General features: G+C 46.0%; 2 protein-coding genes and 1 non-coding gene across 5 annotated transcripts; 2 read left to right on the top strand and 1 right to left on the bottom strand.

Annotated features, from left to right (window-relative positions):
* Positions 1-29,545: 29,545 nt before the first annotated feature.
* Srd5a1 (steroid 5 alpha-reductase 1) lies at positions 29,546-64,037 on the bottom strand. 2 transcript variants are annotated; one of them, NM_017070.3, is given in 5 exon segments: positions 29,546-31,302; positions 40,638-40,788; positions 47,751-47,852; positions 54,394-54,560; positions 63,601-64,037. In NM_017070.3, coding segments are annotated over 5 exon segments (768 nt in total). In that variant the 5' UTR covers positions 63,882-64,037; the 3' UTR covers positions 29,546-31,235.
* Positions 33,165-33,294, top strand: Snora24 (small nucleolar RNA, H/ACA box 24). The gene has a single exon (XR_015655842.1). It is a non-coding gene; the product is annotated as a small nucleolar RNA SNORA24 (small nucleolar RNA).
* Positions 64,038-64,631: 594 nt separating the features above from the next.
* Nsun2 (NOP2/Sun RNA methyltransferase 2) lies at positions 64,632-88,347 on the top strand. 2 transcript variants are annotated; one of them, NM_001108403.1, is given in 19 exon segments: positions 64,645-64,817; positions 64,925-65,082; positions 65,612-65,716; positions 68,906-69,011; positions 70,864-70,935; positions 71,589-71,673; positions 72,744-72,936; positions 74,773-74,847; positions 76,191-76,321; positions 79,121-79,194; positions 79,676-79,806; positions 80,224-80,320; positions 82,055-82,236; positions 82,503-82,595; positions 83,129-83,264; positions 83,716-83,796; positions 84,032-84,170; positions 85,454-85,493; positions 85,755-88,347. In NM_001108403.1, coding segments are annotated over 19 exon segments (2,349 nt in total). In that variant the 5' UTR covers positions 64,645-64,646; the 3' UTR covers positions 86,035-88,347.
* The last annotated feature ends 19,581 nt before the right edge of the window (positions 88,348-107,928 follow it).

Below are 107,928 nucleotides of genomic sequence, written 5' to 3'. Positions count from 1 at the left end.
GCAATATAATTCGTTAGAAAGTTACTAGCTTCCCAGCATCTGGAGTCCATTACTAAGCAGATTTCCTTGTGCTTTTCTGGTGAGTAATAGACCACTCTCCCTCTTCTTCTCATCTAATGCCATCACATACAATTCTCAAGTCAGTGTTGGTAGAGTAGACATCTCCTCTCCATTTTCGTGGGAGTACTCCATTTTTTCACTGTCAAATATACTGTATTCTGATTTCTAATAATCTATTTGATTATTAAGAAAATGACATTCGGGGTTGGGGATTTAGCTCAGCGGTAGAGCGCTTGCCTACCAAGCGCAAGGCCCTGGGTTCGGTCCCCAACTCCGGAAAAAAAAAAAAAGAAAGAAAAAAAAGAAAATGACATTCTCAGCCCTGTTTTAGAAGCCTTTTTAAAATATAGTCATGAATATCAGACTGTATTTTTGTGTCTATTGACATATCCTACATCATTTAATCCTTGACCTGTTTATTGATTCAAGAATTATAGAGCAGGTCCAGCACCATGGGTGGAGTCAGCTGTTGATGTCCTCATTGTACATCTGCTTTAGAGTGACTACTAGCAACTACATGGCCAGGTCAACATTAGGCTCTTTAAATCTCCTCTCCAAATGAAACGAGTCCAACACTCTTCAATTTAGCCTCAGCCAGATTCTTAAGGTGAAGGCAAAAAGCAGCCACATTCTTTACCAAAACAACAACACATTGGTCTCCAGCCTTGCTGTGAAACCTCTTGCTTATGTCTCCATTGTACACCTTGCTCTCAGCACTGTTTCTGCCAAGCTCCTACTAGGATCACCTATTGAGACCCACTTAGAGTATTCAACCACTTTCCAGTCCAAAGTTCCAAGATCTTCTATGTTCTTCCAGAAAACAGCATGTCCAGGCCTGTCATAGCAATGCCCTACTCCTGGTGCCAATTTCTGTCTCATTTACTTTTCTATTGCTGTGACAAAACACCATGACCAAGGCAACTTGTCAAAGAAAACATTTAAATTGGAGCTTGCAGTTGCAGAGGGATAGAGTTCATGGCTAGCATGGTGGGGAGCCTGGCAGATCCACAAACAGAAGGCAGAGAGCTAGCTGGGAGTGTCTTAAGTTTTGAACCTCAAATCACATCCCCAGAAAAACACCTCCTCCAACAAGGCCACAGCTCCTAATCCTTCCCAAACAATTCTACCAACTGTGGCCCAAGCATTCGAATATATCATCCTGTGGAGGAGAGAGCATTCTCATGCAGACCACAGTTTCTGTGTACCGACAATAAAGATGGAGAAGGTGAAGTTTAAAAAGTCTAACACTAAATGGGTCATGCAGCAATACTAAAGTCATTAAAAGGGACTGGTGTGTGTGTGTATAAGAGGGCTGTTATAGACGTGTGGGAAATGAGATAGATGTATGGGTAAAGAGTAACCAGATGCATTATATACATATATAAAATTGTAAAAGTATGACCTTAGGAGCTGGAGAGATGGCTCAGCGGTTAAGAGCATTGACTGTGGGGCTGGGGATTTAGCTCAGTGGTAGAGTGCTTACCTAGGAAGCGCAAGGCCCTGGATTCGGTCCCCAGCTCTGAAAAAAAGAACCAAAAAAAAAAAAAAAAAACAAAAAACAAACAAACAAAAAAAAAAAACCATTGACTGCTCTTCCAGAGGTCCTGACATGGCGGCTCATAACCATCCATAGTGGGATCAGATACCCTCTTCTGGTGTGTCTGGTGTACACAAACACACACACACACACACACACACACACACACACAATCTAGAAGTAGATTTATCAAAATGCATACCTTGAGCTAGATATATGCTCAGAGGTTGGAAGTGCATATTGCTCTTACAGAAGACCAGTGTTTGAGCCAGTGCCCATGTCAGGGCTGATGGCTGCCTGTGTTCAGGAAGATCTGACTCCTCTGGTCTCCCTGGACACTTGCACCCACTTTCACATATACATAACTAAAAACAAACCTTTAATAAATGTGTACAAGGGGCTGGAGAAATGGCTCAGTGGTTAAGAGCTCTGACTGCTCTTCCAGAGGTCCTGAGTTCAATTCCCAGCAACCACATGGTGTCTCACAACCATCTGTAATGGGATCCGATGCCCTCTTCTGGTGTGTCTGAAGACAGCTACAGTGTACTTACATATAATAAATGAATAAATAAATAAATAAATCTTTTTAAAAAAATGTGTACAAGGTCTCAGTCCTACACAAAGCACTACAGGTAGCTAAGGAATACTGACATCAGAAGAAATAAGCTCCCCCAGGGAAGAGCACGCCAATTGTTACCCAATACCAGGCAGTCATCTCTGAAAACATACATACAGGTAACATTATACAGACGAAGCAGGTTGTACTCACACATTTACGATGTATATACATATATGCATATAATAACAGTGAAAAAGAGGCCATGAATCTAAAAGCAACTGTCTTAATTAGGGTTTTACTGCTGTGAATAGACACCATGTCCAAGGCAAGTCTTATAATGACAACATTTAGTTGGGGCTGGCTTACAGGCTCAGAGGTTCAGTCCATTTTCATCAGGGCAGGAGCATGGTAGTAGTGTCCAGGCAGGCATGGTGCAGAAGGAGCTGAGAGTTCTACATCTCCATCTGCTACTAGCAGAATACTGGCTTCCAGGCAGCTAGGACAAGGGTACTAGCCAATACCCACAGTGACACACCTACTCCAACAAGGCCACACCGAATTGTGCCACTCCCTGGGCCAAGCATGTACAAACCACCACAGGGAGCAAGGAGGGGTGTGTGGGAGATTCTGGAGGGAGGAAGGGAAGGGGAAATGACAGACTTCTATTAATCTCAAAGCACAAATGACAAGTAAAAGAACTAGAAGCGAGTATCTGAGTATCTTTTCTGTTACTGTCACATAACACTCGGACAAAACCAGCAGAAGAGAGAGAGTACTTACATTATCTCAAAGTCGTCTCCAGGGGAGGAACTTAAAGAAGGCAGCACATCAATCTATAGCGCAGAAACAAAAGTGATAAATTAATGAATACTAGAGCTACTTTTGCTCTCTCCCCTTTTAAAAATTCCAGGATCTCCTGCCCAAGAAGGCCTCTCTAAGCAGTCAAGATACTCCCCTATAGACATGCCCACAGGCCACCTTATCTAAACATGAAACCTTTTTGCCAGGGTGATTTTAGTTTGTGTCCAGTTGGGAGTTAAAGCTGGCCACAGCAATGTGTATGCAAAGGGCAAACCAGGAGAGGCATATCATCATCATGGATTAGAAGAAGCCACATTCTATCCAAGGGATTTGAGGGTTCAAACCATTCCTAAGTAAAAGTCCACCATGATTATTCTTGCAGAAATTGACAAACTGATTCTAAAACATACATGGAAATACAGAACCACTACATTGACAAAGACAAGCTTAGGTCACAAGAACAAGGTTGGGAAGCTTTGTTCCCTCACACCGTCAGCCTTTTAGAGGTATGTACCTTGTAGGTAGCACACATGGATTTTGCGTGCCATGGGGTGTCACACCATTTTTAAAACTCTCATTGATAAACTTCTGCTTATGTCCTAAATTCATGTTCTTTCCTCTTCCTTCCCTATATTTGGCATAGCAGGAACATTTAATATTCTCTGTCCTTTAGTCCTCAGTTAGTAGCTCGGATTTTTAATTCTAGAAACGATTTTATTGGTATTTTAATTCATTGTGAATACATGCATGCCATTCCTGGTGAGGCCAGAAGAGGGCAGAAGATCCCTGCCATAGGTGCTGGGAATGGCGTTCCAGTCCTCTGTGAGACCAAGATGCCCTCTTAACCACTAGAATTGTCTCTGCAGCCCCTATATTGATGTTTTACTGTGAACTTAAGAGCTAGTCTTGTCAAACGTGCTGGTTTCTTTTGATGCTACCGATGGCCCATCTCACCCAAGCGTGCCAAACACCTGCACACACAGCACAGATTTCGGTCCTGTCCTGTTCATGGCTAACTTGGCATCTCTTACACACCAACCTTGTTTTACTGGATCTTAATCACAGGGCTGAGAATCAAGTATATATTCTTTGTAAATTACAGATTTTTTTTGCTACTAAATTCTTTGTATTTTTGTGAATATGTGAATACGTGGTGTGTGTACATGTGTGGGTGTGATGCATAACATCGCACACATACAGAAGCTAGAGAAGGCCAGAGTGTTCTCTCACGCCCTGTGCCTTATTCCCGTGAGTCAAGGTCTCTCACTGAAGCTTGCTCTAGGTTGGTGGTCAGTGAGTACCCACGATCCTCCCGCAGTGCTGGCATCACAGACATATGCACAGCCGTCTCTGGCCTTTTAAATGGGTTCTGGGAGTTGGGTCTTCATGCTTGCTCAGTGAGTGATTTAACCCTTTGCATTTTAACATTTTTCTGCTCACTAGTCCTGTGCGTCACCTTAGTCATTTCCAAGCACCGGCTCTTGATTTACGCCTGTGCTAGTCAGAGCCATCCATACCAGTGATACAGGTTTAAAAAGAAGCCTGTGTATTTACTACTCAGGGACAAAGTGGGTGTGGGCAACGATTGCTTGGGCACTTCCAGTGAGTGAACATTGAGTACATTTAAGATGCTGCGACAACAGATGTGTGTGACAGAGCAAGTAGCCAAATAAGTGAGACAGAGAGCACCCAGGTATCTTTTAGAATAAAGCCTAAATAAAATATAAAATAAATAAATAAATAAATAAATAAATAAAACATAAAGAAGATGTTGAATCAATATGCAACAGGATGGAAAGGATGACCTTTTCCAACAGGGAAGAGATAGGGAACAAGGCCTCTGAATTTAGTAAGCATGAGGGAGGGAAGAATGAGGGGATGAGCTCCCCACTTTCAATAAGCATGGCGAAGGGCTCGCATTTGCTGGAATGAGAGCAGATGGCAGCTGTCAGCCGCAGAGTCCACCCTGCAGAAATGGCACAGTACTGGCATCATAGAACTGTGGCCATCTTATATGGCACCATGTCTGCCAGTGAAATGAGCAAGTGTGAAGGTGTTGAGAACTAGAAGACATGACACATTCGTCCATGCAAAGGAATTCCACAGACTCCCTCTAAGAAGGAGGTGCTGTCAAAATCGAGTCAAGCCAAATGCCAGCATAGACAGGAGAGAGGATGCGCAGGGCCCATCACCAGCTATGGGGCTCTGGGCAGTTGACAGATGCTGGGGTGATGGCTCTTTGGCCTCTGCTAAATTGCTCGTGTCCCAGTAGAAGACCTCATACCCGTTTACATATAGGCAATACAACTGAACGCAGTGTGTTATTATAAATAAAAAATAGCATGGAGCTGGGGGGGGAGGTGTTCGGAGGGTTTGGTTACAATGGAGAATGAGAGATGGCTATAATTAAAGTGCATTATAGATATGTACAAAGTCTGCAAATAACAAGTGAAAATGCTCTCTAACGTGTTGCTAGTCTAGGGATCGATTACAACGATTTCCAAACAACACAAAACAAACAGTTTTCCATGATTCCTCTTGTCCAGAAAAAGAAATATGTGCGCAGGCATGCAAACCAAGCTATAAAAACCACTGACATTTTCATTCCTTGTGGCGGTCACAAGAAGCTGCCACGAGTTTACTGCTTTGACGTCATGGAGATTTGTCACCTGGCAGTTCTAGAGGATGGGAGCTCAAACTTGGTTTTGTTGGCTAGCGGTCGGGTGCAGGTGGGGGACGGGCTCTGGAGAGAATCCCATTCCTTGTTTCTCAGCTTCTAGTGGGTGGACATCCCAGGTGAGCGTCCCTGGCTTGCAGTCCCTCCTCTTTCCTCAGAGGGCACCATCATCTGCTGCCTCATGTCCCAGATGTGACCCTGATGCCTCCCTCTTGAAAGGACGCTGTAGGATGATGTCGTCATGCAGTGAAGGCAGGTACAGGATAGAACGAGGCCTGTCATTGGATGAGAAGGAAGGATGGGTGGGAGAAAAGTTTTAGATGAGGAGGAGACTGGAGCGAGAGGAGAGAGCAGCCGAGAGAACATGGCAGTGGATGTTAAGATTTCTCTCTGCACATTTACAGATTGTTAATGACTATTCTTTTTTTCTTTTTTTTTCTCTTTTTTTTTTTTCCGGAGCTGGGGACCGAACCCAGGGCCTTGCGCTCGCTAGGCAAGCGCTCTATCGCTGAGCTAAATCCCCAACCCCCTTAATGACTATTCTTAAGGGATGGATGTATACAGGGTTTTGTGTTGCCTAGATGGGCAAATTACATCTTATCTAGACGGGCGGTTTGTATCCTTATCAATTGGTTGTAAGTTAACTATGTGGATGTACTGTACATGGAGCATGTAACACATGAATCTGGTTGTGAGTTAACTATGTGGATGTACTGTACATGGAGCATGTAACACATAAATCTGGTTGTTGGGTTCCAGTTTGCTGAGTCATGATTTCACTGGGTAGTTCGGAGTGTGAGCAGGGCCTGTGACAGGAAGCCATGCCAGGCTATAGAATGCTTGGGGCTGGCATGGCCCACGGAATGCAAGTCTCAGGCATGGTAACAACCCACCGAGGGGACAGTGTGTGAAAGCGGTAACAGAGAAACAGCTAGAGCAGGCAGTTCCCACGCCGAGTGGGAACTCGAGGGAACCAGGACATGCGCCCTTTTTAATTTTACTGCAACAGGACCCCTGTGGTATCATTGGATCATCTGAGCACATGGGTATATTATGCCCTGCCAAGAGCCTTACTCACAGCGGCTAAGTCCCTCTGGCCATGTTTCCAGGTATCCTTGTTTTAGGACAAAAGCATCATTTACTTGACAACAGCTGGGGAGGAAAATAGGGACTAAAAGAGAAATACTACTGTGGCTGCAGTACCCTGGTGTGCCCCGCCCACACCAATACAGATAGCTTATGAGAAGCAGGAAATTGAGAAGCTAACCTCACTGTGTCTGTGCTGTGTGTGAGTGAGCATGTGAGCTTGTGAGCCTGCAAGAAGGTGTGGGCAAACGAGAGAATGTTTTAATATGAGTATACGACTGTGTTGTCACAGGTATGAGTGTGCATGTGTGTGTGTTTGTGTCCATTGGAGTTGTGGATGAAGAGAAGGAAATCGTACTCTTTAAGAAACATCTGGGGCTGGAGAGATGGCTCAGAGGTTAAAGCACTGACTGTTCTTCCAGAGGTCCTGAGTTCAATTCCCAGAAACCACATGGTGGCTCACAACCATCTGTAATGAGATCCCATGCCCTCTTCTGGTGTGTCTGAAGACAGCTACAATGTACTCACATACATAAAATAAATAAATAAAATAATAAATAATAATAAATAAAAATAATAAAGCTTTAAGAATCATCAGAGCTTTTAAAACACTGAACCAGAAATGATGAGTGAAGTCTTTAGACTGGGTTGTGGTCATGTGACTAAGTGGGTGGTCCTACGAGTAAGCAGCTCTCCACTTACCTTCCCAGTCCATGTCCCTCATCCTTCACAGCTCACAGGATCAGCATTAAGGAGTCTTCCCACAGCGTCAGCTTTTGACAGTCTGAACCCAAAGCCAGTCTCTTGTTCCTTTGCAGCCCTGGCCCCACGTAGGCTGTTTCTCAGCTCTGGGCTTCAGCCTTGCCCTGCCACAAAAGCCTCTCCAGGGGGCGCTGGAGAGCTGGACAGGCTTACAGGAACTTCTCTGCGATGATGGGTATTTAAATTTTAACAGACACATGCTAACTCCTTCTCTAGTTTCAGGTATTAGACTATATTGTCTATTTTAAAACAAATTCACATACAGTAATAATTCTTATGGGGTTGAATGCTTCTGAACCTAGCTTGCTGAAATCCTTGGTAGAACCAAGAGTCCTGTTGCATTTGTTCTTTTACATTTGTTATTTTTATTTTTGAGACTATAATAAAATTACACTTCTCCCTCCCATTTCCTCCCACCAAGCCCTCCCATCCACCCCTCCCTGATTGCCTTCAAATTCATGGTCTCTTTTTTCCACTAATTGTTACTGCATGCATGTTTGCCTCTGTGTGTATACAATATATGTATATCCCTAAGTGCAACCTGTTTGCGTCATGTTTGTATATTTTCAGAAAGGCTTTCCTAGAGTCCTTTCTTTGACCTAGAACTGGCAAAGGCCTGGCGCTGTCCATGGTGGTAAACCCTTCCGGCAGATGGAAAAACCCTGCTTTTATGAATGATTCTGGGCAACCAAGTGCATGCAGTAATTTATAGCTTTTAATTTGGATTCTACAAAAGGATGAGGAGGAAGATGAGGAGGAAGAAGAGTAGGAGAAGGAGGAGGAGGAGGAGAAAGGAAATAATGTAGGAAGAGGAAGAAGAGGAGGAAGGGAAGAGGGAAAGGAAGAGAAAGAGGAAGAAGAGGAGGAGGAAGAAGAAGAGGAAGAGAAAGAGAGAAGAGGAAGAGAGAGGAAGAAGAGGAAGAAGAGGAGGAAGAGGGGAGGAAGAATAAATGGCAGCTACTTCCTAGAAGAACTATGCCTCTGAGCTGGCACACATGTTGGCTGACCTTGAGTCATCTTTTTGGATACCCAAGGGACTGAGCAGGGCTGTCGGGCCCAGGACACCCTGGGGAGGTTTGGATAGCCCTGGCCCTATGCAAAAGCATTTCAGTGTCTATGTAGAGTTCGGCTGCTTGTATCAAATTATAATCACTATCTTCTTGCACACTCACATCTGAGCTGCCCTATTGTGCTGCACACTAAAGGTACTTAATTATCATCAACCCCAAATGAGCACAAGAAAGGGAAGAGAAGGAGACAACTGGGGTTTCACCTTGGTGATCTCGGCCTGTGCTCTTCCTGCTTGGGCACAACACAGCACTCTGTTTCCCAGCATGCTCCTGTGTGTCAGGAGCCACCTGACCTCTGCAGCACCCACTCAGCAATGAAGTGCTCGGTGTATGGTGTGAAAAGCACCATGCCCACTAATAGAAACTTGGGGCATCTGTGACTCTAAATAGCACACTCAGGTGCTAAGTGTTGCCTCTGAAGTCCTGGGATACCCTCAGGGTAGAGCATCACTCCAGTTGTAGGTGTAATGACACTCAGTAACTCTTCCTTTCCTTAGGAAACATTATCACACTGTGCTTCAGACTGCTCAGTACCAAAGACATAATCTTCCATACTAAGAGGGTGAGTCTGTGAGAGTGAGCTTGCAGTATTCCCTTCCACCACCTCTGCCTGTCATGAACTTGAGATGCCTGTTGTAGATGAAGCTGTATTCTCCTCTAGCCAACGTGTTAAAGCCTTAATTCTCATTTAAGACTGGAATTGGAGGTAGAAGCTTTTAGGGGTAAATAGATTAAATGGGGTCACGGAGTCAGGGCTCATATGACGGGACAGGTGTACCTTATAACAAGAGACAGCAGAGGTCACTGTGTGTGAGTATGGAAAGGCTTCCTGTAAGCACGGCGGGAAGAAGCCTTTTTTGTTAGGCAGAGAGGCAGAGCAACAGACAGAAGAGTCCCCCTTCCATAACACAGCCCTGCTGGTGCCTAACTCATAAGATGCCATTGTTTAAGCTGCCCGGAGTGTGATATTTCATCACCGCCTCTGAGCAGCGCAGCACCGGTCTCTTCCTGATCATCAAATCCAGCCTGCAGGATTCAGGCAGAGGGAAGAGTATGCTGTTTCACAGGACATCAAAACACCGAAACATCTGCACGTTCTCACAGGCAGATTAAGGCAGAGGGAAGAAAAGGGAGCATCATTCTAAGGGAAGACTGTAGAGGGACACTGCTGGGCCTGAGAGGTCAGAGGAAACCTCTGGCATTTGCAAATTAGAAGGAAGACAAGGGCATTTGTCAGAGTTTTGTGCATAGCAAATACCAGGCACTGGGCTGATGCCCAGTAATGATGCCAAATGAGGACAAATGGCTTTCTACTGGGACCACACGTACCCCATGGCTTCTGAGAAGACCCTATGAGTAAGTTAAATGTGAACGTAGATCTGTTCAAATTACAGAAAGAGAATGAGCCGGTCAAAGACCTGAGATGCTGCTGGCACCTTTCGAATCCCTGCAGACCACTCTGGACTGCACTGTTGCTTCTGCTTTCTTAATTTAGATGCAAGTAAATGTTCAAAGACACCCACTTGCCCTCTTCTGTTGAACCAGCACATGTAGCAGCGCCAGGAGCGATAGGCATGGTCTTCCAGTTGCTACCTGTGTGTATCCCAGTTGCTATTGTAAGGCTCTGGGCAAGAATCGCACAGCAAGCCCATGGCCAGCAGGACCCACTGTGGGATTTAGGCCAATCCTCTTTTTCCATTTGCACAACACAAGCCTCACTATGAGCACTCAAACAGTGGCACTATTATTCCCAAAGATCAGCCTCGCTTTGAAGCCATTGTCTGGTTCTCAGAAGGCTGAGCATTCTTGTCCCCTGTCCCCTGTCCATCTATCTGCCCTGCTAAATACATGCTGGCCCTGTATGAGAAAAGCCTCACAAAACGCATGTGTGGCCACTTTGCAAGACCCTTATCTGTGTAAACACTCTCCTCCGGGGCTCTGGACACACAGGCCATGTCCGCCTAGCTCCCTCTTACACTCTCTGTTTCTAGTGGTATCCCTGGCAGTGAGGAACTTTCTGAGTAAACGAGCCAGTTCAGGCAGGGTGGGTGGGAGGAAAGAAATACAGTCAGCCCTAAGCCTCATGTGGAGACCGGCAATCTATTTGGCCATACACAGTGTTCAATGCCCAAGTTTTGCTTTCTGCCTTGGGTTCCTCGGTGGGTGGCAGTGTGGTAGGACCAGCTGCCAACCTTGGCCTCTCATAGCCTTTGCTTATCATTTCTCCTCCCCTTGCTGATCACCACCTTAAACCCAAGGGGTACCTCAGCTCTAGTGAGGAGCCTGAATCAAACACTGAAATGCTCTGCAAAGGGCCCGCACCACAGACCAGCACACTTGACATTTGCTGCACGCACAAGAGGCAGTGGAGGTGGAGGCCAGCCCTGTCTACCCAGAGAGCTCCAGTCTAGGCAGTGGCTGGCAAGACCCAATCTTTCCAAAATAAAATTTAAATTTAAAACATGTTTCTCTGGGCTCAGAGGGTGAAGGCGCTTGCCACACAAATCTGACGGTGTGAATTCAACCCCCAGATGCTCGGTGGAAGGGGAGAAATGTCATCTGACTTTGACAATTGAGATGTCCTGAAACATACATACCACACCACACAGGCATATGTATATAGTAACAACATTTAAGCAGTTTTCCCAGCTGCTTTGGAGGCTGAGATAGAAAAATTGTAAATTCTTGACCAGTCTGGACTACAGAGAAAGACTCAAGTCTCAATAAATAAATAAATAAATAAATAAATAAATAAATAAATAAATAAATAAATGAAATGCTAAGTTTTCCTTATTCTCCTTCCTGCTTTCTCTCAGTTTTTTATTTATTTATTTATTTATTTATTTATTTATTTATTTATTTATTTATTTATTTATTTATTTATCATTTACTGCATCCACTATTGACTGTGAATGGGTTCTGGCTAGGCACTTGTTTGGCACTGCCTACATATGGAGATCAGAGGAAAGCTTGTAGGAATCAGTCTCTCCTTCTGTCATGTGAGGTCCTGGGGTTGGGACTCAGGTTGTCAGGCTGGTGTCAATCAAGCGCCTCTGCCTGTTGAGCCATCTCACTGGCTCCAGTGGCTGATTTTCAGTAAAGTTTCTTTAGAAATTTATGCACTGGTTGTTCTGTAAATATAAGTTCCGAAGTCCCCCTGGGTAAGTAGGAACCCAAATCTGATTCAAACTTATGCTTTTAAATATTTGTTTTCATTTTTATATTTTGTGTGTGGTGTCTTGGCTGCATGTTGTATGTGTGACAGTGTAGCATATGCATGCAGTACCTAGGGAGGCCAGAAGAGGGCGAAACACACACACACACACACACACACACACACACACACACACACACACACACACTCCTGGAGTTATAGATGGTTGTTAACTACCGTGTGGGTGTAGGGAGCTGAATCCCAGGTCCTCTGCAAGAGCAGCCAATGTTCGTAACTGCCGAGTCATTTCTCCATGTCCTTAGTGGAGCTTAGTGTATGTTTAGCTTCCTTGGAAATTGCCAGGTTGTCTTCCAAAGCGGTTGTACCATTTTGACTTCCTCGAAAGGTCTTTCAGCCCTGCATTCTGGCAGCATTTGGTTTGTTAATATTGTGGATTTAGTCATTTAAAAGATCATGTGTCATTATATCTCATTGCTCTGGTTTACAGTTAGTTCCCTGATGACATAGCAAATAGAGCTTTTCATGGGTGCGTGCTCAATTCTGTATGTTTATCCCATTGGGTTTATTGGAGATATTTCTGATTCAAAGCAAAAAGGATCACTTCTTATCACAGGAGAAATAGTTCTGGACCATTTAAGCCATTCTTCTAACTCATCTTTCAAAGCTGATAGGGAGGGACTCATGCCAAATATTTCCTTTTTAGATGCTTTCAAATTAGGCAGCACAGTCTGCACTAAGAACAGTCAGGAGGAATTGATGGTCTCCCAGCGTAGCTGACTGGGGAAGACTCTCCTAGCCACACGCAGCCTTTGAGAATAGAGTGTGGTTTTTTTCAATGGGGAAGCAACCAGCCACACTCTGCACTGTGAGAAACTAATTAATTCGAGTTGGTTTTTTTCAGTCCTTCCCACGTGTTTATTTTAGACTGGATTGTCTGGATTTTAGGAAAGAAAATGAGGCATTCTCTCACTGATATAGTAGCTGATGTTCCATCCTGTGAAACACCGTATTTACTGAGCCAGAAGGATGCACGCACATCTTCAGGCTCCTTCCTTCAGCAAGAGTGGAAAAAAAGCCAGGCCCAGAACTCTGCTCTGCGCACGTCAGAGTCTCCATGGCAAGGCAGGACTGACATGACACCTTCAGCAGGGATGGCCACAGATGCAAGCAGCATGCATGGGCCGACACCTGCAGTGTCCAGCTTGGCCATCCAGTTCAAGATGTCCCAGTCCCTGGAGGGGCATGGGCGATTGGCATTGTCTACTTGAAGAAGCACATTGAGAAGAAGGAAGCAATCTTAGGAAGCCATTGGAACAGAGTCTGGTGGGGCAGGGGTCAGTACAAGATCTTGACTAGGAGTCTGCAATGCTCAGCCCCGAGCCCAGCTATAGACTGTTTCTCTGTGTGCCCATTCTGGCTAACCTGTGATGTATATTGTATAGGCAACAATGTGGAAGTGAGATATCAATTGTTTCTAGGTTTGTCTTTGTCCAAAGGCCACTCATCTACCCTGGTGGCTTTCCCTCCATCCCAAGCAGTACTGAAAACTTTCCCAATCGTTCCCCTGCAGTACAGGTATAACGATGTCAGCCACTCTTTCTTAAGCAGTCCACAGATACTGAAGAACCCATTCTTCCCCAAAATCTATAAAGTAAGATGATTTCAAGAAGGAACAGAACACAGAGACCCAGTTGTAGCTGTAGCTGTAGCTGTAGAGACCCAGCAAGAGACCCAGCCTCCAAGAGACAAGAGACACAAACCTGGCACCCAAGAGAGGCAGAATACAGCCCAGCTCTGCTCTGTTTTCTATTTGGAGCAAAAACAATGCCTTCCCAAGGATCCAGCTGCACGAAAGGTTCAAACACCAGGTTCTCCACTGAGCACAGCCTCCTCCTCCTTTCCTCTCACCCCATCTGGATCTGCTTGTGGAAACTTCTTCCAGAATTCAGGAGACTGGCATTGCACTCAAACCTGGCTCTGCAGACAGATACTGGTCCAGTTGCCAGGACATATGCCAGGCACCCAGACAGACTGCTAAATGCCAAAGGGTATTTATATTTCTCCGGTGACTGTGAGGTTGTTTTGTGCAACACTTTTAGGAGGAGCAGGCACTGAAGCTGTAGCAAGATTACAGTGTGTCTTGCATTCTATTCCTCAGATACCAAGCTCTTTTGAATGAACTATTGTTCTCAAATTCCACCACCAGCAGTGGTGACATTTCAGCTCTGTTTTCCTCAGAGAAAGTACAGAATGACATGAAAAAGATAGAACAGGACAGGTGGACTGCCTTCCCATTTTTAAACTGGTTTGAGGTGGGTGGATAGTGTTTTGATCAGATTGCACCACTGTAGAGAAGGGTCTAGAAGTTCAGAAAACATTTTGCTGACAATTCAATTCTTTTTTTTTCCCTTCATACAAATCAGGCTTTGAAGTTACTTCAAGCAGCTAGGACAACACTCTGGCTAGTTCCGACAAGTGCTGGGGTTAGAACAGACAAGATGTGGTCTTAGATGTATTATGACTCCTTGTGTGGCTAGCTGCACTTGACATAAGCTAGAGTCACTGGAGAAGAGGGAGCTGTAACTGGGGAAATGGGTAAGTGGGTCTCAAACCCCAAATGCTGCCGCTACCCTTTAATACAGTTTCTCACACTGTGGTGACCCCAACTATAAAATTATTTTCATTGCTACTTAATAACTCTATGAATTGCTACCGTTATGAATCCTAATGTAAATCTGTTTTCCAAAGACATTAAGGTGACCCCTGTAAAATAGCCATTCAACCCCCAAAGGGTCATGACCCACATGAGAAACACTGGGCTAGAGGCAGGCTTGCAGGACATTTTCTTTAAAGTTAGCGACTTATGAGGGAGGGCCCAGCCCATTGCAGTTGGTACCATCCCTGGAGACTGGAGGTCCTGAGTTCTATCAGAAAGCAGGTTGAGCGAGCCAGTAAGCAGCCCCCTCTATGACCTCTGCATCACCTCCTGCTTCCAGGTTCCGGCCCTTTCGGAGTTCCTGTCCGGACAGTGCAGTGGAAACATAAACTGAATAGACACTTTCCTCCCCGAGTTGTTCTGTTCAAGGTGTTTCATTTCATCAGTAGTGACTAGTCAGCACTCTAGCCTGATCAGGGATGTTTTATTGCTGAAATGTTCTCTTTGTTCAAAGATTTGCAAGCAAGATAAGACACTTACCATAGGCGTTATGAAACCTCAGTGTTGGGAAAGCCATCGTCCTGGGCACAGTTCACCTAAATCCTCTGCACAGCGTCTTTCCAGAATTCAGTCCTAGAAATCTGGACTGAGGTTTCAGTTGGTTATTGAAAGTGCGCAGCTCCTTGATCACAGCTGTGAGGGTCTCATTCTTTTCTAGATGTCTACGGGGAACTCTAAGCTCCTCCCAGACCCTTTCCCTAGGGAAACACAGGGATCATCTTCTGGCAAGGTGACAGTAGTATAATCCTGTTCCCCTGTCACCTTCCATGAAGGCATCATATAGGCTGTACAAACAGGGTGTGGGGCTTTGGGGGCCACTGAAGGATCACCCACTTTTCACATATATGCAAATATTATCCCAAGAAGATCATCAGTCTTACACTCTGAAATACTGTCTGTGGGCTTACAACAAGGAATCAGTGACCCAGGACCACCTAGCAGGGACCACATTTGTTTTGAGTGGGTGAAATACAAAGTGTCTGAGTATTCAGAATGATGTGTGATACATTGTATAACAGTGCTAACATCCCAACCGTGGGGCGTCTGCTGTTGCTGGACCTGTGAGCACATCTGAAATGACTGTTTACAACCACCGGGGGAACTGCTGCCCTCACCACCAACACTGCACAGGCATGAGGTGGCAGAGATAGGATTTGGAGCAGAGTTTATATGCATGCCCTGTCCCTCTCAGGATACATTCGGGCAGTAATTGAGCAGATGCAGGGTGGTGCCTCAGCCTCAGATGAGCACAGAGTGGATGCCTTAACATGTAATACCCATGAGTTGTGAATGAAAATTCCTGGAAGGAGGCAGTGTCTGCAAAGACTGAGTGATTACAGCTCAGAGCTGTGGGGATTTTGCAGTGCTGAAGGTCCAGAGGTTAATTACTTTATCTCGGGCTAGCTTGAGCCCCTAGAACAGCCATTCCTTCCCCAACTCTGTGTCATTCAGTGCCTAATAGATAAAACTTTTTAACTTAGTAGACCACTACCTTCCATTAACTCGAAAGCTAGGACTGTTATCAGATAGCATGTTCGGTTTATAGAAAAGCTTCCCCCATCTTGCTGAAACCACCTCTGTGATGTATTTTTAAACTTGCCTTGATTTATTGCTCTCTCTGTTATGTAAAACTATAAAACTTCATGAAACTGTTTCCACATTGGAACCACAGAATTTGGGGTAATTTGATAGCTACCTTTTTTTTGTCTGCTTTCAAAGTGTTTGGTTTAAGGTATCTAGTTTGAAAGCATTCTGTATAGATGGCTCACTTGCTCACTCGCTCGCTTACTTGTTTGCTTGCTTACTTTCAGATCTCTAAGGGCATTTTGGTTCCTGCTTGTTCTCGAAACTTCTGAATGCTCCTTGGTTTCTCTTTTGTTTGTCTTTGAAATGCTATACTACCCCACAGCCTTTGTTTCCTTGATACTCCTCAAACATAAAGTCCTGTCCTTCCTGCTGCCTCTGCAGTGAGGTTGCCCAGCCTTAGAAGTTTTATGAGCACAGAGTGATAAGATTCTGAAGACAAAGTGCACTGTCCCCCCCCCCACCCAAGGGAGAGCACCCCACAAAGTGCAGTGGGTTCATAGGGAACACAGCTGTCTTGGCTCACCTGGAAAGACACATACGAGGAATTGGTCACCCAGTGATGTGAGTCCTCTGAAATTCCATTATGTGCAGGATAACCTTGAGATTCAGAGGGAGATAATCTCCAGGGTAAAAGCTGAGAAAGTGGGTCCCAAAGACACACAGAAAACAAGTTACCCCCACACATATTCCCTAGCTAGCCAGACAGGCAAGTATTCAGAAAGAGGAAGGAGGGGGCAGAATGGGGGTGGGGAGCAACAAAGTTTCCAAAAAGTGTTTGGGGATGAAAAGCCATCTGGCACACCAACCAACTTTACATATTGAAAAGGACTTTTAAGTATAGTAGTTAAAATTCTAAATTAGCTACAGAGTCTTCTCAAAGGATAAAACCAGATCATATCTTCGATTAAAAGGAAAAAAAGCCGGCTCCCAAACCCCGTGGGAGAGAGAGCTCACCGACGAGACAGGTGGGCACTCCTGAGGCTGCAGAGTGGAAGAGACCACCAACACTGCCCACCCCTGCCCACATCCCTGGCCCAAGAGGAAACTGTATATGGCCTCTGGGTGCCCTTGGATAAGGGCACAGGAGCAGGAAATCTGCTGCGTCTGAGACACCATCAACGTAACCCATTATATAAACAAACTGAAAGAACAAAACCACATGATCATTTCATTAGATGCTGAGAAAGCATTTGACAAAATTCAACACCCCTTCATGATAAAAGTCCTGGAAAGAATAGGAATTCAAGGCCCATACCTAAACATAGTAAAAGCCATTTACAGCAAACCAGTTGCTAACATTAAACTAAATGGAGAGAAACTTGAAGCAATCCCACTAAAATCAGGGACTAGACAAGGCTGCCCACTCTCTCCCTACTTATTCAATATAGTCCTTGAAGTTCTAGCCAGAGCAATCAGACAACAAAAGGAGATCAAGGGGATACAGATTGGTAAAGAAGAAGTCAAAATATCACTATTTGCACATGATATGATAGTATATTTAAGTGATCCCAAAAGTTCCACCAGAGAACTACTAAAGCTGATAAACAACTTCAGCAAAGTGACTGGGTATAAATTACCTCAAACAAATCAGTAGCCTTCCTCTACTCAAAGGATAAACAGGCTGAAAAAGAAATTAGGGAAACAACACCCTTCATAATAGTCCCAAGTTATATAAAACACCTCATTGTGACTTTAACCAAGCAAGTGAAAGATTTGTATGATAAGAACTTCAAACCTCTGAAGAAAGAAATTGAAGAAGATCTCAGAAGATGGAAAGATCTCCCATGCTAATGGATTGGCAGGATTAATATCGTAAAAATGGCCATTTTACCAAAAGCAATCTACAGATTCAATGCAATCCCCATCAAAATACCAATCCAATTCTTCATAGAATTAGAAAGAACAATTTGCAAATTCATCTGGAAAAACAAAAAACCCAGGATAGTTAAAACTATCCTCAACAATAAAAGGACTCCAGGGGGAATCACTATCCCTGAACTCAAGCAGTATTACAGAGCAATAGTGATAAAAACTGCATGGTATTGGTACAGAGACAGACAGATAGACCAATGGAACAGAATTGAAGACCCAGAAATGAACCCACACACCTATGGGCACCTGATTTTTGACAAAGGAGCCAAAACCATTCAATGGAAAAAAGATAGCATTTTCAGCAAATGGTGCTGGTTCAACTGGAGGTCAACATGTCGAATGCAAATCGATCCATGCTTATCACCCTGTACAAAGCTTAAGTCCAAGTGGATCAAGGACCTCCACATCAAACCAGATACACTCAAACTAATAGAAGAAAAACTAGGGCAGCATCTCGAACACATGGGCACTGGAAAAAATTTCCTGAACAAAACACCAATGGCTTATGCTCTAAGATCAAGAATCGACAAATGGGATCTCATAAAACTGCAAAGCTTCTGTAAGGCAAAGGACACTGTGGTTAGGACAAAACGGCAACCAACAGATTGGGAAAAGATCTTTACCAATCCTACAACAGATAGAGGCCTTATATCCAAAATATACAAAGGACTCAAGAAGTTAGACCATGGGGAGACAAATAACCCTATTAAAAATGGGGTTCAGAAGTAAACAAAGAATTCACAGCTGAGGAATGCCGAATGGCTGAGAAACACCTAAAGAAATGTTCAACATCTTTAGTCATAAGGGAAATGCAAATCAAAACAACCCTGAGATTTCACCTCACACCAGTGAGAATGGCTAAGATCAAAAACTCAGGTGACAGCAGATGCTGGCGAGGATGCGGAGAAAGAGGAACACTCCTCCATTGTTGGTGGGATTGCAGACTGGTACAACCATTCTGGAAATCAGTCTGGAGGTTCCTCAGAAAATTGGACATTGAACTGCCTGAGGATCCAGCTATACCTCTCTTGGGCATATATCCACAAGATGCCCCAACATATAAAAAAGACACGTGCTCCACTATGTTCATAGCAGCCTTATTTATAATAGCCAGAAGCTAGAAAGAACCCAGATGCCCTTCAACAGAGGAATGGATACAGAAAATGTGGTACATCTACACAATGGAATATTACTCAGCTATCAAAAACAATGCCTTTATGAAATTCATAGACAAATGGTTGGAACTGGAAAATATCATCCTGAGTGAGGTAACCCAATCACAGAAAAACACACATGGTATGCACTCATTGATAAGTGGCTATTAGCTCAAATGCTTGAATTACCCTAGATGCATAGAACACATGAAACTCAAGACGGATGATCAAAATGTGAATGCTTCACTCCTTCTTTAAAAGGGGGAACAAGAATACCCTTGGCAGGGAATAGAGAGGCAAAGATTAAAACAGAGACAGAAGGAACACCCATTCAGAGCCTGCCCCACATGTGGCCCATACATATACAGCCACCCAATTAGACAAGATGGATGAAGCAAAGAAGTGCAGGCCGACAGGAGCCAGATGTAGATCTCTCCTGAGAGACACAGCCAGAATACAGCAAATACAGAGGCGAATGCCAACAGCAAACTACTGAACTGAGAATAGGACCCCCGTTGAAGGAATCAGAGAAAGAACTGGAAGAGCTTGAAGGGGCTCGAGACCCCTTATGAACAACAATGCCAAGCAACTAGAGCTTCCAGGGACTAAGCCACTACCTAAAGACTATACATGGACTGACCCTGGACTCTGACCTCATAGGTAGCAATGAATGTCCTAGTAAGAGCACCAGTGGAAGGGGAAGCCCTGGGTCCTGCTAAGACTGAACCCCCAGTGAACGTGATTGTTGGAGGGAGGGCGGCAATGGGGGGGAAGGTGGGGAGGCGAACACCCATAAAGAAGGGGAGGGGGAGGGATTAGGGGGATGTTTGCCCGGAAACTGGGAAAGGGAATAACTTTCGAAATGTAAATAAGAAATACTGAAGTTAATAAAAAAAAAAATGAAATTCTGCTCCTTGTTTGAACAAGTGAAAGCCAAAAAAAAAAAAAAAAAAGGAAAAAAAGCCATCATATCAAAGACCACATTCAGCCAGGGGAACTCAGGTCATCTGAGAGTCCGTTCACAAGGACTTCTAAAATGGTGGGTGGTGCCCATCTTTATCAGCACTGATAAGAGAGCATGGGATCGATTAAACCTTTTCTGTTTCTCTCTGTTTGCTTTTGAGATAGGGTTTCTCTGAGCAGCCCTGGCTGTCCTAGAACTTGCCCTGTAGTCCAGGGTGGCCTCAAATTCACAGAGATCCACCTACCCTTGCCTCCCAAATGCTGGAATTAAAGGAATGTGCCACCACATCTGGCACTTTATGTTTTTAAAATACTTTTATGATTAGATTTATAAAAATTGTTTGTGACATTTAATATCCCAAGAGATAAAATAAGGCTAGTCTTGGTTTTAATAAGTTTATAATTGAAGATAATATGTTCTTTATTTTTATTTTTATGTTTTTTATAACTGTTGCTTACGCTAAACCTCCATACTATATTAGTTTCATGTTTAAAGGATCCAAGAGGTTTTCTCTAGTGTATGTGTGTGTGTGTGTAAATATATATGTGTGTGTGTAAATATATGTGTGTGTGTATATATATACACATATATATGTATATATATGGCTTATTTGTTCAGCATAATTTGGATAAAACAAAAAAAATCTCATCTTGAAATTCCACTTTAACTCCATTTACTCTAGTTAGAGATAATCAAAGATTTAATTCTTATCCAAATTATACAAAAGACTAATCTCTAATAACATTCTTGATGCTATATATTAAGTACTGATGGTTCTTGATAAACTTGAGTCTGTGATGTCCTATAATGCCTTTGGATGGGAATAAAACATTAAACAATATTTTTGTTTTGCTTGTAGACAAAAGGACAAAACTGGGGTGACTCCTTTCAGAGTCCCACTTTAACCCTTTAGGTGTCACAGGGTACATGGCATCATGGAGTACAAATGACTGTAAATAATGCAGGGCAAGTAAACATAGAGACAATCTAGGCTCCTAAGTGTAACATAGGCTGTTTAAAATATATTTTTTCTCCATCTGTTACTTTTACTCCATTAGACTAAACTGTGTTCTTGATTATTTAATTTTAGGTCTAATAGTTCTATTGTCTCTTACATGAAATCTTATATGTCAGAAACAGAGGGCAAAAGAAAACCAGTCTGATAGTAGTCGCATTGGCTGACAGCCGCAGTTTTTCTTATGTCCTTCTTTCCTGTTTTGTTTTTGTTTTTGTTTTTGTTTTTTTTTGAGACAGGGTCTCTCAATGTTGGCTGTCCTGTGGTCCACTATGTAGAGTAGGCTGGCCTCAGACTCATAGAGATCCTCCTGTCTCTACTTCCTGAGTTTCTTTCCTAAAGCCTGTATCAGCTGTTCCTCTTTCCTGAGATGGCAAATCTCTCAGCCTCATCTACATCAGATCTTAGAAGTGAGCTTCCAGGATATGAAGGACCTTACAATGTTTAATCAATAATATATGACCTCTGTATACAGAAAACACTATGCTTGGACAACAGGGAAACAAGTTATAAATGAGAGAGAGGTTAACTAAATCTACAATAATGTGCAAAGGCACAATGTTGCAGGTCCAGAGGGGCTGATTATGTCTGGCTAGCCTTAGCCCCCCCACCCCCAAGAACAGCCATTCCTTGTACACCTAAGTGTCAGAACTAACATCCCATAACTAATAGATAAAACCCTTTGAAATCTATTAACATTGCAGACCACTAGCTCCCACCAATTCAAAAGCTTAAGAATATCATCAGAGAGCATCTTAGGCTTAGAGAACCGCTTCCTCCATCTTGCTGGAATCACTTCTCTGATGTACCCACCAATGAAATTTAAACTTGCCTTTGTATAACTTCCCTTGTTCTGGAAGACTATAAAACTTCCCCAAGCGATTTCCACTTTTGGACCTGGAATTTGGGGTAAACTAAATCTGTGTTCCCGAGCCATAGTCACTCAAAATGGCTCCAGAATAAACTATGTCTTATAGGATAAGAGCTGTTTGGTGTTTGTTTGCTTGTTTGTGTTGACAGTCTGTGAGAGGCAGTGGCCAGTCATCAGAGACGTGGCTGAATTGGGTTCTTATATTTTTCACACTTCCACCCTTATTCCACTCTGATCCTTTTCCAACTCCCAACACTAGGTAGGAAAGAAAAACGGTGAGAGGGGAAAGGGGCACAAACCTCTTCCAGCCAATACTAGACGACTTCCCACTGACTAGGGGTGCTGAGCTTCTTGGATGTCAAGATTGGACTGCGATGTTTGGAAGTCGTCAGGGTATCCAACTTCTTACCAAACTGCAACCCTAACCCTAACCCTAACCCTAACCCTAACCCTAAGCCTAACCCTAAGCCTAACCCTAAGCCTAACCCTAAGCCTAACCCTAACCCTAACCCTAACCCTAACCCTAACCCTAACCCTAACCCTAAGCCTAACCCTAAGCCTAACCCTAAGCCTAACCCTAAGCCTAACCCTAACCCTAAGCCTAAGCCTAACCCTAACCCTAACCCTAAGCCTAACCCTAAGCCTAACCCTAACCCTAACCCTAACCCTAAGCCTAACCCTAACCCTAACCCTAACCCTAAGCCTAACCCTAAGCCTAACCCTAACCCTAAGCCTAACCCTAACCCTAAGCCTAACCCTAACCCTAACCCTAACCCTAACCCTAACCCTAACCCTAACCCTAACCCTAACCCTAAGCCTAACCCTAACCCTAACCCTAACCCTAACCCTAACCCTAACCCTAACCCTAACCCTAACCCTAACCCTAAGCCTAACCCTAACCCTAACCCTAAGCCTAACCCTAACCCTAACCCTAACCCTAACCCTAACCCTAACCCTAACCCTAACCCTAACCCTAACCCTAACCCTAAGCCTAACCCTAACCCTAACCCTAACCCTAAGCCTAACCCTAACCCTAACCCTAACCCTAAGCCTAACCCTAACCCTAACCCTAAGCCTAAGCCTAACCCTAACCCTAACCCTAAGCCTAAGCCTAACCCTAACCCTAACCCTAAGCCTAACCCTAACCCTAACCCTAAGCCTAAGCCTAACCCTAACCCTAACCCTAACCCTAACCCTAAGCCTAACCCTAACCCTAAGCCTAAGCCTAACCCTAACCCTAAGCCTAAGCCTAACCCTAACCCTAACCCTAACCCTAACCCTAACCCTAACCCTAACCCTAACCCTAAGCCTAACCCTAACCCTAACCCTAACCCTAACAGCAACCAGGAACAGCAGCAGCCCCCTCCTTCTTTGGAGCACCCCCCAAACTCCCGGGAGCTCTGTCATTTAGTCCCTCCCTGGAGTCCCCTGAATTAAACTCTCTGCAACTGGCAAATATTATGCCCCTAGTGCAGGAGACAATCATAGTGAACAGCTGTGGACAAAGGAGAGCAGCCTCATACCTCACACCTGGGATTAAAACAAAGAAACATCCACCTAACATAACTGGGTGTTTTTAAGAGACCAGAATTCTCAGTGCACAATTTTTGTGTGATAAATTTCTGGGGGGACACTGAGGCTCTTCAGAATAGCACCAGACATCTCCAGGACAGTAAGTGAGTTTATCTTGTAAACTTGCAGCTGTCCCAGTTGTGTCTATGTCAGCCCCACCCCCAACCCCCTGCACTGGTCCTAGTTAGTTTGTATTACTGAAATCTTTGCTGGGTCTGATACTGTTTTAGAATTTCACTCTGTAGCACAGGATGGCCAGGAGTTTAATGGGTAGCCCAAGATAGCTTAAACTTCAGACCCCTTCTGCCTTGGGTTCCTATCTAGTGGGATTACAGGTATGAGTCACCATACCTGAGAAAGTTTTTTTCCCTCCAAGATCTTTCTTTTCCAGGGCTGAGAGTTGAGCCCAGGGTCTTGTGCTGTGCATGCCAGGGACTCTTCCTACCACTCATCTATGCCCAGACCCTTGGACTTTTGACCTATTGTGTCCCATCACTGTAGTAACAAGGGTGTTGGGAAGGTTCAATCCAGCTGAGTCTTTTAGAGACACTAGTCCTTTCTCAGACCTTTGAGCACAGTTTGCAACCAGGTGCTGGGTGGATGTGGCCAGCAGAAGAATCCTATGCCAGGCTGACCAGGGCTAAGAGGTGCCTGCTGATGACAATTTCCCCAGATGAGGTACCTATCCCACCCCCAGTCCCTGTGCCAGTTCTTTGGTCTGCTGTGTCATGCCAAAAGAGTCCTTCTAGCAGGGAAGGTCTAGAGATGAAGCTGGAGGGGTAGAGAGACCTGCTAGATGGGAAGTGTCTCCAGAAGACCCTGTACCTAGCTTGGAGACTGCTGACATTATCTTGGCTTCTTTGTGTCTTGCTTGGCATCTCATTTGGCCAGTGTCTGTCTGTAGGCACATGTGCTTGGTACATGGTGAGTGTTTACTCACTGTGAGGTGAGCAGATGCTCACACTGTGGGACAGACACATGCATGGTGAGTGCTCACACTGTGGGACAAGCAGACACATGCATGGTGAGTGCTCACACTGTGGGACAAGCAGACACATGCATGGTGAGGGCTCACACTGTAGGACAAGCAGATAGATACATGAAGGTTGTCACATTGGCTTTGACTGTTGAGCAGGGTACCTGATGACTATGGTATTCCTGCACAGGGTGGCAGATGCAGTCTTCGTGGTAGAGAGAGATGGGCAGCTCTTTATGAGCTTTTCAGGGAAGGGGTTGAGGTCTGTACTGACTCTCTGAGGACTGGCCTGGATAGGAGGTAGTTTCAGTGAGCTGTAGGAAGTTAGCATCTGATGTATCTGTCAGGAAGCTGGTCAGCCACAACCAGGTCAAGTTTCGGGGCCTTAGCACTGGTCCCTGGTATCATAGGCAAGGCAAGAAATGAAAGTATTCTAAAGAGACATTTTGGATCTGTCAATCTGACGATTCAACTATTCAAACAAAGAAGAACCCCAAAGGGAAGAGGAATTTCTCCAAGAAATCGCATTCTGGGGGAAGGAAAAGGTGTCAACCAGTGGAAGGACTTGTCTTCTGAAAAAGAATTTTGTAGGATTGGAAAAAGTACATTTATTTATCATGGTAGATGTTTTGGTGAAGTTGTCCATGTGTGCCACATGCATGTGGCGCCAACAGGGGGAGCTGGATCTCCTGGAATGGGAGCTACAGAGTGTTGTAGGTGCAGTGCGGGAGCCAGGAACTGAACCCAGGTCCCCTGGAAGCAACATAGTCACCTCTTCAGCTCCTCACGGTTCTTGAGGGTGTAATAGCTTGTCACAGTGCCTTACAAGATGAGTGAAAACTCAGACAGTGGTGGGTCAGTGGAGGGCAGGGCCAGCCCTCGACGGGACTGCCTACATGTGCAGAAACCTAACTCCTTGGTTTTACCTCAGGACTCCTAAGATGAACTTGACAGGGTTGGTTAACTGGACCTTTGTCTCTCTTCCCAATGTGGTCATATTAAATGAATCCTTTTCCGATTTTCACTTTTTATTTGACCTTTGATTGGCTTATTGAAGACTGGTGGATGGGCCAGACCTGGGGCACCAGAAGCTTTGGACCAAGCTGGGAAAAGCAACAAAGAGACCCAGTTTCAAGCCATGAAGTGAGGACTGGCTCCTGCCGTTGTCCTGATCCCTGTATGTATAGCGAAGCATGTGTGTGCCAGCATCCCCCCATCTCCCATAGGTGCTCACAACTGACAACATAGAAACACAATGAAAATAAACAATTTCTATTATTACTGAAATTTGGTTAATTTTTTGCACAAGATCTTTCTTAGTCAGCTCATTTGAAACATCTGCTCATTGTCTGTTCTGTTACAAGTGTCTCATAGTACCTGTCCCACACAGATGACCAATGGCTGGTGCTCACTCAGTCTCTGCAGCCACATCTGTAAAGTAACATTCCTCCAGGAGCCTCCTCTTTCATGGTGACTGTGTCATGGCTCACTTAAGAAAGAATGCAAAACAGAGCAGGAGTGGATTTCGGGGACCCTCATCCAGGCCGTCCTGCAGTGAGGTAGAAGGTACCTAACTATTATAGAATGACCACTAAAAAAACCAGTATGTCAATTTTTTTCCAGACAGGGCCTCATGCTGTAGGCCAGGCCAGTATAAAACACACCATGTAGCTCAGGATAGCTTTGAATTCAAAATCCTTCTTCCTCAGCTCTCCTCACACCAGCCTGAGAGGTTGTGCCTCTCTTGGGTGGGTGCCTAGTTGCTCTCTCTGCTTTTTCCCTGAGAACTAATGTACAGTTGATTTCTGGGCTTCGAGTTTCTTTGCCAGAGGCAGGAATGCACGTGACATGATGATGTTCTATATGTAAATCCTTTTACAGGATTTTAACACGGCAAGGCATGGCAAGTGCGTCTGCTGGGCTGATCTCTGTGTGTGGATAGTCTGAGGCATTTCTCAAAAGGAAAAGCCAGTGTCGATTGTTTAAAGACTCTTCAAAATTATAGATAGTAAGAGAAAGAATTTGTAAAACATAATAAAGGGAGGGCTGGAGAGAAGCTCAGCAGTTAAGAACACTGGCTGCTTTTCCAGAGGATCCTGGGTTGTTTTGCGGCATCAACATGGCAGCTCACAACCATCGGTAACTCCAAGTCCAGGGACTGAAGCCATTTCCAGCCTCCCTGGGCACTGCTCACACATGGTACACAGATACACATTTTGACAATACACTCATACACACAAAATACAAAGAAATCTTTTTTTTTAAAGTAAAAAGAAACATTTAATATTTCAGTGTGGTGATTAGTAAAAAAAATATGAACTGCTTATTGTCTGTGAAATCCATTTATTTGTTTTTTTTTAAGATTTATTTATTATGTATACAGTGTTGCACCTGCATGTACACGTGCAGGCCAGAGGAAGGCACCAGATCTCATTATAGATGGTTGTGAGCCATCATGTGGTTGCTGGGAATTGAACTCATGACCTCTGGATGAGCAGACAGTGCTCTTAACCTCTGAGCCATCTCTCCAGCCCGAAATCCATTTATTTGTTAAAGACGACTAAAATGAGTGCCATTTAAAAGTTCAAAGGCAAGTATAAAAATGATTCGTTAATTTCAGATGTGTGTCTATCAAAAAAAAAAAAAAAAAAAAAACAACAACCCACCATAGAATGTTCTTACCAAAGCAGAAGTCATGAAGTGGCCAACTGGAGGTATGGACTCATAAGAGGAGGGGTTTACAAAGCACAGCCTGAAGGGTTGTAGGGCTATCATCAAAAATACAGGAGCGTTAGACACAGGAGATACATCAAGTTAGAAAGGAAAATTAAAATATATTTGAAGTAACGACAACAGAACCAACCACGACGAACTTTAAGATGTGGCCCTGTCACTTTTATAAACTGTGAACTTTCTTCAGGTTAGCAAGAAAACAAAAATACACACACACACACACACACACACACACACACACACACACACACCATTCATTGTGAGCACTACGCTGGACTCGGCTTCTCACCGTGTGGTCTCACAAGACTTTCAGAATCAAGCAATTCCTGGCCAAGAAATTGTCCTACTCCTCAGTGGATTCGTATAAACACTGGTAACAAAATCAGGTACAGCTTTAAGAGAAGGCATTTGAGGAAAACGAATCTGGGTCTGTAATGATTCACACAATGGCAAGACTGAACTGTGGTAATCAATTAGTCCAAAAGCTAGATTTCAACACTTTTAACCTGGAGACTTGCTCATGTCTAAACTAGGGTGTTTGTCCAGTAATAAACTTTAGAAACTTTCAAGCTGAAAAAAAATCTACAAAGAAAATTTGCAGAAAATAATCTATATCCACACGTGATAAAGGACAAAAGAAAAAACCTTTCATATAAAAACCTAAATGAGCTGAGTATGGTGGCACATGCCTGTAATTTCAACACTTAAGGCGCTGAGGCAGGAGGATGGAGTTTAAGGGCAGCTTGGGATACTTGTCTCAATTCAAAATAAAAACTCCAAATCGATGAGAGGTAAAAAGTATCCTCAGTATATTATCCTAAATAACTAATCTAAAAGCTAAAATTGGAGGGTATTTAACATAAATATATAAATGTTTGTAAATACTAAGTTTGTGTTATTGTTTGTGTGTGTACACGGACAGTTGTCTGTGGAGACTGGAATACAGCATTGGACCCCTGCAGGCAGTTATAGGTGGTCATGAGGTGGGAACTGAACTGGAGTCCTTTCCTGCCCCATAGGAACAGTGTTATGATGAGGAAAAGAGGGTCTCATTTATAGGAAACACACATCCCCAAACCTTAAACCATTCTACTTAAGTAAACCCATACAGAGCAGTGCAGTCCTCCGGCAGTTGCGAGTGTAACAAAATACCCACCCAAAGTCAAAAAACCAAGGTAAAGTTAAACTCAACAGTAGCTTAGGTTAAAATATAAAAAGGTAAACATTGGACCTGGAGGAATGGCTCAGTGGGTGAAAGAGCTGACTGCTCTTCCGGAGCACTGGCTTCCGGAGCACTGGCTGCTCTTCCTGAGAACCAGTATTTGATTCCCAGCATCCACATGATAGCTCAGTTCATCTGTGACTCCAGTACCAGGGATCTGATGGTCTCCCGTCCTCTATAGGTACTACATGTATGTGGTATACAGATATACATGTAGGCAAAACTCACATGTTCACATTTTTTTTAAAAAGGTAATTTAGTGTCAATGAAGGTGTATTCTAACCACCCATATTCTCCCACCCACTGTAGAATCCTTTCTTGTTTCCTTTCTGTATTAAGTAGATCTGAAAAAAATCTCAAATTAAGTAAGTGGTACTTGACTCATTACTGTAGGGGTAGCACACACATGCCATGGCGTGCATGGTGAGTTAGGCTAAGAGGACAGCTTTGGAGTTGATGCTCCCCTTACATCTCTGTATGGTATTGAACTCAGGCGGCCGAGTCTGTGCAGCAAATGCATTTACTGGTTGAGCCATCTTGCTTGCCCACGAAGTAAATGATTTTTACCCATGAAGTAAATAATTTTTAAAAAGGGGAAATAAAATATCCAAAGGGCTAAGGTAGAAAAGACATCAGTAACCAGGCAAGGAAAGACATCAGTAACCAGGCAAGGAAATAAAAGAATACTCATATTGCCATATGCCCAAATCACATGGGAATCCAGAGAATCCCCAATGTTTTTCCGCCACATTCTTGCTGACATAAGCAGCAAATGGCAACAATGTAACCACTTTGACAGACATGGAACAGTTTTGAAAGCTGCTCGGCTAGAAATCCGAGGGTGGTGTCAGGAAAAGCTGGCCTGCATGAGATAATTTAGCAGTGTAGTTTGACAAGGTGAAGCCAGAAACATTCATAGCTTCATTTCGTTCCACTTAAAAACCTGTTGAGACAGATTTTCATTTGAATATCTAACAACCTTAATTAAAACCATGAAAGGGTCTCTAACTATGCACCCTCACCTAGGGTATTAAAGGGGGTTGGACCACCCACCACTGGGAAAGAAGTGAGCTTCCAGGGCTGAATACTAAAAAGGTGATGGTGCCAACCAGTCATGAAGACAAATAATACATCTGTACTTATAAATGTAGTTTATTAATTTCCTTAACAATCATGGTTCATACAAGTAAGTTGAGTTGTAGGGAATGAAGTATACAGTGTTAGGACAGGATTCCTCTTAAATTAATCTCACTTAGTATGTGGGCAGCTTGGTCCTTCATAAAGAAAGAGGCATCACAGAGCTAATGTGTGATGTGGCTTAGTGTCAGGGCATCTGCCTAGCAACCTGGAGTCCTAGGTTCCAAGTTTATCTAGCACCATGCCCTCCAAGGGAGGTCAAGTTCACAGCAAACATTCCCAGGGTCTCAGCTGAATATCTCCTTCCACACAAACGTTTCAGAACACACCAGACAGGCCTGAGGTTTTGAGAGGAGACCTACAATGTTTAGTGCTTTAGGTTTTCAAGCAGTTACTTGGCCAGAAAAGGGGAGGGTAAAGGATTGAAGGGTAGTTCCCCATTAAACACTGCTCTTTGTTAAAATGAAGTAGCTGTGTCATGAAGTTTTCTGGGTCAAATCTAGACATTCTGCGAACCAGAGGAACAGAGAATAGTTTCTGTCTGAGAGCAGAAGAGCTGAGGAAGCCCTGATGGGAAAGCCAGCTGGAAAGGGCACACAGAGGTGGCAGCGGGCACACAGAGATGGTCCGAGTCAGGCGAGTGGTGGGCACCGTGCACGCCATCAGGTGTGCCTGCAGGTCTTCATGCGGCATCTTCACTGGGTTCAGAGCACACAGTTCTATCCGTTCTGTTCTTTAGCTGTGGTGGCAGCGGGTGAGAGGTGAGTGCAGACGCTGCCCCGAGGCAGTGTGCATGGGTCCGGTGGGAATGGCTCTTCACCAGTGGGCCTCAGCCTGCCCAGAGCAACAGTGGGTTTACAATCCCAGGCGCACATCTTTCTCCCAAGCTGGTGCCTGTGTGGGCGGCGTCTTTTATTACTGCGGTCACTTCTTTGGACAGTTAGCTGGTTGTTATCTTCATTTTTTTTTTCCCAAACAGGGTCTCCCTACACAGCCCAGGCTAGCCCTGAGCTTTCTTTGTGTGACATGATTGGTCCTTGGGTGCATTCAAAATAACAAATTTTGTTTTGATATTTTGTTTTGTACTATTAAGAAAAAGTTTTGTTTTGTTTTTAAGGACCTTAATGAATTCTAGCCCAAAGGAAGAGCAAAAATGGGGTCATCGAGTGAATGGAAGCACTCTGCTGTCTCACCTCCTGAGGACAGGACATGTTGCAGGAAGGCTTCTCTTACCAGTGTCTGGAGGGAGTGGGGGTGGGTCCAAGAGGTCTGCGGTCAAGGATGGCAGACTGTGCTTAGGCCACACTCCCACACCTCCAGGCCTCTGTGGCAGGGGCTGAGCAGGCAGAACACACATCAGTGAAGGAGGCCCGTGACTGCTGCTGACTTGGGTGGAATCCTTGCAGGATTGTAAGGGCTGCTGATTGCTGAAGTCAGAGAGCGCCATAATGACTCAGGGCTACCTGCTTCGGATCCAGCAGGCAGCGTAGCCCCTAACTGCATGTGGTGGATTAGTTTATCATTGGCTTTGTCCTTTACCAGGGGACGACACCCCCCCACCCCCAGCCTTTCCTGAGAAAGGGGCTGCAGGAGAATTAAGGAAAACAATTCATTCGTAAGTGCTCAGAGCAAAGTCACCAGGGAGACAGACAGACTCAGCTCATGGGAGGCAACAGCGCTAACAGAGCACTAAAGCACAAATGGAATCAGTATTTTTCTTGACTTGGGGTAATCTTCAAACTTCTCATGGTACCACCTGAAACGAGAGAGAAAAGATTTCGGAGCCGATTCATTTCAAGGCTTAAGCATTTGTGAAGAAGTTGACAAAGGTGACTGCAAGACATACCACGGGCTTCTTTTTTTTACATTTTAGAAGTGTGTGTGTGTGTCTGTGTGTCTGTGTGTACATGCACACACTGTGGTGAGTGTGTAGAGGTCAGAAGACAACTTTCTGAGAACTGACTCTTTTTCCACTGCATACACACCAGGCACTGAACTCAGATTCTCAGGCTTGGCAGGAAATGCCTTAGGCTACGGAGACAGCTTGTCAGCCCTAAGTTTCTTGTTTTGTTTTCTTAACAACAGGGATGTTTAAAGTGTAGTTTTGTCCCTATTTGAACAATTTCAAGTATCTGGAGTGTGCCTCAGAAGCGGCCTGGGTAAATTCACCTTTCCTTTTGGAAGGAACGTTGTTGATGTATACTAAAGACTGAAGTATGTTGGTCTGGTGCTGCTTGTATTGTAATGCTAAACACTGGATTCCGAGGACGAGGTTGCTCCTTCCAAACCCTCAGATCCTCACGTACACCAAGGGATGCTCTGAACCTTGCTCCCCAATGTAACTGGTCAATAAAAGGCTACAGCCTGAAAAGGTGAAAGGTGAGACTTGAGGGTCGAGGGAGGGGGTCGCAGGTAGAAGAAGAAGAGGGAGAAAGAAGATGGAGGTGGAGGTGGAGGAGGCCGCCATGACCAGGAGGAACCGCAAATAACAAGGGATTTCATAGCTGGGGAATAGGTTAGTATGGTTCCAAACACGCCCAAGCTAGGCTTACGGTGTGTAAATAGAAGACCTGGGTTGCACGTGCTTTATATCGGCTAGCTAGGATTATACATTCACTCAAAAACAACAATAACAAAAAAAATACAGTTGGTAATAGCCAAAATTCAGCTTTCCACTCCAAACAAATGATATCTTTAGTTTTGATATAATTACATCAACATGGGCTGCCAGCTCGGGAGGTTGATAGCCAAACAGGCAGAGAGAAAGGGTGGGAACGAAGGAGCCGTAGCCACTTGAGAGGCTTGGTTGGAGGCCTGAGTCTGGGAGCTGGAAGACAGACTGAGCAAAGGCGCATGAAGCCTCATCTACGGAAATTCACTTTTTCCTTTATAAGATTTAGAAATGGTATATAAAAAGAAGCTTCCATAGGCACGGAAGATGCTAAGCAGAGTGAAGATGATAAAGGAATGATTATTTGCTAGTGTAGCAGAAATATGAGACAAGGACTGGGAAGAGAAGCAGAGGCGTTATTTGCTGTCTTTGGGTCGATCTAACTGTGGTCCACAAACACAGAAATGATAACCTATGGGTTCGGCCACCACAGTCGCTGTCACATGCTATCTAGACAATAGGAAAAAACGACAAAAAGATGGCCAGGGCCTCTGCATCTCCTGTCACCTCCTTGGCATGAAACTCGGGGATGGGACCCTTTTCCAGAGGTTATGAATGGCTGCCAGTGCAGTCAAGGGACCCATTTCCCAGTGTGACTGTGGACACTCACAGGTGCTGAAGGCCTGCCAGGGGCTCGGCTGCCTCACACAGCTCCTTCTTACGATGCCCTGGGGAGCTCTTTTGCTGCTCTTTGGACAGCTGTATGTAGTTGTATTGTGCGAATGATTTGGGGGCCCTATTTGCCAGCGACCAAGATGCGGGAGCCATAGGGCGGTTATGGCGCTGGCCGCAGGCCGTCAACTCTGCAGAAATGTAGTAAAGGCTAGCTGCCGGCCACCATGTAAAACCGATATGATGTGAGGCTGCGCCACGCCTAGTTGGCCACCGCTGGGTCAAATGGTGAGTGACACCTCTGGGATTTAACTTGGATTTTGGGTTGTGAAACTATCCATGTATCTTTGGGACCTGCCTCCTGTGGCAGTCTCCCTTCCTAGCCATGGAAGAGCATGTTCTTGTTATTGGCAAAGCTGTCACCATTTCATTGGTTCCAGGTTCTGACTTGAGCAAGTAACATTCTAAAAAAAAAAAAAGATGCCCTGGGGATATCTGAACAGGGTGCCCGTGTGGATGAAGGACATTGGATCTTCTAGAAGCTGCCTACTGAAAATGACCCAGAGGGGCAAGGGCAAAATAACCAGGAGAGCACAAGCCAGCAAAGATGACGGTGAACGCTGGTAGGGTGACCTGGCACACGTCTGAGGGATGCTGTACACCTCTGGCTACTATGTGGTCGAAGGTCATTAGCCTAAAGGTGGTGTAAAACTTGTTGAAAAATCATTAGCTAGTCAGGAATGAGATGCGTTGATTGCACAATTAAAGCCTTTCCACTTAAATTACTGAAATCACAGTCCGCCTCAAAATGCCGTCTCTTATGACTTCCACGTCTGCCTCCCTCCATCTTGTATGGTTCATGCCAATCAGTCCTGAAATTGTGTTGCAGTGAGCTAGTGTGTGTATGACTTCCGAATATCCCTGTGCTCCTAGCCCCTCCACAGCAGGCCCTACTCAGGGACTTATTATCTTTCTGTCTCGAGGGCTGGAGTAACGCTGGACTTCACAGACTACGCTTCTGAGTCTTGGGCTGGAGAGGTGGTGGGAACGGCCAGCGATCCACAACACACTCTGTTGTCTTCCTTTTTCTAAATCCCTATTGCAAAAAAAATCCCATCACTGTATCCCGAGGACACGCTGAGGTGGTTTCTTTTTTTTTTTTTTTTTTTTTTTTTTTTTTTCTTTTTCTATTTTTTTCAGAGCTGGGGACCGAACCCAGGGCCTTGTGCTTGTTAGGCAAGCACTCTACCACTGAGCTAAATCCCCAACCCCACTGAGGTGGTTTCTAAAGGGCCATTAAACTGGTAAGTAGGCAGCATTACGGTAGTTAAATCTCGCTCTCAGATTTCAGTGTTTTGTCTACGGCTGACCTTTAGGTGCAAGCATTTACTATGAACAAACAAGAGTGTGTCTGTATCTGCTCTGCCACGTTCTGGAGAACTGCGACCTATCAGTGTGACCTGTCAAACACTCAATGCTGTGCTAATTAAGTATGGCTGCTTGGCCTCCTGAAAAAGGCAGCCTCCCCTTACACTTCTTTAAGTTTTATTCTCACCAGAGTACATGTATTAGCAAGCTACAACAGCTAATGTCCTAGGAGTCGGCTGTCCGTGCAAGCATTTATATGATGTATGTTTTTTAAAGATTTTATTCATTTATTATATGTAAGTACACTGTAGCTGTCTTCAGACACACCAGAGGAGGGCATCAGATCTCATTACAGATGGTTGTGAGCCACCATGTGGTTGCTGGGAATTGAACTCAGGACCTCTGGAAGAGCAGTCGGTGCTCTTAACCACTGAGCCATCTCTCCAGCCCCGTGCAAGCATTTATAAACTGGAATTGCACTGTTTCTACAGTTTCACTGCCAGGCAACAGCATTCTGCCACACTGCAATGAGTAAGTACACAGCTGGGACTGTCTCTTTCAGGTGTTTTCTTCTCAGTAACTTATCAGATGGTTTGACTGTTGGGTTTATTGAGCGCTCTCTCTCTACATATATGTCAGCCTAGAATTTGTTCAAAAGTATTGGCCTTGAAAGCTAAGGACAAAGTAATTATTCCTTTGGGGGTGGGGTGTAGGATGTTGTTATGTTACCTTGGCAGGTCTGGAATTAGAAATCCCTCTGCTGAGTCTCTCAAGGAGCCCGTCTCCTAAGTGATTTTAAGGCTCCTTATTCTTATGGGGGAAATGTGACCATAGCTTTAGAGTCCACTGTGAGGTATCAGGGTTCTGTCCAGGTCCATTAAGAAAGTGATTTGCTCCTAGTCAAAGGAATGTAATCTACCTCTAGCCTTGGGTGGGGACCTTACATTCTGATCTACTCCAGTGAGTACACCATTCATTAAAAGTTCATCCAGTTGGGACTGTTAGTCACCTGGCCAAGGGACCCTCGGGAAGTCACATTCATTTAAAGCCACGGTAAAGAGACAGGAGGAACAACTGCCCCTTGACGAGATAGCACACTATCCCTTTGAGAACCCTGCCCTCAGTGCAGTTGCTTATGCCACTAACAGGCAGTCTGCTGAGCCTGCTCACTTTATTGAGTTTAAAAGTCTTTCTTTTCCTTCTTTTCTTTCTTTTAGACATCAGGTCAAAGCATAAGCCCATTTTCCTGGGCATTGCCTTAGTTTGGGTTTTACTGTTGTGAACAGACACCATGACCACAGCAACCCTTACAAAGGAAAATTGTGCCAGCTGGCTTACAGTTCAGAGGTTTAGCCCATTATTGTCATGGCCACACCTCCTGATCTATGGGCGCCATTTTTATTCAAAGCCCCCTTTTTAGAATCACAGCCACTTAGGGATCAGGATCCCTGGCTTGGCAGGAGTTTCTGGCTCCTTTCTCCTTTTACAAACTCTTCCACCTGTACGAAGAAATACATTTTGATTCTTAGAGCCAGCCCTGTTAATAATTGTTCTGAAGAGTTAAATCCACTGATTTAAGCAGTTTGACGACAGTGTATTAAGCTGTGACCGTGTGCATATCCCATTGCCTTAGGGTCACTATTGCTGTTATGAAACAACCATGGCCAACTTGGTAAGGAAAGGATTTGTCTTCCACATCATTGTTCATCACCCAGTCCAGCTGGAACCTGCAGGCAGGAGCTGATGCAGAGGTCATGGAGGGTGCTGCTCACTGACTTGCTTCTCATGGTTAGCTCAGCTTGCTTTCTTATAGAATCCAGGACCACCAGCCCGGGGATGGTACCACCCACAATGGGCTGGGCCCTCCCTTCTTGATCACTAATTAAGAAAATGCCTTACAGGCTTGCCAATGGAAGTCTTTTCTCAACTAAGGTTCTCTCTTCTCAGATGACTTTAGCTTATATCTAGTCAGCATAAAAGCTTTTAGCAGGCTGGACAGGTGGCTCAACGGTTAAGAGCACTGACTGCTCTTCCAGAGGTCCTGAGTTCAAATCCCAGCAACCACACGTTGGCTCTCAGCCATCTGTAATGAGATCTGATGCCCTCTTCTGGTGTGTCTGAAGACAGCAACAGTATTCTTATATATAATAGATACATCTTTTAAAAAAAAAGTTTTTTTTGCATAGTCATAAAACTCTCTCAGACCCGTGTAACATGATTAACTTTCCAGATTTCTTTTTTCACTCTGGAAAGGCATCCAGCCATGTTGTGATATATAAACCAAGAGCACAGGATAGTCAGTCAGCCTAGCCGTATGCTCTTCTGTGAAGTTTTCACGGCTCAGACCATGCCGTTGTTTGGCATGGAAGACAGTGGTAGGTAACACCACTGCACAGTAAGATGATACCACCTATGTACAGTTACTCCGTGTGGCTTCATAAACTGCTAAATAAACCTTACGGAAAATACAAGGCGGTCTTAGTGATCTCTACAGTTGTGGCCTTCGCTTTGAATGAGTGGGAGTGGCAGATACATGAAAGCCAGTGATTTACACTGAACAGAATCCTGCTGAATCCCGCACAACTCGCTGCGCCTGGAGCACCGGTCCGTCCTCCTTGTAAGGGATATGAATTTGTCCAGGTTACTCCATCTTTGGGCCATTCTTTGGGAATAGGAATTGACAGGTCTTTAAATTTCATGTGTCATAGGTGAGTTGCAGCAAATGGCCTTGCTCAAGGAGAAGCAGACAAATGTACCCCCACCTTCACCACTGTCCAACCCAGAATTCCTGTTAGATTTGGGGTCATCGACCGTTTGCAAGTCTAGAATACCTTCTGCTGTCTTTAGACTCCACGAAGGAGAAGGCTGTGTGAATATAGGCTAATCCAAATTTTCCCACTAATCCAAATTCTCCTGCAAGGGAATCATCCCAGGGGACACTTGGGTTTTTTCGTTTGTCTAACTTGGCCCAGTGTTTGAGAAAGCAGCCAAGTAGTGACCCTGGAGGATTCTTAGAAGTTTTCCCATCTAATGTGAAACAGAACAGCAGAGATAGGGAAAATCTCAGGTCAGAGTTGCCTTTTGCCGACTTGAATTCCCTAGTCTATCTGAACAGGGATGGCTAGTCTGTCAGCAGGGAACAGCCACTAGTCTAGTCTGTCCCCAGGAGAGGTCAGAATAAACAATGGGATCTCCATATCTTACTCATGGCTCAGTGTCTCATCACCCCCCAGTTTTCTCCTTTAGTAAACCACACCAACTCTGAGATAAGCCAGGAGCCACATCTGCTGAGTCTATCTGGGGCAGTTTCTATTCAATCCAGCCTCATTCACCTATGTTCACCTATGTTCACAGAGCTAGACAGAGCCAGCATCAGGGAGGAGGCAGGGAGGCTCCTACTCATTAGCCTATTGGTGCACTAGGGGAGCCAAGGAACCAAGATTTAGCTCCATTTTCAGCCACTGCTTATCGTGCACAGGGACCATGGCCTCTAGCGGCTGCTGTCTTGTCCAGGCAAGCTGCTGTTCTTTATATCTGCAGCACTTGAGAGGAAATACGAAATGGTGGCTCATCCCTGATTGGACGAATGAGCTGTCAATCATACTTCTGAAACTGGATGGGAGGGCAGGACTGAACATGAGGTGGCCAACTCCATTGTGAAGCAGTTTTCTTTAACAAAACAGGACCAAGAAGTTCCCTCTTGGCATTTGGATATGAAGCATCCAGAAATGGGAAATAAATAATTCAGTTTTCCACAGGAAATCTCTACTAGCAAAAACTCACAAGGCATTCTTGGCATTGCCAGGGAAATCAGGGTCTCTAGATTCTCAATCTTACCAAGAGAGAGTTAAACAGTGCATCAGGCGGAGGCTGGAAGACAGTAGACAGTTTCATTGGAGTTTGAGAGAAAAAACAAGGAAGACAAGCTGCAAGCTGTCTTTGGCAGCTGTTTTTGGGGCTGGGGAGGACACGAAGGAGACAGAGACGGCATGCTCGGCAGTAGACGCCGTCAAGTAGCTGCACAGCAGCAGGAAGTTACAAGATAGAAGGAGGGAGAAAGGGTGGCCGAAAGCAAGGTGCCTATGGTGGTTTGAAAGAAAATGGCCCCCAGAGGCCCATAGGGAGCGGCATTATCAGGAGATGTGGCCTTGTTGGAAGTGTGTCACTGGGGATGAGGTCTTCTAAGCTCCAGCTATGCCCAGTGTGACACAGTTTCCTTCTACTGTCTGCGGATCAAGATGTAGAACTATTAGTTCCTTCTCCAGCACCATGCCTGCCTGCACACTGCCATGCTTCCTGCCACAATAACAGACTGAACCTCTGAAACTGTAAGCCAGCCCCAATTAAATATTTTCTTTCTTAAGAGTTGCTATGGTCATGGTGTCTTTTCGTAGCAGTAAAACCCAATATAAGTTACTAAAAGATAAATGATTGATCCTAGCCCCGTTTAAACCTAAACACCCAGCAGGAAAGGTTAGTGCAGGGGTGTAATGAGTAGCATACTTTTCTAAGAGGTTAAAGGGATCATATTCTTTGGACACTGGGTTCAATTCAACAGCAGCACCTACGTGAAGCCAAGAGACCGGTCCACTGTTTTAACCTAATAGTCAAGTGGTGGTTAAAACTTTTTCTCCTCTCCTCTCCCCTCCCCCCTCCCCTCCCCCTCCCTCCCTCCCTCTCTCTCTCTCTCTCTGGAAGGTCCCTCTCACTGTGAAACTAGCCACTCTAACAGCCATAAAATGCCAGTGTTCATCACTCTCTGGGATACACTAAAATGGCCACTAGCATTCTTGTCTCCAGTCCTTCTACCCCTTGGCTTCTACAGATGGTCCTGCAGAGAGAGCTCAAGATGCACTGCCTGACCAATCTCTACCGAAGCCACCTGGAGCAGCCCCAGAAGGCCACCTAAGAGTTCTTTCTTTTTTTAAGACCCATGTCCCTGTCAGCACCAAATGTTGTGTTTTATAAAAAGATAAGGAGAAAGGGAATATGTTTGATGGAGGTGTAGTTAGGTGTGGGGGAAGGGAGTGCCTCCGCAGGCCCATGCTGAGGCATCCCCTACCCCTGAGGGACCAGCCACAAGATGGAATAGTATAGAATAGAGTTTATTCAGGGCATGGGGAGGGGAGCTGAGGGGGTAGTAGAGACAGAGAAAGGCAGAGAGAGAGAGAGAGAGAGAGAGAGAGAGAGAGAGAGAGAGAGAGAAGAGAAGAGAAGAGAAGAGAAGAGAAGAGAAGAGAAGAGAAGAGAAGAGAAGAGAAGAGAAGTAGAGGCAGGCCATAAGCAGGTAGAGAGGGGGGAAGGGAGTTGGCAGAGAAGGGAGAGGGGTGAGAGGATGACAGCAAGAAGAGGGGGCAAGCAGCCCCTTTTGTAGTGTCAGGCACACCTGGCTGTTGCCAGGCAACTGTGGGGCAGAGCTTAGATATACCGCTAACACCTGTAGACTCCGCCCCTTCTTAGCATGAAGCAGCTACAGCAGTCACTGCCCTATTCCCTGACAGGAGTCAGTGTTCTTATCTAAGAAGGGGCTGCAGGGGAACCAGAGTAGCAGTTTTAGTGGACCAGGAGAGCAAATGCATTCTTCCTGTGATGACTGTTTGCTTCCTTCAAGGTCAGGCAGCCGCAAGGCACGGGGTGAGGGTGGGGCTCTGAACTATCACTAGGAGAAAGGGAAAGCCCTATAAAATAGCCAAGCTGGAATGCACACAACAGATTCCCAGCCCAGGCTCTTCCCATCCTGACAAAGCTGCTACTTTTTCCCTCTCTACAGTTAGGTCAATGCCACAGACAAGCAGCAGTTCTCTGCACTGCACTTCTAGGACATTGCATCTGATAGTGCACGTTCCTTTTCATGACCTTCCTTGCAGGTGTGCGCAGTGTTTTTTTACACCTGTCTTTCTCTGGAGGTTGCTCAGGAGGTCTTGAGTTCTTAATCACCAGGAAGTGGAGCTATCAAAGGATTAGGGGCTGTGGCCTTGTTAGAGGAAGTGTGAAAAGCCCTTGCCTAGTCCGGTGTCTGTTTGTCTATCTGTCTCTCTCTTTCTCTCTGCCTACAGATGGAGATGTAGCTCTCAATTACTTCTCCAGCATCATGCCTGCTGCCATGCTCCCCACAGTGATGATAATGGATGGACCTCATCTTTGAAACTGTGCACAAGTTACCAGTTAAATGCTTGCATTCATAAGTGCCACCTTGGTCATGGTGTCCCAGCAACTGAATAGTGACTAAGGCCCCCCTCCCTGGCTCTTGTGATTGATGTCTGACCTTCCCTCTTCACCTGAGGATCCTCAAAGCTGCAAGTCCTGCTTCTGGGTTCTCGGTTTTTATGCAGTGGGATTAGCAATTCGAGTTAATGTTAGCATTCCCAAAGTGTAGCCCAGAAATTGTTATGCTGACGTCTAATAATGAACTTAGAGTGCAGAGATGTGTTAAAACTTACTGATGGTGCTGCTTCGCTCTGGTGAGCAGTGTGCTGAGTGTGAACAGTGCAAACACTACACCCTGGAGGGACCAGCTGGCCAGTGCAAAGCCACACCACTCCACGAGCTCCCCAAAATAGTTGGCTGCAGATACGTATTCAAACAGGCCTCCTAGATGAAAGGAGAGAAAAGGGAAACATCACTATAAATGGTACCTAGCAGGATTCTGGGAATTGTGTGCAGAACATAAATTCCAGTGGGAAAAAAAGTTCCTGGCAGGATATGGACTGGAAGGTTTTATGAGGTGGAATGACAGGACTTAGGACAGTAGCCCTTATGGGGGGAGGGAGGCTCTGCAAAATGTTACCTCCTACACAAGGCTACAGGAGAGGAGTGGTTGGTTTTCCGTGAATACCCCTGGTTCTGAGCCAGACAACTCAGGTGTTAGGTTGGCCAGGGAGGAGGGGAGAGGTGACTCAGGTGTTAAATTGTGGTTGGGATCTGGGGTGGGAGGGTTTGGCACAGAGGCTGTCAGAGGAGACATGGGCAGCGGCCATAAGCTGTTCTGTGTGTCTGAGGAGAAGGAGGCAGAGGTCAGGTAAAGATTGCAGGATTAGATCATTGCTGGGAGTCAGGTTGAGAAACGAGCTTTGCTAAGACAGATGGATAGCCAGTCAAGGTAGCTGCTGTCCTCTGTCTGCAGGATTTGGAAACAGCTCTTTTCTGTAGTAAATTTTAGTGGCAGATTTTGGAAAGCGGTGTACAGGAAGGAGAAGTGGCAGTTTCTAGAGAAGGGGGTCAGGTCTGGGAGACTGACAGGAGGGTTTATTTGGAGGAGGACCAGAGAGAGAGAGAGAGAGAGAGAGAGAGAGAGAGAGAGAGAGAGAGAGACAGAGACAGAGAGAGAGACAGAGAGAGAGACAGAGAGAGAGACAGAGAGAGAGACAGAGAGAGAGACAGAGAGAGAGACAGAGAGAGAGACAGAGAGAGAGACAGAGAGATACAGAGAGAGAGAGAGAGAGAGAGAGAGAGAGAGACAGAGAGAGAGACAGAGAGAGAGACAGAGAGAGACAGAGACAGAGAGAGAGACAGAGAGAGACAGAGAGAGAGACAGAGAGAGAGACAGAGAGAGACAGAGAGAGAGACAGAGAGAGAGACAGAGAGAGACAGAGAGAGAGAGAGCACTGAAGAAGGACACCTCAGATGTGAGGACTGCTTCCATGTGCGAGTTAAGCATGGTACCCTCTGGCAAACAGCAGCCATGCACTGCCTCAGCCAGCCTATGCCTTAGTAGAAAGGTTAGGACACATGTCAAAAAATGTCTAGACAGTTAGACGGTTGCTGGGCCATGCCTGAAAGGAAGGATGAGAGTCTTCCTAACAGAAAAGGAGGACAGGTCCCCCAACCAACAGCTCTGTTTAGCCAGAGGACAGAGGCCGCTTTACTGCCCCACAGTTCTGTTTGGGGAGCTGTGCACCATGGTTTTTGAGGTGTCCACGTGTAGGATGATTAGAAAAGAAGCTTCTGGAGAAAGGAAGGAAATTCAAAGCTCAGCCAGAGCTAAGTCCGATGGTGGGGATGCCAGGAGTTCAAAGGGAAGAGGCAGGCAGAGAGCGCTCAAGAGAATGGAGTCTGGGGGTTGGGAACAGGAACCAGAGAGGAAGAAGGTGAGAAGAGAGACAGACACGGCAGGAAAACTTACAGTATGGTACTAACGACTTATTTGGGAGGAAAACCTAGAGAAGAGTCAGTAGGGATCAGAGCTCATTTGCACACTGAGGTTTGTAATACAGGGCACTCGAGAGTTGAGAGCTTCCCTGTTTGGCCTGGGGTTGGCCACTGCTAGGTGTAACCCAGGAGTAGAGAGTAGTGATCAATAAACAGTGAACAACAAACAACCCTCTGTCAATTGGCCATTACTGCATCCTGGGAAGTTCATGGGGCAGGGCAGCCAAAGTCGAAAGACACAGGTTAATCAACTTCTAGGAACCAAAGTATTGTAGTTACTGGAATTGTCTCAGCTCAAACAAAACGGAGAAGTTTACAGAATTAGGAGCCCTTTGTTAACTGTCATCCATTGAGACAGACACCTTGCTACAAGTCGGACTCCTTCAACCACAACTTTGGAAGGGTCAGTATCCCTGTATCCATGCCTGTCTGCTTCTCCGACAAGTCTACAATTATAGAGATGACATACGCGGCCACAGGGAGTGCAGAATAATAGCCAAGCAGTAGCTGGCTTAGTGGTGGGCTGATATGGACCTCCAACAGTGAGGACAAAGCTCAGTCTCATGTACAGACCCACTCCTTTGAAACACATAGAGCCCTGTCCCAGGCCTGGCTCTGCTACAAACACAGTGGGAATCTGTGGCTCTTACAGAGTTTCAGGGGTGGTGAGGAAGTTCCATATCGTCTGGGTGAGGCAAGTCTAGACGCAAGGTCCTGGGTAGGACTATACACATGTATACATATATACATGGCTGCTGGTTGCCAGAGGGTACTAAGCACAGTACAGTAGGGCTTCTTAACTCTGTGTCCAAGGCGTACAGAGCCTAGGAAGCCCGGAGTCTTGAGTGAATGTGTTGTCACGGGCATGGTCAAGTCAATGGGTCTTGGTCTTATGGGAGTGGCAACGCCTTCCCTGGCTGAGGCTCAGAGGATTGGGAAGGCCATTCTCTGGTCCCTGTGTGGTCATTGACAGTGTGTGTAGAAAATGTCTACCATAGCTTTCTCCCCACAGATATTTACAGCCTAGACTGCTCCCTTACAGAGCCTTCTGTCAAGGCCAGCTAAACCTCCCTCCTGGGTCTGGTTGTACTTCATACAGTCCACCTCTGAACCAGCTCTGTGCGATGACCTCAGCTCTCCATTCAATGTCATGAGCTTCTGGAGGCTGTGCTTTCACCGTCAGGTAGTCCTGTCTCGATCCTAGATCTTCTGTGTGACTATCTATGCCTGTGTTTCCTCCATTCCCTCACTGCCTCAGTCAGGTCCAAGTCCCAAAGAGGGTCTGTGACCTAACGTACAATTAAAGGGCATGATTTCAAATTCTAGGGGTTAAATTGTAGCGCGTGTGCGTGTGCACATCTCAAGTTCTGCACTTTTAGAATTCCTGTCCTCGTGCATCTGTGGTCAGAGCCCAGCAGGTTGTGGGGATCATGTGTTGCTTTAGATGCTTCTTGGGATGACACTGTCTCACTTGCCACCACAGAAAATAAGCCAGGCATGGTGGCACGGGACTGTTACCTCAGCACCAGATATGTAAGATCCTGCAGGAAAACCAAAGTGTCTTAGGGATATGACTCAGGACTTAGGGTATAGGCAGTGCTGCGGGAGGGGCTAGTATGCAAAGGAGGACTAGAGTCTGGGCGTGTGGTCAAAGGCAGCTGAGGGTTCTTGTCACCAAGTTTGATGACCTAAGTCCAACCCTCTGACCCCACAGGTTGGCAGGAAGAACTGAATCCATGAGTTGTCCTCTGACCTCCACACTTGTGAGGTGACATGTGTCTGCCCTGCACACATACGAATACACATACCCACATGATGATGATGATGATGATGATGATGATGATGATGAAAAATGGAAAAACAAAACAAAACAAAACCCTGACTCCTCGAACTAGGCACCTCTGCAGTCTCCCTTCAAATGCCACCCCAACATGGAGTGAGGCTGCAACAGGACACTAAGTGATCTTTCTCTTTGGTGTCCAGTGTGGAGAAGTGACTTTCTGGGGGAAACATGTGGGGGTGGGAACGGGGGTGGGTGAGCGCACAGCTGACTAACATCCCAGACACTCTGCTAGGTACTGCCCCTTTAAGACACAGGATGCATGTGACAAGAGTGCGTGACAAGTGTGTATAACATGCCACAAATGAATGCACTGCCAAGACATTAATATATGCTAATTTTATAAAGCTTACGATCAGGTCAGATGGCTCAGTCACCTGCCTTGTAAGCACAAGGGCTTGATTTTGATCCCCATCCCACAATCTCCGATCTCGGGAGATGGAGGCAGGCAGATCCCAGGGCCTTCTGACCAGCCAATCAAGCTTTTATGTGCTCTTTACAACGTTTTGAACAAAACAAACCCAGTGAATTGTTGTCACCTATAACCTACAGTGCTTGCCCTTTGTCCAAGTTGCATGCTGCGAGTGTGGACTCGCTGGGATCCTATCTCCATATCTCCTCCAGATTCTGCCACCAACCTGCCAAACCACCTCGTTTGGCCTTGGCCGGTGGCACAGTTCACAGTAACTGCTGGCTCTGGTAAATGACTCCGCAGGGCGTGGCTCAGTCACTGAGCACAGACCTAGCATAGGAGAAAATGTGGTTGTGCTGAAGGTAGCGGCCAAAGAGTCTCTTGAAATCCATAGCGTTTGGCGAGGGGGTGAGTTCAAGACTCAGCTGTCACACCTCGTCCCGCGTGTCCTGGGTCTTCAAAACCACCAACAGAGTGCATGCAAGGGATGCTAGGGCAAAAAGCCTTTGTTTCCTCCTGGGTGGGGGTTGGGGGTGGGGGCACTCAAGGATCTGAACAGCCACCAAGCAGAGGAATGTCCGGGTGTAGCCAATGGTTTTCTGTCTGTTTCCTGCAATGTGTGCGGAGCTCCTCTGAATGGCAGGCGTGAGGCTCGGGCTTCCTCACCAATGCTCTCTTGACTTCAGTTTTGAGGGCATCCAGGGGCTTCCCCCTGCTTGTGGGGGTATCATGGAACTGAGTCTCAGACTTCATTTGATTCTGTTTTCCTTTCCATCTTTGACGTCGTCCTTCGGCGGGACCTGCTGGTTGTTCGGCTGTTGTTCTTGGTGTCCCTCCCCAAAAAGATTAGAAATGACGATCTGTATACGAGATGGCCTGACCTTTCCTGCGTGGCCGTGGCATCTCTTGTTGTCTGGGAGACATTAGCCTTTGCATCTCTGCTGAGCTTGTTCTAAGGGCTGTGGAGGCCTCTGGGGATGGTGCTGCTGCAGACAAGGGGGCGGTTAGTCCTCACTGTGGGGTGAAAGTAGATCCGCAGGCAGCACTCTGCTCCAGTCAATAGGCACCGAGGCTGCAGCCTCTTCATTCTGACCCCCAAGACAAACCGCACTGGGTGGGGTGTCAGCTGCAGCTTCCTCTCCTCCCTGAGAGGCATTCCTGTTCAGACAGGTTTCACTGCTGTTTCCTCAACAGTATGTCAGTGAGGGTCTCTTTACTTTCTCTTTCTTGATCTTCAGGTTTTTTGTTAATATGTTGGGACAGGTTTAGGACATAAATCTGCAACTGACATCAAGAAATGAGAGAGTCTTGGCATGATGGCACATGCCTTTGATACTAATCCTTGGGAAACGGAAGCAGGGATCCTGCCATCTCTGGACTCTATGAGTATCAGTGACTATGAAGTGTCCCCCATAGACTCATGTGTTTGAGCACTTTGTCCCCAGTTCCTGGCACCATCCAGGCAGCTCACAGAATTTTTAGGAGAAAATGGCTGTCAAGGTGGGTAGACTTTCAGAGTATTTCTAGCCCACTCCCGATTTTACCCTAGATCTTTCGGCTTCCAGATTCCTACTGTGAAGTATTCTGGCCATTTCTGCTGCCATGCTTCTCGGCACCCTCTCAACTGCAAGCCAAAACAAATCCTTCCCCAAGTTACTTTCTGTTCAGTAACTAGCTCTAGAGATGAGAGAGGTGTGCTGAGTCTCTTAGATGTGGTGTTTCTTGAACCTGTCACTTCTGTGATGGCTTGGGCACTTTGTGCATCCTTCTATTTGTTCCCTGTATCTGGCTCCCATGGCTGGAATCAGGTGCTTATCATGCAGATGTTGGTGGGAGCCAGGAGATAGGGACAGGGGCAGTCCCTGTCACTCTCCTTTAGAAAGTCACACTGGACTCTCCTGTGGAGTTCACAAGCACTCACAACTTCAACGGCCCTCTCCCATCCCTCACCTCTTGCCCCTCTTCCCATTACACCCGGGTTGTGCTGCTGTCTCCTTCACAGTGAAACCTTCGCACACAGAGGAGGGCATGTGACTGAGAAATCACTCTATACGCTTACACAGCTCAGGAAACTCCTGAAAGCAACAGGGTTGACAGGGTGTACCTCTCACGCTAGAAAGGCAATAGTTACCACTGGGGAGGAGAGACTCTCTGGCCCGTCAAGCTGCCAGTGGGCAAGTCAGGCAGGGTAAGTCCAGCAATGTGGCTTTCATGAGTCACTACCCTGGCTGGGGTGGGCTGTGGGGGGCCCAGCTGCCTCTGAGTCACCCCTGCTCCTGTAAACCACACCAACCAACCCACCTGCTCATGACTCTAGACTGGAGTAGAATCCTTTCTTCCAGCAGTCATTGGTGCCCTGCCTTGGGGGGTGGGAGGAGTCACACAGCAGCCTGTCACACAACTGGACATCTTATTTTTGGTATTAGTCGACCTCACGTGCTTTCTTTATCAATATTTCAGGTTCATCCACAAAACTCTCCTAGTTTACCCATCAGTGACACCTCCATCCAGTTCTCTGTGTCAGCGTAACTCTTAAACATGGTGCTCTAGTTCCTCGTGGGACCCATGACTTTAGAATATCCCTTCCTTTGGGCATGATACTGCAGTGAGGGCTGTATAGATGTGGTGAAGGCAGGTGCCTCTGGGGCTTTACAGCCAGGTCAGTGAATGTACCACACCTAGACCACAGGGAACATAACCCACAGCTCCGAGCTTCTCAGATGAAGCAAGGGCCATGGATCTGGGCTGTAAATGAGCAAGAGGAGGTAGCAGTTATACACGGTCACAGCGGATTCTTAGAACTCCACCACACACTCAGATGCTGTTGGCACGTGACTGCTTTTCCAGGCAATGTATTTTTAAAAGTTTTTCTAAACAAAAAGTCTCATCCAATATTTTATATAGCTTTTAAAGAGGGAGATTTGATAGAAGAAGCTGGACACAGTGCTGGACAGGAAGTACCAGAGTGGCCTGTAAGTCCTACTTATTGGGCCTCCAAACACTGACAGATGCTTAATCACCTGCCCAGAAGCCAGACCTAACTGTGGTTCGTGATGAAAACTTTCAGTTGGTAAATACGGCGCTGATTTCGCAGAGCTGAGAAAGGAAGGCAGGCAGGCAGCGTGCAGAGCAAAGAGATCCCCCGGTACATACCCCTGGGTATCTTGTATCCAGTTTCCCCTGGTTTTCTCAGATTCCTCAGGATGTGGTCTGAGTGGATATTTATCACCATGCCCACTAACCACAGGGCAAAGCCTGAAGAATAAACAAGATGATTATAGTTAATAACTGGCAGGACTTAAGAAAGCCATGCTCAACTGAACAGCATACCACAATCCTTTGTACCAGCATCAGCCTGAGTGTGAGCCATGGCTGGCGGCAATGCCCGTGCTTCAGTGCTGGCTGTTTCCTTGAGCAAGCTTACGGACACCCATTCTCCCCAAAACACTCTGACCTCATTCGTGATCTCAATCTGTGTTTTTACCATGACAGGAACAGAAAACAGGACTTATGACCTGGACAGGGGAAGTAGACTGCATGTATGACCTGGACAGGGAAAGTAGCCTGCACGTATGACCTAGATAGGGGAAGTAGCCTGCACGTATGACCTGGATAGGGGAAGTAGCCTGCACGTATGACCTGGACAGGGGCACTAGCCTGCATGTGTGACCTGGACAGGGGAGCTAGCCCGCACGTATGACCTGGACAGGGAAAGTAGCCTGCACGTATGACCTGGATAGGGGAAGTAGCCTGCACGTATGACCTGGACAGGGGAGCTAGCCCACACGTATGTTTATCTCCCCTTTTCCTCAGGAAGCTGCATGAGGAAATACTCATAGTCTTCCTTCCATATAAAAAGAGGCAAATACTGGCTATACATCCTATCCCTAAGGAGTAGGTCTAGATCCTAGGATCATGACTGCTCCTCTTTCCTTTCCTTCTTGCTCAGTAGTGCACATCTCTGGCTTTCATTCCATTAACCTCTGCCCAGTCCCCCCAGTCAGCTCTCCTCAGACACTTGGCCATTCATCCCTTAGCTTCCGTCCCCAGGAGCTACAAACAGGGACTCTCACAGCCCTCCACCCAGCACCTATGAGGCCTCTCTCCCTGGGGTGTTTCTTAGCGTGCTCAGGAGTGTTCTTGTTTTTAGGATGAGGCACTCGAGACTTTGTTAAAGATACATTCATGTCTGCATCTGCATGGAGGTGAGGAAAGAGGCTCTCTGAAGAGATCATCATGAAAAGCATATGTATCATATCAGCTGTTTTCAACCAGGAAAGGCAAGATGCCAAAACTCTGCTTTATAACAACAATAAAAAAATTATTCTGATATCAAAAGGCAAATCTGATTTTTCTGAGATATTAAAAATGTGAAGGCCAAATGGTGTTGCAACTGTTATCAGTGCTGTGTGCACTCAAGAAACTGTTGAATTTGCCGGGCCCTAGGATGCCCTCTCATAGTAAACAAACTCTTTGGAACAGGGTCCTGGGTCTCCTCATCCTGATGCTACCACTGAAATTTTATGCTTTTCAAACATGTCAAATACTGTGGTAAGGCTTTTAAATAGTCACAAAGGAAAGCAGACAGTCTGGATTCCATGTTTACCCCATTTCCCTTCTAAAAGACAAGCTTTACTCAGTGCTGAGGCAGGAAGAAAACTAGCATTTGTGTGTGCATCCAAGACATGCACTGAGTTTAACTCATGGGAAGTAGCCTGCACGTATGACCTGGACAGGGGAAGTAGCCTGCACGTATGACCTGGACAGGGGAGCTTGCCCACACGTATGTTTATCTCCCCTTTTCCTCAGGAAGCTGCATGAGGAAATACTCATAGTCTTCCTTCCATATAAAAAGAGGCAAATACTGGCTATACATCCTATCCCTAAGGAGTAGGTCTAGATCCTAGGATCATGACTGCTCCTCTTTCCTTTCCTTCTTGCTCAGTAGTGCACATCTCTGGCTTTCATTCCATTAACCTCTGCCCAGTCCCCCCAGTCAGCTCTCCTCAGACACTTGGCCATTCATCCCTTAGCTTCCGTCCCCAGGAGCTACAAACAGGGACTCTCACAGCCCTCCACCCAGCACCTATGAGGCCTCTCTCCCTGGGGTGTTTCTTAGCGTGCTCAGGAGTGTTCTTGTTTTTAGGATGTGGCACTCAAGACTTTATTAAAGATACATTCATGTCTGCTTCTGCATGGAGGTGAGGAAAGAGGCTCTCTGAAGAGATCATCATGAAAAGCATATGTATCATATCAGCTGTTTTCAACCAGGAAAGGCAAGATGCCAAAATTCTGCTTTATAACAACAATAAAAAAATTATTCTGATATCAAAAGGCAAATCTGATTTTTCTGAGATATTAAAAAATGTGAAGGCCAAATGGTGTTGCAACTGTTATCAGTGCTGTGTGCACTCAAGAAACCGTTGAATTTGCCGGGCCCTGGGATGCCCTCTCATAGTAAACAAACTCTTTGGAACAGGGTCCTGGGTCTCCTCATCCTGATGCTACCACTGAAATTTTATGCTTTTCCAAACATGTCAAATACTGTGGTAAGGCTTTTAAATAGTCACAAAGGAAAGCAGACAGTCTGGATTCCATGTTTACCCCATTTCCCTTCTAAAAGACTAGCTTTACTCAGTGCTGAGGCAGGAAGAAAACTAGCATTTGTGTGTGCATCCAAGACATGCACTGAGTTTAACTCATGGAATTTTAAAAGCCTTTTAAAAATGTATCTGAGATGGTTAAAAACTGATTGGCAACTTGATAGGATCCAGAAACAGAGGAAACAAATACCTGGACAAGTCTGCACGGGTTAACTGGAGTGAGACGATGCCCAGGGTCCTCAGTTAAATAAAAGAAAGCCAGTCAGAGAGCAGAGTTCACCTCCCTTTGCCTCCCAACTGCTGACACAGCATGATGAGTGACTCCCATGCCTTCCCAAGCAGGATGCCATGTCCTCCAGACACACACACACACACACACACACACACACACACACTCCTATATATGTTTAGTGGAAGGAATTTTAAGACAAGAGAGTATCTAAGCTGTGGCTTGACTACTGCTTGCTGCTCAGGACGTAGAGTAAGAAGTGTAGCACTGGGATGAAAATGTAGCATTTCCTGGGGGAGAAGCAAACCTCAGGATGCTTCTGAGAGGGTTCCCAGGAACACATGGGCTCTGGGGGCTGGGGCAGGTCCTTGGAGCTCAATTCTGATCCTCTCCTTCCTTAACTAAGGTGGAAAGATCCCCCCCACCCTGAATATGGTGACTCCTTCCACAGGCTAAGGTCCCCAGGCTGAATAAAGAGAAAGCAGGCTGAGCACTCATCTCTCTCTGCTTCCTGACTGTGGATTCAACGTGACCAGCCACCTTGCTCTCCTGCAATCTTGCCTCCCCTACCATGATACACTGTACCCTTAAACTGTGAGCCCCAATAAACCCTTCATTCCTTAAGTTACTATCATTTTTATAGTTAGTCAGAGTAGGGAGAGTAGTAACTGATTACCACAGCTAAAATGGATCCACTTATGCCAAACCTAACTGATATAAGTAAGCAGAGCCGGGTGAGGGGATGCACATGTACATGTAGGACAATAGAGTGTGGGGCATGCATGTATACATGTAGGACAACAGAGTGTGGGACATGAATGTATACATGTAGGACAATAGAGTGGGGGTATGCATGTGTACATGTAGGGACAATAGAGTGTACCACATGCATGTATACATGTAGGACAATAGAGTGTGGGGCATGCATGTATACATGTAGGACAACAGAGTGTGGGGCATGCATGTGTACATGTAAGACAATAGAGTGTGGGGCATGCACATGTACATGTAGGGACAATAGAGCAGGGAACATACATTTATACATGTAGGGAAAATAAAGTGTGGGAACATGCATGTATACATGTAGGGACAATAGAGTGTGGGGCATGCATGTATATATGTAGGGACAATAGAGTGGGGCATGCATGTATACATGTAGGACAACAGAGTGTGGGGCATGCATGTGTACATGTAAGACAATAGAGTGTGGGGCATGCACATGTACATGTAGGGACAATAGAGCAGGGAACATACATGTATACATGTAGGGAAAATAAAGTGTGGGAACATGCATGTATACATGTAGGGACAATAGAGTGTGGGGCATGCATGTATATATGTAGGGACAATAGAGTGGGGCATGCATGTATACATGTAGGGACAATAGAGTGTGGGCATGTATGTATACATGTAGGACAATAGAGCAGGGAACATGCATGTATACATGTAGGACAATAGAGCAGGGAACATGCATGTATACATGGAGGGACAATAGAGTGTGGGGCATGCACATGTACATGTACGGACAATAGAGCAGGGAACATACATGTATACCTGTAGGGAAAATAAAGTGTGGGAACATGCATGTATATATGTAGGGACAATAGAGTGTGGGGCATGCATGTATATATGTAGGGACAATAGAGTGTGGGGCATGCATGTATACATGTAGGGACAATAGAGTGTGGGCATGTATGTATACATGTAGGACAATAGAGCAGGGAACATGTATGTATACATGTAGGGACAATAGAGTGTGGGGCATGCATGTATACAGGTAGGACAACAGAGTGTGGGGCATGCATGTGTACATGTAGGACAATAGAGTATGGGGCATGCATGTATACATGTAGGGACAAAAGAGTGTGGGGCATGCATGTAAACATGTAGGAACAATGGGTGTGGGGGTCATGCATGTAAACATGTAGGAGAATAGAGTATGGGGACATGCATGTATACATGTAGGAAGAATAGGGTATGGGGGGCATGCACATGTACATGTAGGAAAATAGGGTGTGGGGGCATCCATCTATACATATAGGAAGAGAAGAGCAGGAGGGTGCAAGCATGTACATACATGTAGGAACAGTAGAACAGGGAATATGCATGTATACATGTAGGAAGAACAGAACAGAGGGGATGCATATGTACGTGTAAGAAGTGTACATCAGGTGGCATGCATGTATATAGGAACTACTACCACACAGGTTCTGCCAGACCCTTACTCAGCCCTACCCACCAGCCACTGCACCTTTTAGGAGAGGTATCTGTAAGGGGTCTGCCTTGGAAATAGTTAAGGCTAACTCGATCCACCCTTGTTATCTTTGTAAATGCCTTCTACACTCCCCTTCATTTTGCTATTACAACCTTCTCTCTGCCTCAGCATCCTTGAACACACTGACAGTTTGCAACAGGCTGCGCATTTTTGTGGTAAAGCCCTTTTACCAGAATCGCACATCACTGAGGTTCAGAGAATCTTCCTCGTCTATAACTTGCAGTGGCAAATCTTTCAGACTGAGCACATTTATGGCTAGGGGAAATAATGTTGCTTCTGGCAGTAACTAGCTAAAGGGCAACTACCTATCCGTGCAGCTTCCTGTGTCCTCACAGAGGATGCAGTGTATGAAATCCACCCAGGAGAGGGATATGGCTCCCTTCCTGCTGGGCGTGTCACTGCTATTTCCAGATCATTCTGATTAATGGTGAGGAAGCCAAGAGTTCTTTAAACAGTTAACAGACAGCTCAGGTTGCAGACCAGCTGCAAAGGTGCCTCTGGGTGACGTGATATGTCCCAGGAGCTGCTTCAGATGGTGACTACACCCACAGGCTGAAAGAATGTTATCAGAATGATTCGAACAATTTACACAAAAATGACTCATTTGATTTATCTGAGACCCAGACCTAGCTAGGATCACGTAGCCTGTGCTCCAACCCAGCCTGCTAAGTGTGGCTCTCATCCTTCCTCAAAGAAGTTCCTTGCTGCAGCAGATGCTGTCACAGGAACCTACGGCTCTCGCCATGCAGAGACCAAGTGAAGGCGCAGCACCCAGTTTGAACTGATCCATCCATAACCCAACCACTGGAGTCAAGTCAGAGAACATCAAGAAAGAGGGGGTAGAGATTGTAAGAGCCAAAGGACCAGGACATCTGCTGTGGCACAGTACCTTCTAGACATGACAGGGAAGGTGCACCCATGAGATCTCAACAGTATGGCTACCTAAGCAAAGACTTATGTGATGACAACACCAGTTGGCACGCCAATGTGGCTGGGGGAAATTTCACAAGATGAGGAGCTGCAGGCAACCAATGGCTGCTGAAAGAGGAAGAACATGCACACGTGCATGTGTCACAATAATTAAAGGAAAGGGGTTCATGAGTCGGAGAGGAAGTTGGGGAGATAGGGGAGAGTTGGAGGAGGGGGAAAGAGAGGAGTGGAAAGATAATAAAGAAAATACTGATGTATAAAATCCTCAAAAAAAAAATAAAATAAGCATTTGAGAGAGCAAGTGAGAGAGCGAGAGAAGCAACTCCTCTTTTTTTTTTTTTTTTCTTTTTTTTCGGAGCTGGGGACCGAACTCAGGGCCTTGCGCTTGCTAGGCAAGCGCTCTACCACTGAGCTAAATCCCCAACCCCAGCAACTCCTCTTCTTATTCTTGAGTTCTAGCTCTGGGCCCACAGACAGCTGAGTCAGGAGCACCCATTGTGCCTCCAGGCACCCTCACCCTGCTGTACATAGCTTGCCCATGATTCCAAGTTCTCTATATCACACCATCTGCTAAAGGACCAAGAACAGCAAGGTACTTGGCTGAGGCCTCCTGTCCTATTCTGAGCAATCAAGGACAGCCTCAGCCTTTGGACCCCCTGAGGAGGAGGAAGTCACACGCCAGACTTTGTGGTTCTAATGTGGGTTTTCTGATAGAAACCTATAGGACAGGAGTGGAGGGGCCGACCTGTGTGCACTCACCTGTCAGGAAACAGGGATGGGTCACCCAGTCTTCAGCATAAACCGCAAACTGGCTCAAGTATCTGCTCTGTACATAGCCGTTGAAGGTGCAGAACAGGAAGGCCAAGACAAAGGTGACCAGGAGGGTGGGCTTCCCTCCCCTGATCAGAACCGGGAAAACCAGCGTCCTTAGGAAATACAAGGAAGAAACAAACTTAAGACTTGGAGGGTGTCCTGTATCGTAGGTTTACATGACTTGGGCTTGTCTTATATAGATGGCACCCTTGGCTCACACTCATGTTGATTAACTCTATGCTAAAACCAGGGTTTGGGGCTAGAGAGATGGCTCGGCAGTTAAGAGCACTGACTGCTCTTCCAGAGGTCCTGAGTTCAATTCCCAGCAACCACATGGTGGCTCACAACCATCTGTAATGAGATCTGATGCCCTTTTCTGGTGTCTAAAGACAGCAACAGTGTACTCATACACATAAAATAAATAAATAATTCTTTAAAACCAGGGTTTTTAGATGAAGGACTAATTATGCTTCAGTCATATTCGCCAGCCACAGATAGTATTCAGGATTCTAATCAAACAGAACACGAAACAGATACACCAACTCAGAGAAAACTGGACAGATCCCCGCATCCTAAAACTACCTCCGAAGGAGTCTGACACCCTGGCCTCTGTCTGCCTGTGCACACCCCACACAGACAGACACACATACACAGCATTTAATGTCATGGAAAGAAATTTAAAATATAAAAACTTTAAAAGAAAATATGCCTGTTAGAATCCAGTGTACTGGTGGCCAGAAGGGTATCTAGGTTGGTAAAGTGTTTGTCTTATGAACATAAGAATTTGAGTTTAATCCCCAGGATTAAGGGTTCAAAAAGAGGAAAGAAAAACTAAGATTAAAACACACAGAACAGATGTGAAAACAAACAGTCTGACCACTCTGGGCTAAGGCCACAGAGTTTCCAAGGGATGAATCACACACTGTGGGTGGCAACTTCTCCAGGATATTGGAATCGTAGGCAGCAATTTGGTTTTAAGTTCAGTGCTAATTTCTGAACCTGTCACAAGTACTGGCTGGGACAGTTTTAGTGTGAAGTGCTATTCTGTCTGTGTGTTCCTCTTGCTTTGCTGCATCTGATGTTCCTAATCTGTTGGACTGGGAAGGGCATCACCCACTGGCAGACCCAGTATACCATGGCTTCGAACACCACCATTTGCTCTGAGCATGAGGAATGGGCTGCCCTTACTGCTAGGTTATGGCCCAGTAGTCTGGTGGCTTAGAAAGGGGTCTGTGCACTTTTCTGAGTTCAGAGCAAGAACACTCAGGCTCCTGGTGATCTCTGCAGGGGCTTCTGAGAACAGCTTCTCTGCTGACTTGATAACTATCTCCATGATTCATCATCCACTTCAAAGGCAATGTTCTGCACCGATGTGCAAGCACACCACAGTTTAATGTCAAGGTTTTTGGAATCTGAAGTCATGTCAACTGCTCTACCAGATTTTCCACGGTGCCCAAATTCAACACGAAATCTACATTATCACGTAAACTTGCAATAGACGTTAAGTCCTGCGCCTCTGCCCATGTTTCCTGAGCTGGAATCTTTGGCTTTCAAAATCCCTCTGGTACTCAGGAGCTGCTATCCAGTATTCAATGGGAAGAAATGCATCTGCAAGGTTACAATATTACGGAGCGTGCCTACTAAGGATTGGACCAAACTGAATTACACGAACTTTTCAAGTGAACCATTGGAACTGCATTCCATAGACTGCTCTCAGTAGTTGCATGGTTTGGTTGCCTCTAGAGCCACCGACTATGTAATACAGTCCCCAGTGCCAAGCATGGCTTCCCATGCTTGGTTGTGGTCAAGGGAGTCCAAGAGACTCTCCAAAGTGTACAGGGCTATGCAGTTGATTCTGGCTCTTCCCCCAGCACCACAGCAAGTTTCTATTCCCAAGGCGATGGTGCAGTCACACAGGAGCCAGGCTGGACTCGTTAGCGCCACTTCTGGGCCTTGCCCACGGGACCCTGTTCTCTATTGCTCTCTCATTCAGTCTTGTATCACCCACAACAACCTGTACCAACGAGGGAGAGTTTGCCAGACTGGCTGCAGTGACCTCTTAGCAGCATCAAGTGCTGTTTCCGCCCTGGCTTACCTCCAGGACTTGCCGATACAGCTCGGATGGCCGTTTAATAAATAAGTGAGATGTTTAGGGCGAATGGAAACTGCTTATCTTTTCTGCTGGGAGAACGTCAATGTTGCCTAACTGCTTGGACTATGTGTCTAGTGGCATGTGCCCCTCCCTCCACCACACATACACGTATCTCCCAGTGGTTTTAAAAACCGCACCATGCAAAAAAAGGGCTTTGGAGCGGTTTTCCACTCAGCCACAAAGAAACCACGTCACATGGCTTTTGCAGGGAAGTCGACTGAACTGGAGATCCTTATGCTAAGCAAGACAAGCAAGAGTTAGTGAGACAAATAGTGCATATTTTTTCTATGGATGGATCATATATATATATACATATATATATATACAAAATATGTATAATATATATATAGTACTGGTACAGGTCCCAAAACCAGAGTGGGGACTTTGAGGAGGGGGAAAGATATTGGTGGGGCATATGACATAAAAAGACAGATGGGGCTTGGAAGAAGGAGACATTGGGAAGAGGAAAGGGGGTAGAGAGATGGGAGAGGCAGGTGGGGGTAGAGGATAGGGGGTAGTGGGATGGAAAAGACAAGTGGAGAAGATGACCAACAGATAGTCATGCAACTGCTTATTATTTGGATGCCAAATTAATTTAAATTAATTAAGGTTAATTAATTAATTTTCATTTAAAACAAATAAAAACAAATAAGTGAATGAAGTCACTGATACCAGGACTCTAGTGCCATCAGTCCCCAGACGAGTAGCCCAAGGTGGCCACTTGGCAGAGGCGCTCAGGCTCTCCTCGTTACTGAAGGGTCTGCTTAGCCCCTGCCACTCTGGAGGTGGCCTTTGCATCTGTGGGGCTGCCTCTGTTCCCTCACTTGCCTATGATTAACCCTGGCATTTCAAATCCAAAGGCTTAGACTCAGAACGCCAAAGGAAATTTTAGGAAGCATTGCCTTTGTTTCTAATCTCTTGTTTCCAGAAGCTCATCAGTGGCATTGAGCCTGGAAGAATATACACATGGACAGGCCAGCATGTATGAAAGGGGAAACAAAGCCTCTTGGCATTTATCAAGCCCTTGGATCTGCCGGTACTGTGTGTGCTTCAGACAGTAGACTATTTATCATGAGTGCCAATCCTTCATTCATGGTAAGGCACCAGGAAGAAACAGCTCATGTTATCGATGGGAAATCCTCTACAGTGTAGGCATTTACCCCATGAAAGGGTGGTGTTGGATGGCCCTGTGATAGCAGGCAGACTCACAATGCACTATTTGTCAAAACTCTATTACAGAACAACAAAAACCAAACAAACAGATAAAGCCAAGTGTGGCGGCACATGCCTTATTCTCAGCACTCTGCAGGCAGAGGTAGGAGGATTTCTTGAGTTCCAGGCCAGACTGTTGGGCCTCTTATGCATATCAAGTTCCAGACAGGCCAGGGCCATTCAGTGGGACAAACACAAACAACAGTGAAAGCACAGATAATTAATTGTGGAAGGTAATGAGGGAGAACAGGTCTGTTGCAGTGCGCCTGATAATGAGCACGTTTGCAAGCATGGCTTGCACAACAGCCACCTTACAAAACAAACAAACAAACAGATGGAACTGGCCATTTCTACAAGGCGTTCTCACAACTTAACTTGGCTGTGGTGGTTCGAATGACAAAATATCTCCTGTAGTTCAGCATGTGAAGGTTTGGATCCCTGTTTGGAGAGACTTAGTATGAGATAGGGCCTTGCTGGAGGAAATGTCTCACTGGGGACAGTTTGGAGAGCTTAGAGATGTGCCGCTTGAGGCCAATCTGCTGCTTTTGATCTGGGATGTGAGCTCTCAGCTGTCAGTCTGCCCTGCCAAGCACTTCCTTCTATCAGTTTCCTTGCTTTGTCCTGGGCAGAACACCTTTATTACTGATCCTCTGAGGCAAGAATTGCTGCGTCAAATGCTTTCTGTGATTCTCTTCTCATGTGCCTTTGCAAAGCCTGCCTGACCTCAACTCTCTTGAATATGCAAACCCTGTGGTTGTGTTGGTATTTTCTTGCTGCCCTCTACTACCCCCAAAGATGTGTGTCTTCCTCTTCCGGCTCTCTCTGCTTGTTATTTATTTCCAGGAGGGGAAATAAGTGTATTCATCTGTCTGGCTTCACTACCCATAGCTTAGAGTGGTGAAATAGGTGTGCCATTTTCTTCACCCACCTTCCTGTTTGGGTCAAATCCCTGTACTCAAACAATAATAAGAGATCCCTTTGTCTGGTACAAACCTACCTGTCTGCTGCCAAGAGCCATGGGAACCCCAAGCTCTGCAAACAACACTTTAAGATTCTCCCATCACCAGCACTGACTGGTTCATGGGAAACTGAGAAATTCTGTCCCTCAATTCCAAGGGATCGTGTGCGGATTTTTCCAACAGGCCTACCTAAAATGTGAACAAGTAAGTGTTCATCCCTAAACTCAGAAAGCATTGAAAGAAGGTGAAATAGTAATGTAAAGAGAGAACAGGCAAGCAGGAAGCAGGCAGGAGGACCCTAAGTGTAAGGCCAGCCTGGTCTTCACAATGAGATCCTGTGTCAAAGAACCAAACAAAGACCTGCTTTAGCCTAAATGGCTTGTTTTGGCTGAATACTTATTAAGGGAAAAGAAAATGTCCAAAGCTGAACCTTGTTTCATTCTGTCAGAAACATAAGTTGGATTCGGTCCTTTTAATGAACATCAGTGTTTTTCTGGTGCACAATTAATAAATATTCTAAAACAAGAGCCCTCCCATTTTTGTAAGTTACATAGCCACACTTGTTGCAAATTGTGTTTTTAGGCCAAAAATGCCTTACGCACCTCAACTAAGGCTGACTTACAAACTATGGCTCAACTAAACCAACACAGTTAACAGTAATGGAGGGCCTGGAGACCATCCACATGGAAGCTCCCAATCCTGTCATTTGTTTTGGGGTGTCTGATGTCTTTATTGCACCCCTGTGGTGCAGACAAGACATACATGTAGGCAAAAACATTCAGACACATAACATTCTTTGAAAAGTATTTAACCCAAATCTCTTTTATGCCACGTTTTAAGCAAACCTGAGGAGTGAAGTGTTTTGAAGTTTGCTAGCAAACTGAGAGACGTGCGCAGGACTGTCAGCTTGCTTCCCCTTGCCTGGCTGGCCAGGAGGAGCTCTCAGTATTTGTGAGGGGTTTAAGATCTCCCTTAAACAATGTGCAGCTGGGAGCACAAGGCAGCGTCTATTCCCAAGGGCTTTAGTTTTTCATATATTTTTAAAAAGAAAACATTTTGGAAGCATTTCTTTATAAAAGCTTAAAAACAAACAATTGTCAGAATCCCAGATCAAGCTTGGTGGTGTTGGCAGGGGAGCATACCTTTAGTCACAGCACTTAGGAGGCAGAGGCAGGCAGATCTCTGAGTTCAAGGCCAGTCTGGTCTACAGAGTGAGTTCCAGGACAGCTGGGGCTACACAGAGAGAAACCCTTTCCAGAGAAGAAAAAAAGAATGCCAGACCAGAGTAACCGCTGCCTTCCCTGTGTCCAACCTCATAGTTGATTCTGGGCTCCTCACTTGTTACACAGAGAGACAGACTTGTCACCTAAGGTCTCCTAGTGTGTCTGGACTCCAAGGAAGTGAGGTGCCACTCTTGCTTCTCTAGGGCTGGGCACAAGGGAGCTAAGATGCATGCATGTCCACCTGTAAGTCAGGGACACTTCAGCAGACGTGAGCTCCAAGCCCCCGAATTCTGCTTTTCTTCCTCTTGACAATCTCTTAGCCTGTCACTGGCGAGTCAGGGACAACCTGACTGCAGGCCTGTGTCCTCAGGTCTCTCTTCTCTCTGAGACAAGTAAGAAAGGATTCCCACTCTGCCTTAACTCCTCTGGGCTGCTCTCTGCTTGTCTGTGTGTCAAAAGGACAGTCCTTCTCAGTGACTTCCTTGCTCCTAGGCAGGAGACTTTTCACTAATACGCTCAATTTTACAAATAATGTTTCGTTTTTTAAAAGGACCATCCATCATAGTATCATATGTTCCTTGTTTTCTTGAGATAGGGTCCCATATGTAGCCCAGGTTGACTTTGAACTGAGACAGTGACTGTTTGATAGCTCATTCTTCACAGGTGATCTAGGTATGGCACTTAATGAAGTTAGGTAATTACAAATGTAAATCGCAGTTTGAATAGTGAATGAGTTTATGGCCCCCAGAGTCTCATGTGTTTGAATACTTGTCCATAGGGAATGGCGCTATAAGAGGTGTGGGCTTGTTGGAGGAAGTGTCACTGTAGGGGCAGGTTTTGAGATCTCCTATACTCAAGCTATGACCGGTGACACAGTCTCCTTCTGCTGCCTGTGGATCAACTTTCAGCTCCTTCTCCAGCGCCATGTCTGCCTGCATCCTGTCATGACCATGATAAACTAAAACTCTGAAACTGTAAGGCAGCCTTGGAGAAAAACGTTTTCCTTTATTAGAGCTGCCCTGTTCATGGTATGTCTTCACAGCAGTGGAAACCCTAAGACAGAAGAAAGAACTTTGTAGCTGGGCATGGTGGAACCCACCTTTAATCCCAGCACACAGGAGGTAGAGGAGGTGGGTCTCTTGAGTTCAAGACCTGGACTACAGAGTGAGTTCCAGGACAACTAGGGCTTACACAGAGAAACCCTGTCTCAGAAAACCAAAATTAGGGTACCAGAGAGATGGCTCAGTGGTTAAGAGCACTGACTGCTCTTCCAGAGGTCCTGAGTTCAATTCCCAGCACTCACATGGTGGTTCACAACCATCTGTAATGGGATCTGATGCCCTCTTCTGGTGTGTCTGAAGATAGCGACAATATATATATATATGTATATGTATATGTGTATATATATGTATATGAAATTTCCATGTAAGTTGAGAAAAAAAATTCAGGATCTCTGGTTTGGAAGTCAGAGAGCTTTGGTTAAAGAAATAAGTACATTATCACACCCATATAAGTTGAAAATGTAAAGTTATACTAAATTATATATACAGGGCACAAGGAAAATCAAACTGAAGAGTTTGGGGTGTAGGGAAACTAGAAGAAGAACATAAGGCATGCTCTTTTAGTGAGAAGTAGACTAATTTTGTCTACTTCTTGGAGGGTTAAATAAATAAGATTATTTACAAGATATAAAAGTAAAGAGGGGGGCTGGGGATTTAGCTCAGTGGTAGAGCGCTTACCTAGGAAGCACAAGGCCCTGGGTTCAGTCCCCAGCTCCGAAAAAAAGAACCAAAAAAAAAAGAAAAGACCAGCCTCATTGATATGAAATCTTCTGGGAAATGTTTCCTGAGGGCTCTTTTTTTCAGCTCGTATGTAGGTCAGAAGACAACCTTGGCCGTTGGTGTCTGCCTTCTACCTTGTTGTTCACAGCTGTTTACCATCCTACCTACCTGCTGAGCCTCAGGGGTTCCCCGTGTCTGCCTTCCATTTCCCTACAGGGGCATTGGTATTATAGAAGCACATACGTGCTCTGTGACATATGTGCATCTCTCCCCCCACCTAATCTATCGCTCTCTCTCTCTCTTACACACACGCACTCAAGCACAGCTACAAAAAAAAAAAAAAAAGATATAGTCTACCAAACAAAGCTTTTATCAAACAGCTTTGGTTTATTTTTGTGAAGGGCTGAGACATTACTGCTGTTTGAATATCCATTGAACTCTCGTTCGTGGGAGTACCTCCATAAGAACACCAAAATTTGTGTCTGTGTGCATCTCCAATGGATGAAAGCAGGTTCTGCGAGGCAGAGCGCTAGAGGTGTGTCAAAATAAATCACGAATTCCGGAGATTCCCTTCAGACTGAGAACGGGAGCTTGGTTGCAGATGTGCAATGAAGGCTTGGAGAAGGGAGGAGCTGGGTCCCTGAATGTGAACTCAGGTCCTTGAGCTTGAATGGCTAGTCCCCCCCCCCTTAGCCATCTCCTCAGCTTCTTGAATACTCTATCAACAATTTGGGGGTACACAGAATCCACTCTTCCTTGTATGTTGACTGTGCCCCCATATAAAATGCCTGCATTAAAACTGATGAGAAACACATCAAGTCAACTCCAGAGCCCTGCGTGGTGGCAGTGCACGCCTTTAATTCAAGCACTCAGGAGGCAGAGGCAAGCTGAACTCTGCAAGTTCAGGGCCAGTCTGATCTATAAAGTAAGTTCCAGGACAGCCAGGCTGTTTGTTACACAGAGAAACTCGGTCTTGAAAAAACAAAACACCAAAAAAACAAAAAACAAAAAACAAACAAACAAACAAACAAAAAAGAAACCCACCCCCCAGCCCCCCAAAAAACCAATCAACTCCTATACCATACTGGACACCATGGAATTGTGGGCACTAGATCTGAGAAGCCATTCTTCCTCCTCACTGGAATATAAGAAAGAAGAGGCTATTAACACAACACTGAATTCTCCCAGCCTCTCTAGGAAATGAGTATTTTAGGATCAGAGAGGATAAGAGATTTTCCATTGTCCCAAATGTCGTGGAATTCAATTTTCTTAGATACAGAGGCATCCTTTTTATTGTGCAGTTTCCAGAATCTAGATGAAAACATTTAAATATTATTTATAAATGTTGAGTCAGTTAGGGATAAGAACTAGAGACAGTCCAGCCTCGTTTATTAGAAAACCCAAAGACTTGAGGTGGTCACTGAAACATTTTTCACACAATACTTCTTGGGAAAGATCTCTGAAATTGCTCAAGTCCACATTCGAGGTCCAGAGTGATTCCAGAGTAGGATGTTAGCAAGCTGAAGCTAGGTCACCTGGCTATGAGACAGGCTACCAGGGATAGATTCCCCAAGGGGGAAACAGTAGAAATGCAATAACATCACCCTCCTTGGGTGACATCGCAGATACTCCTTAGGGCGGAGTCTGCTGATGGCCAGAGATTAAATCGGGACCACTGTGCCACTATCCCTGACCAGACACGGACTTCCACCACTTCTGTGCGGTTCTGTCTACCCCACATTGTAGACAATCCTATGTACTTTGGAATTAAGTCTCTGAGCCGCGGGACCTAGGGAGCAAGCGCAGGAGGGAACACCATTCATTACCTTTGCACGTAGTGGATCAGAAACATAGCCAGCAGGACGCGGTTAGGCAGGTTGCCCAGTCGCGCGGCTGCAGGACGAATGTACTCGTACAGCGGCCAGGCCATCGAGGGCAGCTCCTGTATGAACCAGGCAGGTCGCGCGGGCACTCGGATGCCGGGCCACTGCGGCGAGTAGCGGCCGTACGGAGAGCCAACCGACCGGAGCCCCACAATGGACACGAAGGCCATGAAACCTTCCAAGTAGACCAGCATGTCGAGCAGGCACAGCTCATCCAACTCCATAGCTGAGGTCGAGCAGTGTACTCCATGCCCGGGTGTCCGAGTGGAGCCTCATATAAGGCCAGGAGGAGGGCGCAGACGGGCCACCTCTCCAGCAGTGTGTACCTGCCCAGGGGAGGGGCGAGCCACCTGCTCGGGCGGGGACAGGACCACAGGCTAGCACCACCAGACGATACCCTCCCGCCCGGAATCCAAACGCGAGCCGGATTGGGCAAAACCCCGCCCACACAGGAGCCCCGCCCCTTGGGGGGAATGGCGCCTTAGTTGAGCCCCGCCCACACAGAGAGCCCCGCCCCCTCCCGATCTTTGAGAATTACACATTGGCCCAGAGCTTCTTGGGCCCGGGAGGAGTGCAACCGGAGCTCCGCCCCCTCAGCACCACAGCAGAGTCCCAGAGCCTCGCAGCACCCACAAAGCCCCGCCTACCCAGCAAAGACCCCGCCTCTTTGCTCGAAACCGAATCTCGCTCTGCCCAGCTCTGCAAACACGCCCCTCCACGGTCTGTACCGCCTCCGGAGAGCGACAGGTCGGTCAACACTCCATGACTCTCTGCGCACGCACCATGATCAGGTCGTCCATACAGGTGCCTGAGTCTACGTGTAAGACGGAGAGATTCACGCTTAGTGGCGTTTGGGGTTGTTTTGAGGAAATACGTTCTCGGTATGAATACCACTCTTTTCTCGCTCAAGCTTTCGGCGAGAGCATGTTGTATCTTTCAGGCATATTTCTTGACTGCCCCGGCTAGGACCCAGCAGCGGGGTCCTGGGGATGCAGCCGGAAGTACGGCGTGTGTGCTGTGCGGTGGGTAGCTGTGTGCGCTCCGCGTGTGCTGCCGCGTGGGCCATGGGGCGGCGGGCGCGGGGCCGGCGGTTCCAGCAGCCGCCGCAGCCTGAGGGCGAGGAAGACGGCAGCGACGGCAGCAGAAAGCGCGGCCAGGAGGTAGGTGCCAGGAGAGAGGGGTGCCCCGTGGGCTCGCGCGTTGGGAGCTTGCTCGTGGGCTGGGTTAGCGGGTGTTGGAGCTTGCTCACCTGTCGCTTTCCTGTCAGGGCTGGGAAGGTGGATATCCCGAGATCATAAAGGAGAACAAGCTCTTTGAGCACTACTATCAGGAACTCAAGATCGTGCCGGAGGGAGAATGGGACCAATTCATGGGCTCACTTCGAGAGCCCCTCCCAGCCACATTGAGAATCACTGGTTACAAAAGGTAAGTTTGGTGTGTCTTTTCTAAGATGTGGACTTGGGGGCTTTGGAGAGGGAGCTATAGAGCAGCCAGGGTTGCTTTGGCACTTGCATGTGGGAGATTAGAACAAGAATAGAAAAGGCAACCTGGGAAAGACCTGGGTGGGGTGGGGGATGGGTGAACTGATCGGTTCATCTGAGCAGCACGAAACTTTGCCTCTCCCTGACTGTCAGTATACACCATCCCCAAGACCTGTTGCAAATAAGAAATGAAGCTGGGCTGAAATGCAGTATTCCATTTACCTTATTTGTAAGGTGTGTGCAATCTGTGGTCCAACACAACAGTAAACTGGAGGGAAATAGAAAATCATTGTGCTGCTTTCTTAGATGTTAACAGGATCGCAGTGCTAAAAATGAAGTCTGCACACCCCAGGGCGATTATGGGATGTCTTATCAGAACTGGCTTTACATTTAAAACGCTTGCAATCTTAAAGTTATTAAATCTTACAACTCTCCTCTTTCGATTACTGTGAAATTTGCTTATTTTTTCATAGCCATGCAAAAGAGATTCTCCATTGCTTGAAGAACAAGTATTTTAAGGAATTGGAGGACCTGGAGGTAGATGGACAGAAAGTTGAAGTTCCTCAGCCACTAAGCTGGTGGGTACAGAATGCTTCCTTGTGTTGTGTATTCTTAGGTACCCAGCCCCCTTGAATGCGATTTCTTAATTCTTCAGTCACTGTTGGCATAAAAAGCTCGGATGTACTTTTCAAGCATTTGTTTGTATGTTTTCCAAGACAGGATTTCTATGTGCAGCTCTGGATGTCCTGGAACTTGTTCTGTAGACAAGGTTAGCCTCAAGCTCCGATCTAACTGCTCTGCTTGGGTGGACTAAATCCATGTACCAGCATCATTTTCCTCTGTTAAAACCTCTAAATGTTCTTCTTTGTAGTGCTTTTATCAACATGAGATTGGTGTATACATGTTCATAAATGACTTGCAGTTAATTGAGTTAATGAGTGTGGTTAATTGGTTTTGGGCCCAGCCTCCTCCTCTTTGATGTTGCTGGGTAGCTTTATTTTTCTTCTGTTTTCTCTATCACTTTTTTCTTTCTTTTTGGATATTTTATTTATTTACACTTCGAATATTATCCCCTTTCCCGGTTTCCCCTTTGGAAACCCTTATCTCACCCCTCAGCCCCCTACTTCTATGAAGGTGCTCACCCACCCACTCCCACCTCACCACCCTGGCATTCCCCTACCTATACTGGGTCATCAAGCCTTCACAGGACCAAGGGCCTCCCCTCCCACTGATGCCAGATAAGGCCATCCTCTGCTACATGCAGCTGGAGTCATGGGTCCCTCTATGTGTACTCTTTGGATGATGGTTTAGTCCCTGGGAGGTCTGGGGGTTGTGGTTGGTTGGTATTATTGTTTTTCCTATGGGGTTCCAAACCCCTTCAGCTCCTACAATCCTTCCCTTAACTCCTACTCTAATTGGGGTCCCTGTGCTCAGTCCAATGGTTGACTGCAAGCATCTCCATCTGTATTGGTAAGGCACTAGCGAAGCCTCTCTGGAGACATTCATATCAGGCTCCTATCAGCAAACAGTTCTTGCCATCTACAATAGTGTCTGGGTTTGTTGTCTGTATGTGGGATGGATCCCTAGGTGGGGCACTCTCTGGGTCATCTTTCCTTAAGTCTCTACTCCATATTTTGTCCTTGTGTTTCCTTTAGACAGGAGCAATTCTAGGTTAAAATTTTGGACATGAGTGGGTGGCCCCATCCCCCAACCAGGGACCATGCCAAACCTCTGGATATGGTCTCAACAAATTCTCTCTCTTTGTTGGGTATTTCAGCTAATGTCATCCCCATTGGGCCCTGGAAGCCTCTTGCTTTCCTGGCATCTGGGGCTTTTAGGTGGCTATCCCCAGTTCCCCATCCCCCACTGCTACACACTTCTGTTCAATTACCTGACCCTCTGTACATCTACCCTGTCTCTTCCCATACCTGCTCTCCATCCCCTTTTTCTCCCTCCCCTTCTCTCTTCCTCCCAAGTCCCTCCCACCTTCTACTTCCTGTGAGTATTTTGTTCCCCTTCTAAGAAGGACTGATCCACACTTAGGTCTTCCTTCTTGAGCTTCATATGGTCTGTGAATTGTATTGTGGGTATTCCGAGCCTTTTCCTAATACCCACTTACCAGTGAATACATACCATGTGTGTTTTTTTGTGACTGGGTTACCTCATCTGAGTGGATTCTTGAACTTCTGTTAACAGTCCCCACTTTTCCACGTCATAGTTTCAGAGTAGATGTCCTCCCTTCATCTCTGGAAGACAAGCTCTACTTGTTAGAGTCTCACCACAGGTTGCTATGGCTTATATACCAGTGTTTCCCAGCACAGCCTGCCTGTAGGCTCAGAGTCAGTCATCTACTGCTCCTGTGACAACCCTTTTATTACTTGTCATCCCTGGCGCCAAGAGTGTAGAATTCCTCGTTCAGTACATGAAATGCTCAGTAGTAGCTAAGATGTTCTATATCCTGAGTGAGCTTACATATAAAATATTTCATATTTCAGATTTTGAGATAGAATTTTCACAAAAGAAAATATATAAGGGTGAATTTAGTAAGCCTTTTCTGATAACTATAGGTTTTGAATTTTATTGCTTTTTGATTTTGAGGTAGGGTCTCATGTAACTCTGGCTAGTCTGGGAGTTTCTATGTAGACCAGGCTAGCTTCGAAGTCAGAGAGATTGTTCCCTCTTCTGTTGGGAACCAAGGCCTATGCTACCATGTCTGCATTTTGGCTATTTATATATTGATGTTGTCTTTTGTTTTTAGGTAATCTTTTGTGGGTTTTTTTTTTTATCATGGAATATGGCTTGCCAATTTTCCCTGGCTATTTGATTTTCAGTATCCTTAGCATAGTTAAGCACAACACATTTATTTAAATGAGTACTAAATGTCTGACACTAATCAGTGTACAGAAGATTTCCCAAATAACCACACTGGACTTCATACTGGTGGCATCCATGTGCTGCCTCTTATGAAACAGAATGCATACTTCAGTTGTTTTTAATTGCCTGATAAGTCAAAGATAGGTTCAGAATGAGTGGAAAGATGCTGTGTGTAACATCCATAGAAAATTTCATTTTCATAATTTAGACAGAAATTATCAGAAGTATCTTAATGCACAATGGTTGAGCACGTCTTAAGATACTCAGAGCTGTTTCTCTGTGTCGCTCCCAGGTTTCAAATTTGTTACTTGGGTCTGTTTTCCAATCAGCCTGATTTCATTTCCCATTTGTTACCATGGCTGCAGAGATACATAGAACCTTTTTGACCTGCATTGTTCTAGGAGTTCATTGTCCTGTCTCAGGTGTAACAATCAGCACTGACAGAGATTGATCACTGTCTGACCTGCTTAGTTTGATGTTGGGTTGAGTAGCCTTGGTAAGCAGGATGCTGTGAGTCATACCAAGTCCCTCATTCCTGCCTTTGCATGTAAGTGAATACGTACAGGCCAGGTGTAGATAACACCTGTCCCGATCACTGACTTCATAAAGAAGGAATGTCCTCAGAGTGACACAGATGGCAGGAGGCTTCCTTCTTTACTGCATAGCTGATAACAGACTCCGTTAAACCTGAGTGCATTTGTGGCTTCCAAGAATGGGAGGGGATGTAGGGTTGGGTTTTGTACGTAAGCTCTTTTGTTGTTGCCTCATAGAATTGCTTTGTACAGAAATGGAAAATAGATTAACAATCATAATCACAAATTTGTCAAACATGTAAATGCCTGCTACTCATGTCTTATTGTATGAAAATAGTGAATATCTTTTGTCTTATTTAGGTACCCTGAAGAACTTGCCTGGCACACAAATTTAAGTCGGAAAATCTTGAGAAAGTCCCCATTGTTGGCAAAGTTTCATCAGTTCCTGGTCAGCGAGACGGAGTCTGTAAGTGGGTTCTGCGGAGAATGAGTGCTGCTGATAACACTGGCACTGTGGCCCTGGTCAGGAGACACTAGTTTTAGTATTCTGTAACTGACTAAGTTCACCTGTCTCTGTTGTCAGTTTGTCTTACTGTCTCTTCTTGGTGGATTCACATGCTGTAGAATTTGAGTGTAGGGCCAGGCTGTCACTCACAGTGCTTCTGTGTGGTCTGTTTCTTTTTCTTCTTAGATGTGTTCCCTTGACTGTCACACATACAAAGTACAAGATTACTTGGCCTATAGAAGTTGTCTAGTTTACTTATAATGGCACTGTTAATATCACACTTTATTGTATCTTGCCTATTGAATTTTTCCTATATTGAATCGTTACCAGTGCAACCAAATGCATGTAGCCAAGTGCAGCTGTAATTCTCACAGGTGCAGACCTTCTGGGTTGGTTTGAGCAACTTTAGTCACTGGACTCTAGCCTAGAGGTGTCCCAGGGCAGCACCCATCCTTTCACGTGGAGCTGGATAAGTGTACCCTCTGTAGCTTTCCTTTTCTTTCTTTTGGAGTCTTTGATTTCATATTTTACTTGGGGGTTTCCCCTCCTCTTCTTGTTCACCAAGCTTTAGAAGTACTGTGCTTCCCTGTTTACTGATGCCATTACCAATTCGAAAGTTGGATCTGGCTCAGTTCAATTACTAGCTGTTTTACCACTGTGGCTTTCTGTCCAAATAGATAAAGGGCATAACTTTGCTTGACTTTCCCTCCTTGGATAGTAAGAATTGAAAGCTGCCACATCCTTGTCTGTACTGTGCTCTGCCCAGTTCCTTATCTGGGTTGGTGGTTGAGTAAAAGGTTAGCAAACCATTAGGGAGCATCCAATTTGTGCTTTGAGTAGAGCTCAGGCTGGGTGTTGACCAGTGACATAGGCAGCTGGGTGGTAATGGAGATCCAAGTTGTGAGGGAAGGTGGCTGGTTGGAAGGAAGGTTTCGAGGTCTTCCTGGGAACTAGGTAGTGAGAACTGTGCAGCTAAGCAGGGCTGGCTTCGTAACTTCTGCAGAGTTTTGGAAGCAAGTCACATTGATAAACTAGAAGCTTAAGTCAGTGTGCCTAGGTGAGTGAATCAAAGTTTAAGTAGGTGCCATAGAATGACTGCTGATCAGAAACTCAAGACAGGTAAAAATGTCAAGTCTAGATGTCAGTTCTGATGGTCATATGCCTGACTTGTCATGCGTCAAATGCTTGGCAAGTGTTCCTCGTGCTGAGAAGCGGGTAGCTTACGTGGCCCACGTGTTCCTGGTTTTGGTAGGGTAATAACTGAGGCAGTACTGCCCTGCCTCTCCCTGTTGGGTTTGAATGGGTTTTATCTGCCAGTTCTCAGGCCCTGGCTCTTGGGAAAACAACAGGAGGGCGTTGATTAGTTGCTCAAAAGATGAAGATAGGATCAGTAACTGATGTCTGGTTTTTGCAAGGAGTTGCTTGGCTCTAGAAAGTGGATATGGAGGGTTCCTGATAGAGGTGACGTGGGAAGAAGGATTATCACTCAATGCGCTTTCCTGTGCTGTTTTGTTTGGCTCTTGGCTGCCTGCTGCTCTGATAGCTGACCACCCTTGAGGATACTCACCCAACCCTGGTGCTTAGAGGAATGAGACTGTGGTCTTAACCTCCATTGTTATACCTGACACCCTAACTTGATGGTTGTTTTAGTCTTTAAATAGCAAGCAACTATTGATTGATATAAAAGTCTCTCACTGAATTATTTTGTGGTAGTAGAGATTTGCCTACTCCTTGTAAGATTACATGGGCTTTTCATATTACACTTGAAACAGTCCTGATTTGAAATGCTGGGTTGTTTTTTTTTCTCCTCAAGGGAAACATCAGCCGCCAGGAGGCTGTCAGCATGATTCCCCCACTGCTGCTCAACGTTGAGCCCCATCATAAGGTAGTGTACCAGATAGAAGATGGGAGGGTAGGTAGGTACTGGCAGTGTGTGTCCACTCTGCTGAAACCTTTAGTAGTATGAGTGTGTCTCCTTAGGGTTTTGTTTTTGTAGTTTTGTCTTGTGTCTTACAATACACATAGTCACATATAACTTTCTCTACTCTTCAAGTTTTCTTAACATAACAAATTAACTATATAGATAGATAACCTTGAGTAAGTCTTTTGTCTAAATCACATTGGTTCCATGGCACTCTTTAGAGCTAAGCACTGTTGTATGATTATCAGTAACCTGATGGCTTGCCCGTGACCACATGGTTCTCTGAGTACACATTCTATCACTGCATTTTCCCGATGAGGAAAAGGAAGAAGAAATGCAGTGGACCCACACTGTGGTGCTGACACTGTCACGCTGGGCCACTCCTGTTCACTTCTAACTCCACAGTTCCCAGCAGCACTCTGTCCTCAGCCCTGTGCCTCTGTTGTTTCATGACTCCTTGGTTTTATGAGTAGGGAACATTCTTCATCGAGGAGAAGTTTAGTTTGTTGGAATGCAAGTCAGTGTATTAGAATGACTCACAAAATGGTTTGAGATCTAATGCAGAGTGTTACAGCTTTTCATAAGTGACATGTTTGTTTGCTTGCTTGTCTTTATAGATCTTAGACATGTGTGCAGCCCCTGGATCCAAGACCACACAGTTAATTGAAATGTTGCATGCAGACATGAGTGTGCCCTTTCCAGGTAATCACTGTGGGGCAGGGGGCTATTTTGGGTTGTGGTCGATGAAAGGTCCTTTCCTTTCCTGCTTCCTGGGCAGTGACTGCTCCTGTCACTATGAACTTTGATGAGTCCTCAAACCAGCACAGTCAGACTGATAGATTCCTCTGTCTGTCTGTAATAGGAAACGGGCCTGCACATAGTACAGACAGACTTCTTTTTGAACTTGAGTAGGAACACCCCCGTTTGAACTTGAGTAGGTGAGAAGCAGTTGCATGATGTTCTTGGTTATTGCTGTTAGCCTCTTCCATTCAGATCCCCCACCTTCAAGAGAGGGATGTGGTAGCATTAGACGCCATATGTGAAGTGGGATGTGATGGGCAGTGGTGTGGGGAGGCTGCCGGACGCTCATAAGGCAGCAGCCATTTCTGCAGTCCTGGGAGTGGGGAGCAGGATTTCTAGTGTTGGTCAGGTCGCTTTGGTCTTGGTCTGTCCTGTTTGCTGGCTTTCAGCAGCTGCCCAAGTCCCAGTTTGGACAGGACCAGTTTCTTCTCTGTATTCCTGCTGTCTTTTGTCCCTCGCTTTTGTGAAGCATAGTTCTGGTTGTAAATGTTGTTAAGCATATTATGTTTTCTGTGATGGAGTATGGGAGAAGCCGGAAATGAGCCGGAGCACACGCCTGAGCTTGGGTATCATGTCCCAGAAGGAGATGATGGGCTTGGGTTGACAAGACCCCACCCCAGGCCAGATTTTTATTATAGAGCAGATCCCCTGGCACATAGGCAGGGTCTTAACTCTGCCAGGTTTCATGTGCCTTTCTGTTTATGCCTTCCTTATAACTAGTGATATTCGTAGGAAAGCCATTGGCACAAAGTAAACAGCAGCTAACAGACGAGCCTTGAGGTTTTGAGTGTTTAGTGCCTTTAAAATGCACACGTCGGCGCCTTTTCCCTTGTCTATAAAGTCTTGTTCTGAGGTCTTACGTTTCACGGAGCTTTCCTCCTCACCTGCCGACCCAGAGGTTCTGGTTGTGTGTTTCAGGGGATGAGTCTGTTCCTGCTGCATCTCTCCTGACTACAATTTTATGTTCCTAGAGGGATTTGTAATCGCAAATGACGTGGACAACAAGCGCTGCTATCTGCTCGTCCATCAGGCCAAACGGTTGAGCAGTCCCTGCATCATGGTGGTGAACCATGACGCATCCAGCATTCCTAGACTCACAGTAGATGTGGATGGAAGGAAAGAGATTCTCTTCTATGATCGGATTTTGTGTGATGTCCCTTGCAGGTATTTATTATTAAAAGGCCAGAATGCCCAAAATCAGGAAATCCAAGCACATGCAGATTAGATGAAGTGAGGAAGCACATGAACACAGTGATGCACACGGTTACTGCAGCCGTGGAATGGAGGAGGATGTGAGCTGGAATAAAAGGACAGACTTGAGGTAGTTGTGAAACAGTTTAGCATGGTGCTGGGTATAGAACAGTCATGACAGCTCCAGAAGAGATGGAACATCCTTGAGGAATGTAAATTTTACACACGCGTATCTTAAGTCTTCTCTTCTTGGAGCATGTATATAAAAAAGGTCAGTTTTCTATTCAAGTTTGTTACTTAGTTCAGTGAAAGAAATTTCAGAGTTGAAACCCTTGTAAAACTCATTTTAACTGTGTACTGATGCTTCAATTTTAATGGCATAAATGTGAGAGAATTAGACTTTATGTCTGTGAAGTGACTGAATTGCTGTCTTAGAAGGAAAGACCCTGTCCTGTTATAGACATCAGTTGAGAGGTAGGTGAAACCCAAGCATTAATACCTGAACAGAATGGATTGGTGGAAATTAGAGCTCTGAATCTGCTGGAGAGAACCTATCAAAGTGCTTAGGGCAACTCAAGGATGCCATTTCTTAAACATTTACTGCTTGTAGTAGCACTAGTTTGACTTGTAGCTGGTAGCACTGAGTGTGCTTGAGTTAAAATACATGGAGATTTTATACTTCAGAATAGCATGAAATGTAAAAGCAGGGATTACCTTAACTAACTTTCAGTGTGGTAAGTAAAACTTTTAATGTTCTGTATGAACATTAAATACATGAGTCATGAATGCTCTCTTATTTCCTTAATTAAAATATTAAAATATTCTGATTAACCTCGAGGGTCCTATGTTTTCTTCCCATATGGTCTTTTCAAGCTCTTGATTGTAGGCTGAAGAAACTCCTGAAATTATGGTAGGTTTTCTACCATGAGGCCTGTCGTCCAGCCAGGGTCATTTTAAAGTGTATGCTGTCTTGTGGAACTACTCCTGAAGCTTATGGACATGAAGCTGAGGAATTATAAGCCAGAGCAGGAACAGACCCCGGAGGGTGGGCTGGGTTGATGAAATAGGACAACACAAGTCTATCCTGTAAAGTGTATATCGGATAATTTTTATCAAATCACAGGAAAAAGTGAGGAATATTTAACTGCATAGAAAAAAGGTGTAGAAGGATTAAGTTAGCCTGAGTGAATTGATCGCTGTGGCAAAACCTTTGCTAGTATAATACTGATTTTTAAATGTCTTTTAGTAACCAGATTTCTAAGAAGCATTTATGCAAGGGCCTAATTCCTAGGTATACTGATTAATTTTGCTGATATAGGCTGAGTATCCCTAATTTGAAATGTAAAGTTCTCCTAAAGTCAAAAGTATTTTGAGTCCTTGGCAGATCTAAGTGAACAATTCCACACCCTAACTGGTGACAAGTCACAACCAAAACACTGCCTATTCAAAGTGCCACTTCGTCATCTTCAGACTGGGCATGTAAGGTAGCTACAGAGCAGATATGTTTGTTTAGAATTGGCTCTCATCCTCACATTGCGAAGACACCTAGCACTTCTTTGCAGCAGAGCATTGTGGATCTGGTCACATGTAGCTGTCACTTGTCCATGGAAGCAATCTCTTGAGAGTCAACTGAGGTTTTCTGTTCCTGTTGCTTGCTTTTAGATTTGAATGTAAAATACAGTTTCCTGAAAGCTAAAGTGGAAAGTTTGTGAGGATGGAGTTGCCTTAGTCAGTATTTATCATGCCTGCTTTGTGGTTCAGCTTGGTATGACCTGGGCACGGTTCACTTGTTACATATCTTCTTTCCAGTGGCGATGGCACAATGAGAAAAAACATTGATGTCTGGAAGAAATGGACTACCTTAAACAGCTTGCAGCTCCATGGGTAAGTGAATTGCTTAGCCCGAGACAGGCAGACTGAAAGACGCATTGCTCCCTGGCAAACCATCCCGATCGCACTGGGAGTCACAGTTAATAGTTGCCTCATGAGAATGAATGGCCAATAGAAGTTACTTTAAAGCACTAGTTCTCAACCTGTGGGTTGTGACACTGTTAGGACACATATCAGATGTTTACACTTTGATTCATAATTGTAACAAAATTAGACTTATTAAGTAATAACAAAACAATTTTATGGCTGGGCTCACCAAACACAAGGAACTATATTAGAGGGTTGTAACATTAGGAAGGTTGAGAACAGTTTCTTTAATGTCTTATTTAAGTAATAGTAGTAGCTGCTAGCTGCCATGGTGGCACATCCCTTCAGTCCCAGCACTTAGGCAGAGGAGGTAGGCAGACCTCTTTGAGTTTAAGGCCAGCCTAGTCTACAAAGTGAGTTCTAAGACAGCCAGAGCTGTTACACAGAAATTCTGTCTTGACAAACCAAACCAAGTAAATAAACAAACAAACAAATAAATAAGGTATGGTAACAGCTACTTTTTATGCTGTCTTGGTGGATGCATATTTGCCTTCTGTGCCCATTTCACCTTGTGGTTCTCATGGTAGCATCTGTCCATGCTTAGGGCATTGCAGTATTGCAAGAGTGTGGCACTCTTCCTGTTTATGTTTCATCTGAACATGTCTGCCTAGTGCCTGTGGAGGTCAGAAGACTGGAGTTAGGGATGTTCATGAGCCACCATATGGATGGTGGGAGCCAAACCCAGGTCCTCAATACATGCCCTTAACTGCCGAGTTACCTTTCCAGACCCTCCCTCCCTCCCTCCCTCCCTCCCGGCACGGATTCTAAATGGCTCTTTCTATAGAGCTTGGTATTTTTATCTCTTTTAACATGAAAAGCACATGTTCTCCAGTGTGTAATGGGTGGTCTAGTATATTAGTATAGACTGACTACAAATAATTTAAAAGTACTTTGTTTATTAAATCTTACTGGTTTTGTAAAATGGAGAAAAGGATTTATATTTTTCATAGAAAAACTACATATTTCAATAAATTTGGAGATTTTAGTAGAGAAATTCTCCAAATATGCTCTACTTTTGTTGTTAAACTGTTGGGAAACTTGTAACAGAGCAGAAAAAATATAAAAATAGATGTTAGAATGTACATACAAGCTTATCTAAGATTACGTTAAAATCACTTGCAACCTGGAGAAGTGTTTGCCTTGTTTTTATTGTAAAAGTGTCATCAAAGTCATGTCTGTGGCGGAGTGAGTAGGTGCTCTGTAGGCTGTTCTGGGACTGTTTGTTGTGTTAACCTGAGATCTACCCTTAGCCTACAGCTTCGGATTGCAACCCGAGGTGCTGAGCAGCTGGCCGAGGGTGGCAGAATGGTGTATTCCACCTGTTCCTTGAACCCTGTGGAAGATGAAGCCGTCATAGCAGCTCTGCTGGAGAAGAGTGAAGGTGAGCATGTGTGCAGCCAGACCCTAAAAGCGCACAGTGAGCAGGCCGCAGGGGAGAAGGCAGGGCGGGTGTTCACCATTTGCATGTAGGCTTAACCCATTGCCTGTAACTTTTTTTTTTTTTTTTTTTTTGATTCTTTTTTTCAGAGCTGGGGATTGAACCCAGGGCCTTGCGCTTCCTAGACAAGCGCTCTACTACTGAGCTAAATCCCCAACCCCACCTGTAACTTTTTAAAGTGAGAGATATAGTACTTAAAAAATACTCTCTTGTGACGTGTTTGACATGTTTTGTGAATTGCTTGGAACCTGAAAGCTTAAGGACAAAGCTGTGTTCATTTTTCTCTAATGACAAGATAATTGTCACTATGCTAGGCCCTTATACATTGGTTAATGTAGAAGAGTTTGATGGGGTAGAATAATTCCCACTGAACATCTTGTCTGCAAGTGTGTAGTGTATCAGGCTGATTGCCGCTGTGCAGCTTTTACCACTGTCCTCAGTTCCTCATCCTGCAAAACTGAACTTGAAGCCGTGTGTCCCTTCTGCTACCACTACCCGGCTCTTGTCTCTGGAATTGTGACTCCAGGGTCCTCTTGTAGGTGAGCCATAATATAGCTGTCTCCCTTGGTTGCCTTGTTTGCCTCAGTGCAAGGTTCTGTCAGGGTTTTATTCCATGTGTAAGCTGAGCTGGACCCAGTTGTCTCGTTTACCAGATCATCAGTGGGTGGGCCCTTGAATTTCTACTTTGAACTGTGAACTTGGGGCTGTGAACATGGTGTTAGTCTCCCAGCCTGCTTTCCATGCTTTGGGATGTGATCTGGAAGGGGATGGCTGAGTGTTCTAGTATCTTCCTGTGTTGAGGATTTACCAGGCTGCTCTTTGTAGTGATGTCATTGTACATCCGAACATAAGGTTCCAGCTTTGTCGTGTGCTTGGCCATTCCCACTGCCGTAAAGTCTTAGACCCTGAGTTACACTGAGTTACTTCTAACTATTCCAAAGCTGCGTTTCCATGATGGTTTCAGAAGAGCTTTACGTTCAGCCTTTTGCTGAGGTGTCAGCTTTACACCAGCCTGTGCTGGAGTTTTTACAAAGCAATTAGTAGACTTTTTCCACGTGTTGATAATCACAGTCCACCAGGGTGCCATCTTCACAAGCATGGAGGAAGTTCAACATAATGTGGAAAGTGCACTCACATTCCCTGTGGCTCAGCACCCACCCCTGCCATCCCGTGTATGAGGTGTGCTCAGCTCTGCTGGTCTGGCCTGTGCAGTCAGCCCTCAGCTGGGTCCTTTGGATTAACATTTGATATGTTGGATTGAATTCTTACACTTTATTTAGCCTTAGTAAAGATGGGATTTTGGAACAATCATTTTGCACATGGAGAAGGAAATGATGATGTCATACCCACAGGCACTTTGGGTCAAGTGATAAGAATTGAACCTGATCAGATTTATGCCTATGTTAGCTAACGTTCGAACGGCCCAGGTTGGGGATGTAGCTCAGTGACAGTCCTTAACTGGCATGAACAGTTCCTGGGACTGATTCTCAACAGAACCCTCTGAAGGTAGTTGTGGGATTTGAGGGATTCACACTCTAGTGGTGCTTTTTATTGATATAAAAAATGACTGGTTTCTTGGTGAGCAGTTCGTTGACTAGAGTAGGTACTAAATGCACCTAATCTCACCTGAAGCACGGGCTTGATGGTGACAGGAGCCTTCCTTCTGTCATCAGGCCTGGCATTTAGTCCCAGTCACAAGCTTTAAACAGAAAAACGGAGCAACAGGAAGAGCGTAGAGTAGTTCGGTGTGGGGAAACCAGGGACTGTCAGATGCTCAGAGCTGACACGCTTCAGTTGAGGACTGGAAGAAAGATGGCTTGCAGCAGGAATCTGCAGGGTGGATGAGTTCCTATCTGACTGGGGGTGAGCATTGCTCTTCGATGTGGCCAGTGGCCTGTGCTGAAGAGAACTGGTGCCCACACGAGTGTTTTCTTTGAAGGAGGGAGATTCTTAAGAGCAGACTGCTTCTTTGGAAATTTCTCCTAGCAAGTGTCCCCTTGGGAGCCTTTAGACTTGTTTACAGTTCCTCGGTTTCTCTTCACTTCTCCAAGGGGCTCTGTTTTCCTTGAGTCTGTGTTGGTGGCTGGTTAAATGTTGACTGAAGCCTCGCTGTGCCGCTTCCAAGTCACTGTTGTAGACACAGAACTAGAGCATGTTCACAGCTGCCCTGATGCCCCCATGGTACCCAGTGGGCAGTTTTAGAAAACTTTTATGATTGAACATAATTTCTGGGGTGTTTGTTAGACAGAAAGGTATGGAGACACACAGATGACCCAACCAGTGTCTCTGTGGAGTATGCCTGCGTCTGAGCCCCCGCTGTGGGGCAAACAGGCAGCGACTGTAATTACACTTGCAGCTTTGTTATTAACTGTTAATCTGCATTTCCAGAATGCAGTTAAATGACTTTTAGTGAACTCACTCAGCTGAGTCTGTCACCACAATCCAGTTTGAGGCCATTTTTGTACCTCAAGAAGGTTCTTTATGCCCACTGGTTTTCACTCCCTGTCGTACTCTAAGCTGTTTTTTGTCTATGGCCTGGCCTTCTCAGAACATTCTTAAGAGTGGAGTTGCAGTGTGTCCACTTTGATGTATGCACTTTACTGGGATTTCTTTGAATGGGCACAGTGTATGCCTTTGTGGGGATGCGCGCGCGCGCACGCGCGTGTGTGTGTTCGATCTTAGGGTCTCTGGAGCTTGCTGATAGATCTGCTGAGTTGTCTGTCTGTCTGTCTGTGTTCCCAGGTGCCCTGGAGCTTGCTGATGTATCTGCTGAGTTGCCAGGACTAAAGTGGATGCCTGGAGTCTCACAGTGGAAGGTAATCTTGTGATGGAGACTTTATTTCTGAGGACCAGGGACACCTTGAGAGAGCCACAAGCGTTGGAAAACATTTGCGTTTTGGCATTGTGAATCAGGCCGTCACATGGTTGTACAGTATAGATTCCACTTGCAGATTCTGTTTAATGACAAATGTTATAATTGCATGTGGTGGTTTTTTTCTGTTTTTGTTCCTTTTATGGAACCTGGCTTTGCTCTTATGCCCATAAATATGACCTTTTTTTTTCCTTAATGTGTGTGATGTGCAGATCAACTTTGGTTTATAAATCAAAATAGTTCCCCCTTGACCTCCCTCCACAAAACATTCTGAGATTTGTTTTAAAAACAAAAAGGAGCTTAGTCAGTGGTGTGATAATGTTCTTCTGGACTTTGGGGTGAAGGTTATTTATGTGCGACCGTCGCCTTGCTCTGGGAACCAGTGTGCTCTTGACTGTGGCAGTGCTGCGTGTCTGTTTCAACAGGTCATGACTAGAGATGGGCAGTGGTTTGCAGACTGGCAGGAGGTTCCCCAGGGCAGGCACACGCAAATACGGCCCACCATGTTCCCCCCAAAGGACCTGGACAAACTACAGGCAATGCATTTAGAGCGATGGTAAGTGCACACTGTGGGCTGTAGGGTAGGGATGCAGTCTGTCAGGTCCACGAAGTTGGTGTCCATTGCTTGCTAGCACCAGTGTTTACAAATACTGGGATTGGTTCCAATTGCAGAGCTAACACTTTGGAGACTGCGTGCCTTTGTCGTTTCCTCATTTATGTGTAGTAACTGTACAGCACAGTTGCTTCATTATGACAGCTCCATAAATGCATGTAGTGTGCCCTGATCATCACTGTCATCTCCCCATCTCTGTGTGTGCCCCTTACCTTCCCCTCTGTGGATTTTTCAGTGATATGTGGCTTTGTGAGTAGGGCTAAGTGTCTGCAGTAAAGCCAGATCAGACCCGGGCAGACTCTGTAAAACCAAAGGAACAGTGGATCGTTTGCATGACTTTGTGCATTTCTACTGTTGTAGCCTTCGAATACTGCCCCATCATCAGAATACTGGAGGGTTCTTTGTGGCAGTATTGGTCAAGAAAGCACCAATGCCATGGAACAAACGTCAGCCCAAGGTAAGCTTTACCAGAAGACAAAACCTGTTAAGAGTTCATTCATTTCAAATGCAGAGCACAGTGGAGGTTGTGAGGGCCTAGGGTGTTAGAAAAGTTGGGAACTTAAAAGCAGGGGGGATTCACTTGAATCTCAGATTCCTCACAGAGAGACAGTGAGAAAGGGTGTATTTGGAAGCACGTCCTCTCTGTGTCTTATTCCCAGCTACCTAATAGCACTTGAAAGGACATGAGATTGATGGTGGACAGGACTATGGACCCTGAGCCTGGAGTCCTCTAGCATTTACTGCCCTGTACAATCAGGTTCATTCTGCCCTAGAATAAGACATTTTCCTCCCATCTGTGAGCTATCATGGGAGGCTATGATGCGCAGACTTCCCTACCTCGATGCCACCGGCTGTAAGAACCAAATCCAAGTCACAGCAATAGCCTCAAGAGACTGTAAACAGTGCCTGCTGCCTCTGAAAGGACACAGCACAGCTATGTCTGTGGCTTTAATTATGAGTGGTGTCCACCTCTACATGACTGACAAGTAAAATACTACCTCATAGGAGGGTGTCTCCAGCAGGGCACACTATTCACTTTTACACAGGCCAGGCCAGATGAGTATGAGACCAAGTGAGAGAGGCATGCTAACATGGAACCCAGCAAATGACACAAGTACTTTAAAAAGCAAGACAAAATATCAACAGTAAAAGGGAAGAGAGGCCAAAACCCTGTTAAAGCATGGAGCTGGAAGGCACCTCAGGTGTGGGTCAGTCTGTAGAATACTCACAGTACTCAGAGCCATCAGCTGTAGGCACAGAGCACAGGGAACGCCACTATTACACACAAAGATGCATCACGCCCAGAGCACACAACTACTGAGGCTGGAGGCCGAGCTGGGTAGAGCAGAAATGAACACAGCCATAGGACCGCCATCCTACTGTCAGAAAAGCATACAGCTCTAAGCTTTGAATCCCGAGGGGTTGGGGCTCTCCAGAGTTAGGACGATAGCTTCAGCTAGGTCAGTAGACACTGACCAACAGTTACCCCGAGCCACCGGTTCCAGAGAAGGATGAGGTCCTTGGAGAGAACAGTTCCTTTCTGTTTTTTCAAAGCTGAGCAGCCTCAGTCCTAATCCAAGATGACTTGGAGGAGACAGAAGTTTGCAGGACAGTTGATAACCACAGAATGCTTTGTGCTGCAGGCAAGTGTGCTAGAATGCCAGACTACACCCCAGGGTAAGAGCGTCAGCATGTAAACGAACGGCTTGCTTCTGCTCTAAGCCACTTAATTGTATATTATAATTGCCCTGTTTTTCACCCCACTTCTTGAAGCCCTGGGTGCGTGTTCCTCCTAATTACACCCTGGAACAGTTTCCACAGCCCTCTCGTTAGTTATGTGCCTGAGCCGAACCCTGCAGGACCCTTGGTTAGCACAGTCTCACACTCATGTGAGCTCAGGCCTTCCCCAGAGTGGACACAGGGTTACTGAGGAAGAGCAGGCCGGCTCTCTAGGTGTCTGGGTTGTTCTTTGTGAAGCTGTTGGAAAGTCAGCTCTGAATTGAACAATGACTGTCTGCAGATTCCATTTAAAGAGCACATTTTAAAAGCAATGTTTTAATAAAAAGAATATTTGTCTTCCAGTGCTGTAAAAACATTGAAGTGGTTGACAGGAGCATAGTAGTCTTAATTTCCTTACAGTGATGTGAAGTGTGTTGCTTTTGTGTGAAAATGAATTTGTTCTCTTCAACAGGTACAGAGTAAATCTGCACAGGCCAGAGACCCCAAAGCATCCAACACTGTGGCTGCCACAAAGGGAAATCCCAGTGACCAGTCTGAGCTGGAAAGCCAGATGATCACTGGAGCTGGTGACTCAGAAGCAGCTCAGACGACTGAGAACACAGAGAGTAATGAGAAGAAAGATGGCGTATGTGGGTGAGGAAGAGGATGGCCTCTGAGCAGGACTGTCTGTTGTCTTCATAGCCCTCCTTGTTAAACTAAATGGGGTCTCGGAGCCTTAGCCATGGTGACTTTGAGAGAAATGGGGATACTGCACAACTGTGTGCTATGTTCTACCATTGACATAGCACCCACAGACGCTTCCAGCACTGCAGACGGTTAAGCGCTGGGCAGGGCAGGATGAGTGCTGCTGGTGTGGAACGCTCCCACGCACTACCTTACGCTTTCTATTCCCTCCTCAGCCCTCCTCCATCAAAGAAAATGAAGTTGTTTGGATTCAAAGAAGATCCGTTCGTGTTCATTCCTGAGGATGATCCTTTATTTCCACCTATTGAGTAAGGATCTTGCCATTTGAATCCCGCTTTTGAAAGTTCATTGCAGCAAAACAAATGCATTACCAATCACATACGACGGATATTTGGTACTTAGCTCTTCCTCCCGATCATGTGTTAGAGTGGGTAGAGTTGAGAGACAGCAGTCTTCTTCATGAAGCTGAAAAAAAGAACTACCTGGAGGTAAAGGTGACAGGAAGCACTGTCAGCTGGGACCCAGTATAGTTTTAGCTCACTCAGAGCTAATATAGCAGGCAGTGGCCAAGGCTCTTGGTCTGCTCTTATTTAGGAACTTGAGGAGCCAGTAGGTTTGAGTGGGAGTGGAATTGCCCTGCATGGAGAACACAGAAAAGCATCCATTGTCAAAGCTTTAAGGTTTGGCCCAGATTAGGAGTCTGGGCTTCTGGTCATTGAAATAGCAGAAGAGCAGCTCTTGTAACAGCCCTTTAGCTGTCTGTCCTCTGGCACATCTACCTGCGCTTCAAGGTGAAGCCAGGTGGCCTGCTGGGTCGTAAGCAGTGCTACTTTGTTGACAGGAAGTTCTATGCCTTGGATCCTTCATTCCCGAGGATGAATTTGCTAACCCGAACCACAGAAGGAAAGAAGCGGCAGCTTTATATGGTCTCCAAGGAGTTGAGGAATGTACTGCTCAACAACAGCGAGAAGATGAAGGTGTCGGGGCGTGGGCGTGGCTGAGCACAAGCAGGACCACACCCTGCTGTTCACCTGGGAGGGCAGGCCCCAGGGTTTCCTCTCTGTTCTCCCCCTGGACAGTTCTAGGTTTGCCAGCCTAGTGTCTGTGCCTCTTAACAGTGCTGTCAGGAACTGCCTTTCAGCTCCTTGGGTCTTCTGGGCTGTGGGAGCAGTAACATGAGGCATGCATACTTAGATGTGTCCAACTTACTCTTGTGTTTAACTGGTCAGCTTTTAATTGTTTCCATGAGCTGTGGGCATAGAAGTGATTGGAACTATGATTTGATTCTTGAAAACCAGTTCCAGGAAGGGCCCATTTTTCTGTCCATCCCTTTCTAAAGCTGCTCACAGGCAGCCATACTGCTTGTAGTGGAAGGTGTAGCAGTGAATGATTATCCTTAATTCCTGTTGAATCTCATTTAACTTACAGGTCATTAACACTGGGATAAAAGTCTGGTGTCGAAATAACAGTGGTGAAGAGTTTGACTGTGCGTTCCGTTTGGCACAGGAGGTAATTTAGAAAAGGGTTTCAAAGTACTAGCCATGGTTAATAATTAGCAGCCAGAGAGGGCCTTCTGGTATGCCACTCGAGTTCCATATCTCAGAGGTCCTTGGGATTCTCCAGGGCCTAGGTTTCTTTGGGGCCTTGACCCAAGGGAGGGACTTCAGTTGAGTCATGAACCATACAAGAAAGCCCCTCAGTAAGGAATCATGGATAACCATGCTCTTTCTTGACTCTCTTACAGGGAATATATACATTGTATCCATTTATCAATTCAAGAATCATTACTGTATCAATGGAAGATGTGAAGACACTGTTGACCCAGGAGAACCCATTCTTTAGAAAACTGAGCAGTGAGGCCTACAGTCAAGTTAAGGACCTCAGTGAGTAAAGGGATCCAAGACGCTAAGTAGCTTGTGTCACTTCCATGGGGACTACAAACGAGGCTGCACATTCCTCAGTCAGTCCTCTGTATGCTCCACACTCTCAGATTTGACCAGTCGTGGATTGAGGATAACTGAGAGGAAAGCAGTCCTGCCTGGCAGGGGATCTGCTCGTTGGCACAGAGTTTGATCTCGGGAGAGTGATGAACTGCACGTGCCTATAGTTCCAGCACTTAGCAAGATCAGAACCATTCCCACCCAGATGGCATGCAGGATAACAACTGCTGACAGGACAGTCACAGAGAGACAGCCTTACAGAGATTGTAGTGGGTTTAGTGATGTGCTGTGCCGTTTCTAGGAAAGACCTGAGCCCTTTTGAGGATTCTTTGCCTTGTCTCTCATGGAACCCCTACTTGTACTCATTATAAAGCACTTGGGCCTGGCACCACTTGACTCCCGTACAATCCTGGTAGGACTTGAGTCCAGGTTCTCTATATAGACCCATGAGACCAGCAGTCTCAGTTGCACTGTCCTCTTACAGCTCCCAGACTCCGGCATTAGGTCACCATGGCGACATCTTCACCAAGTGTGTTTTGTTGTGCTTTTCTTTCGTTTGCACCTTTCTCACGTCTGTTGGTGTAGCTCAGTCTGGGCACCACACTACCTTGGCCTTCTACACCCTCTTCTTGCCTTGGTGTGAGTCACAGGCCTGCAGAATGCAGGACATTCAGCAGGGAAGGAAGGGACAGGAGCTTTCCATCTCTGTCTCTTAAATCTTCTGGGAAGATTTACTTCACTTTGTACCTTTGATTGGGTATGGGACATACCTGTGCCTGAAGTGTACATACAGAGGTCAGAGGACAGCCCACGGGGATTACTTCTGCCCACTGAGTTCTGGATATGACTTCTTCCTCCAGTCTTCAGGCTTAGATAGAAAGCATTTTGACCAGCTGAGCTGTCTGCTGGCCCTTATGTGTATTGAGGTGATAGAGCATAGGACTTGGTAATTTTCATGGTATTTTGTGCTGTGTCTAGAAGTTGGGATTTTAGTTAAATTTCAACTTCATGTTTCTTCCCCAGAGTGTGCTAAATACTATACACTTGCATATGTATTCCCCCCTCCACACACACCCTGCTTCAGTCTGTTGATTGAGTGGATTTTCTTCCGCCTGTATCCCTGAGACAAGAGCTCACTGACCCTTCTTGGAAATAGCACACACATCTGCTCAGTAGTTGTGGTCAGGTGAAACCTTGTCACATGTGTCTGTTTCTCTTTCTTCCAGCAAAGGGAAGTGTTGTGCTGAAGTACGAACCAGATTCTGCGTAAGTACAAGTGCCTAGCTGTTGGATAAGCGGCTGGGCATAGCGGCTTCTGGTGTAAGGCTAGGGCGGGGGGCCTGGCCTACAGGAATTCTGGGGAGTTCCCAGCAGCACTGAGGGCGGTGGGAGCACAACTTCGACTGCACACGTGGCAGGAACGGGGCAGTGGGCACAGCACGTCCTTGAGAGGTTGTGTGTCACTATCACAAGATGGTGTAGTGAACAGCATGCTTAATTCTTACACAGGACCTTCTTTTTTGGCAGGAATCCAGACACCCTCCGGTGCCCCATTGTGCTATGTGGGTGGCGGGGAAAGGCCTCTATTAGAACTTTTGTGCCCAAAAATGAGCGGCTGCATTATCTCAGGATGATGGGTCTAGAGGTATTGGGAGAAAAGAAAAAAGAGGGTGTCATTCTTACCAATGAGAGTGTTGCCAGCCCAGAACAGCCTGAAGAAGAGGATGCCAAGCAGACAGCACAAGACCCCTGTAACCCAGACTCTGTTCCTGGATGTGACCCAGGTGCAGCTGAGCCATCCCGGTGAAGATGTCCCACACACTGAATTGGTACCATCCTTTTGTTGGAGATCAAACCTAGAATGTCCTTAGCTGGGACCTGGAGATGAGTGGGTGGCTAGTCTAGGGAGAGCTATATTTTCTAGCATTTGGAAGTCGCTTTTGCAGAATGGATTCATGTTCCTGCTTTAAAGGCTAATATGACACAGCCTTTGCAGAAGTCGCTTTTGCAGAGTGGATACATGTTTCTGCTTTAAAGGCTAATATGACACAGCCTTTGCAGAAGTTCGGATCCCTTGTCGGGCCAATATTGGCCTAGTCTAAAATTATAGCAAAAATCTACAAGTCTTGGGAAGCAACTCTATGCTTTTAATATTTTTTGGGCTGCACATCAGTGTGCTGTGCAGTCACGCTGACACTGAGGTCTCAGGTGACTTCTGTGCCTTTGTGATAAAGGGTGAGGGTAAGCCTGGTGAATCATGACAGCAGTTTTGGGGACCGTTTGTGCTTATCCTGGAAGTGCTTTAAGTGGGGTGGAGATTGCTGGGTCATGAAATAAAGAGCTATTATAATGTGTCTTGACATATGACTTGGATTTGCTTTTAGTTGGCTAATGGGAGAGAGAGAACCAAGCCCTCTTGTGTCTCATATAGGAATTGAAGCTGGGCTGCTGCAGTGTTGTCAGCCACTGTGTCCTGAGCAGCTTCCTGCTACAGTGAGGTGAGGCAGATGGACCTGGGCTGTGCTGGATCCTAGACTGGCTGTAGCACAGACCCAAGCTCATGCCCACTGAGCCATTGATGTCTCAGCATTTAAGGGTGAAGAAGTAGAGCTGGGTGGACCTGCACTTGTGTCCCCTGCCTGGCTTCCAGGAGTGCTAGCCTGGCCGGCCACGTTTATCCTCCTCAGCAGTGTCCCCCATCAGCCTCATGCTCAGAGTTTGGTTATCATTGAACACAAATGTAGGGCAGACGTATCCAGTGACGTCTCTGTATTCGTGTCCTCTTGAAACATTTTCCTGTCAGCTGCTGTGTTCCCCCTCACCCAGATTTTCCGGGCAGAGTTCTTGCAGGTGCTCTTTCTTCCCTGTGTATGTAATATGTTTTGCCTGCACTGTTGAGCATTAATTACATGCATGTTCTCCAGGCCTTCCTATATATGCTCTGAGCCAAACACCAGCTATCTCTGGGATAGCTGTGCCTTGCTCATAAAAGTTCAATCCAGTTGGATCTGTTGACTGTTTATCCCCTGAGGAGAGACATAGGATCCTCACCTGAATGTCCAGCTGCGCCATACCACAAGTATGTAACTCTGCCTTGGGGAGGGCCAGAGGATAAAGAAGACCAGGGTGGGAATCCCATCTATGTGGCTATGGGGAAGCCATCTTCTGGTTGAAGACTTGGGCTACAAAAGACTGTCTTGCAGGGGAAGGAAACCCAAGTCCCTGTAAGTAGCCCTCACCTGTCCTACAAGTAAGCCCTGTAATTCACCGGTTCCCCAGAATGAATTCTGGTAGAAGTGTGGGGTTTAGAGAAAGCATGGTGTTGGGCTCTAAGGAGGAGGGGCACACTTTGCTTACTTCCCTGTCCAGGGGAGGGAGACATTTTAGCAGTAGTGGGTCTCTCCTAACATAGGTGAGCCTGACCTTGAGAAGACCACTTAGTGAGAAGACCTCTAAGCTGTAGCCATTGGAAGTACCTCACTGCCGAGTAGCCTGGTGACAACCTCAGCCAGTGCTGCCCTGGATGCCTCCATCTTGTGAGTCCTTCTCTTACAGGATGTGGGTTCGTTACTTTGTAGAATGTTCTCGGGCTCTTCCTTCTTACTAGAGCAGGTAGGCAGTGCAGCTAGGGCCGTGGCACTGTTGGTTGTCTGTCACCTTGTGGCAGCTTTGCTTGTTGGCAGACAGCTACCTGCCATTGTGCCCATCCCGTGTTTGTGTATTATAGGGAAGTCCCTTCAAGACTTTGTTCTTTTTCCTCAGACTTCAACAGTCAGCATAGTTTCTGAGACGTCATTTTGTTAAATAAGTTATGAACCTGAGAACCTCCTGCTTCAGCCTCCCAAGTACTGTTTTCCCCTTGTTTCCTCTGAATTTAGGAGTGGATGGCCATGAGTTACTATGTCCAGCTTTGGATGCCGTCTTGTAGAGACCATCTAAGCAGATGAAACTGTCTGATTCTTGGTCAAATCCTACTGGACGTGCAGGTCAGGTGGCAGTCCTGGGGCCACATAGACGTGGAACCATTCAGGCTGTGTGCATTAACCTTGGGTCCTAGGATAGTTAAAGTGCTTATAGTGTAGTATGTTTTCTTGTCAATTTCAGTAAGGGTTGTCTGATTTCTATCAGATATACACACACATGCATGCAAGTTAAATAATAACAAAGGCTGAGGGGCGGGGGATCTTGTTTCCTCTGAATTCAGGAGTGAATGGCCATGATGACTAAGGTCTGGGTGAGATGCTGCTTTCCTCTAACCATGCCACAGACCAGCAGGGGTGTTAAAGTGTGCTTGCACAGTCATTTCACACATTTTAAGCAGCAACAGAAAGTTCCGTGTCAGCACAGAACCTGGGCAGGAAAGTGGAAATCTGCTGTTGATGGAGAAGCAAGCACATGTGTGAGCATGTGACTTACAAGTTCACAAAACGGGAATACAGAAACTTTTGGGCTCTGGGTAGAGCTGGTCACTGAGTGAGGACAAATAAATATTTAAATATTGAACTATGGAGATCTAAGGCTACTCTGAACCAGAGATAATATGGAGTATAGGAGACAGTCATACAACTGGAGAGTCCAAAGGTTAGAGCTCTTGCCATCCATAACCTTTGGGATACTCAACATGGCCACACTAGTGGCTGCAGTGCCCCTCAACACTGAGAAAGTGGACCATTGCCTATCAACCCTCTTAAGGGAAGGCTTAGCCACATGCAGTTGGTGGCTTGTGCTGATTCTGTGGCCATCACCAGGCCTTTACAGTGATGACTTCCAACTTGAGAATCCATGCCCTCATGGATTCCTGTGTCTTTTCTTTAGGGGGTTGTCTTAGGGTTTCTACTCCTGCACAAATCAGGACCAAGAAGCAAGTTGGGGAGGAAAGGGTTTATTCAGCTTACACTTCCACATTGCTGTTCATCACCAAAGGAAGTCAGGACTGGAACTCAAGCAGGTCAGGAAGCAGGAGCTGATGCAGAGGCCATGGAGGGATGTTACTTACTGGCTTGCTTCCCCTGGCTTGCTCAGCTTGCTTTCTTATAGAACTCAGGACTACCAGCTCAGGGATGGCACCACCCACAATGCTTGGGCCCTTCCCTCTTGTTCACTAATTGAGAAAATGCCTTACAGATGGATCTCATGGAGGCATTTCCTCAAGGGAGCCTCCTCTGTCTGAAAACTCCAGTTTGTGTCAAGTTGGCACACAAAACCACGGCCCATCTTCAGCCATGATCTATGGACAGCCCTGTGGTGGGTGACTCAGAAACTCAGCAGGGTAAGAACATTGACCCACACTCAACACAACTGTCACATTCCTCCTCCTCCAATGTTCACCTGTGGGCTAATGGTTAGAGAACTAGATGGAAGCATGGCAAACAACTAAAAATAAAGTGGGAGGAAGGACATAGCCATACACATGGACGGACGGACGGGAGCATGCTTCTGGAAGCCCATACACATGGACGGACGGACGGGAGCATGCTTCTGGAAGCCCATACACATGGACGGACGGACGGGAGCATGCTTCTGGAAGCCCATACACATGGACGGATGGACGGGAGCATGCTTCTGGAAGCCCATATACATGGACGGACGGACGGGAGCATGCTTCTGGAAGTGATCTTGGTCAGGAAGTATGTACATTTCAAGTAATAGCTGGTATTATTAGGCTTGTCAATTATCAGCATAGATTCAATGGCAAGACATAGTGTGGAGGGTTGGGTAGGTACGGCCCCCATAGACTCATGAGTGAATGCCCGGCTCACTGGGAGTGGCACTATTAGGTATGTAGCCTTGTTGGAGTAGGTATGGCATTGGGAGAAGTGTGCCAACTGTGGGGACAGGCTTTGAGATCTATGAACACAGTCCCCTTCTGTTGCCTATAGATCAAGATGTGGAACTTCTGGCTTCTCCAGCCCCATGTCTGCCTGTAGGCCGCCATACCTCCCAACACGACTTGTTTTTAAAACAACATCCGATTAACCACATGAAGACACAGGACCCAGACACTGATGAAAGCCTGCTAGCTCAGAGAGGCAGAGAGAGAGAGCACCCAGCTGGACCGTCCTCCTCCACTTACACCCCAGAAGGAAAAAGCCCCTCCTTGTTCTCCTCACTGTCTTAAATACCCTTCAACTCAAAGACCCTCCTTCCTCCTTCCTGGGTTTCCTTATGTTCACTCCCTGTCAACTGATTGCTTGCTGTGCTCTTGACCTATCGTTGACTTCATTTAGCTCTTGTTTACAGAAAGCTCTTGGGTTAAAGGTGTGTGCCAGGGCTGAGCCACACCACGTACTTGTTTATAGCAAACAGAAAGCTCTTGAGTAAAAAGTCCACAGCAAGGTTTTTCCTGTTCACAATCCTGGGGTTCACAACGTGATTGAGATGCCAAATCTTTTAAGTTCAGACTTCATTTTAAAGAACCTGACCTAAGTTTGAACTCAGGTAAACTAACTAGAACTCAGGCTGGTGCCTAGCATTAGTTTTTAAGTTACCTCCCAACAAACTCAAGCCTAGCTCCAGTCTCTAGGCTAATCCCCAACAGGACCAGCATTTCCAGGTTATACCCTCAACAAGAGCAGCGCTCCAGGTTATTCCCCCAATAAATTTGCACCCCCAGGTTACAAGCCTACCCCCAGCCTAACAACCACCAGTACAGAGTGGAGCAGAAGTTAAGTTTATAATATGACTCCCAGCACCAGCCAATTATATTAAGGGGCCATAGTAGTGTTCCAATTACATGCCTGCACACACACTTCCTACTTGCTGCTTACTATAAAGCCCTGCCCCGTATACATTTGGGGTTCTCCCACCATTAAAACCATCCTGCATGAGAGGTGTGTTGGGGGGTGGGGGCTGAGCTAGCTTGAATAGACTAAAGACCGTGCTGTGAGTTGCATCAGATCGGCTCCTGTGTTTTTCGGGGATCATTAACATTTCCCTGGCACTCCATGATCAAATAACCTGTAACAGACTGAATCTCTGTAAGCCAGCCCCAATGAAATGTTTTTCTTACAATAGTTGATTTGCTCATGGTATCTCTGTCTTCACAGCAATGAACCCTTAACTAAGACAAAAATTGGTACCAGGGACTGGGGTATTGCAGTGATAGGCCTAACCATGCTTTTGTTTGGAGGAATGTGCATTTGGGGACTGTCTTAGGGTTTTACTGCTGTGGACAGACACCATAACCAAGGCAAATCTTATAAAGGACAGCATTTAATTGAGGCTGGCTTACACGTTCAGAGGTTCAGTCCATTACCATTATGGCAAGAGGATGGCAGCATCCAGGTAGGCACAGTGCAGGCAGAGCTGAGAGTTCTACATCTTCATCAGAAGGCTGCTAGTGGAATACTAACTTCCAGGCAGCTAGGGTGAAGGTCTTAAGCCCATGCCCACAGTGACACACCTTCTCCAACAAGGCCACACCTCCCATCAGTGCCACTTCCTAGACTAAGCATATACAAACTATAACAGATTTTGGATTTTGAAAGCAGTGGAATGCTTTAAATGGGACTTAATAAACCATACTATTAGAAGCATGGGGGCTGGAGAGATGGCTCAGTGGCGAAGAGCACCGACTGCTCTTCCAGAGGTCCCAAGTTCAATTCCCAGCAACCACATGGTGGCTCACAACCATTCTAGCGGAATCTGACGCCCTCTTCCCGTGTGTCTTAAGACAATGACAGTGTACACTATACTTACATGAAACAAATAAATATTAAAAAGAATTGTTTAGAAGCACGGAAAACCGTGGGGATGATTTGAACTGTGGGGACTTGGCTTATAGTGGAGAAGAATTTTAATATGTTGCCTAGAGATTGTTCTCAGTGATATTCTGGTGATGAAGAACGTGACTGCTTTTGGCCCTTGTCCAAAGAGTCTGCTTGGAGCTAAGGTGAGGAGATTTAGATTAATTGCATTAGGAAAGAAAATCTCAAAATGGCCTAAGACAGAACCCATTCTGTGGTTCACTTTTATGAAGAGTGTTTTGATCAAAGGTAGCAAGCTGAGAAAGGAAAAATACAAAATGTATGGTTCAGGGATTAAAAAGACACCAGGAAATAGAAAGGCCCTAAATCCTGTGCTCAAAAGAGATAAATACATTAAAGTTATTAAATGGAATTAAGGCACACAGTGACCTCCAGGCAAGATTCCATCCAGCTATCCTCCCATTTATGAAAAGGAATTAAAGAAAAACTTGAGTCCAAGCATAGTGGTACACACCTTTAATCCCCAAACTCAGAAGACCCATGCTGAGGTCAAGGCCAGCCTGGTCTGCAGAACAAATTCCATGACAGCCAAGCTTAGGCAGTGATGGAAACCATTGAAAACAGAAAGTTAGTAATGATGTAATTGAACATGGGGGTCATGTTCCAGCCCTAGCAAGCAGCAGACCTTGTCAGGTTTGGCCATGTGGTTCTGGCTTTATGGTCAAAGATAATAAGAAAGAGGTTATAGATTTTCCCTCTGCAACTAAAGAAAGTTGCTGAAGTCAGATGTGTGGCAGGGATGTCCTTGTACAGAAGCTCAGTGAATACTGGAAGAGGTTAGAGATGCCAGACCCTTGGGATACCTGCTGAGGAAAGCTGCTGACAAGTGGAGCCAGCGCCTTTGACATCAGACATGGAGTGCAGAGTTTGGAGTTTGCCCAGCTGGTTTTGATCCAGTATTTCCTCACTATGCCCCTTTCCCTATGTTTTGAACTGGTAATGTATATCCTGTGGCATGATATGTAGGAAGTATGTGACCTGGTTTTTTTTTAACTTTAATTTTATAGGGGATTACAGTTAAAAGATTGCATGAATCTCAGAAGAGACTTTAAACTTGCAATTTTTTAAAACATTTTTGAGACTGTGATAGACCATGGGGACTTTTGAAGTTGAACTAAATGCATTTTTTTTTTTTACATTATGGCTACAAACCCATGGGGGCCATGGAATGGAATTTGGTGGTTTTAATAGGTATGGTCCCATATGATGCTTGGCCCATATTGGGAGGGGCATTATTAGGAGGTGTGGCCTTGTAGGAGGGATTGTATCCACAAACTTAATAAACAGTCATGAAATAGAATATATGCTGGGTATGACTGATCAATAATTCAAATAACGGATGATAAAGTAAATAAATCTTTGGGCACTGCCCTGCAGAAGATATAAGCCTGCAAGAGCCTACATACCCAGTCTTATTTCACACCAATATAGAGGGAGCAAAGGAAGCAGTATGGGTGACACACCAGGGTGATACAAGGAGAACAGCCCATAGGAGTAACGGCTGCAGTCCAGTGCAGCAACGCTCTCTTGGATTCCTTCTCTGCCGGGAAGCCCCTGTCCATCCACTAAAGGCCCAATATCTCATTTTGACACGGGGATATACACTGAGGTGGTGCTCTGTTCTGGGCCATTCTGGTTTAGAATGAAAGGACTTAAGCTAATGTCTATAAATAGCAAACATTTCTTCACTGTTCTGTGAGTAGAATCGTGCTGTTAAGGCTCTGACAGTTTATATGCCTGTGAACATCATTTCCACGTTCACAAGCCTCTGTCAGGCCCTTCTATAAGTGCACTAATTCCATTCACAAGAGCCACACCCTTCTGACCTAACCTCCCCGCAAACAGCCCATCCCTCAGCACCGCTAATCTGAGGCTAGGTTTCAGCAAACCCATAGCAACACCACGAGGGGCTTGGCAAGGTGTGAGGCCAGCCTGCCTCACAGGGACCGGTCACACAAGGTGAGACACTTGTTTGTTTGGATGCAGTGTGACTTTGCACAGGAAGTTTAGATGAAGCCCAGAGGAAGGCAACCACCAAACTAATGTAAAGATTGTTAATCCAGAGGCTGGGGGACAAAGACTGAGATGGTTGGACTGAAACATCCCTGTCCTCTTAAGTCCAGGAGCCTGCACTTACAAAGGCCCATGAAGAGAGCCTGTGCAACACACTGGACAAAGCCAGCTCCTAGTCCTGACTTCCTAAGTGACCACTGGCCCCAAAGTCACTAAGACTGTAACCACAGTACCCCACTATCACACCACCACTTCCCCCTCTCCTTTAAGAATTTCCTACTCTATCCTGGATGCTGGACTTCCCTGAGCTCCTCCGGTGAGATCAGGAAACCCACCAGAGAGTTGCTCCCAATAAACTCATCTCTCTACTACTAATTTGGCTCATTGTGTAAGTACAGAAGCCACTCAAAGACTGTATGAAAGGAGAAAACCAACGGAACACAAGCCACGCACGCTTTTGAAGGAGGATGTGAGCAGCTGCCTCAGGGTCCTGCCTGACCTCTCCACAGTGATGGTCTATAACCCATAACCTGGGATTGTAAGCTGAAATCAAAAGATAAGTTGCCCCCTTTAGGGTATTTTATCATAGTAGCAAAGCCAGGTCAGAATTGGTACTGAGAGTAGGACCATGCATTCATGGTTAACCTTACCCTGTGGCTTCTGAGTCTCTGGAACTATTGTGCGGGTAGAATGTGGCAGCATTTGGTACACTGACTATATGGAATGCTGGAAGCGGAACCTAACAGGCTACTAAATCTTGCAAGTCAGTAATGCTGAGAAACATGAACAATGGAGACCCAGTTCATGAGGATTCAAAGGGGAACAAGGACTCTATGAGTAACTGCTCACCAAGGAAAGTCGCAGGTACAGACTAGACTTGGACTATCAGAAGAGAGAAGCTGTGTGCTATAAGCGGGAGAGCTGGGATAGAGGCTCGTGTGTGTGTGCGTGCGCGTGTGTGTGGTAGGGCAAGGCTCAGGGGGATCTACATCCTTTGAACTCCAGTTGATTACAAGTCACAGACAAGGAGCAGCAAACTTCTGGTCTTTTCTCTGTTGGATTTTGTTTGTTTTTATCCCATTGATTTTATGCCCTGATTCTTCCCTTTTGAAAAATAAAGTTTGCTTTGTGCCTTCAGTGTTTGAAGTTTGCAACTTGATTTTTATGTTAAAGGTGCTCACAGTAAAGAGATTTTAGACTTCTTGAAACTGTAAATTAAGTCTGTGGGGGCTAACTTTGACTGTATTTTACATTACAGATAGACATGAGACTTTGGGACAAGGGATGGAAACTTATGGTTTATAAGTGTTATTTCAAGACCATTTACACTACACATGCCAGGAAGAGATTGGCAAGATGTTTTCCCTTTCCTCTCTGGAGCTTTAATTGTATCCAGTTTCTGCCACTCAGAATTGTTGAGATGATCTCTTTGTGCACTGTGCGTAAAAGTTATCTTTGTATTATTCAGATGACAATTTCTGTGCTCACAGAGCTGAATACAGGCCGGACTTGTTATTTTTAGGAAGAAGCACCTGTCTCAGTGTTTTGTAAACATTCTTCTCCATCTCCTTCTGATAGATTTAATAAAGAGCCTATAGCCCACCAGGAAAGGAAAGGCAGAACATCCTGGCAGAGAATGGAACTCTGGGAAAAAATGGGGATGGGGCAGAGGCAAGGTGGGAGTAAAGGATTTGTCAGCCAGACAGAGGAAGAAGCAGGTGCCCTGCTGGGACTGAGAAGTCACGGGACCGTGGCAGAGTGTAGATTAGTATAAATGGGTTAATTTAAGTTGTATGAGTTAGTTGGAAACAAGCCTAGGCTAAAGCCTAAGCGTTCATATTAATGAAAAGCCTCCGTGTCATTACTTGGGTGGCTGGCGGGTCGAGACAGTCGGGTGGGCAATAGAGAATTCATCTGATAACAGAATACGAGGTTTATGAAGAAGCTGCAAGGGCAGGAAGTGAGGCTGTGCAGAGTTAGGAGGAGCAAAATGTCAACAACCATTGTACATTATAGCTATACGATTGGCTCAGGGGCTTGTTATCTCCGCCCGCCTCTGCCTGTAACCCAGAGGCTGGGATTGAACATGTGCCACCATGCCCACCATAGACCTACTGTTCTTCATTCCTCGAGTTTAGAAGGGTGGACATTCTGTGGCTAGGTACTGTCTTGGTTATGTCTGTTGCTGTGATAAAACACCCTGACAAAAGCAACGTAAGAGAAATGGCTTTTTGTGACTCGCAACACCAGGGCCCGGTCCAGCATGGCAGAACAGTCATGGTGGCAGCTTCACCCACTGGCCATATGGCACCAACCATCAGGAAGCAGAACGAAACAAACATTTGTGCTCAGTTCACTTGCTCAAGTTTATGCAACCCAGGATCTCATTCCAGGGAATAGCACCACCCATAGTGGGCTTGTCTCCCCATCTCAACCTAAGCAAGATAATATCCCCCTCAGGCATGCCCAGAGGACCATATCCCAGGTATGATGGTTTGTATATGCTCTACCCAGGGAGTGGCACTATTAAGAGGTGTGGCCTTGCTGGAGTAGGTGTGTCACTGTGTGTGTAGCTGCCTGGAAGTGAGTATTTTGCTAGCATCCTTCAGAGGAAGATGCAGAACTCTCAGCTTCTGCACTGTGCCTGCCTGGACGCTGCCATGTTCCCGCCTTGACAATAGTGGATTGAACCTATGAATCTTAAGCCAACCCCAATTAAATGTCGTTCTTATGAGAGCTGCCTTGGTAGTGGTGTCTGCTCACAGCAGTAAAACCCTAACCAAGACACCAGGTGATCCCAGATCTCACAAGTTGTTGGGTGCTAAGCAGGTTAGTGGCTTCAATTGTTTCAGATGTGTCTCAGGAGGAACGTGGATTAACGTCTACTGAAGTTACAGTATTGGAGTGGGGAAGATAGGACCCAAACCCAAGAGACATGAGAAAAGATATATACAAGCTCAAGAACATAAGCATTTCCCTCATGCCAATCAGCATAAAACACACCATGCTCTGTCAGCAGCCCAGAGTCTGGAGTTTCAGTGCTCTCCAATCTTTCCATCTTTGTTTACTGCAACACATTTCTTTCTCTTGGGTTGACTCCACTCCCTGTTAGCATCTTTGGGGACAGAAGCCATATGCAGTAAGACAGTACTGTAGTGACCTCACTAAATAAACCAATCTGTAACTGCTCAACAAGTTGGAGCCCCTGTGGGCCTGGGGAGCACAGGTGTTGAGGAGTAAGAGCCCTTAGGTCTCTTACCCAGGATTCCAGGGTAGTCATACTGGCTTCTCAGAGGATGGCTTTTCACACCAGAGTTAAACACACACACACACACACACAGACACACACACACACACACACACACACACACAGACACACACACACAGACACACACACACAGACACACACACACAGACACACAGACACACACACACACACACACACACACACACACACACACACACTTAGCTTGGATTTGAAAGCCAAAGAAATGGGGTAAATGACAGCTATGGCCGATCTAGCTGGTGCTCCGTGCTAACATGTGAGGCCTATGCTATGCCTCATGTCTTTTCCATTACTCAAAAGAGGATGTCCTTCAACTGCCCACATTAGGAGACCACATGGGAAAGGGAACTTTGGGAAATGTAGTCCAGTTCCCTCCACAGTCTGGTGCTACTGTCCTGTCCCAGAATGGTGGTAGGACTGTTTTATGATATGGACTCTAATGGCCCCTCGTTGAGAGACCGGATGAACATTGAGACTTGCCCTGGGGAGTCAGGAAGCTGACTGACCACACGACACACCTATACTGGCTTGTTGTGTATCAACTTGACACCATCTGAGTTATCACAGAGAAAGGAGCCTCCCTTGAGGAAATGCCTCCATGAGACCCAGCTATAAGGCATTTTCTCAATTAGTGATCAGGGTGGTTGGACCCATTGTGAGTGGTGCCATCCCTGGGCTGGTAGTCCTGGGTTCTATAAGAAAGCAAGCTGAGCAAGCCAGAGGATGCAAGCCAGTAAGTAACATCCCTCCATGGCCTTTGCATCAGCTCCTGCTTCCTGACCTGCTTGAGTTCCAGTCCTGACTTCCTTTGGTGATGAACAGCAGTGTGGAAGTGTAATCTGAATAAACCCTTTCCTTCCCAACTTGCTGGTTGGTCCTGATGTTTGTGCAGGAATAGAAACCCTGACTAAGACAGCAACCTTGATACCATTTGAGGCATGAGCATCAAATGTGTTCTGCGTCTTTTCTGCCTTTTAGACCCAGTTCTCTCTCTAAGACTGACTTGGGCCTTGTGTGTTCACATCCCAAATGTTTTCTGTCCTCTCCTGAGGGTCTGTAGAGAACATGCAGCGCCCTTCCGTCCGCAGCACACCTCCCACCTGAAAGGAGAGAAGAGACAGTTTGTTCCGGAGCCAAACATGAGTGCCAGTGTCCCAAGAACACAGATTCAGAATAACTAGCATGGCACATTTCGTGACATTTTACTTTTTTAACTTTCGTTATGGTTGTGCATGTGTGTGGGTTTGTGCAGGAGACAGCAGTGCCTGCAAGGATAGAAGTGTCAGCTCTCTGGACATGGACTTGGGCAGTTGTGAGCCTCCTGAAGCGGTTGCTGGTAAGTATAGAGAGACGATCCAGGGACTTGCGTTCTTCCCCCACCCTTCCTGACTTTCCCCCTCCCTCCTTCTCTCCCTTTCTCCCTCTGGCACATATGTCTACGTGCCCAGCACTGTGTTGTATGCTCAGGAAGACTAGGAAACAGATTCCCTTTCCACCTGTGGCAATACCACTCAACCTAGTTCTTTCTGGCCCCACCCCTCTTTTGCCACTGTGGTCGTAATCCCTATCTCTTCTATTGGCTCTCTTCAGAGTTGACACTCCATCTACAGCCACCAGCGCCTGGGCTCCCTTGGTGTCCGGCTCTTGCTGTGGCTAAGGGCTTTCTTTTTAGATTTACAATATGCTTTTATGTCCTCTCTGGGTGTGGGCAATCACACTTCTGGAAATGCTTTCACTTTTCCAGAACAGAGGAACGTGTGTTCCCCTTGGTCCATTTCAGTTCTGTAAATGTGCAGAGTTCTCACGCCGCCCCCAGTTAAGTTCCACTGAGAACTGCACATGTGTCTTGGCTTAGCGCTGCTGGCTTTGCTCTGTGAATGCCTCATCTGCAGGAAGGCAGGGCTTCAGCGCCACCTCGGTTTCACAATTGTCTCTGCGCTTGTCTGTAAATATTCACAGATACACTGGTTAACTGAAGGCCTCAGTGCCTTGCAGCTGCTTTCACTCCATTCCCCCCTCTCCCTCCCCCTCCCCTCCCCTTCCCTCTCCTCCTCCCCCTCCCCCCTTCCTCTACCTCTCCCCTTCTCTTATTCTCTCTCTCTCTCTCACACACACACACACACACACACACACACACACATTCTCTCTTCCATTCTCTCTTTCTCACACACGAGAGAGAGAGAGAGAGAGAGAGAGAGAGAGAGAGAGAGAGAGAGAGAATTCTACAATTTCATTCCATAAATTTCTAGGAGGAAAGAATGTCAAGAAACACTCTGCCTTAACACAACCATGATATAATTTTCCTACAATTAATACAAAATAGTAAAGTTATTGCTCCACAAAAAATTCCAGGCCCTTAGCACTCTAAGGACCAACCAGCTAGCACAATACATTTCTAGGGACTGCAGCCTGCTGGAGGCAAGGTCCCTGTCCATCGTGTGTGCAATTGACTGTACCTCTAGCATCTGGTCTTCGGGGCACACTCTATAAGTGTTCACCAGATGAGCCTGGATGTCCTGAAATGAGCCGTTTCCACCCCAGCTGTACCCAGCCAGTTTCCTCCCATGATGCACTTGTCCTCCCTGAAGGGCTGTACTTCTTGCTCTAATAAGCTGACTGCTCCTTCAGTGAAATCAACGTATATGATTTTTATCTGAGTAGAAGTTATTCCCCAAATGATTATCTGGCTCTCCACCTTGACTGTCTGTTAGGATAGCCTGAGTCACTTTGAGAAGACCTGGTCTACTCTGCAGATTCTGCTGTGACAAGGCTGGGCACCTGGGATTCAGCTCCCTCACAGGGAGGGAGCCATTGTAGGGAACTGTTACTTGGCCCATCCTCAAAGCACTGACAGCTTCTAGAAAATGAACTGATTGGCAGGAGTTACTGCTCTGGAGGCCTGAAATCATTTGCTTGACCTAGTTTTATGGCTTTCAAGTCTAGGAACAGTTGGAGCCTGACGATTAAGCTGAGAAGTGTTGCCTCATTGAGAGCCACAAGAGGCTCCTTTGCCAGAGAGATGTAGGGATTCGTGCTGGCCTTTCCTTTGTGTGTGTCTTATCAAGGGGGCTCACAGGTCTTTAGAGCAGATGCGGGTCCCCAGAACAGACGTGTGTTACTCCCTCTGCATCTTGCTGTGCACTCTTCTTTCTCCTGGGGTCCCATCAGCCAACGGGGATGTCAGCCCACCCACTCTCACCTGATTTGTGGTCATTTCGATTCATTGAGGCTGGTCCTGCAGAGGCAAAGGATGGACAGACAGGTGAAAGTCTGGCATGGATCCCATGACTCTCTACCAGGCACACCCTGTACCACACCCTTCCTGGAACATCGGCAGAACTAGGAAAGTGAAGGGATTTCGTGCCCTTGCTTACTTTAGTAACCAGCTGACTTTGAGCAGATCTAGTTAGAGCTAATACTAATGAGTCAGATCTCATCAGGTGAGTGACTTCAAGGTCCTTGGGCTCAGGGACTTAGAATTGGTCAGGGTAGGGCCTGTAGGACAAAGACCTGACAGGCTTCTGGATGACAGTTAACACGACACCTAGAGTTTCTAGAGTTTCAGACCTAGCGATTGACTAAGTAACCTGGAGTATATGAGAGCTGGATCTTGCCCTGTGAAGCATCCCGGAAGGAGACAGACAGGTCTCTGACTTCACGACAGCAGCCTGCTGAGTCTGTGCCCCAAAGCCCACGAAGCAATGAGATGGCAGACAGTGGGTCTTGGGGATTATTTTCCAGTAAAATATGCATAGTGTGAATATTATTCGTCACATTAATTAGATTGAACTGAATTTCCAGCATCCTGGAACCATATGCCCATTAAGCAGAAGTTTCCTATTCTTCCTCCCTGCTGGTTCTCCACATTCTTCCATTCCCCAACCTCACCACACCTCTCCAGGCCTGTGCCTTCCTCTGTCCAAGGTCCTCTCACTGAGGCTTCCCCACCTTCTGAATTCAGCCCCTGCTTCCCTGGCCCTCTCTTCTTCCTCAGTCCTCAGCATTGTGTCTTCCCTGGACAGCTCCTCCTCCTCCCCAAGTGGAAGCCACTGTCTCCCCTCAATGCTGTCTCGTGTAAGTGGAATCATGTGGCACCATTTGTCTTCTGAGTGGCTTTCCTCGCTTTGAGGTAATGTTCTCAGGGCTCGCTCAAGTTTCCACCTGTCAGAATTTGTTACCCACTGCTACTTCAGTGGGTTTCTCCATCCCTTCCCTGCCTGGAGTACGCGGGTTGTGTGCGCGACTCTTCAGTAAACCTAAGCTGGTATGGTCTTTGTAATTGGTCTTGCAGTTCCAAACAAAGAACCTAGGAGGAAACCAGGCTCAATGGAAATGGTCATTAACTGTGTCGATCCTGGCTTACACCATCAGTTTATTCTCATCTCACTCCATGCACACGATAGTTGTGAGTGTGTAAGGGATGAAAATAACCAATGCAGCTGTGACATGCACTGGACTTCCAAACGAGACCCTGCATTGAATGTCTTTGTTTGACTCCTCTTCCCCCGGATGCCCACAATCGGCCATGCCCGGCTGCCTGAGGTCCGGGGCTGAGGGCAGCCTGGTTCAGGGTGTCCTCCTGCCCTGGTTAGGACCTGCTGTAAAAGAGGGAGTACAGTGGCCTGTGGGGTGGCTGGTGGTGACTCTGAGTAGAGAACCCCTCTCAGGAACGTGAACAAAAAAGCAGATACCATAACTCTCTAGAGTGATGAGATGAAGCCTTTGAAATCGTTTCTTTTGGGCACTTGGGAACATTCCAGAAGTACACAGCATGTTTTAAATTAAACGGAGATAATTCCCGCAGTGCAGTCATGTTCTGGAGGGTCGCTCATGTGGTCATGTTCCGGAAGATGGGTCTGAGAGCAGTACGAGGCAGAGGGGGAGGGGGAGGGTGGCATTTTACCAGTCTGGACTGAGATCTACAAATATGCAAACGTTTTCACTATGATGCTTTGTTTATGGTGTCACTGCCCAGCTCCAGGGGAGGCCAATAAATGCTGGTTTCTGACCTAAGGAAAGTCATTTTTTTTCTGTTTTAATTGAAAATAGATTCTTCTCTTGTACATTTCAGCTAGTTTCCCCTCCCTCCACTCCTCCCAGTTCCCCTCAACCTCCCCTTTACCCCAGACCCACTCCTCCTTCGTTTCCTCTTCAGAAAAGAGCAGGCCTCCAAGAGACAACGGTCAGACAGGACAAAACAAGGTGAAATCAGTTATATCAAGACTTGACAAGACAACCCAGTAGGAGGAAGAGCCTTGAGCAGGCAAGGTCAGAGACAGTCCTGCTTGTACTGTTAGGAGTCCCACAAGAGCACCGAGCTAGCAGCCATACCATACATACAGAGGACCTGAGGCAGACCTCTGCAACGCTGTGCTTGTCGGTTCACTGTCTGGGAGCCCGTGTGAGCCCTGCTTAGGTGATTCAGTGGGCCATGATCTCCTGCTGTCCTCTATCCCCCCTGACTCTTACAGTCTTCCCTCCCCCTCTTCCACAGGATTCCTTCAGTCTCTGAGGGGAGGACCCGGTGGAGACCCCTAATTTAGACTCTGCATAATGTCTGGTTGTGGGTCTTTGCAGCCTGCTCCCCTCTCCTGCCAGAGGAAGCCTCTCTGATGGCAACTGGACAAGACACAGATCTAGCAGAATATCATTAGGAATCATTTCCTGATTATTTTTTTCCACTTGTGTTTGGTTCTACTCTAGATCTCTGGACTATGTAGTTTTGAGTGCCTGGCCATCCAGGCAATGTAGAGCAAGGGCTCCCTCTAGTGGTATAGGTCCCAAGTTAAATCAAACATTGGCTACTCCCACAAGTTCTGTGCCACAGTTACCCCAGCACGGGTTTCAAGCAGCTGAGGGTTTTGTGGCCAGGCTGGTGTACAGGTTTCCCTTTTCACAGCCTGCAGTAGAGGTGAAGGCTCCAACCTCATACCAGCTCGACCTCCATAAGTTCAATGAGCTGACTTGCGATTGTCCCTGGCAATGGGGCCCACAGTCAGCTTTCAGAGGATGACCTTCTGTTCTAGCCTGGGTTATTTAGGGATCTCCTGGGCTAATAATTCAATCGAATGTAACCCAGTTCCACTGCTGGAAGCCTTGCTTGGCTATAAAAGACGGCTGGCTCAAACTCTGTGTCCTTCATTGCCACTCCCTAAATGCCCCCCAATTCCAGCTGTCTCTCCCCGAACTCTCTCCCTCCATCCCTTCCCCATAACCTGGTCCCTCCCATGCTGGTCCTCACCTGCCCCAGCCTACCTGGGGAACTCATTCTATTTTTCCTTCCCAGGGAGATTTATTCTTCCGTTATCTTACCTCCCCAGAGAGGAAGCCATTCTGAAGTTCCACGGAATCGGAATAGGTGGTGGGGGTCTACCCTGGCTCAGTACTGGGTGCACAGGAAAAACGGAGCCCATGCATTTAGTGAGTGCATCAGAGTGGCCTGGACTGGAGGTAGGAATGTGGAAGTAGACGAAGATGACACATGGGAACAACGTCATCTGTATTATCACTTTTCCTGTGATAAAACACCCTGGCAAAAGCAGCTTGTGGGAGGAAGGGTTTAGTGTGGCTGGCAGTTGTCTGGTATGGCCTATCACAGCAGGGGAGCGAGGGCAGCAGGTGGCTGAGGGGACTGGTTACATGTTGTCAGGAAGCAGGAAAAGGTAGAGGCTAGTGCTCAGCCAGGTTCCTCTAGCTCAGGAGGGTGGCTGACTCAGAGCTAAACCGTGGTGTGTGAGGGGTTGTATCACGCTCTATTTTCGTTCTGAGAAACAGCCCCCCCAAACCTAAAAAAAAGAGCCAAGCACATTGAAAGAAATGGCCTCAGTGGGACCCATTGATCAAGAAAGGGCCTTGGTCTCAGTGCCACAGGGAGGCCTCTGGCCCTGGGATAAAGCCTGGCTACTCTCTGTGTCTCAGGCCCACACCAGGTGGCAAGCTGAAACTGAAGGCGGGATTCTGCAAGCCTCTTTTCTTGGGAGGCGTGGTCTGTCTGTGTCTTGCATCCCACCCAGGAACCCAGGCCTCCACTCTGATGACATGCTGAGATTTGATCAAAGATCTTCAAAAAGAAATGTTGTAAATGTTTTATAATGAATATGTGTATATGTGGTGTGTGTGTGGGTATGTATGTGTGTTTGTGTGTGCATATGCGTGCATATGTGTGGTGTGTGTGTGCTGTGCTTGTATACTGGGAATTGAACCACTGACCTATGCCCCAATCCTAAGCTTACCTTCTTTCTTCCCTCCCTCTTACCCTTCCTATCTTTCTTTTTATCCAAGCTGACCTGAAACCTGAGCTCTTCTTCCTCACTTTAACCTTCTGAGTCGAACAGTTGCTGCAATTCTACATATCACTAGCCCTGTCTACTGAATGTGTTTTGTTTTGACACTGGGTCTTATGTAGCCCAGCCTGGACTTGAGCTCACTCTATAGTCAAAGCTGGCTTCTAGCTCCTACATGTGGGCTACACAAGCATCACCACACACAACCAACTGAATATTCTATTTTGCAATGGGTACTTTGCTAGGAATTTCATTCTTTTTTTTTTTAAGATTTATTCATTTATTATATATACAGTACACTGTAGCTGTCTTCAAATACACCAGAAGAGGGCATCGGATCTCTTTACAGATGGTTGTGAGCCACCATGTGGTTGCTGGGAATTGAACTCAGGACCTCTGGAAGAGTAGTCGGGTGCTCTTAACCGCTGAGCCATCTCTCCAGCCCAGGAATTTCATTCTTAAATATGTGTTTGAGGTCACTCTGTTTGCTCCTGCTAATTCAAGGGGCACCTGGCAAGATTAAGGAAATTGCCTGAAGGGTTGGGTACCAGGCTCAAACAGTTCTGTTATAATTGTTGAAGTCTGGGACACCACACAGAAAAATATAGCCGTTGTGAGCTAACAACTTATGGGGAGACTGAGGAAGGGGTAGGTCTTAGAGAAGGGGTAGAGTTTCTTAGAGAAAAGCCACACTGGATTTTGTCCTGGCTCTACGCGTTGTCCTTATTAATCTCATTGTTATTATTTTGGTGGAGAAGGCTGGGCATGAACCCACATCTGACACAACCTAAGCAAGCTCTCTACCACTAGTTGTCTAGCTCTCTGTTCACTTGTTTTGAGGAAAGGTCTCATAATTGCCCAGGCTATGCATGGCCTCACCTACAGCCCAAGTAAACCTTGAACTTGAATCCTCATTCCTCAGTCTCTAGAGCAACTGGGACTATGACTAAACCCAGGTTTGGTCGTAAAGGACCATACAGAATCCTTGCTTCCTATCCTGGAGTTAAAGTGTACACAAATTTTCTGGCAAAAATTCTTTAAATAGAATAAGCCACCACCCATTATATTATGGGTTAATTTTTTTCCTTATCATATGAGAAATACCAATGCATTAAAACTTTAAAAGCAAGTAAAAATAGAACTTGTTTTCCTTTATTTGACTAATAATTGTATGTATCTGTACGGTACCATGTGTAGTCAGGACACCTCTGTACACTGTGGAATGCTGAAATGATAATAATTAAACCATCTGCAACCTCAGTGCTTATTGTTCCTTCCTGATGAGAACCTTTGAAGTCTCTGGCGAACTTGAAATGCACAGTGGATTGTTATTAACTAGTGCTGTCACGTCTTGCAACAAATCAGTACAATCTATTTCTCCTGTCTGACTCTTGCTACCCTCTAACAATTCTTCTCAGCACAAAAGCAATTAACATAGTTATTTGTCGCCTGTCCATTCAACTTTTCTTCCTGTGTAAAAATGTTACAAAATGCCACCATCAGCACCTGTAGTTCTGGAATCTGCAAGGACATTGGGTCATTTACATCTCTGTGTCATTTTGCTTCTTGTACTAGATGACCTTCATTATCAAAATGAGCCTTGCTTCATTCTAGTAAGTCGTGGCTTGTGCGTGGTGCTGCTGGAGTCAGCATCACTGCTACCATGTAGGTCTTCACACACTGTTCACTAACTAGAAAAGAGGCGTGCCAAGTTGACAACCTTACTCCATCAATCCCATCAGGCCTGTTATGTTCTTATAAGAGGTCGAGCAGTGAGCAGATGCTGTCAATCAACTGCACTTGTTTATCATAACATGACAGTCAGGAGGATTTCTGTATGGAAATAACTGGATTATTGGAGAGAAAAATTGGCTTCTTATGAGGCAGTGTTGTGAGTCCAGGGTGCATCATTCACCCACTCAGGACGCTTTGAATAACAACAGTGGTTGAGCTAAAAGCTGATATTAGACTCACCGGCCTGGGTAATTCCCTCACCAGCGTGCTTGCTTGGTTCTTCATTGTTCTCCCGTGATGCTGAGGACAGATCCAGGACTTCATGAACTCTAGGTAAGAGCTTTCTTCCTAAGCAACATCCTTACCCTTACAAGCATTAAAAAAAGCCGTACCCCAAGACATTATGTTTTTTTTTATCTAGTGGCCCACCTTCCAGCAGCTAGTACTACAGGTAGGGCTTAAGACATTGAAAACTTAGCAACCGATGTTATAGTTCTGACTGTGGGACCCTAACCCCCAAGCGGAATCCATTAATTCATCTTGGCTTTCCAGAACTCCTACAGCATCCAAGGCACTTCCATGCCCCCAGCTCTCCACAATTTCCGGTGTTTATTTGCATCTTTGGCTCTTTGTGGCACTCCACCTTCTGTACTGTGCTTGCCACTGTCTCTTGTCATCTTTTTCGGTCTACTGTCTTTCATGGACTCCCCTCTCTACCGTTCCTACACCTGGATGCTCTCTGCTATACATCTTCTATCTCCTGGGCTCTGAGAAGGCTGGCTATGCTGGGAGCCCAGTTCTTTCTGCAGTGAGCACACCACACTCTGCTCGTGACAAAAGCTCAGGAGCCAGTACATAAACCGCTTGGAGGAGGCTTTGTTGGAGCTTAAGCTGTATCATGAGCAACTACTGCTTGGAAGAACAGAGTGTCCCTGCTAGTGACCCATGTACCTCAGCTGTTGTGTGTGGGAGAAGTTTTCCTCCTCAATAATGTTGAAGACTGTCCACTGTGATCAGCAGTGATTTCGAGTGGGGTTTCCTGGAGTGGGTGGGTCTAGGGTCATCTGAACTGGTCATGGCCAAAGCAGAACCTCCTTGAGACAAAGCCTGGTTAGGAAGGTGGTCCTGTCAGTTGGTGATTTCCACCACCAGGAAGAAGTCTCCTTGGGGAGTAGCTGTTTTTAAATCTTCTTGGGCAGCCTAGAGGTTTGCCTTTTGTTGTTGTTAAACAGTCTGCAGCTGCACTGTCCTGATGGCAGCTTGTAGGACAGCTGACGGAGTGGCTGCTTGACTGACAACTCTGAGAACGGTGGTGCTGATGCTGAGACAGCATCCTCTGCGAATCCTCCAGAGTGGCAGGATGTTGGTCACGGTCTTGGTGGACTCAAGAACCACAGACAATGACAGCAGCTTCATCAGCTTTTGTCTCTTATCTGCTCTGAGGTAATTACAAAGTTTCATCCCTGGAAACTGTCCCGAGGTAGTTACAAAGTTTCATCTCTGGCAACTGCTGCTGTGGCCAGCCGAGCAGGAAGGGTTCATAGTTGCCAACCAAGGAGCCACACAGCCCCAAGCAGACAGTTTAAAAAAAAACCGCATTAAGAGATGTTTACAATAAA

The sequence above is a fragment of the Rattus norvegicus genome, chromosome 1 (genome assembly GCF_021556685.1).
Source record: "Rattus norvegicus strain SHRSP/BbbUtx chromosome 1, alternate assembly SHRSP_T2T, whole genome shotgun sequence".
NCBI classification, from domain to species: domain Eukaryota; kingdom Metazoa; phylum Chordata; class Mammalia; order Rodentia; family Muridae; genus Rattus; species Rattus norvegicus.
The sequence above is the reverse complement of the archived record's forward strand: the minus strand, read 5'-3'. Positions and strand labels throughout refer to the sequence as shown.

Coding starts and splice junctions, on each gene's coding strand:
- Nsun2 (XM_087567172.1), top strand. CDS start 64,647: ATGCAGCCGGAAGTACGGCGTGTGTGCTGTGCGGTGGGTAGCTGTGTG. Junction 65,083..65,611: donor AGAATCACTGGTTACAAAAG/GTAAGTTTGGTG, acceptor ATTTTTTCATAG/CCATGCAAAAGAGATTCTCC. Junction 84,171..85,453: donor CAGTCAAGTTAAGGACCTCA/GTGAGTAAAGGG, acceptor TCTTTCTTCCAG/CAAAGGGAAGTGTTGTGCTG.
- Srd5a1 (XM_087624098.1), bottom strand. CDS start 63,881: ATGGAGTTGGATGAGCTGTGCCTGCTCGACATGCTGGTCTACTTGGAA. Junction 54,561..63,600: donor CTGATCCACTACGTGCAAAG/GTAATGAATGGT, acceptor GTATTTCCTAAG/GACGCTGGTTTTCCCGGTTC. Junction 47,853..54,393: donor CCATCCCTGTTTCCTGACAG/GTGAGTGCACAC, acceptor TTTATTCTTCAG/GCTTTGCCCTGTGGTTAGTG.